The 117,056-nt window shown below is 39.8% G+C and overlaps 5 protein-coding genes across 5 annotated transcripts; 3 read left to right on the top strand and 2 right to left on the bottom strand.

The window, feature by feature from the left end:
* Positions 1–37,035: 37,035 nt before the first annotated feature.
* On the bottom strand, positions 37,036–51,096 carry LOC139726232 (large ribosomal subunit protein eL6-like). The gene is made up of 6 exons (XM_071637299.1): positions 51,057–51,096; positions 47,901–48,021; positions 46,900–47,001; positions 45,973–46,162; positions 38,382–38,566; positions 37,036–37,256 (listed from the first exon to the last, which is right to left on the bottom strand). Exons 2-6 carry the CDS (start codon positions 48,018–48,020, stop codon positions 37,104–37,106), a joined length of 750 nt encoding a protein of 249 aa, XP_071493400.1. The 5' UTR covers position 48,021; positions 51,057–51,096; the 3' UTR covers positions 37,036–37,103.
* A 3,599-nt stretch (positions 51,097–54,695) lies between these two features.
* LOC139726283 (F-box only protein 39-like) lies at positions 54,696–58,710 on the bottom strand. The gene is made up of 3 exons (XM_071637352.1): positions 58,426–58,710; positions 55,711–56,586; positions 54,696–55,067 (listed from the first exon to the last, which is right to left on the bottom strand). The coding sequence occupies exons 1-3, from the start codon at positions 58,708–58,710 to the stop codon at positions 54,696–54,698; spliced, it is 1,533 nt and encodes a 510-aa protein (XP_071493453.1).
* Positions 58,711–61,879: 3,169 nt separating this feature from the next.
* On the top strand, positions 61,880–86,799 carry LOC139726231 (ester hydrolase C11orf54-like). Its single transcript, XM_071637298.1, has 8 exons — positions 61,880–62,001; positions 66,069–66,167; positions 67,052–67,125; positions 68,877–68,978; positions 70,818–70,982; positions 72,647–72,799; positions 73,738–73,851; positions 85,840–86,799. Exons 1-8 carry the CDS (start codon positions 61,929–61,931, stop codon positions 86,011–86,013), a joined length of 954 nt encoding a protein of 317 aa, XP_071493399.1. The 5' UTR covers positions 61,880–61,928; the 3' UTR covers positions 86,014–86,799.
* Positions 86,800–97,512: 10,713 nt separating this feature from the next.
* On the top strand, positions 97,513–102,757 carry LOC139726282 (cytochrome P450 2J6-like). The gene is made up of 5 exons (XM_071637351.1): positions 97,513–97,972; positions 98,701–99,347; positions 101,012–101,150; positions 101,904–102,110; positions 102,528–102,757. Exons 1-5 carry the CDS (start codon positions 97,513–97,515, stop codon positions 102,755–102,757), a joined length of 1,683 nt encoding a protein of 560 aa, XP_071493452.1.
* A 6,162-nt stretch (positions 102,758–108,919) lies between these two features.
* On the top strand, positions 108,920–112,479 carry LOC139726281 (cytochrome P450 2J4-like). Its single transcript, XM_071637349.1, has 5 exons — positions 108,920–109,349; positions 109,614–110,204; positions 110,587–110,772; positions 111,476–111,682; positions 112,262–112,479. Exons 1-5 carry the CDS (start codon positions 108,920–108,922, stop codon positions 112,477–112,479), a joined length of 1,632 nt encoding a protein of 543 aa, XP_071493450.1.
* Positions 112,480–117,056: the final 4,577 nt, after the last annotated feature.

Here is a 117,056-nt window from a genome sequence, read left to right as displayed (position 1 = left end):
CATTTACTCTTCCACTTGTAATTTATCATTATTATTGTCATTATTATCATTATTATTTTTTTTTCTAATGTGCATACTTTACCTGCCCCGAGCCAACAAATCATATTGTTGTCATGACATGGTGTTTATATCATTCACGCCCATCATATGTCTTGTGGGTGAGTGAATTACAGTACATCGACTTTCTGCTAGAAGCACACACGTGCGCATTTACGAACACAATCTTACTCATAATTATTAACCTGCTTTTGTTTGCTCGCTTTGTTCTTTGCACCCCTCGAAGTAGCGTGTCAACGGACACACTTTTCTTTCCCTCTCTGCGCGCACATACATACACACATACATACAGTTTGTGTGTATATGTGTTATGTTCAATAACACATTTATGAAGTATCTTATATAATCCCGGCAAACTTATGTCTCTCTTTATGAAGATAAAGAGATTATTACAAGAATAGCCGTTTTGTTGTCTTTAAAACAGCAGTTGGAAAATAATTCTCGTGATCCCTACACCAGCGTAGCATGCAGTTGTTGTCCATACCAAACTAGGGTATAGGCACTGTAGGTTTCATTCAATATTGTCTTGTTAAACATTTTCCTATATGATAGAAACTAGTGTTGAAAACATAAATCAAGTTCAACGTCTATGAAAAACACAAAAAATTCATTAGTTGGAATGCAAAGATTTGAACTTGTTTCACTTAAATTGCCAAACGGGGGAGGAGGGTTTTTTGCTCAAGCTCCGCACCGAGGTCTTCATAGTCACACTGCAGTTTTACCCCTCAAACGATGAACACGTTTTGAAAATCTAGTAAAATGCCAAAAACAAATGAATCTCTCTGAATAAAAAACAAACAAAACAAACAAACATATCAATTCTCTAAAAGGGACCATTTTGTACAGAATTGTTTAAACGTAACTACAAGCTCTTTTCATGCTGCCATTTCTTCTTTCTCTTTATTTTTCCTTGTTTATTGCGTTGATTATCAATTCCATGTATACTGTAAAACGAGGAATGTTCGCGTGCATTTTAATTTCGCGAATTTCGCGAGCGCCAAGATTCGCGAAATTAAAATGCACGCGAAGTTTCTTGTCTACATTATATGCATTGAACGCCAGTGGCAAATCGCGAAAATTTCGTGCCGCGAATATATCATGTTTTACAGAGTAAGCGGAAGGCATTGTAATAGACTGTCATATTTGTGACACCCACATTTATAAAAAGGTACACTTATTGAAAGTAACAGTGTCTGATTTCACTTTGATAGCTAACAGTTTGTCCGTATCGATTGCCATCAGTCAGAGGAAAATATAAGTTGCAGCTGATTTCAAACTATTGCATAAACAAACAATGTGTAATCGTAGATTGTTTCACTTTGCATAATATCCCCATTTCTCTTTGATTTTTGGAGATGATAGAAACCTCTTATGAAATATGAAAGAGCATTTAATTCTAAGAAGAATTCAAAGTTTACTTGATGAAAATTTGTTTTGAAATGGCTGAGATATCTAAAAAAAAAGAGCTATTCCAATTCCACCCGTTTGATAAGGATCCCTTTGTTTTACTTTCTTTTTGTATATCCCAGCCATTTCGAAACCGATTTTCATCAAATAAACTTTTAATACCTCTTTGAATTGTTTACTTTTTAACAATTCATATGGTAGTTTTTAAGTATCTCACACACACAAAAAAAAAGTTATAAAATGAATTCTCACCTCAACCAAATACATATACCATCCCTTAAATTGATATCTGATTATGTTTTCACTGTTTCACTTTTCTTATATTGTTTGTATGGAGCTCGGTCTCGAAAGGTTGATGGCATATCAAGTTTCTCTTCAGTACTCTCATTTCCAATTCTGAATTACACAATTTGAATGCTTATGTACAGTAAATATGTCAATGATTGCTTCATTCTGTACATAATGCAATACTTTGCAATCTTACATTGATTTGATATTTTATGAGAAGTGGAAAATAAACTTGAAAGTTGTAACAAGTTCGTCACAGATACTTTGATATGTTTATTTTTGTCTTTCCCCCTTACCTGTTGTAATAACTATATTATTACTCATACTTATCACGAGTTATTTCGTTGAAACTAATGACATTAATGTACTTGCCGCTTTTCTGCCATTTCATATTATTCTTCGTATGTATATTACTATTCTACTTAATAATGTCCCTCCCCAACTGTTTGGAGTGACCGAAATGAATGAAAAGTTAAAGTCGACAAGAAAGCTATTGAGCTTGGGTGCTCGCTCTCTCTTTCATACATCCCACCCCCCCCCCTCCCTCCCTCTCTCTCTCTCTCTCTCTCTCTCTCCCTCTCTCTCTCTCTCCCCGTCCCTCCCCCTCTCTCTCTTTTCTAGAATCCCTTTTGTAACTTTCTCTTTTCGGATATGCCCAGCACTATACTTTCACTTCGTCTCCGTGAGGAATGATGCGGATTTTCTAGTTTGTTTGTTTGTTCGTTCCTTTGTTTGTTTCTTCAATTCTCTACTCGATTCACTCCTTTCATGTTCACTGTGTGAGTAGTCCAAATAATGAGACTAATGACAATACACAACATGAAGAATCCAACCAATTTCACATTATAATCATGCTCTATTATTTCCGTGTGAAGTAAATAATGATTATTTGCTGCTTACGAATGATACATGTTGTGCATAACGTCAGAAGGTAAATCATGGTCATGATTATTTGCAATAATGTTGTGCCAGACACGTGGTAGTTTCATGATCTCCTTCACTTTGAATCTATCAAGTCCATTTATTTTTCGATGTGTATAAAATGTTGAAAAAGCAGTCATGCATCATGCACTGAGCTCAGAGCAGTGAGTGCATGGACTGCCATTTTTTTCATGTGATTATAGAGTACACCAAAATAGAAGAACATACTAGAAGAGGAACCCTGAAAAATACCAGGGTCAAACAAATTGCAGTTATGTTAGACATAATGTGAATTATGGATTGATCTCGTTATAGAAATAAGTGATACAGTCTAACTCGGTTCTTTATGGTGTTGTACATTTTCAAGGTATCTGCAGTGCTGTTATGCATACAGGCTTGCGTCTTAAATCCCTGTCTCCTATAGAATACTACACCTTCCAGTTATGACAAATGCGGCTTCCGTGTGTGCTTACATTGTTAATGGGCTTAGTGTTTTATTTTGTGGTGTCATGGGAGCCACTGTGATGAAGTGTGTTTCACAAACTATTATGCAAACTTTCCGAAATCTTCCGAAACCCCCCTAACTGTTTCCTCATGACTATGCAAGCCTCGCAGATGAGTTAAGTTTCTTCATTGGTTGATGTCGTCGGAATGTCATGGTGCGAGTCGTTGAAGGACTTCGTTGATTGGTAGTTTGAAACTGACGTCATCAAGGCGGCCTGCAGCTCTGCCTTTCGAAGTGCGCGCTGTATCTTCGTTGAGCGGGATTCGGTATTTGACGGTGACCTGCGAAAAAACAACAACACGCTAACAAGTAATATTGGCAGTACGTAGTAGTAGTAGCAGTAGTGGAAGTAGTATAGTCAAACCTGTCTATAGCGACCACCTAAGGGAGACGGAAAAAGTGGCCGTTGCAGACAGATGGCCGTTACAGACGGGTTCTTTCACGTCATTTTTCTATTGGCGGAATAAAGTTTAGTGGTCGTATATGGCAGGTGGCCGCTATAGACGGGTGGCCGCTATGGCAGGTTTGACCATCGTAGTAGTAGTAGTAGTAGTAGTAGTAGTAGTAGTAGTAGTAGTAGTAGTAGTAGTAGTAGTAATAGTACATTGTAGTAGTAGTAGTAGTAGTATAGTAGTAGTAGTAATAGTACATTGTAGTAGCAGTAGTAGTGCTAGGCTGGCAGTAGTAGTAGTAGTAGTAGTAGTAGTAGTGGTAATAGTAGTAGTAATAATAATAATAATAATAATAATAGTATGGTATTAGCACTTATACGTTTACAACAGAAATGATTTAGCAATTCTACTGTAGGCCTAGTGATAATGGAATCTGTAATAATTGCACAAATTCAAATAAAGTCTTGTAGCGCTCACAATGCGGTTGTGGTGATGAGGGTGATGATGACAATGATAATAAGATAAGTGTAATTTTGATCGCTGTGATAAACACATTTTGTTACTTTCATCTACATTTTGTGCTCTTTGTGAAAGCGATAAACCTTCGTTCTACGTTAACTTTCATTATTCGCTTTCCTCAAGATTTAATAATCTCTCACCCTTTTCAGGGAGAATTATGTCGGCTGTGGTGAAAAGCTGAATATGAATAACGAGTCAGAATGCACCCTGGATAATGATGTCATAATTTACTTACGAGGCGACAGTGTCAGTGAATGCTGGTCGCTGCCTCTCGGGGGTCAACAAACTTTTGAGTTCGCCCAGATCTGCGCACAGTTCGTCGATAGTCATGCGGTCTGTATCTCGGAATGACTCCAGTTTACAGATCTCTCTTCTGAGGCCATGAATCTACGGAAAACGGAACAGACATGGAAAAACCACACACTGAAAACAAAGTAATGCCCTATTTACCCTGCCCTCTCTAATGCGTGATTTGCTCTCGTAAATACGTGTCACCCTCTACTTACAATCGCGCATGAAGATGATAAATAAACTTGGTGATACGTAAATATGGAAATATATTATGTCTCTCTGTATTCTCCTCACTCTTCCTTGTTACCTTTTCTTTAGGCATATGATATCATTTCTCTCTTCTACTTCTCTCTTTCTATCCTCCCCCTTCCACCACTCCACCGCCCCCTCCCCCTTCTCTGAACGTTTCATGATACATGTACTGATACTCATATACACTGATAATAGAGATGCAAAACATCATCATTATGTCTGTATCTGTTTATTCATCTATTGACCTATCTATCTATCTATCTATCTATCTACCTACCTATCTATCTATCGATTGATTGATCTATTTACCAATCCATCTATCTTGTATATTCCTCGATCTATCTATTTACTTATCTATCTATCTTATCTCTTCTTCTGTCCCTCCTCGGTACATACTTGTCTTTGATCATCAGAGGCGTTAACCGTCTCGACCGGCCGAGCCTTGATGAGGTCCTCCAGCTTCGCCAGCCTCCGATGGACTTCAATGCTATAATGGGAGATGATAACAATGGATGCAAACAGAAATATATATGTACCTAAAAACTCTGTTCACAGAAATATACGTATTTCTATGTAAAAAAAAGTCGCATTAACGACTTTATTACACTGCTGCATTGTTCAAATATTATTCTCATATTGGGCTTATTATATCTCGCTGGAATATTACTATGATAATCAGGGGAACTGTTCTTTTCCAAACATCTCGTGTCCAGTGACATAAAATTAACAGATACATGACGAGGTCATGGACGTATAACTTCGAAGACTGAAATGACGATGAAAACGAAAATTTGTCATTATATCAGTCTTTGTTGTATCGACCATATTGAAAACGTCGACCGAGGAAGATGGTGATGATGCTGCTGCTGCTGCTGATGATGATGATGATGATGATAACTGATGACAATCATATCTCCATAGGAAACAGATAAATTGCACAACTATTTATTGACATCATGAGATCATCACAAAAGGTCTTTCTCACATTCACGTTGAAACAAAATTGATATGTAATAAAATGTACCTAAAATTTGACTCGCTCCTCTGCTCATCCTGCCGTGCACTCGCCCGTGACCTAGCCTCGCACATCTCGTCATCATGTCTAGCGAAAAGAAGTTGCAAGAAAGATTCAATCATAATATCTAAGGACTTATGATATCATGTCACGATCAGAAAATAATCAGACGGGGCCCTTCCAGCATTCACTGTCCAAATACCTTCACACAAAGTCAAAAGTATCGAGATTTTTGATAGTTGCAAATGTCATGACGATAGCTTTTATTAGTCTCATGTACTAATAAAAACAAATTGTGCTAAAAAATGTTCAAAATATAGTATAACATTTTTAATATGATATGATTTTATTAACAGATAAGAATTCTCCATTGCCACAGTAATATTTTACTGTTTCATTCTAGCGTGGACATCATAAATCATATGGTCAATATCACTTGCATGTTGCTTTTCAATGATGAATTACTTACTCATCATAATTCCTGCTCAAATTCTATCTAAAAGGCCAAGAGATGGGGGAGTACCTTTAATCAAAAACACACAGACGCATGCGCATAAAAACTCAAGCACACGCACATACAAACACACGGGACACATAAGCAGTGATTGACAAAGAATAAGCTTTAGATTATGCAGTGATATTCTCTGTTTTTACGTGAAAGAATGTGATCGCTCAAAAGATTTTTAAAAATTTAATCTGTCAATGCTTCGTCCGAAATCCAAAGATGTGGCTGCAGAAGGTTAGAACGGCATCGACATTTTTAAGTAGTTACCGTTGTTGGAGAATAACGCGTAACTGTTTCTCGGTTTGCAATTTGTGCTTGGCGTCGTCGAGACGGCGGGTCAGATCCCAGACTGTCTGCTCCTTATCGTAGAGGGCGGCTTGAAGACGACTGCATTCAGCCTTTTGGTTTTCCAGAAAATCACTGACAAGGAACAACAGATTTTTTTTTTTGTTTAGCTAATGCAGTACGAGGGATTAAGGACAATACGTAATACCATCATTTGCACAATTCTGAAATGGGCATATAATGTCGATTCACATATTACCATTCTAGTTTATATGCATGTACTGGCACGATGATCAAGCAAAATCTCTGTTGCATAAAATAAGATGTTCGATAATTTCATAACACAGGAGCAAACCAGCTACCATCACACTCAATCAGAGGTCTTTCTCAAAACTTCATATTCGATAGCCTTTTCACATGCAAAGTTACCATTGCTAACTTATTGCATCGCATCACCAAAAAAAAAACCTGATGTGAGCAAAACGGCAACTTTTAATTTCATGACGACGACAAAGATTTTTTTTTTTTTGAAAGCCATGTGTGTACGTCAGAGGGAGTGGGAAGGAGTGTTGTGGGGCCATGATATAGTTATCTAGTTTGCATACAGACTTGCTACTATTATAGAAGATTCGATAAAAATGTGGAAAATTTGAAATTCTACAACTTTTTTTTATTCATACGTCTGATTTTGATTAAACCCAGCTTTTCGGGGAATTCATTTGCTCGATTTTACCCCGACCGTTATAGAATAATTTTGAAGACGATTGGCGTTGAACTCTAGGCCATAATTCTCACCACTTGACTTGTAGATCGATGTTGAGTCGACAGTTTATGACTTTGATGGATCGTATTTCGCTCTCAGCTGCAACTCTATAGAAAATGAGAAATTAATAAACATGTGTTGATAGTTTTCAATATTCTTTTCGTCACAACGGAGTATCTAGCACGGTATCCTATTCAAAGAACCGCATCATGATTAGCTGGAGAAAGAGAGAGAAAGAAACACAAATTTAATTTCTCCGTGAAATTCTGACAGATTTTCTTTGCAGAAAATTGGCATTTCTATGCAATCTACGCCCTTGTAATTTGTTAGTACATGTAGTTTGGAAATGCAATGGAATCGTAATTCCTCTTTAGAGACTTTAGGTTTTAATGTATACATCTCTCAGAAGGTCGACGAACAATAGGTCCTGGCTAAATTAAATGACTCAGACGATTTTTTTTTTTCACTTCTCTTTAGTCAAGTCATGTTTCTGACATCACAGTGTAATGTGGGATGCTATCTTGGTGCAATCTCATATCGGGTATAGAATGTCCCCGACTCTTGGAATTAGTCCAAATCAATGTCGTACAAGAGGAAAAGTTCCAGAACACTAGACCACGCAGGCTCCATCATGTCAGAAACAATGTACAGTAATTTGATAGCAATTAATTCATGTTGTTTTTAGATATTCATCCTCGCTATTGAGGCTGTTTATGTAATTGTTTTGCTCTTGCTTCCGAGTCGTTATTGCTCATTTCTGTACAAGTTTTACCGAACCGCACTCACAGTTTTTTGGTAAGGCTTTTAATTTCTGTGTCATCTCTTGGTTGAGAGGTGTTTGTCGTCTCGCAGCAGACAGAATGTTCTCTAGCCTGGAAAAAAAAAAGCAGAACATCAGAAAAACTAGTTTGCGATTCAACAAATACGTATGACAGTAATAGTTCATAATTATGTTGACGACATGAAAACAACAATTAGCGACTGCACCTTCTTAGTGCTTCACTATTCTGACGTCAAGATGAGTCAAACCTTGTTGGCAACATTTTTCTTACGCCTCATCACAAATCGTTTGACGATCAGCCAAAATGAGGTTTTTGTATTTTAACCCCGGCAATGCCACTGGGAAACTACAACACACGGAATGTCAAGGTTACTCACAAGAAGTGGTGTTGCGAGAGTGATGACACATCCGAACTTAATATGTTAAAGTTCCTATTTACCTTTGGGAACAGTGATTTGGAAATTTTCAGGATATGACATTTAATGCATATGTTTAGGTCTGTTGTATTACAAAACCTCCTATCCTTTAAAATTTTCGCGATAAAGACTAGAATATAAGGAGATATCTGTATTTTTCTCGATAAACCGTAACTGTACAAGGTTAAGTCCAGAAACATTTTTATCATAACTATTGTTCACATTTTGTATATTTAACAGTACTTAACATCAATTTTACCGATTCAAATGTTGACAATGGTTGTTTCCATCCCTAACTCATATTTTAGAACTATGTTAAGGTACTAATGCTGTTTTTTTTTTCCATCTGCAAAATGGTAAATTATGCCTTTAAGAAAAAAAAATGGTACGCAGGCAAGAGGGTACCTCTTCTCCGTTCGTTTTGAGGATGGCCTGCAAGAGTTCGATTTGAGTATCCTTGGCCTGGCAGACCGCTGCGAGCCGGGTGTTCTCCTGGCTCAGCTCGTTCCGACTCGACTCGGCTCGACTCAGGGCATTCGTCACCTCCTTCAATCTCTTGCATTGCTGCTTCTGGACCTTCCTTGCTTTCATCTGGAAATAGGTGCGTCAAAAAAAAATGATAATGATAATAATAATGATAATAATAATAACGACAATAATAATAGTAACAATGATAATATGCTATTAATAATGATGATGATCGTAGTAACAATAACAATATTTCTTATCATCATTATTATTACTATTATTATTGTTATTATTATCATTATGATGATGATGATGATTGTTGTTATTATTATCATCATTATTAACTTATGAACACGTCCACAGTAATAAATGCCAAAACCTCTTTCAAAAACAAACAAACAATATATACATAAACTCTTGCCACTACTGCGCTTGTATCTAAACATGGGCATTTCCATAGCCTACATAGTTGAAGAAAAAAAAATGTTTGAATAAATGGAAATACAGTCAAACCTGTCTATAGCGGCCACCCAAGGGAGACTGAAAAAGTGGACGTTATAAACAGGTGGCCGCTTTGACAGGTAATCCAACTTTGTGTGCATTGCTTACATGTACATATATCATCGTTGTATCCTTATGTACATATATGTGTGTACGTATATGCACACACCGTGTGTTTCATGCATTTAACCATGCCGGTGTATAGGAAATTTTTGCACAGTATATAGTATGTGTATTATCGTTATGACTGAATGAGGGATGAATGCAGCGATAGCGATCACTGAACGTTGCCCGCACGGCTAAGAGCAGAAAAACACTCTGAATTATCGGCTCGGCTACGGCTCCATTGGGTTTTTGGTCGCTATAGACAGGTTAAAATCTACCGCGGGAAACAAAATTTGTGGCCGCCGGCCGCGTTAGACAGGTGGCCGCTATACACAGGGTCTTCAACAGGGCTTTTCTCTCGGGGGGATTTTGCAGTGGCCGCTATAGACAGATGGTCGCTATAGACAGGTGGCCGCTAAAGCAGGTTTGACTGTAACTACATTCTACTCTACGGTAACCGTCTGTACCTTTAAAATGATAATCATGTGTCGAAGAGTTCATGGGAGAATGACAAATGTTATCATGAATAAGAAAATATTATGTCTTAAAGCGGATATCATCAGGCATGAACAGTATTCGAACGAACAGATATGAGCTCATCTTATCAACAGTGTAAGAGATAGCTAGGTGTGCATTAGATCTCAAACTTCCAGTACTGAATTTAATAAAAGAGGCGCAATTTGAGCCTTGCTTTGTGTGTTTTAAGTGTATGGATAGGCGTGACTCTGCATTCGTGCATTCTGAGCGAATGAATACCGGCAGTAAGCCTCGAGACTAAACCGTGCTTTTCTTACTTAATCCGTACATTGATAGAAGACCCGGCTTGCATTATCCATTGTCCACACTGGTCAGTCTTTTGAACTTCAAACCTTGACCATACTTAATTGGGAATACTTGGTGTCCATAGTTCCTTTTCATCGACGGGTAAGGTATACTTACAAACGTATTGAAACTGCCATCACTATTCACAACCTATTGCATAGAGAATCTCTCGAACTCTGGGTTGTGGTTTCGAGGGGGTTATGTCTTATTTTGTAGCTATCGTGGGCACTTGATCCGGACAATAAGGGGTTTGATCTTCACACGCAAGTCTTTTTCATAGCACCCTACATAATGGGATTGTTCTCTAGGACTTGATTGTCCTCTCCGAATTTTAGCAAAGCTGCTGGAAAGAAGAGACTAGGCTATTCGTGCTGTTAGACACTGTCTTCTCTAAATTTTAGAGAAAGCGGCTGGCAAGAAAGACTAGGATACTCGGGATCATTCATGCAGAACACCCAGAAGTCAATAAAAGAGATGCAACCCCCGGATGGTCGGGCGGAATTCTCCCTGGTGGTCGCCGTGAGTGGACGTGCGGTACAAGCCCCTCACGCCACTGTGGACACACCCATCACAGGAACGACAAGAAAATCAACAGCAACAACGCACACACGCAGACAGACACACCGTCAACCCCACCACAACCACCGCCCTTACGCACAGCAATCCTAAGCCAAGCAGCCTCACACATCACCACCATAACAGGGCGATCGCAAAACTGTCCAGATGAGGGACAGGAAAAGTCTTTGTGGCACCAACAAGCACAGCAGACACTCTATACCGCTGGTTAGTTCACCTTTCATATACATTTCTCTCCGATAATAAAATAGAAGTATAATTATAGTCTATGTGCCAAATCAAAAATTAGACCTAACCTTATTTTGTCGTCTTGAAAGGTGCTAGAATCCTAAATCTGATTCTGGATAATGCAACTCTTGCATCATATTTTTTTTTTCATATATTCAAGATGGCCTCCAAAGCGGCCATCAGAAACGTGTAAATTCCCATAATTTATGTTTTTCACAATAAATGGTGAAAACTGTGAAAATATTATGGTTTACTGTAACGTTTTTACAGCGACTGGGCTGTGTATAGTTAGGTTTATCGTATTGACATATTCAAGCTGGCTGCCAAAGTGGCCGCCAAAATCAGAAATTCGTTTTTATAATCTATCTTTAAATAACCAAAAAAAAATTGTTGAAGAAACGACAAGACAAAATCTAAAATTCCTACATCTTATGAATGGTGCAAAACTATACATACAAGATCAAGGAAATGTGGGTGAAAATCAATATTCCGTATCTTTCTTTACATGCTAGCCACAACAGCAATATGCAGTAAAGAAATGTCAATAATGTATGTCTCAAAATGATGTTTTCACTCTTAGAGAAAGGGGAACAACTTATTCAAAAAAAGAAAAAGCCCGCCACTTAGGCCAAACAGACGTAAAAATTGCTTTAAAAACGATTATTCTACCAATAGATGGCATGTAGGATATTTGTTGGGATACCGCTTTGTATCAACTTTATGGCACTTTAAAACAAACTACTATAGTATGAAACTTCCAACTAAATTTCTGCCCCCCCCCCCTTTCTAAAACGCTGATAACGTTTACCTCCTGGGTTCTATTACGATGAAGGTCATTGCTTACCAGCTCGATTCTCTTTTGCTTCAATTCTCTCACCACGTCCTTCATCTTCTCGACGTCGTCTTGATGCGACGTCGTCTCCTCCCTGATCGTCTTGTTTGCGGCTTCGAGCTCGTGGACAAGGTGTTCGTTCTCCTCGCAGAGAATGTGGTGATTGTCGTTCAGCTGGTCTAACTTGCAGCGGCTGTCCGTCAGGCTCTCGCGAAGCTACACCAAAAGGAAGAAAGGGTAAAGATGAAATGAAGACAATTTTTTTTTTGCTAGCTTGTTCATTTGTTTACAAAACACCAGAAGCATAAGTATGCTGCCTCGTCTTTAGGGTCCGCATGGTCGGGAGGGAGGCATTAAAGATAACTAGGATTAACCGACGAATTTTCAGAGTTTCGCTAACGTTTTCGTGAAAATACACCAAAAGGAAGGGTAAAGGTGAAATTAACTTTCTTTTCAGCTTTTTCATTTTTTTAAACACCAGAAGAATATGATACCTTCTTGGGGGAGGGGGACATTGAATATAATGTTGTATGGATTAACCGACGAATCATAGAGTTATCAGCTGCATTGCACTGGGTAAATGATTTGGTAAATGAGTGTGGTTTTCACACGAAAATAGTCGAAGGAAGCAATCATTCTCTTCTTGTAAGTACTTTACATACCAACTCATTGTTTTCACAAGAACTGTTCACCATCGGGATTTCTTGATTGACCCATCGTTACTGTACTTCCGTCATTGGGTACTTGAAATGTTTGAAATGTATGATCATACTCTATGCGGATCAAGGATAATACCGAGCATCATACATCAACACATGTGTGTATCGTACAGTCAAACCCGCACACAGTGACCAGTCGGTGCAAGAAAAAATGATGAACTCCCATTAAAACGAAATCCTCAGTACCGGCGGTTTTCTTTCATTACATCGAAATTTCGTTATAGCCGAACATTAAAGTATAAATAGATATATAGGTGATAATTCGGGGACTTAAGTATTTACTTCGTTGTAACGAGAATTTCGTTACAACCGCGTTCGTTAAAACGGGAGTTCACTGTGATAAAAAAGTTAGCATAATATAGACAGGTATCCACGTACAGACAGGCTGGCAGGCAGCTTGAATCAACACAAGTTATCTGTGAAAGACGACACGCGCATGCCTCCCGTACGTGAGTGCAAGGAGTACTGAGTGTATGGTATAGGCACACAATAGCTAGTAATATGTTCCTATCTACCCAAGATAAGGCTTAGCTCTTTATCATGAAAACACCGCTCTTCCAGAGGGCTCTGCGACGTTTATTACCGACGTGTTATCAGGTTCCATATCCAAACCCCTGACTGAAAAGTGAAGTTGCGTGTTTTAGGGTGTACGCGCGAGGCAGGATTCAAACAGTGTCAGCGGATCACAGTACGTGTTTCCTTACCTGAGATATATCCCTCAGCAGTGACGATACGCGGTTGTTCTGCGCTTCCTGCAGCAACATCTGGCTGAACTGGGGGTGCTGTTGCGGCTGCTCCTGTTGCAGTTGTTGCGGCTGTTGCCCCTGTTGCTGGTCTCGTTGTCTTGTCTGCTGCTGAGGATGAGAATACTGCGGGGTCTCTCTTTCCTGCGTCCTCGCTGCTGCCGACACTGTACTTGAGGCCCTGTCGGCATCAGTCTCTCGCGAGCTGTTGAGCGTGGCAAAACGAGCATTGATGATCATAATGACACATACATAAAAAGACGCAGGGCGAGGACAACATTGAGCTCACGTGTAACCGCTTATACGCAAATTTTCCTTACCGTTTATGTGTTAGATTGTGCTTTCTTTCTTTTTTTAATCCAGTATTAGGACGGAGGGAGGATAAGCTGAACCATTAGAGCAGAACATTAGTCTCTCTATACAGTTCGCTGATGTCTCTGTATCGACGCAAGTATATCCCGCCGAAGACTCTTTGTATAGTTGCGAAATGTATAAACTGTTCGCAATTTTCGCAAACGTATCAGCCCCTTGGTAACTCAAAAGATTCAGCTTGAGTTTAATATATTCTATAAGGAGGTTGCGCAAACAGGGTCTGATAATAAAAACCAAGTTCTGTCTGTATCATTATTGTTCTGATTTTCGTTCCACTTGTTACGAATACGAGGACATGTCTTTACCCACCAACTCCGATCACTGAGGGAGAAGCAGAAAACGATAATTAAGTTAGAAGACATCTATTCGAGGAGGATTTTTCTTTAAATCTCTGCTTACGCTATCTCTTTCTTCAGTTTGGCCACCCTCTTCTTCTTCAGTTGTATGGTCTTCAGAAGTTTCTCGATTCTTTCTTCGCTCTCACGCAACCTCTGCTCCAGCTCGTTCGTGCACTTGCTGGCCCGTTCCTGCTCTGCCTTCATGACGTCCCGATGAACCTGACGTTCACTCTCCAGCTGTCTCTTCAAAACTTCGACCTCGGAGTGGATGTCGGCTCGCTGTGCTTGGACTTGTTTCATCTCTGACAACGGAGAGAAAATCAATTGAGGGGAAAAACCCGTACATCACAGTAGTAGTGAAATTCTGGATTTGGCATCACTTTATACACGTCCATTTTTTATGGTTTTGGGTCTCCTTCGGGAAATAATTGAGTGCTTTTCTCTCCATCGAGGTTTACTGTAGCTGCGAATCGCTTCTTGATACCAAACCCTCTCAAGATCAACGTCTCGAAACGCACACTGACATTGCATACAATTATGTTTTTTACTGGTAATGTTTGGCCGGGTCAGTCATGTGTTTGAGGTTCGGTTGAGGATAAGAAGTGTGTGCTTCGTTATTAAGCCAATATTAGTTAGCGTGCTCCCTCTTTCGTATGCTTTATCAATGCATATTCCACACGTTTAATACGTTTAAATGAGAAAGGATATCTATAATCATAACTCCGTTCCAACGCCCTATCAGGGCTCACTGGCCCCGGCGATTAGCGGGTCAACTTGTACTAAAATTTTCCAGGCGACGAACAGTGGTCCTGCTCATAACTGTGAACAACTAACCGAACTCAAGTCCTAACAACTAGGATTCGTTAAGAAAATTTGTTGTCAAATTACTGTGATAAAGGGAAGTGAATTTCGTTACTTAAAAATCTGTTTGCTTTCTGACGGAATAAAGAGTTTCTTTTACATCGGCATTTGTTACGAATGCTCACCATTTTCCAAATGTTGGTTCTGCTCCGTCAGTGCCCCAACCCGATTCGATTCGCTCTTCAGACCTTCCGAGACCTGAGCAAGATCCGTCTCTAGGCAACGGATGCGGTCGGCTTGCTCCTTCTTGGTATCTTCGGAATTTTGGTGAAGTGTCTACATATCATACAACGTGGAAATACCACAAAATAGTGTGGGCATGAGTAAAATGACTGTTATCAATTAACCTGTGTTCTTCGAGATTCTGAAATGATTGTAAACCTTGTAAAGAACCTATCAGGGTGCCTGTACTTTTTGACAGTAAAAGGACAACTCTCCCTATTTCTTGCCGTGGTCTAGCGGATTGCGCCCAGCGCTCTTAGTCTGAAGGTCTGGGCTTCGAGTACTGCCATGGCAATTTTGTGTTCGTGGGCAAGACACGTTTATTCACGGCACTCCTCCCTATACTTATACTTTGGTAGCCGAGTTGGAAACCTCCCCAGGGATTGGAGATTCCAGTGGTTGCAATTTTCAACTTGCAGTCATTTTTTTTCCATATTCATTGTTAAGGGATTACAATTTATTGAAGCATATACCTTTCATTGCAGACACACTCCTTTGAATGTAAGATGCATATTGCTTTTATGAAATCATTAAAATGACTCGAATAAAAAAAAAGTGACTGACACTCGATATATAAATATATATATATATATATATATATATATATATATATAGATGTTAAAACTTGCCACATTTTGTCCAAGATAAAAATTATAGGAAAATTAGAAATAATTCACAGTAAAACAAAGAGGAAATAGTGAGAAGGACCAAGCCTACCTTAAGGAGTTGATAACTATTCATCTCACAGGAAAGGCGTAAATGTAAATCATTGACTTCCTTAACGAGCTCCTCGTTCTTGACTTGACTCTGTCGCATTGATTCCTGCAGCTCGTTTCGCTCCTTCTCCAATGCTTCAATCTATAAGATACAGCAAAGGAACAGTAATGAGAGCCGCGCACTTATTTAGTTGTTAGTTCGGTGTTTGTTTATTTTAAATGAGAATCAAACTTTTACAACTTACTGAATGACATTCTTATGAACAGTTTGAAGTTTCAAGAGGTAATATCATTACAATGTAAAATGACAAAAGACAGCTAAGTATAGTACATGTATAGTAATTATTCTACCTATAAAAAAAAGGCTGTAGTTACTGAAAACGTGAAAATATCATTTGGAAAAGTTGCTGTTCATTTCCTTTTGTTTGTTTGTTTTTTCTCGCGCAGAGTGACTTGTTTTGTTATAGCGTAAAACCTCTGTAAAGATAAAAAAGTATAACTGACACTGCCAGCAACTTTGCAGTGTTCGCATCATCTCTAAAGTAATAATAATAATGATAATAATAAAGATAATAATAATGATGAAAATAATGACAATAATAATAATAATAATAATATTGATAATAATAACAATAATAATAATAACAATAATAATAATAATAATAATAACGTGAACATGTAACTCTGGTAAATGCTCTACAAGAAAAAACAAGTAAAATTTTTTTTAAAGTCGAGGTTGTTCTCTGCGACTATCGATCTTTTTCTATTTCAATGCTATAACCTGCTGTATGGCCACATTGCGTTCGTTGCTGATCACGGTGTTCTCTGCCGCCCTCTTGCTGCAGTCGCTTTCCAGGCGAGATATATCGGTGGTGATCGATCGCAGCTCGTCGTCTCTTTCTGCCAGTCGTCTGCTCTGGTCTTGGTTGTGGTCCGAGGATTGACGAAGCTGGGACAGAACCTGGTCCAGATGACTTGAGGCCGCCGACAGCTCGCTCTGTTTCTGATCCAGCTATACAAGGGGCAAATAGTATTAAGTTGGATATTTTATTTGTTTATTTGTTTGTTTGTTTGTGCGTCTGTTTTGTTAGGGTTTCCATCCTTTATTTTGCTGGGACTCCAGCATATGACTAGTAAAGTGTAGGCCAAAGTATAAACTTCACGAACTTTCCCACTAGGCCCACTTGCTCAGCCACTGGCAAGCAGCATGCATAACATGAATCTTACGGCAATGTGGCACCATCGACGGAAAAACCGAGAGATCCTTGCTGAAAGATGTCATCGTGCCGATGTGTACTGAATTTTCCTTTATATGTTGGTGGTTTACTTTGGTGACTAATTGATATGCCAATAACATTGCCAGTACTTTTCATGGAAGTAAAGGTAATAGTCATTGCGCTGTCAAATACTCGTAAGGTTCAACAGATAATGGAAGAGTGCATCATTATTAACACTGACTTTCACGAGACAATCTGCAGCCAAGGGAATATTTTCCCGTTTATTACCACTTGTCAACAAAGTATATAGCTGTAAATATTTCCCAGTGACTGATGGAACACGGAACACGGATCAATTTGGTAAATAAGTACAAAAGGACTTGTTGCGGCGGTGCTGTTTCCCAAATTATATCACGTGTATTCTCTCACCTTCTGAGAGAGATGATCGACCACTGTCTGGTGTTGTTCTTCAATCTTCACACGGTCTTGCTTGATACAGCTTACGGTGGTCTGTAGATCGCCATTTTCAGCTTCTAGTCTCTCCTTCTCCTTCATCACGTACGTCTTGAGCTCTTCAGCTGCAGCTATCTCCGTCGCCTGGTTTGGGGGTAGAGGAGAGTTCGGTGGTCAATACATTCTATGCCCACTGTGTGGTGGTCATCTTGGTTCAATAAATACATTTTTACGTGTTCTCTATCACGATAGCGATGGTCATCTTGTTTCAACAAATACATTCGTCTGCCATTACACGTTCTCTATCACTTATATCATGACGATGTGGTGGTTATTTTTGTTCCACATATTTTTTTTCTACTAATTACACAATTGGTCAATTGGCATCGACAGTGATGTCCATTCACTTCTTTGTGAGTTTACTTTGTCAGCTATAGTCTTCATTCAATGCTTACAACTTATTCGATCAAAGAACTGAATGACAGATGGAAAAGAAAGAAAATAATCTCACACACCAGATTAACTTTGACTGCTAATACATATGCTTATTAATCATAATCATTGTGACTTAGTGTCTGGATATATTGACACCACAGAAAGCAATCGTTTGATTGCTTGTGGTTAGCATAATACTCTCTAAAAGTAGTCACCGTAATTTTACGTTTTGCCAACGATCTTGAACATGGAAAATGTCAACGGTGGTGTGTTAGTTACTTCTTTCTTACAAACGAGTTTCAGAGCAATCATAAAGGGATAAGATGGATTAAAACTACTACACACAATTCGTGTAAGGCTTTGACGAGTTACCTGCGAATTAGCATTGTTCCCGTATATCTAATACATGACACATGCACTACCTATTAGAAAAGAATTATCCTCCCCCCTTTGCAATTTGTCTATGTAAGTGGTATTGACTCACCATCCTTTCGTGTTCGCTCATAACGTCATCAAGGCGAGTCTTAAGCTCTGTATTTTCGGCTATATAATGCTCGATCAGGTGCTCAGAGTCTTTACGGATTACCTGTTGCGATCTATAAAAGAGCAAATAGAAATAAAAACAGAAAATTAATACATTATGACGAATCACGCAATCATAATAAATAGTTATTAGTGTCTCCCTCCGTGTTTCGAAAACCCTGACTCTTCTCCGAAAACACAGATCTCCCGAGCGAGGCTATTCACTTTGGGAAAATTCTAGTGTTTAAACGAAATTTTTTTGTTTCGTTTTGTCACTACTCGGAGAATAACTCATCAGAAATTTTGCTCACCAAACTCTACCTGCTTCCATGTAGCTTTTAAACAATCAAAAGAAACAAATTCATCTCATTACCAACAACAACAACAACAAAAACTCAGTGACTGCACACAGTTGATTACTGCCACTTACCATTTTTCCTCTTCACGTTCATACCTTTCATTATTATTGAGAAAAAAAATACATGATTGCAACAAGGTAGTTGTTTCACTGACAGAAGACATTTGAAGAGTGACAGTATGCTGGGGGAAAATATTTTGTCTGATAGGTTTTATCACTCTTTATCCACCAATGAGTGCATGCAACATGATAATGTTGTCAATCATTCACATGGAGAAGACGTTTCAAAGCAACAGTGGACAAAGAAAAACACCAACAACTCGATAAGGTCTGTTCACGACCTAAGTTAGAATCATAAATGATCATAGTCTCATAATCGTTACTAAACATGCTGATGACAGGACACTGCTATCTTACACATGACTCGTTCCTTTGTATCAAGAGGTTTCTCGAGCGCAAACTGAATTAACGAGATCATGTGATGACAACGCTAATGGAACGCCAGTGAAAAGCTAGTGAAGAATGGGGGATGAAGTTAAACCATGTTCTGTATTGCATGGCCAACTCGAGACTTACTCCATGTGGTTCTTATAGCTGTCTACCAGGGAGGAGAGGTTGGTGATCTGTGACTCGGACTGCCGTCTTCTCTCCTCCGTCTCCTCTCGGAACTCTGCCGCTTCTCTTCGGCTGGCTTCCAGTTCTTCTCTCAGAGTCTCCATCTCCCCTGTCGTCTGCCATGACTAAGACAAGCCAATACAAAATAAAATGAAATAAAAAACAACGAAACGAAACAAAACAAAACAAAAAACAAACAAAAAACAAAACAAAACAAATTCAACATAAAAAGCATTAAATAAAAATCTATCCCATTAATCCTGAAATTTGAGCCCCTCAGCTTCTCATTAAGGCAGCCTATGATTTTCAAATGTTATCTATTCGATACGATGAACTATACCTGATACCACGCCTATAACACCCAGGCGATGTATAACTTTACCTCAATGCAACAATTTTACCAGCCCCCGGACGTGCGAGGACAGCGTCGATGAATATGACATGTTTTGTTTAATCACATGGTGGAAGAGAATGCCACCAATAACTTTTTTTTCTATGTTACATGTTGAAGTGATGTATCCAAAATACACATGGACGAGTAAAAACAGAATAATGTTGATTTTGACTAGCTAATGCAAACTACCTAACCTAGAATAACTAATGATATTTGTTATTAAAAATTTGGACAGCGAGACGTACGAAATTAAAAAAAAAAAACACGATACACCACCAGTCACGATTTTGACAAGAGAGTGACTGAACTCTCCGAGTGGATCACTAGAGAAATTTTTGCCATACCAACGTCATCAACCCTACGTCATTTCTAGTTGTACCTACGGTAACCCTGTCGACACAGCACTATATCATAATCGAATCGTTTCGACTGGAAGCGAGGCAAAACATTGCTTACCTCGTCCCTTTCCTGTTGTTTCACCCTTTCGTTCTCTAGGTCTGCCTCCAGAGATCGAATTGTGTCCTGTAAAGAGGCTATTTGGGCAGCCATTTCATCATCCCTCTCCGCACATGTCGGCTGGTCCCTAATCACATGATTTTTAGATTAATTAGTGAATAACTTCTGTCAGAATTACATCTAAATGATATTATCATGAATAGCTGACACGATATGAGATGGATATCCTGATTTGTACAGAGAATATAACACAGGAAATATCGTGATTCAAGAACATCATATTAACTACAAAGATCAAGTCAGTTCGAAGTTACTTTATCGCTTCCAAAAAGACGATAAGGGGCTGGAAATGTGATCGGTATGTGTCAGATCATAAAATACTCAAGTGCGTTGCATTGCTGTGTAAAACAAAGCTGATACATGCAATTTAAAAAAGTCACATCGTACAAAATGAATATTCATTATGTGGGATTATCTTCGTCTCATAGTTGCATTTCCAACGTCGTGATAACTTCACTTTTAAGTGGGATGGTCCGTTTGTTGCATAATACAAGTTGAACGTCTTATTTCCATCTCAAGCAGCAAACGTCACACTGTAAAGATACGGAAGGTCTTACCTTTCAGGTACCACGTCACTCACAGGTGATTCCTGGCAACCGACATACGGACTGCTCTGTTGTTCCAGACGACTTCTCAGTTGCGCGTTTTCTTCGTACACCCGCTTTAATTCTTCCTCAAACCTGGAGGCCATGTGTTCCTTGATCGCCTGTACACGACTGTCAGCCTCCAACGTCTGCTGTTTGAGGAGCTTTGAAGTCGCAACCAGATAAGCCGAATTATTTTTCTCGTACATGTCTTCATGTGCATACGTCTTCGCCATGTCCGAAAACTAACATGAAACTCTTTAAAAAGTTTAAAATCACTAATGAAATTCATTTATTCAGGGAAGACGTAATCAGAACTTCCCTTACATAAGCAATCACTATAGCATCAGAATACCAGTTTATATAATAACAAAGACATAGAAATGAAAAGAATTATCAAACAATGTGAATGATACATGTACCTACACATATAGGCCTATATCTCCCCTCAGAAAAAGCACAGTGATATCACTCCTCTACCAGAGGGCCCTGCGATTTTCAATACCCTACCATTGTTACACCTGGATTGAGAAGGACATTGTGGGTAAAAACATCTTGTTCAGGGACGTAGACACTTGATGAGATTAAACTTCGGGACCTTATCCACTATAAATGCCACAGCGCCCCCATGTAAACATTGGGTTGAGAGGGACATTGCCGGCAAACATCTTTTTTCTAGAGTGAACGCACCGATAGTGAATCAAACCCATGACCATGATGACCTACTGTTTAAAGTCCAGAGCCTTATTTACTATAATAGAGAGGGATCATGCTTGTAACCGTCCTGCTCACCTTCACCCGCTTTTCAAGTCTGGTCATTGTCTCGTCCTCCTGTTCCTCCCCGCAAGACTGGTCCGACTGTGAGCTACCGTCCAGCTTCTCCGAGGCCGCAGGGGACGACGAGGATGCCGCCACGTTCTCGCAGCCAGGCGCAGTCATTGTCGCCTTCGAGGACGACGACTGCCTGCGGAGGTCCTTGAGCAGGGCCATGATTCGGCGATCCCGACGGGAGAGGTCCGAGGCTAGCTGCACCATGCTCCGGTCGCGGCTCTCCAGCTGCGTGCGGAGGTGGCCGAGTTCGGTGCCCTGGACCTCGAGTTGCTCTCTCAGCTCGTTCTTCTGCCGCTTGAGTTGGCGGCAGGTGTCGGTGGCGTCCTGCAGGTACTGCTCGCGCTCCTTCACTGCGTTCTCCATCATTGAGAGCTGGACCTCGTGGCCTTTCAGAAGAGTCTGAAAAAATAAGAGTTCGACAGGAACTCTCTGAACAAAATAGCCTTTCCAAATTTGCCGAAGGACCTGAATTCAGTCTTGAAGGCATTAGAAATTAGCACGTATCTTAATATCAACTGAACGCGTTTGTCCAAAGAATGACTAACGAAAAGTAAGTGGCTCTTTCTGACAAACTCTGCGTTCTTTACACAAAGGTTCACAATATGGATGCAGATTAATTTCTCACAAAACTTCCTCACATTCTCAAGTCACTGCAGCGCTATTACGTGACAAGATAATGACGAGATGCCGCCTTTCAGTCTTCATTTTATCATAACCAACTCTTTCCGACTGACGTACGTTAACACGTCGCTGCGCCGGCGAAGGCAATATTTAGAGACCCTAATAGCCTTTAATCACCTGACAGTCGACCACCTTCTTGTTCTCCTCGGTGAGGGCGCTGTGCAAAACACGAATCTCGCTCTCTTTGTGGCGCAGAATTTCTTGCAGCTCAGCCTCGGTAGGATCTTGGCTTTCGGCCTTGTCGGTGTGGAGCTGGTCGTCGTTGTCTGCACTTCGAAGTCGCCTTCGAAGTTCCTCGATTTCGATGTCCTTGGAGGAGATCTGTAGAAAGACAGAAAAGACAAAATTTGTGGTACAGACCCACTAACGAACAGACTACCGAAATAAAACTTTGTTCTGCACAGCTGACGTCTTGCCTAATTCTGTGCCGTTAGATGTGTGTACACAGATCGACTATCTCAAATTAGGCACAACAAGTGTACAGTGGCCCTCATATATATCAATATTATTGATCAATCAATAATCAAATTTTGTGCATTTCAACGCTGTTGTAATTCTGACAATATCCTTATAATTATTCGTTTTATGTACAGCCTAATAATAGTAGGCCTATTGGGAATGATTTGAGAATATACGTGAAGATAATAATGTTCTCATTACTGCATTATTGTTGTCATCGTTATCGAATCATCACTATCACCATTATTAGCACTATAGTTATCTTCATTATCATAAAGTTTTTCCCAACAAACCTGTGCCTCCAGCTCTCGCCTGATGGACGTAAATTCGGCCTTGAGGATCTCTGTTGTCGAGTGTTCCTTGGACAACAGCGCGGTCTGGATACTCAGTTTGCTCCTCAGCTCACCTTACAGAAGCAAGAACGATTCGAGAGAATAATGTTATTAACCTAAAACGTCGCAATCCAAGTTTATTGATCCCTATTTTGTAAAATATTCACCCAGCCACTATAAAGCTTATGGTATTGAAATTGTGTCAAGGCTCGGACTGATCGTGAAAGATAACACTTGATTCAACCGACGTAACAAGTTGTAGCCAAAGGCCTCTAATCATGATGCTCTTACCAAGCGTTGAGGGCAGCAGATCCATTTCTTTCAAAGTGTCAAACATCGCAAACTCTTCATGAAAATAACTTCACGCATGAAACAAACAAACATAATTATATACAAACCTTCTATTTGTCCAGCATATACTCACTCGATTTCTGATTGAACTCCTTTTCTTTCTCTTCGTTCATCCTCTTGCGTTCTTCTTCCCTTTCCCTTTCGATCTTCTCGATTTCCGAAAGGAGTCTTGAGTTTACCTCTTTCTGGCCCACCAGTCGGTCCTCCAATCGCTGGACCGATTTAATCAGTTCTTGCTTTTCACTCAGGAGCTGTTCCACATTTCTATGGATTCGAGAGCAAATTTGTTAATACATGTAGTCATCAGTAGTTATTGCACTTCCCTCGTCAGTGTGCAGTAACGAATAAAATACAAAGCATGTAAGTACAACAACAGATGCAAAGCAATATGGGAATAATATTGACAACATCAAAATCACTGTCGTTGTAACGTAAAGCAAAGTGCCATAAATTGCATCATTAAGAAGAATGGGAAAAATGTAAATATAATTATATACATGAGACCGCTACTAGCACAGCTTGACTTTGAGCTGTCCCCTACAATGAAGGAAAGATGGTCATTCACTTTTATACTTTCAGATATGTTCACACTTTTTTAAAAGCGAAAAGAGGATGAATAATACATTTTCTTAATATCTACGTGGCTGCACAGAATTTCTCACCTCATCTGTGTGGACTTTAGCAGTGGTTTCACATTGAAAATACTTTCATTTAATGGTATCAAATCCTCTATGTCTTTTGAAGCGGGTTTTTCATTATCATTTGACACGATTTAGCCCAAAACAAACTGTTTTATTGCCATGAGGATGGAAACATGATCGTCACCGTTATTCATCGCCAGGCTTTCCATAGCTCGAACCCTTTATTTTACTTATGTGCAAGGTGTTTTCAGGTTTTGAAAATGAGGAAAAATTACATTCCATCTAGTCAGAGAGTGTAATGATTTAAAATGCTCGTTCAAGCGATACCCCAAATAATGTGGTTACTGTAGTTTGACTATCAATGGGTGCCGTTCCTAAGTAAAAGTTCCGTTTTTCGGGTTTTAAGTAACTATGGCTACAAGGCTTATCATAATTTTACCAACTGACGATGTTTGTCATTGTCATTGGGCTGACGAGCGGTTTTCATGATTATTCTGATCCTACACATACACACATTATTATGTTTCCTTGCTTATAGAAAGTGAAACCAATATCATTATTATATTTACAGCATTTGGGGTTTTTTTTCAAACATCAAGAAAGGATTAAGAAAAAATTATGTTATGCTAAGAAATCAAGACGTAGAAAAAGAAATCGCTGGTTGGTCTCAAAGTTTGAATTAATCATGAGAAAGACAACAACCCTAACTAAGGTCGTATAGGCCTAAATGTGATTAAGCACACACACACACACACACACACACACACAGAAGAAAAAAAAAAGGTCTTACCGTCCGCTAGAATCTTCTATGTGTGGACCTTCCAGCTGCTGCTGTAGTTTTAGTATCTTATCTTGAGCATGCTTTTGGTCCCTTTCCATAGCCTGGACAGGAGATGAAAAATGAGGGCAGTGAAAGAAAGAAAACAAAGAAATAGACAAGGTTGATAGATGTACAGTGACGTTAGGAATGAAAGAGAAAAGAAATAGTAGAAGAGGTCTTAACAAGATGCTAAGTATGAGTGTAAAGATGGCACTCTCGGCAGAATGAATTTCATTTCTCAACGAATGTCTATACAAGTATTATTTATTGAGTTTGTTTAGTTATCGTCACGCTGTGCGTACATGGACAGAAAAAAAAAATGAGTTATCCAGCAAGCCCTGTTACAATTGTATCCTAAATTTGCAACTAAGCTCTTTCTGATTTCCTTTTCTAATACATTTTAATAAATACGTAACAATATCCTAAACCCCAATACATCTCTTAGATCAATGTTATTTCTATGCTTGAGTAGAAATGGTATTCCTCCATTCGGGTTAGGGTAACAAGTCACAAAAGACTGGATTTCGTTACCACAGCGACGGGATGACAATGATACCTTCAGTGTGCTCAGAGCGTTGTGGTACTGTACGGCGATAGTCATGTTGGTACGTTCGAGCTCCTGCATGCGATTGGTGGTGTGGTTCACTTGCTTTAGGAGAGATGTGTTCTGTTGAACAGGCGAGGGAGGAAGAAAATGTTTGAAACCAGAGTCTATGGAAACCATATTTGTCCTAATCAAAGTTGATGAAGTCGTGTAGGAACTGATTGGGTTTTTGAATAAGTATACGAAACCACCGATGCGTTTGACAAAGAATTTCCCTTCCTTGACACTCTTCAATAAAAGATTGATTCAACAGGTGAAATTAGAGTTTTTGTTGGGGCCTGAATTACTTCAGAATCAAGATATCAGTTCAACACTCTAATCTGTCATACATTAACTTACCGATTTATCAATCTATCTATTTTTCGGATAGAAAACAGGACTATATATTTTTTTTTTTTTTGGGTAGAGAGCAGGACTATACATTAAGCACAACGATGCCTTTCTGCAAGCATTTACTGGTTTTTGAAGATGTTGGTCTCACAGCGAGTATAAATACAAGATATAGCCCGGGTGTATAATCTCTATGGCTCTAAGACTTACATCTGCAGTGAGACCCTTGATTTGCTGATTGAGTTGCTTCTGAACCATCCAGGATTGGGTGCGCGTCTCCTCCAGCTCGCGTTCCAGAGATTGCCGAATGGCGATCATCTCCCTGGAGACGTCACGGTCACGTGTCGATCGCTCCTCCTGCGCGCGCAGGAAAACAGCCAAATGATGACGTCATCTTACAACTACATGATATCATGTTCAACCATGGAACCTTGCTTCCTCCCAAAAGAACTTGCCATTACGTCATAGCGACATTTGGAGTGCAGTCCATAGGAAGCAACCCCAACTTGGAAAACATCACGACAAATTGGTTAATTAGTTACGTCGTGACAGGAAACAAATTGTTTAAACTTTTTGTTAATAGACGGCATCATGCATTTGTAGGCGTCTGGAAGACACTCTGAGTATCTAAATTTATCGACGTGAATTGAAATTTTAATACAATTTGTGTAAATGAGTTTTTGGGTTTTTTTGTTACCTTGCATATGCAATTGTCAAGGTACGCACACAGAGCTTAAATTTGACAGACGGTATATTCTGACTCTAATTGTTATATTTAGATGAAATTTTGATAAAAACAATGCGAATGATGTGAACTAGTGTCCATGATAACAAATGACACGATATACTAAATCAGGCTCATGCTTCAAAGACATTGTGAAAGCAACACGATTTCAGGAAACTTGATCATGTATCAAAGCAGTTAGGTTAGGTTCGATGTGTCATTTGTGTCAGAATAAACAAAACAGCTCTAGTGTGTTAAAGAGATGTCTTCGGGATTTCTTGCCAAATAGGTTACATCAATGAACAAGGATTATAAAAAAAAAAAAATTAGACAAGGTCTTAATTTTAAAAACCTGCCCACCTGAAGCAATGCGATTTGTTTGTTCCCATCCTGAACCATGTTCTCCAGTTGTTGAATTTGCGCCAGGTATTGTAGTGATCGCTGCAACACGACGGGCGCGGCGGCGAGGCCCTGAAGATTCGTCTCTGAAGACAGATTTGATGCTGGATCAAGAGACGTTTGAAACTGATCTGTCATTGGCAGGCTCTCGCTCGAACTGGCGGGAATGACTTTCATGGAGTCAGAGCTGCAGCGGCTGGCAGACGCGTCATCGGAGTTCTCCCGAATAGAATTAATAGCGGTTGGGACCGCCATGGGGAGATCGCTGGCCGAGAAGGAGCCGCGATGGTAGGCTTCATATCCCAGAAGATGGACGCCGGTATGTGGGTCCGAGTTGTCATGATCGAAGCGCGAAGGTTCGTTAGAAGAGCCCTGCATGGTACCCTGTGGTAGAGTATCAGAAACTGGACTCTGCGTGTCCGGAAAGTCTGCACCTTGCTGCTGCGTCTTTTCTGACGCTATTGCTTCTCCTTCACCTAGACTGTCCCTTGCTTGTTCGATTTCTGAGAAGTATCGAGCACATCCGGTATCGCAGGTCGGCATTTCGAGAGCCGGAGCTGCGAAAGCGTCCATGAGCTCTTCGAAGGATTGCTTGGACTCTTCATCGTCGGAAGATGTGGAGGAACAAGCAGATAGCGGAAGGATGCTTTCGATAACTATCTCGCTCGGCATGATATCCTCTATATCGAAGACTTGTTCCTGGTTTCGGCACTTTATCACAGGGAGGTCCCTTTCAGATAGCAGAATTCGTGGTGATGTGCCCATTGCCTTAAAAGCTGTACACGTGGCTCCAATGGGGTCATTTGGATCATGGGTGTCTGTTTCTTGGAATTCCCCTCTCTGATCGGACGCGGGAAATTCGAGGTGGCATCCGAAAGATGAAGAGGAAGACGATGACGATGATGATTCTGGAGATGAGAGAATTCCACTTACTTTTTTGGTCAGACTGTCTGATGGAAAATCATCGTCAGCAAGAGTGAATCTCACTGTTTTACGACCAGTGCCGCGGGAGGGCGTCGCATTATCTCGGGTGTCGCGCGAGATAATGCGCATGCTACTTTCGTCCTTGACAACATTAAGGTCAGTGCTGCTGACGATTTCATGATCAGAGAGATCTAGCAGATCCGTATCCTTGGGCGAGAGCAGCTCCCCCATGAATTTCCTGATTGTCTCGCACGGCGACTTCTGCGAGCCAAAGGGGTGAGATATTATTGGTTGTCTACCTCTGCTCTCTGCATCAACAGGTATCCTACCCTGTTCCAGGATTTTCTCTGTGTCATCACTTATTTCCAGAGCGTCATAGTCTGTTACCATGGCATCGTTTGATTCAGTAGAAGACTTCTGTTGCCCCGTTAGTCCGTGAATTGGTATGGACCTCAGTAACGTGGCGCCAACATTTAGAATATCGATTCTCTCCGGATCGAGTTCCTGATTGGCAGAAGGAGCTAACCTTGAAAGAGCGGAACTCGTAACTTGGTTTTGCCAATCGCTCAGGGCCTCCTGGAGGTCTGCAGTGGTGTATGGCATGACGTTAAGATCGATGCTGATGTCGAAATGTTTGTCGGCTGGTGTCTCTGATACGCGAGAGTTCGATTGCTGACCAACATTGACCAGCGCGTCATCATCCTTCCGGCAATTATGTTCTTCGTTTTCATTCTTAGCTTCGTCGTCAGATGATTCGTCAGCGTTTCTGGAATTCAGTAATTACAAATGGCTTGCAGTGAGTATTTCCCTATTTTTTTTTAGCAAAATGAGTAATCGGTGATTCGCAGCACTCTCTCCCTTTATAATAATGCCGGTAATTGATGGTGGGATTATTACTTCGCAAGACAGTAAGAAGCAAATTCGAAAAGAAAATTACTTAATTGGTCATCGTAATGGCGATGTCGTTATCACACATTAGGAAACAAAAATACGAGAAAAAATGCATGAATAATATGAACGAAATAGATGACTTGCACGAGTAACAGAGGAAATCTGTATTGAGTATTATGTATGCTAGGTCACGTAGGTAATGTAATAAAGATATCTAAAGTATGATATCCCTATATTGATGATATCATATAGATGATGACTGGCGGGGGAGGGAACATACCGAACGTTCCACCCGAAGGGTTTGAAATGCTATTGAGGGAGGTTATAAGTCCCGAGACGAAGTCGAGGGACTTATAGCCTCCCAAAATAGCATTTCATATCCTGAGAGTGGAACGTTTGGTACATGTTCCCGACAACAAAAGTCATCATCTGTTATATTATATGGGTTAGTCATATACGTCAAATACGTCAACGACAACCACCAGCACAACACACTTGATCGCTCCCTCGCGCAGAGCCAAATTCACTGTGCACGCACGGTCCTAGGCCTTCTGTCATTTTTTTACGTGAAAATGTTTTCCAATGGGAGAACATTACAAGAATGTTCGCCCATGGGCGAACACAACGAATGTACCTCCATCACATGACTGTGTTTGGCCAATCACTAACCGGTATTTGACTAACCCAATCAACTATGCACATGCAGTATATTAACAATAGATATAGCCACATCCAACTAGTATCAAACACTATTATTCCAAAGTACGTCAAAAACATTTCAGTTGCGTCCAAAAACGGGATGCCAACGACCAACAATACAAACCTGATTCTTCGCTTTCCCTCGGAGAGAGACGATTTCTGAGATGTTGTGTCACCATTTGTTGGACGAGCCTCGGACTGGTTTTTGGTCTTGACGACTGGGATTGAGTCTATTTCCATCGCGTTGTCCGCCTTACCTTCTACGAGTAGCCATTGATGGAGGGTGGAAGAGAACATTTTATTCGAGCATTTCCCAAGAAATATCGCAAGACAAAGAAAACGCCATATCACTGAAAAAGAATGGTTTTATATTCGTGGACCATCAATTACAAAGATAATATTCAAAACACCAACTTGTTGTGACAATGCTTTGATACTGCTTGCGTGTGTGATCTATATTCGGCTATAATAGCGTTTATTTGTGTGTGTGTGGGGGGGGGGGGTCTTTGACTTTACTTCATGTGGCCCTGAATGAAGATTAAATGCTTGTGACCAAACTATATAGTGGATAATTATCATGATTATAACGAGTTTTTGTCTCCTCGTGTTGTTGTGACTGTCTTAAATGACAATACATGTACAAGTTTGTAATATCATTTCTCACCACCATTAGGCACCGTATATTCAAAACAGGCAGACATTGAATGCGGCCAACAGAGCAATACTTAGTCTCATGCCAATCCTGGTATAAGCCTAAGAGTCAAACTCATATACCTTCTGAAGTGAGGACAGAGGTTCCATCTTTATCCACATCGTTCTCGACACGTTCTGGCTGTCGATCAGCATCGATCGGAGAGGCCGATCCGGAAACAGTCGCCTCCATCAGGCCGACATGACTTTGGTCGTTAACAAAAGAAGAAAGACAAGAGGAAAGAAAAAAAGCAAAGCAAAGAAAGAAATCAGTTAATGAAAGATTAAGAGCTAACACCGTTTTTTGCCTGTGTTCATTTCATGAATACAGGGTGTGCGGGCTTCGTCAAACTCACTTCAGCTTAGTCGTGTTAGTAGTCATCGAAATAGAAAGTAGAGGAGATAAAGAATGGTATATAGGGAAAAAAAAGAAGTATAGCAATGAATGACAAAAAAAAAAAGAAGAAGAGATAAACCAATGCATGCATGACAAGCTGATAATTCTTTATTGCATTAATCAAGGAACTTTATCAGATCAAGATTGGCTCAATCGGGTCGATAGATTAGACAGACTCAGCAAGAGAGAAACAGAGCAGATTGTCTGAAGATAATATCTGAACACATTTCAACTTATGAAATGTCATCACTTTGAAGTCCAATTCTAGAGATCTGACTTTTTTTCCTTTTTATTCGAGTTAATTTGATGATAAGAGTTGAGTTTTAAAGGCAAGCTTTTTAACATTTTCACGTTTAAAGGTCTGTTTACCTTTGGGAGCAGTTATTCTAAAAATGTTCAAGATATCACTTTTGATGTATATTGTGTAGGTCAGTTGTATCACGGAAATCTTACCATACAATTTGTTTGCAATTTTCGTAAAGTCTAGAATATAAGGAGATATCACTTTTTTCTCATTAAACCATAACTGTAGACGGTTTAGTCCGGAAACATTTGTATTGTAACTATTGTTCACATTTTGTATATTTAACAATGTTTAACAATACTTAACATCGATTATACTGGTTCAGATTTTTACATTGGTTGTTCCAATCCCTAACTCACATTTTAGATCTATTTTTGTTTTGTTTCTTCTGCAAATGGTAAATTATGCCTTTAACACTTTGATTCAGAAGTAACCGTGTCGTTCTCATAATTATGGAGTTAATGGTGCATCAGACGTAGTAGAAATACACTGTAGCCTATCTGCTGAAATGAGTGAAATACTCCCTCCATACAAGCGAGTGCTCACCCGATGGCTGACATAGATCTAGTTGTGCGTGTGTCGACACTGGGTTGTCTGTCCGCATCCCGCAGATCCACACTCGCGCTGGACTGATCGCACGCTGCTGCTAAGCCGGCGGCGGTCTTGTGGTGTGCCATCCTGCTTCCTGGGCTCACCAACTGAATAAGGTAACATCGACGAGATGTAAATTATACCAATGTCAAATTGGTATTTTCATATAAATGTACTATATGTACTGTATTGCATATGGTTGACATGTTGTCCTGTATTGTTCATTCTTTTTTTAACCAGTTGTACAAGTTGTGGAAATAAATGAAATGAAATGAAATGAAATGAAATGAAATATAGACATGCAATGATACTTTACATACCATTATTCAAACTAAGGAGGTTCAACAGCCGTGGTCCCAACTGGCTATCAAAACAGCTGTCAGTTTTGTATGGATGCACAAAGAATTCCACCATTCTTTTTTTTTTCCCCACAGGTTGATTCGTGCCTTTGATGACCGGGATTTGAAGCTCGTCTTTCTAAGCAATCTGGACATTCATTTTGAACTGTACTATATTGCCGGGAAAGTTTGCTTATTCATTAATTAAATGAAATGAAATTTCTCCCCATAAAAGTCAATCCCGCGGTGTGCAAAAGTGTAAATCAGAGCTATTATGTTGTGATAGTGTTTGAAACTGTGCCCCCCCCCCCCACACACACACACACACGAAAGCCGATTTTATATATCCCTTCCCGCGCAATCCCGACAAATAAAACAGATTTATGAAAAATCTTCAAGCAGGACTATAGTTCTTTATAAATCAATAAACATATGACAGATTAGCACCCGGACATGTCAAATCGAGTAATTTTGATTTCTATTTCATCAATCTTTGCGCAATTTCCATTATTCGCGCATTCCCGTGCATGTCTTTTAATGCCGTTATGTATCGCTCATATTTTATGCTATTACGTATGGATGGCGAAAAGGTAATTGCCATCATAAAGCATGTAAAGACACAGTATCTTCCTAAGTGGCTGGTCATGTAATGAGACATTTATAAATCAAAAGGCGGTTTTCGTAACATATTCAAAGTATATGCATACCTTTTAAACAAAGGTTGTTCACAACCTGAGAGCTTGTCCGAGGCTTGTCCGAGGCTTGTCCGACATAGCAATAAGTAATATATGCAAACTGCATCCAGCAATTGAACTACATTTCAGAAGAGCAGGTTAGTGGAGTAGCTCGTCCATATGTTTCCGTAAATGAAACATCCAAACATTTTTGAGTGGCGGCTTTAGAGCATATAGGATCAAAGTGAATAAGACAGCTGTGACTCTGCACCTCTTGTAGTCTTGACGGAGTCACAACCTTGATCAGACAAGCAGTGGAACTTCCGTTGTGAAGTGATTGTGAACGACATTGCTGTTTGTGCGATTTTATACTTCACAACAGTTATGACAGTTTTATTTCTATTTCCATTTTTGACCGAGTTCAATGAACTGTTGTGTTTAATCTTTACTCTTGCTAACAAAGTCAAATTGAAGATAGAATACAATTTCCCTGGTAACCAAATATTTATATAAGCATGTCGTACTATAGACTAGTTATGTAACTTCCAAAAAGAGGGACAGGAGAAGTCAAGTAAAGAGACATCTATGTCTGCCTTCGCTACCTATAATGTCAGCACTTCTGAGTGAAACTTTATCCTAAATTCTCTCTAAAAAGTACATGGGGAAAACGAAATCTCACCTGTCTGTCTGTCCCCCTTAATGTTGCGGATGAGGCTGCATACTTTGCTAATCAAACAAATCAAGAGCACACATGATTATTCAATATTCCCTCCTCTGTTTTAGTGAATCCTTTTTCCGCCTTTACTCTTGCATAGACCTTGTCACGGCCTTGCCAACCACGTGTGTAGAGGTATATCCTGCGCATGTAAATCAGCCTCGTTTGTTTTCACTACTCACTGCCATGTCATGAAAACATACGCCTGTCGGGGGCGCGGCTGCAGCCAAGTAAAGTTTTTCTTTTGATTGTTACGTAGGCCTACTTGCTCATTGAAAGCGCGCTTGCGCGGAGGTCGATTGAAATGATCAGAGCGCGCACCTGGGCTGACGTCACAATGCATGATTATGCAATGCAGTCATACCACCGACCTCTCTAATAATGTCATACTGAAGTGGTCCGCATATATGGTACCTTTACAATTAATGGTACCTCTGAAATCAGTGGTAAATTACTGTCATGTACCAACACTCTCAGCGGCGGATCCAGAAGGAAGCTCACCGGGCGCTCCCAGTTATTAATTGATCAATTAATTAATCAATTTGTTTATTTATTCATTTGTTTATCTATTGATTTATTTATTGTTTTCTATCTTTTTTTAATAGAAGGAATAAAAAGAAACTCATTGAAAGACGGCGTTTCCGCCGCCTTTGATTTTTGTTCTTTTTTAAACGAAAAACATTCTTGTCTATGGCCATTTTGTTTATTTGTTTGTTTGGTCGGGGTTTTTTTTTGTGGGTTTTTTTTTTGCGCTTGTGAGCTATGGTAATCCCAAAAGTGGTAAATAAACTGCTTTGCGCCCCCCCCCCCCCCCCCCTTCACGAAATGCCGGGATACGCCCCTGACTCTTTCAAACTCAATAAAAGCCAAGAACTTTCCGATGGTTACCACTGACTGCAGGGTTATCATGAATTGTAAAAGTAACCAGTTTTCTGGAACACTGACCATTATGTTACACTGTGTACCGAGTTTGAAGTATCAATTGACCGGTGAACACGAACACGTACGGACACACACACACACACACACACACACACACTAACACTAATATAAGACACACACTCACACACGCGTGCACCATCACAGTGTACCGGAAGTCACAATTATATCAGCTCTTCCATCATTCTCATCAGAATCGGTAAGAAATGCATATCTAATCACATTCAACTGACTCAACCGAGTTGTTCCTGTCGTTACTGCTGTTTGTTTTGGTTTTTTATGATTACACTGTAGTTGGTACTTTCCTAGAATTTTCAGAAAGTATTCAAGCATTGAGAAAGAAAGGATTCTAGTCACAGTAGTAGGTAACTCTACACATCACCACGTTACCGGTGCCAAGTTTGATTTGGCATGTATTACACAAGAGTCCTTAAAATGGAAATAATGATACACTGTTTCAAAATGCGAGCCTAAAATATCCATCAAAATCCTCCAAAATTAGTCCAACAGATTCTAGCGAGCAGAAGCAATCAAGCCATTAGGGTTGCGGCTATTTAGTCAGATGTTAAGTCTTATCGAGGACGTAAATTTTGTGCCTTGCTCCATGACCAATGCCATCATAACAGCAATTACATTTGCAGGTACATAATACTGACAGGTATATATGGGGGAACGGGGTGTGGGAATTGATTACAAATACATGTACAAGTGTATCGATAAAACAAGAAACCAAAATAGATAACAGTGTACATGTACTGTAATTATACACGTGTATGTGTAGAAAGCTTTTCATCGGTAAAAAGTAACTGAAAAATAGTTTACACCACCAAAAGTGAAATGCAATGTCCATTCTTTTATACATTACAATGTACATTGTATACTAATCACTAGAAGGGATGGTGCAGTTTTGGTTGAGATGGGCTTCAGGTTTCCGTTTTTGATAATTTTTTTTTTTTTTGGGGGGGGGGGTGAGAAACCTCTTATATAAATATGAAGCGTATGACATTATACAAGCAAAATTCAGTTTATTCGATGAAAATTGGTTAGGAAATGGCCAACATATCCAAACATAAGTGATCCTAATAAAAGGTGTGACCCACCTTTTATAAGGATCACTTTGTTTGACTGTTTTCTGATATCTCGGCCATTTCAAAACCGATTTTCATCAAATATACTTCGAATTCCTCTTAGAATTGTATGCTCTTTAACGTTTCATAAAGTGGTTTTTAAGTACAGTACTGTATCTCGCAAAAAATTAAAGACTGAATCCTCACCTCAACCAAAACTATACCATTCTTTTATGTTAAAAACACACTTGCAGCTTCACAGCAATGGCATATTTGACTTTAGCACTTGACAAGAAATCCCATTCTCTATTAAAAATGAAATCAGCACTAACACACTATTGACATGTACTACATGTATATGTACTGTATTTTGCTAGGTTATATTTCATCATTATTCTAAAGGAAGACAAATACGGTGAACTCCCGTTATCACGAAGTCCTTGGGACCAGCACTTTTCTTTTGTTATGTATCAAAATTTTGTTATAATCGAACAAATAAACAATAAAAATACATAGAGCGGATAATGTGCGGCCTGAACTTTTACTTCGTTGTAACCAGAATTTCGTTATAACCATGTTCGTTATAACGGGAGTGCACTGTACAAAAAGTTAAGAGTCAGAGCCATTGATATGATAAACTTGAAAGAAATCAGTGTTTGTAAGTATGTATGTGCATGTATGTATGTATGTATGTACAATCATACAGTATGTGAATTTCTGTATTTTACAGACTGTAAGAAGTATTCACACACACATACATTTCATGTCCATCAGTACAAAATGACAATGCACACCAAACCATAGCACAACCTTCATTAAAGGACAAGTTCACCTTCATAAACATAAGGATTGAGAAAATGCAACAATATTAGTAGAACACATCAGTGAAAGTTTGAGGAAAATTGGACAATCGATGCAGAAGTTATGAATTTTTTAAATTTTTGTGTTGGAACCGCTGGATGAGGAGACTACTACAGCTTGTGAGTCATATGCGTACAACAGTATAAAGAAAATGTAAAAGAAAATTCAACATATTTTCACTTTTTTCGCATAATAAAAGAGCACTTGACTTGCCTCTTTCTAAAGGCAGGAGGAATAATATTACCCATAACATTTGTCGGTAACAAGTCAGGGGAATGTGTACTTTTTTCAAAAGATGGAATATTGTGAAATTCTCTTTATGTTTTCCTTATATTGTTGTACGCATGTGACATCTAAGTTATTCATACACTGCAGTAGTCTTCTCTTCCAGCGGGTACTGCACAAAAACTTCAAAAATTCATAACTTTTGAACGGATTGTCTGATTTTCCTCAAACTTTCAATGATGTGTTCTACTAATATTGCTACATTCTCTCAATCCTTATGTTTATGAAGGTGAACTTGTCCTTTAAAAACACAATGACAGGTCAATTCCAAACTCATGGCAGACGACATTACTTTTTTTTGCGTCTTTTTATTATCGACGAGCGATTTCGTAGTTCACCTGGGGAAAAAAGTCAAACCGCAGTGTGAAGAGCAGTCCTGGGATTCTGCATTACAACCAAGTAACTCCATTCAGGGATGGGCGATCCTGTTCACCACGTGTGGAATCTTGCATATTGCCAATTTCATTGTGAGTCCAGTGGTTCTGCATATGGCAAGTTTTGGGGGGAAATGTTGGTTGATGGAGCCGAGATGAAAGCTGAGACTGGTGTGTTTGTATGTATCTTAGAATACCATCTTGTGTGGGTACTGCTTGTTGCTAAGGTAGAACGCCATCTGGAGGTATCCCTTGAGGTAATCCGTCTTCTTGATGAGGGGCAGGAGCTGACCGTCCACCGTCTTCTGGTCCTCCTTGCGCTCTTCAGAGACTTTGTACTCCTGGGGAAACCAACACAGCCGTATTGTTATCAGCATGGAAACTTTGCAAATGGATGAAGAATTCTCTAGACGCAAGCCAATCTCATATAAATACTCCTGCTAACACACTGAACGACTTGGGCAGACTGCCTACACAACTGCAACATGAACAGTTTATACACTACTCAAAAAAAGTTAAGGACCACTTTTTAATGTGTGTATACAATTTTCAAACCGGGTGTTGTATTTCTAGAAATACCCGAATATGGCTGTCTTGAATCTCCTCAAACACCCTGTAACAATTTCACACATGGGTGGTTTCAGTTGTTGCATGATGTCTCTCGCATTATTGCATATCCTGAAAAGTGGGCCCATTGTGAAGTGGTACAAATGTGTACAAATGTGTACGTTTTAAAAAGTGGTCCTTAACTTTTTTTGAGTAGTATATATACCAAAAGCTTTGGAAGTTGGACTGAACTTGGTCCAATTTTTTTAGCAAAGCACAAAGCTGGCAAATTTTTCAGGGATTAAACTTTGATATTCACTGGATCTCTCTTGGTCTAAACCATAAAGCTGCTCAGTATCAACATGTTTTTGTTTGGTTGTTTACCTTGTTAAATCTTCAATGGATCTAATCAATTTTGGAGAGGCACTCTATAGATCGTAAAAAGACAAATTCTTGTATTGAATCCATTAAAATAATTGCCGACGTGGGTAAGGTGAGACATTCTAAACATTGTCTCTGACTCTTACCTCACAACCCAAGAGTCCTATCACTATGTTTTTGTACAGGCATTCCAAGTTTCACTGGGCTTCAAGTTGCAGTCACTTTGGACAGAATGATTATACTTTGATAAACAGCTAGCCCTTATGAATTAATGCAAATTCTTTGCACTATATGACACAGGATTATTTCAAACTAAATGTTGTTACAATAGGATATAGATGATTCTTTGGAACACAGTTGATACGAACCAAGGATGACCATGGAAACAGAACAGAACAATAGAGAATTATAAACCCCTATGTGAAAAGAGAATGCACTCTGTTTGATAAAGAGCTTTAGGGTTGCTCGAGTGGCAAATGTACTCTGTCATCGAATTCCCCTCAAAGGACCAGCCCTGAGGTATGACCCATTGACTATACCTGCTTCTCGGACTCGAACATCTCTCCTTCCTGGCCACGTGGCTTCTTCAGCTTCTGGCGCTTGAAGTAGATGTCGTTTAACCTCTCGGGCAACTTGACCCCACTGATGTCCACCTTGGTCTTGGTGGCGATGACGTAAGCCTGGTTGATTCTGCGCAGTGGCACACCATTCAGATCAAAGGGACCTGGACAGAGAGATATGACCACAGGAGATAAGTGGGGATCAACCAAAGATTCATTCCAATCCTCGCTATGACTGAAGGAGGCAGACTGAACCAGAAGAGGAAGAAAAACAAAATAAGCTCGCCCAAGGAAAAAGGGTAGATCATTTAACCTCAAGAGGAATGACTCTCTCACTTTTACTAACACAAAGAAAGACTGTCTTTTGCCAATCATTTCAACTCTTCCCATTACAAGGGCTTCAACACTCTTGCTGTGGTGTTGGGTCACAAAGAATAATATGACTAATGAGGATATCACAGTTGTGACATTTGCACAGACTCCAACTCTCCCGTTTTTGACGGGAGATCTCCCGCCGAAAACCCATTTTTGCAAAATCTCCCGTTCTCCCGCTGGAGATTTGATTTCTCCCGCCCTGGCTCTGTGTCTCCCGGTGGAAAGGATTTCTTACTTATTGCTATGGTATGTTGAAAAAATAAGCCTTAGATAGCACCAGAGAACATCTAGAACCCTAGGAACGTCGTGCTTCACACACATCAACTTGGAGTCTCCCGTTTGCTTGGGGTTTCGGGCGGGAGAATCTCCAGATCAGAAGGTGCTTGGGGTTGGAGTCTCTGCATTTGAACAGCCTCAGCATTCAGATCACTGTGCAGTGTAGAGATTTTTTTTTGTGTGTGTAGCCATTTGTGTGTGTGTGTGTGTGTGTGTTCACTGACTATTCAGTAATTCTTTCAGAAGACGACGATGCAGCGTCCTGCAACTTAGCCGCATTCCACCACTATGAAGTGGCTGGCAAACTGTACCATTCACACTCCCACCCCTCCCTACTGCTGCCAATGACACATTCTGCAAGCCATCTTTATGTAATGCATCACAGAACATCAACACCTGTAGGTATCTACTTGTATGCCACCTGAAACGATGTAGGAAGAAAGGAGAACATCCAACACACTTATCGTCTCAAACGTCCGCACCGCAAATCTAAAGCTCCCTAGTGATGCAGCGTCCTGCAACTTAGCCCCATTCCACCACTATGAAGTGGCTGGCAAACTGTACCATTCACACTCCCAACCCTCTCTATTGCTTCCATTGACACATTCTGCAGGCCATCTTCATGTAATGCATCACTGAACATCAACACCTGTAGGTATCTACTTGTATGCCACCTGAAACGATGTTGGGTGGTATTGTGTTGTCCCTCTAGTAGAGGCAAAATTCTCTGTCCCTCAGATAGAACATAAAATGAAGGTCCTGTGTGTGAGAGTCACACCCAACCACGTAAAAGATTTGGTTTCATTCATTCAATGCGAAGAGCAGGGTATAGGATAACCCAGTGATGTGGCCAGCCCACAATTACAGAGCACTCCCATTATAACGGTTAAAGGGATGGTACTGTATTGGTGGAGATGAGAATTGGGCTTTTAACTTTTGGATATCTCAGCCATTTCAAACCAATTTTCATCAAATAAACGTTGAACTCCTCATGGAATTACATGCTCTTTCATATTTAATACAAGGTTTCTCATTATCTCATCAAAATATGTTAGAAACCTCAAATTAGGTCTCAACCAAAACTATACGATCCCTTTAAAGGGGAAGGCTAGTAACTGATCAGTGGGAATCAGTGGAAATGCTGGGAGATGATTGTTCCAATCCTTATAGGATTCATTCAAGAGTTCATTGTATATCTATTGTTGTGTGAAAATTATTTGCTTCAGAATGGTCTCATATTCAAGTAATGTGCAGTTTAATGCTTCCAGGTTAGCGTCCCTGGTCAGTGACGGAGCATTAATCTGCACATTACTTAAATATGAGACCGTTCTGAAGCAAATCATTTTCACACAACAATAGATATACAATATACTCTTGAATGAATCCCATAAGGATTGGAACAATCATCTCCCAGCATTTCCACTGATTCCCACTGATCAGTTACTAGCCTTCCCCTTTAAAACAAAATTTTCATTACAACGAAGTTATCATTTAGGTAAAAAATCATAGTCTAAATATTATCTTACTGTACTTTTAGTTAGGGCATTTTAGAAAATTTCTGGACCATCTGTGAAAAAATTGCTTACCAATAGCTTTCTTCACCAGTGTGTTCATAAAGGTGTCTACTAACACCTCTCAATTAGTTCCAACCCAAATCCTTGTGGAAAATTCTGGGGAGCCAATCAAAGTTGGGCATCCGGAGGGGGGCGGGGCAAAAATTGAAAAATACATATTTTTCCCAATATAGGCGTGTGAGATGTCTAACTAGGGGTTTCTGGGGGTGCTGAATCGATTCCAAGCATTAGATTTGAGTAAAAACTACTATTTGACAGTAAAATAGGCCACGCCTCCATTTTGCCCCCGCCGAAATACGTAAATATTGGTATTTTTATACATATCTCATTGGGTTGATATAGTGGGTTTTTAGGGTGCACTGAAAACATTTATGTGCGATGGGAAGTAGTCGTTCCCATTTCTCTTATATCCATTACACCAAATATAATCATATTTCTGCTGTAAATACCGGTACTTATTAAATATTTGATTCTCAATGAGTTCGAACCAACATCTGTGTGGAAAAAAAAAACTGGGGGGGGGGGGGGGGAACAGTTAAACCTAGGCAACAAAGGGGGGGGGGGGGGGGGTGTCAAACAATGGGAAAATATTTTTTTTTCCACTGTTTAATAGTAAGTGAGATGTCTAATTAGGGGTTTCTGGAGGTGCTGAATGGATTCGAAACATTAGTTTTGAGTAAAAACTACTACCTGACCGTTAAAATAGGCCATGCCTACTTCTTGCTCCCGCCGAATAATGTATTATTGGTATTTTTTACGTATCTCAATGAGTTTGTAATTAAAGTGAGTTCTTTAGAATGCTGAATTAAGGTCTATCATTTAATTTGAGCTATACCCACTCTAAAAACAATGTGCAAAACACTGCAACATAAGTGTGCAATTGGAAGAAGTCGTTCCCACTTCTCTTACTTCCATTATGCCCCATTATAATCCTACAGAAATGTATCTCAATATTAAAACCATGCTACTTTTCACCCTACTCCCCGACATCTCCCTCACTGCTCTCATCAGCCGTTTGGTTGATATTCTGGCAAGAGTTACCATGACATGTGCCGCAAGCAGAAAAATACTGGACTCCTTGCTTTTTACAGCAGCACCTAAGTGTGCTGCAGTCCCATCACAGTTGCAGCTGACAAACTTCAGAAGATAGTCCTTTGCGATGGGGTCTGTTGAAGGGACCGGTGCGTAATCTTGGTCACCGAGCTTTCATCCGTATTCCAACACATCCAATGATGGAGTTTGCAACATTGGCCAATCTCTGGTTTGGAGATAAGCTCATAGAGAATGCTGCGTTGCAGTTTCTGTTGTCAGGGGCAGTTTCTCAGGTTTGATGCTCCCAGGAGCAGCCCACTTGCTGAAGATGTCAAATGTCAAGTCTCCCAAGTCTTTGGGTGGTTTCCATGGAATATGACGTCCAGAAACACATCCAACGGCCCTTTCCGCCTTGTCAGTCTCGCAGAGCTTGTTTATCAAAGTTGATTTACTGAACCCAGAAATCGCTGACACTGTATCGCAGCCAGAGTAGCTGTGCAAGAAGATCAAATCCTTTTTGTATCTCTCTGGGAGGGCCTCCCTGATCTTTGCGATATCATAAGATGTTTCTTTGGCTGTTGTGAGGAAGATGGGATGGTTTGCAGCATGATGAATCAGCAAAACCATAATGTCGGTGTCCTCAACCCTCACCTCAACAGGAGAATATTTTGCCTCATCACCCAGAGCTGCCCGAAATATAGCAGTGTCTGCATCATTGTGACATTGCTGTACACTGATCCCATTTCTACTAAATGTCTCAGCAAGCAGCAGAGTGAGCTGGGCCTTGTTGCTCTTGTTGTCGTGGAACTTTTCTCTTGGAACGAGGCTTTTGATGTCTGGGCGAATCAAAATGTTGCAGCATGCATTCTTTGTTCGTCTCAGGTGATCATGGTCCTCAGTGGAGCTGCCGTATCCATCAAAGACCACCGTGATTTGGAGAAACTGGCTCCCCATGGACTTCACAAACTGGAGGTAGCTCTTGGCAATGCCCTTCCAGGTGAGGTTAGCCTCCCACTTGACGTTGTGCAAGAGTCACCCGCCATCAATCACCAGACTCGGGCAGGGGGTTTATTCAATGGGTTCCACAAATGCCTTCAGAAATCTTGCTAGGGCAGCCTTGTCTGGCTTTAGCAACTTCTGGTCTTTGTTAAATAGAGACATTGGTGTTGGCGTCAACTCAAATCCAGAACCAGTTCGTCCATTCATCTTGGTAGCACTTCAGCAGCACTCCAGAGGGCCCAGTCAATGCTGATCAGGCAGAGGAGGTTGGCAGAGCCATGCAGGCCAAGATGAATGGACGAACGGTTCTTGACTCAATGGAAATTTAGCACAAGGTGAAGTCATTAGAGAGCCTCAGAAGTGGACCCAAAGTCAATTGAAAGAAGCTGGTTATTGACTCACTCAAGCTCTTCAACAGTCTAATCATCATCAGTGAGCGTGAATTCAAGACGAAAGAAGCTCTGTGATTTGAGTTGACGCCAACACCAATGTCTCTATTTGACAAAGACCAGAAGTTGCGAAACCAGACAAGGCTGCCCTAGCAAGATTTCTGAAGGCATTTGTGGAACCCATCAAACAAACCCCCTGCACGAGTCTGGTGATTGATGGTGGGTGGCTCCGCATGCATAACTTCAAGTAGGAGGATAACCTCACCTGGAAGGTCATTTGTCGAGAGCTACCTAAAGTTTGTGGAGTCCATGGGGAGCCAGTTTCTCCAAATCACTGTGGTCTTTGATGGATACGGCAGCTCCACTGAGGAACATCGTTACCTGAGATGAGCAAGGAATGCATGCTGCGACATTCTGTTTCGCCCAGACATCAAAAGCCTCGTTCCAAGAGAAAAGTTCCTCGACAACAGTTTAGAGCAACAAGGCCCAGCTCATTCTGCTGCTTGCTGAGACATTCAGTAGAAATGGGATCAGTGTACAGCAATGCCACGATGATGCAGACACTGCTATAGTCCGGGCAGCTCTAGATGAGGCAAAATATTCTCCTGTTGAGGTGAGGGTTGAGGACACCGACATCATGGTTTTGCTGATTCATCATGCTGCAGACCACCCCGTCTTCCTCATAAAAACAGCCAAAGAAACATATTATGATAGCGCAAAGATCAGGGAGGCCCTCCAAGAGAGTTACAGGAAGTATTTGATCTTCTTGCACAGCTTCTCTGGCTGCGATACAGACGGTCGGCGATTTCTGGGTTCAGCAAATCAACTTTGATAAACAAGCTCTGCGAGACTGACAAGGCGGAAAGGGCCATGGATGTGTTTCTGGACATCCAAGCCAGGAAAGATGATATCATTAAAGTTGGCTGTGAATTAGTTAAGCTCATGTTCCATGGAAAACCACCCAAAGACTTGCAATGGGAGACTTGACATCTGACATCTTCAGCAAGCGTGCTGCTGCTGGGAGCATCAAACTTGAGAAACTGCCCCTGACAACAGAAGCTGCAACGCAGCATTCTCTACGAGCTTATCTCCAAACCAGAGATTGGCTAATGTTGCAAACTCCATCATTGGAGATCTTGGAGTACGGATGGAAGCTCAGTGACCAAGGTTACGCACCGGTCCCTTCAACAGACCCCATCGCAAAGGACTATCTTCTGAAGTTTGTCAGCTGCAACTGTGAGGGGACTGTAGCACACTTAGGTGCTGTTGTAAAAAGCAAGGAGTCAAGTATTTTTCTGCTTGCGGCAAATGTCGTGGTAACTCTTGCCAGAATATCAACCAAACAGCTGATGAGAGCAGTGAGGGGGATGTCGGGGAGTAGGGTAAAGTACCAAGATTTTAATATTGAGATACATTTCTGTAGGATTATAATGGAGCATAATGGAAGTAAGAGAAGTGGGAACGACTACTTCCAATTGCGCACTTATGTTGCAGTGTTTTGCACACTGTTTTTAGAGTGGGTATAGCTCAAATTCAATGATAGACCTCAATTCAGCATTCTAAGGAACTCACTATAATTTTAAACTCGTTGAGATACGTACAAAATACCAATAATATTTTGGCGGGTGCAAAAAGTAGGCGTGGCCTATTTTAATGGTCAGGTAGTAGTTTTTACTCAAAACTAATCTTCAGAATCCATTCAGCACCCCCAGAAACCGCTAATTAGGCATCTCAGATGTTAATACTGAAAAAAATTCCCATTGTTCGACCCCCCCTTTGTTGCCTATGGTTTATCCGCCCCCCCCCCCCCCATTTTTTTCCCATACGGATATTGGTATATTTAGTATAATGGATGTAAGAGAAATGGGAACGACTGCTTCCCATCGCACATAAATGTTTTCAGTTCATCCTAAAAACCCACTATATCAACCCAATGAGATATGTATAAAAATACCGATATTTACGTATTTCGGCGGGGGCAAAATGGAGGCGTGGCCTATTTTACTGTCAAATAGTAGTTTTCACTCAAATCTAATGGTTGGAATCGATTCAGCACCTCCAGAAACCCCTAATTAGGCATCTCACTTACTATTAAACAGTGGAAAAAAAATTTTCCCATTGTTTGACACCCCCCCCCCCCTTTGTTGCCTAGGTTTAACTGTTCCCCCCCCCCCCCCCCAGTTTTTTTTTTTCCACACGGATGTTGGTTCGAACTCATTGAGAATCAAATATTTAATAAGTACCGGTATTTACAGCAGAAATATGATGATATTTAGTGTAATGGATATAAGAGAAATGGGAACGACTACTTCCCATCGCACATAAATGTTTTCAGTGCACCCTAAAAACCCACTATATCAACCCAATGAGATATGTATAAAAATACCAATATTTACGTATTTCGGCGGGGGCAAAATGGAGGCGTGGCCTATTTTACTGTCAAATAGTAGTTTTAACTCAAATCTAATGCTTGGAATCGATTCAGCACCCCCAGAAACCCCTAGTTAGACATCTCACACGCCTATATTGGGAAAAATATGTATTTTTCAATTTTTGCCCCGCCCCCCTCCGGATGCCCAACTTTGATTGGCTCCCCAGAATTTTCCACAAGGCTTTGGGTTGGAACTAATTGAGAGGTGTTAGTAGACACCTTTATGAACACACTGGTGAAGAAAGCTATTGGTAAGCAATTTTTTCACAGATGGTCCAGAAATTTTCTAAAATGCCCTAACTATTTACAGTTTGGCTGAAGCGAAATTTCAATATAATGAAAGGAAAAATCTGCCAGTCCCCAGGACTTCGTTATAATGGGAGTCACCTGTACTCACAACTGAACCCTATGGAAGACCAGCTAATGCAGCACAATATGGGTTATCATAAAGCATTATTGTCAGAAGCACAACAAAAACAAACAAACAAACAAACCTGTGACGAGGAGGAGTCCGGAAGCAAGCTGCTTCAGGAACACCACCCTCTTGCCCTTGTAGCGTCCAGCCAGGAGAATGAGGACAGCGCCCGGTGTGATGGACGGCCTCAGCTTGGACCTGTGCTGGCTGTAGGGCTTCTTGCGATTGTTCAGCTTGCGTGGAAGGTCCTCAGTTGGGTAGTAGCGGGGCTACACAAGCAAATGTGAAGAAGGCAAAGTGAAGTGAAAGTGGCAGCCCATTGCAACAACAAAAAAGTTTTCCCAAAATATGCATAAAAGTTACACCTTCCATGACTATCAACACAAAATTTAAAATGTTTCTGCCAAAATAATTACATTTCCCTGAATCCAATACATATAAAACAACCATAATTTCATTGTACCGAAAAACAAAAAGACCTAGACAAAATAAAACGTCACGGCGCAATCTACTCCTGCAGGGTCCGAACATATTTTATGGCACACTGCTCTGATTTGCTTGTAACATGTGTACCATGCAGCACTCAAGTCACCTACCTGCCCCATAACCATTACTGTGCACAAAATTCACATACAGCGTACATCATATTTACATTGCCCCAGTACAGATTATGTGTCTCATACAGTGGCATGCATAAGCACTGCAAACTGGCGCTCTGATGTTTCATGCAAGAAGAGTGCCTTGTTCTAAATATTTCCAATTTATGTAACAATGTCTCATCAGATTTTAATCAGAGCTCGTCTATTCTATTTACTGGCAAAGAAAACTTCATCATCGAATGCAATGGGGGGGGGGGGGGAGATCAGGACCATGGCAAAGGCCTAAGACCAAGCCTGTCACAGCAGACAGGGTTCCACTGTAGTCTCATTCAGTTTGCAACACACGCAGGTAAACCAGAACAGGTGAGCCCAGTCCACATTCCCACATTTATGATGCCTCCACTTACCAGCCTGTTGACGCGCACCACACGCTTTCCTCCGTTCTTCTCACCGCCGATCTGCTTCTCCACCATGGCTGGCTTCCTCTTCCTCTCCTTCTTGATAACAGCCTGAGGAGAAACAGAAGAGAACTTAGTACATTTACACAGATGTCATCTTTTGCAATATCATTATTTGACTAAAATTTAAATTGACTATTCCCTTATGGCTGGGGTCCATCACTGCGTTTTTACACTTTTAGCTGGGTTGATGCTCTGTACATAATGCAATCTCTCAAACTACAGTGTAAAGCAATATACAAATGTATAAATGTACTGCATGTGCATGCAAGATGATGACACAAGTATACAGTAGCTAACCTATACATACTGTACAATGTACTTTACAACTGCTTTACTACTATAGATACAGTGGACCCAATAATCTATAGGAAATCAGTATCAAATGTACATGTACAACAATCATTAAAATGCACAAGCAGACAAAAGTGTAGAAGTTCTACTCAATAAATGATTCTTCCTTGGTTTCCTCTTCAGAGAAATCATAGCTCTACTATTCATATTTCATTGATATGTGTTTTGAAGGCAAAAGCAGATGAACAGAAGCCTTGCTTAGCCTAGCACGCCCTCTCATAATTTGGGAAAATGAAATAGAAAACAATGACACTGAAAGAGATTGATTATTTAGAGGGGTAAATATAAACTACAACAGTTTTTTTTTTTTTTTTTAATCAATACTGCAGCAACCTGGTGGTGTTGCTACTCGGAGGGATAACAGCTTCAAATCCTATTGGTTCCTTTCTGACATGTTTGTTAAAAGGTAGACTGGCAGCTGCGATCTTACAAAATACATTTGCACAAAGGGTGACAATTGATAAAAGAATGCTACTGCCGGAAAACTTGATGCTTCACATAATGCATATACAGTGTATGTAACCGGATAACTTACAGGGCATGATAACTGAAACCATATTTGTGCATACAGCTGTATATTAAGTAACTGTGCGTACCTTCTTCTTCTTGTACTGGGCTGTCCTTTTGTACATCTGTGAACGACTGTACCGTGGAATGCCCCCCGTCATCCATTTTTGACGGGAAGTGTGCCCCTTCTTGGCTTGGTCGTCTCCCATGCTATATGAAATATAAATTACACCAGCATGAAAAATATGAAAGAAATTTGTTGGGAATGCATACTTCCCAAAATACCACAGCTTCTTTGCCCCTCATGCATCTGTTAACATACCAGGTATGTCCTCATCTCTTCTACAATCACAATTGCAAGCACTATGACAGTTCATGTGCAGTGAATATTTACTTGAGCTCACACATGGTGATTGACTTTCTAATGTAGTCCAGGGTTTGCTACACTGCAAGAAGCTTTACTGTGGGGCCTACTGTGTGACATTTGTAATTGAGCTTGAGCAGTCCTGTGTGACCAGACCGTTTCCATGTCTGGAGAGGTTGGATACAGCCACACCAACTAGATACTCTACTACCACATCAGACTAATGGTACCTCGCAAAGAAAAATGACCCAATAAATAAAAATATTATAAATATAATGGGAAAATAACCCAAGTTTTCATACCTTTTAAACCAGTCTACATAACTTTACTTACCATGGTTTTCAGCTCACTCCATTCTTTTTTTTTAAATGAATAATGCACTTGTCAATGTAATGACTCACCCCACTACCCCCGGACATGGGTGCGTCATTTCCTCGTTTGGTCCGTCAAATTTGTGACCCAGGTGTGCGTCATTTTACCAGCTATGTCCGTCAAATTTTTGACCAAAGGTGCGTCAAAATCCCATCATTGTCGTCAAATTTTTGACCAATGGGTGCGTCATGGTACGTCACTTGGCTATGGAAAATAACACGCATTATTCTGAACCGAGGGGTGCGTCATGGTATGCACTTGGCTATGGAAAACTGCACGCATTTTTGCACGCTACCAGTACCGGATACACGTACGTACCGCGAGTGAATTTACAGTGAGCGCTTTCCCGCGGCAAGTGAAAATCAAAGTCGGGAAGCGTTTTGGAGTAGGCCTAAGAGGGAAAAATGCTTGCCCGAATCTGGCAAGCAAATGATTTAAAAGCCACCCTTTCTCCTCACATTTTCTTTCCAACAAACTCATGAAATCACGCATACTCAATCTCAAGCCAGACGGACTGTTTAGCGATATAACGATTTCAACCTCACAGTACTAAATAGTAAAATCAAAGATCGTATACGGAATTCCGTATACGATCTTTGGTATACCGTTGCGTGGTGCGTACTGCGCGTACCTGCAGTATAGTAGCAGGCAAGTCGAGTGTTAGTGGTGCGCGACTCGCTCGCTAACGCTGTGCAAATCGCAAGTGAGCAGCGTGCTCGTTATTCCTCATCGAACGTACATCGTCCATGTGTTGCATTCAACCGGACTAGAAATGGCCGCGCACATACAGCGCATCTGCAGACAAGTCATGGCCAGGTGACTATGCAATGGATTGCATGCACATACATTCGGAATATCGTAGCAGCAGAGTGATGTACGGTGAATGACAGTACGGTGCTTACAGGGCCAGGGTAAGGGAAACTTGCCGAAACTTTGACAAATTGTGTTTACGAACCGAAAGAAAATGAAATTGCGTGAATAAAGCGTATGCAAAAATCCTTTCAGTATTTACGGGGTGCGTCAAATGTACCGAGGATGTCCGTCAAGAAAGTGACCTAGGTGTTCGTCAAAAACCCCGTGTTGTCCGTCAAAAAAGTGACTGTGGTGTTCGTCAAACACCCCGTGTGGTCCGTCAAAAAGTGACTGTGGGGGTGCGTCAAAAACCCCGTGTGGTCAGTCAAAAAATGACCATGACGCACCCATGTCCGGGGGTAGTGGGGTGCGTCATTACATTGACAAGTGCATAAGATGGATTTGAAATCAATAGGAAAGTTAAGATTGATTGGGGAACATGTAAAACTGATTTAAATGCACAACTAATAAAATAGAGGTCTACCTGGTACTAGAGACTAGTACAGAGAGTCTACTATACTGTAGTACTACTGGTATTGGTACTTAACTCTTTATGTGCTATGGTGGAAACCCCCTGTGTGCCACATTGTGATTATTCTCAGACACGAAGGTAGTCGTACTTTGAGAAAGAATTCAGTTTTTCCAATTTGTATAACTTCTATAAATTTCCTTGAGCAAAGTTAAAGAGGAATGCCAAACTTTGCTTTGGTATAAATTGTGTGACAAATCTATTTTCAATATTTCTTTTGAATGACACACCAGTTGCAACAGTACTGTCAAGGCATGACTTTTGCACATTAAAGTGTGATAGAAACTTAGAACGTACACGCAAATATTGTTGGGAACACCGCTTCATAGTCAATCACCACGTAGAACGCAAGCCGTGGTGAAAGGAACAAAAGTGCGAGAAACGCTTTCATTGTACCGTACCACAGGATTAGCGATTTATCGCTCAGTTTTAATTTACTGTCACTGTGACGCCTGTGGGTTGTGTGTAACGTTAGACTTCAAGGGCCTGTAAGTGTAATACTGGAGTATGATGGTGTTGCTGTGTGATGTGGTGTGGTGTGGTGTGGTATACGTGGTATGCAGTGACTGTGGCCGGCTGCAGGCTGTGAGCTGTGCTATGACTGCTTGTGTGCTGTGGAGCGGTAGTACGGACGGGTGCCAATCAAATGGTATGCCCCATCAATGCCGTTTCAAAAAGATACCAAGCTTAAATTTTATACACACCGATCTACAACCTACAAGTCCAGGTTGTGGTTTCAGAATGTCACATATTCAAAGTCTACTAACGACAGCGGGATGTAGCATAGATGCCTACGTTTTTCAGAAGGCCCTAACATTGTTAGACGTTGCAATACGCAACACGATGCACATTTGTATACACTGCACTAAGTAGTACACGTTTACACACAGATGATCCGCTGATTTATGTATCACACTGCTGCCGAAGCTATGCGTGTAAGAGACGTTGTCCCGTGGTGAATTATGACGATTACAAAATTGTCACGGTTTTTATGTTGATAATGTATGTATAATCTACATTGTACATATATGATGAAACATCATTGTGAACAAAGACAAATGGATCATTATCATTTTTCTGAGATTTTTGTCAGATTGTACAGAAGACAGAGCCCAGAAGAACACTCACGTTATTGTCGGGATAGCAAAGAGGATGTGGGAGGAATGATGGGATACCAACTAGACTCGCTGCTAAATCTTTGAGCGCTCGCTCCAGCTCAGCAGCAGTTGTGTACTCCATTGACTGCGAAGTGCGAATGCACGCGAGTTGAGCATGTCGATGATGAGTAAAAGCAGGGAGGTGGAAAAGAGTCCATTTCGTTACAGTCGAGCATATTTTCAAGGTTCACATTTTTTAATAAAACGGCATGCTAGTATAGGCTATTGGTGAAAAGTACATAATCCGCATACTGGGTCATGGCCCTAATTCAACTCTCCCCTAATTATTGACCTACACAAAAATCTTCGCAAACTAGACTTATTGTATCTTCGACATAAAGTTGTTTAATTACAAAAGGCAAATTTGTATCATATTTTTCGAATTATTTAGTGTGTGTGTGTGTGTGTGTGTTTGTGGGTGGGTTTTTATTTTCTATTATTTTTGAACAAAATGTTATGGAAAACACCCAGCAATTATTATGACCTGTGTAGATGGGAGTCCCGAATAGGAGTAAACGGGCCGTGGACCCTATAGCATGACCGGCGCCATACGTTTTCAAAAGTGTGTATGTGTGTGTGTGGGGGGGGGGGGGGGGTGCACTTCCGAGTTTCATGAGCTAACAAACAAAAAGGAAAACAATAAAGGCCTTCAGGGCAACTTCTGGTGGCACTTCTGGGTTTTTTCAGCTAACAAGCAAAAAAAAAAAAAAAAAAAAAAAAGGTCTTTAGAACATCTTTCTCATTCCACTTCCGGTTTTTGTTTTGTTTTTGTTTTTTTTCAGCTGCCAAGCAAAAACAGAAGAAAAAAAAGGTCTCCAGCGCAAAATAAAAAAGAAGGCTCTACCGCCCTCAAAGATTTTATTTTACTATATTTTTTTCTAGTACCACTTCCGGGGTTTTAAAAAAAAAAAGTGGGGGGGGGGGAGCCTAAGTGATGACACCCTATTGTGTACGGGTGCAAACCCCCCCCCCCCTCCCCCCCCCCCCCCCGGTTCCGCCTGCCCTGTAAAGCTTTATAGGCCCTACAGTTTTCTACACCATCGACAAAATGGTATATCTTCATGATATTCTGTGCATAAACCGACGAAGAAGAGTATGCAGTTGAAAGCAGAAAGTAATCACCGTCTCTGCAGTATCTCCCGATGATAAATGTCTATGTGGCTGCGACCAATTTTACTTTTCAGTAAAGAAATAATTATAATGGAGTCTTACTTTCCATTGCAGTATAATGTGAGGTCGGATTTAATGAAACTTCTGATTTTATGCTTATTTAGGGCTTATAGAGATCTCCCGCATGTTATAGCAAGTCAGCGTATCTCGCTAAAAAAAATCAAGTGAAAATATTCATTCTTAAAGGAGTGAATACAAAAAAGAGTGAATTTAGAGTGAATCTGGAGTGAAAATGTTCATTTTCACTCATTTTGGAGTGACCTCAGGGATCACTCGAAGATTTTGGAGTGATCCCTGAGGTCACTCTATAAAATGAGTGAAAATGAGCATTTTCACTCCAAATTCACTCTAAATTCACTTTTTTGTATTCACACCATTAAGAGTAAATATTTTCACTCGATTTTTTTTTTTTTAGAGAGATATGAATATTGCGTTGAGAGTTGCGTGGAATTGCTCTGCAATCGCAATATTTATCCGTGATAATGTCCACTATTTCGAGGTGCATATTTTCTGGCTGCTTCTCTATAACAAGGAGGAAGTTTCTCATGGAAATTTCTTTCATTTGAGTGTTAAAGTAAGTGAAAAAAAAATATCACATCTGGCTCCACATGTATAGTGAAACGAAATACTTGTTCTTGAGAGAGTTGTAACATTGAGTAATATACGGCCTCATTCTCCGCACCCATTCATGCAGACCACGGGTCCCTCCCCCATTGTGTTTTGTTTCAGTTGATTCGGTTGATTCAGTTGATTCAGTTGGTTCGGATGAATTCATGTCTTCATTTCATCCTCAGCTTAAATGAGACAATTCTGTGTTGACTTGCATGATGGGGAGCTATGGGTTATAGTCAATCATGTTGATGCTCCAGAGGGCGAATTACAAGTAAGGCTCTACACGGAGATATTGCGAAATTCGAAAAGTTAAAAGCTATATAATGCATACAAGCTGACATTTGAAAAAAAAAAATGTTCACTTGCAAAAACTTGAGACCCACGTGTTTCCTCAATACAGTGACACCAAGTTATTAACCACAATGAAAAAATGTAAAATCATTAATTTTAACAAAATGAAGTGCATGGTGATCAACAGTCACCGCCTCACAATCTCCCCGTTGATTTAATATGGGATGACATTTGAAAAAAAAAAATGTTCAGTTGCAAAAACTTGAGACTCACGTGTTTCCTCAATACAGTGACACCAAGTTATCAACCACAATGGAAAAATGTAAAATCATTAATTTTAACAGATGAGGTGAATGGTGATCAACAGTCACCGCCTCACAATCTCCCCGTTGATTTATTGGATTATTCTTGTAAGTTGCAAGTACGTTTGTTAATCGGCGTAACGTCGCATGACGCAAATTTCAAGTCCAGTTTCTGATCTATAAGAAATTGGAGATTGTACTTCTGCTGCATAATATAAACATTAGTTTATTGAAAGTATGTTTTATTGATGGATTGTAAACTCGGACTGAACATTTTTTTTATTGTTGTTGTTTCATATATGTGTGTATATGGGGTGGGGGAGAGCTTGATTGATTGAGTCCTTCCCATCCCCCCCCCCCCCGAAAAAAAGAGTATATCACATTCTTGATAAAGTATTATTGTAATTGAAAGAATCTCGGAAGTTATGGGTTTTACTGCGTGTTTTTCCCCATGCTTTTGTTGTTGTTGTTGTTGTTTTTGTCTTTTTGTTTGTTTGTTTTTTCGTAACAAAAGTGTGGGCCGTGCCACTCGAAAGGTTAACACAAAATAGGAATAGAACGTATCAATGAGAGAAACGAAGATCAAGCATGTCAAGGGATCATAGTTATAATATACTAGTACACGACATTCATTTAATGGATGATTCATAACAGCATGCAGTTCATAACTTCGTAAGATGCGAGGAGGTTAGATATTTAATGGCCCCCTTCACAGTTAGGATCAGTTGTTGAGCCTGACAGTCACTATACACTGATAATCCTGACAACATCAGACTTGTTAGAATAATAAAAATCATCACAAATCCGTCTATAGTCTAAAGTTGATTATGGTATATAGCCATGTCAATAGCGTAGTGTACCTTAGTCAAACCTCTAGCGGTTTGGAAAGAATAAACACAATGTTTCAGACTTATCATTAAAGAAAATAATAATGACGAAGGGCAATAATCACTTTATGCTTTGTGCTGATAAGTGGACCAGAGTGGCAGTCTGCAATATACAGTATGTATTATAACCGCAACCTTGTTGCTGCTTGACAAGAAATCTTGACATACAAGAGTAATCCTATAAAACATCTTATCCCAAGTTATGGGGTATCCCCTCATCTGAAGATTTTGTAGTCCGTGCCGTATTTTCTTTCTCTTTATAATTCTTCACATTAGCAACATGGATTTCGATGCTGTTATTCAGTAATTACGATCGAAAAACGTCTTTCCTATCACATTGTGACGTTCTTAGTTGAGTGCGCGATGGGGAGCGCGATACTCCAGTGGGAGTGGGAAAAACATAGGCTCGATGACGAGTTCGTACATGAGATCGAATCGGGAAAAGACTGGACGGAACTCCTCGATGACAAAGGCCTCGTCTTCGTAGGTTTCCAGCGGCGTGCTCGTCACCATCATCCTCAGCGTGGTCAGCGTCGGACAAACTCCCTTGCGGACGAAGTTGACGTCGAGAAACTCAAAGACGTCGCGAATGACGTGCCACCGGATTCGGCCACGAACCTCGACGTGGCGGAGTCGGCTGCTGTCGCGGATGACGTCAATAAAGCCCCTGGCGTACATCTTGTAGCAGGGTGTGACGTCCACCGTCAACTTTTCCAGCGTCTGTAAGTTTACAAAAGGTTTGACAGGGCAAATTGTTTGTAGGTTTACGAAAGGTTTGGCAGGGCAAATTGTTTGCAGGCAAGCTCTACAGTGTATAATAAGTACTTGTATGATATACCCACTACGTCATACAATATTGCAAAAAGCAGTAGCACGAGCTTTGGAATTGAAAATGATGTCACTGTTTCAATTCATGTTGATTTGCATCGAAATTCGAATTTAAAAAAAAAAAAAGGTAAAGCATTATTTCTTTCTCTCCAGTACCAATTTTAAGATCATGCGGTTGGACGTATATCGGTTACAAAGTTAATTACAAACTACTCAAGATGAGGACTAGATCTTGTTCATACATTCTGGCAGCCCGTGCAGTGATAGCAGCAAACTGATCATCAGTCATAAAGCTATCAGGGGTCAACTTTTTTTCTGTTTAACACATTATGTGTGTTGACGAACAGAATCACGGTGATATTAAAATGATTGATCATGGCAGAAAAACATAAAGTTTTAAGCATGAAGCTCGGACAGATCAAATGACATTTTGTATAATTATGATCATTCCTCTCATTCATTTAGTTTTCTTTTCGGGTATTTCTATCCCTCCAGTGGAACTCGTCACCGTGTTAATGATATTCAATATACCCACCCTCTTTAGATATCGAGAGATATACTTGAGAGTTCTGTCCGGTTGGAAGGAGTCGTCGTTATGTCCCAGGATGCTGATGATGTGAACCGGCATCTGAGGGGTTAATACTCTCTGGATGTCGCTGAGACGAATGATGCCCACCAGGGAAAACTCCAGTGTGCAGGCTGTGAACGTGTTGGCGAACGCTCTCCACGCGGGAGTGCCGATGATGTGACCAATGTTCTCACCTCGTATGCATCGCACGTGGAGGTACTCTAACTTCCCTTTGGCCGGCTGGGCAGCCATGTTATAGAGTAAACTATCAGACAAAGCCGCATAGTTCAGAGTAAGCTGAGTAAGGTTTCTGAAGCGCGGAAGAGTGGAAGAAAATTCGGAGTTGGTGTGAATGGCTTCTCCTGGACGAAATAATTCTTCGATGTCAAGCGCTTTCATGGACGTGGCCGACTTGTCGGAGGCCGCTACAAGAAGTGATGTCCCTTCTTCACACGTCATACCTCCGTAGTTCAAGTCCAGATAGCGGAGCTTTCGCTGCTTTCCGAGAAATCGACGGGCTGAGCGAATCACGCCCTTGCGAGCGTAGCCGCCGGGCGTGCCCCGGAAGTGGTGATGAAACTTGAGCTCCGTCAACGAAAGTTCCTCCAACTGCACGTTCTGCCGATAGAGCTCCGCCAGGATGGTCGTGAAGTTTCGCTGGAACTTCCTGACGTGCCTGAGGCTGCGCAGGCCGCTCGACAGGTGGAGTCGATTCAGATACCGACCCAGGAGGGTGGCGAAGTTCAAGTGATGTCGATCACGATGTCCTCCACGCAGTCGGATGGTGCGGTGTCGCCACAATCGAGGGGCGCAGAGAATCACTCTGTTCCAGTGTTTGCACACCTTTTCAATCACAAACACAATTACAAAACAAGTACGGTAGCAAAAGCACATGATAATATATGCCTGCCTATCATGGGCCAATAACCATTATTGGTCCATTGCATAAGGAATATTACAAAATCGTTCGTTCGTTCATTTATTTTTCATTTCCAACAAAAACATATAAATATATTACAGATATTGAATACAGTACATAAATTTCATCATAATACAAAATGAAGGATAAGTTTACAGAAAAATTGTAAGTATACGAAAATGTTGGAAATGGGGAGGAATGCTAAAAGCTGGGCTTGTAGGGTGCATTCCCCCCACACGTAATACAAGAAATTTTATGATCGATTGACTGATATACATTGAAAATGGATGAAACTAAGAAACTAAGACAAAAGGACCTATAAAAGTAACTTATCCAAAACAAAATCGTGAACAGATCAACAAAATAAAAAAATATTACGGGTTTTATGAAGATGCAACGTATAGTCCTAATTCATGCCTGTGTGTTTTCGAGGTTTAAGAATGAAAGGAAGAATTTCCATTCCTTTCCGATAAGAGACTTTTAGAAAATGCGCCGTTGTCGAATGGCCCTTTTATTTGTGCATGTTTAGCTAGTAATAGCAATATGTTTAAACATTCAGACAAGAAATCAATCGTATCTATGCAATGCAATGGGGTTATTTTTATTTATAATAACTGATAATAATGATATATTCATTTATTCATATATTTATACATTCATATATTAACATATCTATATATTTATATATTGATATATTGATACATTCATATATCTTATATATTTTATGTATTTACATTTTGATATATTTGTATATTTATATACTTTATATATTCATATATTTATATATCTATCTATTTATATATTTATAATCATACATCCTTTCACTGGTAATTTTTCGATATGTTATCCGACGGGAGATACAACGTAAGGACTCAAGATTTGCGGTGGCCCGGGTGGCCGGGCCATTTGTGTCGGGGGCCGGAGGGGGGGGGGGGGGGGACAAAAATGTTAGCTTTAGTGGCCCAATAGGGCAGATAACTTTCAAGATGTGAATTGTTATACTTTCTTTAAATGCGTGTGACTTTTTTTGGGAGCGGCCAAAATTTCGAATTTGAAGATTTACGTGGCCCGAATGGGCCACCAGCTAGAAAACTGTTTAAAGGGGATGGCTAGTAACTGATCAGTGGGAATTAGTGGGAATTCTGGAGGATGATTGTTCCAATCCTTGTGGGATTCATTTAAGAGTACATTGCATATCTATTGTTGTGTGAAAATTATTTGCTTCAGAATGGTCTCATATTCAAGTAATGTGCAGTTTAATGTTTCCAGGTTAGCGTGCCTGGTCAGTGTCGGGGCATTAATCTGCACATTACTTGAATATGAGACCGTTCTGAAGCAAATAATTTTCACACAACATTAGTTATATAATGCACTCTTAAATGAATCCCACAAGGATTGGAACAATCATCCCTCAGCATTCCCACTGATCGGTTACTAGCCATCCCCTTTAAGTGTCGAGACTTGCTTTATCTAAACACAACAATATTCGACTAAGATCGGGGAAAACAAAGAAACGTGATCTGTCAGAATTCCTATGATATATAATTTTAGTCGCATTTCATATCAGTTTTACGAAAAAAGCTCCCATCTTATCAATAACTGAAAAAATATCAGCACAATTTTGTAACATGGGAGAAGTATCTATTGCGTATAGATTTATTCTTCTGCAAGTGAGATCAGATGAAAACCTACACTAGAAATACTGCATCAATCGGAGTCGAATCAAAAAATATAACGATTATTGCACTCTTCCTACATCTTACCAGAGACATTTCGGATTTGTCCCACTCTCTGAGATACGAGGCAACATTAGCCAAAACCAAGTCCGGGAGAAGATCCCACCGAGTGCTTTCTTCTTCCTCCTCATCATCATCGCAGACGTCGTCATCATCTACCTGATCCACGGGATCGTATGCGACTAAGTACGAAGTTCCAGGCGAGCTTGGCGCTTTATCTTGAGTCTGAACGGTCACTTCGGTTACCATGATATCGGGCAAGTCAATAACCATGACGTCGTTACCCGGCGGGTTACCCGGATTGTCTTCCATGATTTCAGATGTTAGTTTTTTCGTTTTAGTGTAATTTTGTTAATCATAATACCCACATTTCATTAGATAAAAATAGCGATATATTTTACTTGCATGTGATGTCTCAGAGTAGAGACTTTTGTCCACTTCAGAGCCGGGTGTGTTTATCGTTTGTTATATGTCACATAATCCTTAGAAGTAATGTTAGTAAGGATCTACAGGAGCTCAAAAACTTCAAGGCAGTCATTGGCATAGCAACTCTTCGTAGTGCCTTGGGTTCATTACACTTATCGCGCGCAGTTGTGATATGACGTCACAGTGCTGAACGCGTATAAACTTGGCTGGTTGAAAGCAGTACGCTTTGTCCATCTCGGTCTTCCATCAAAGATGTGTAGAATCTGTGATGTCCATCCTGTTCCAAACGGAATGTCATATCATACAGTCCGTCCGGGATGTCCGTCCGAATGTCAACTGCTATACGTCCTGTCTTTCACTGATTGTCATGACTATACATTCTGTTACTCTCTAAGTGCCATTACTAGTAGGCTACGCCTTGTTAAAACCAGGTTCGTTACCTTTTCTGTTTGTTTGTTTGTTTGTTTGTTTGTTTGTTTGTTTACTATAATTAACTTGCAAGCATGCTCGTTTGTTTTTGATGTTGTTTTCCGTATTCTTGTTACTTTTTTTTTAATCCAAAACTCAATGTTTATATCGGATTCAGGTTGGTCTCTCCATTCAGTCCTTTATCTTGTAGGCCTTCACATTTATTTTTCTTGCGACATTTAGGTAGTTTTGTTTGCTTATTTATTAACTGAAGCGACACATGTTACTGCCATTTGTTTGTTTGTTTGTTTATTCTCAATCGTATTTATAACTGTGCCAGTTTTTATCGTGATTCCGTGTGCGTTTTTGTCGTATGATTGAGAGTGATAGTATTATTCGAAATGAAGTAGCACCGTGCAGCATACAGTGATGGAGTTCACTGTATCCACAACTTTATAAGATAATTTGTGAGATTCCTTGATAATAGAGAAATGACTGGTGTGTGTACACCCTTGGGTGTGTAGGTCTACAGTCTACCCAAATAAATATCAATCATAACTTAGCCTCGAAAGCCAGAACATATCAAATTGACGCCTTTTATAGGCCTACATAATATCATATGCAATCATATGCCCTGTGGTTCTGCCATTAGGAAGACGTTGGATGTCTTATAAAGTGTGGCATGCAGGTATAATACCCGCTAAACTAAAAATCAAGATTTCAGGTCAGTCTATTCATGCGTATTTCTATATGGTTCATCACGGTTCTGTCACCTGATGGGCCTCATGGCCAAGCTAACACAGTAGGCCTACCGTAACCTCCTTGCTGTAAGGCTCACACCTGTTAATAAAATGGAATGTCCCTGACAGCTTCACGAAATCGTACCAAAGATACTAAAATAAATGTAGAAAAAAACTATTGAAAAATCAGAAATGCAGTTTGGCAAAAAACTGAATAGCTGCAGATATTGAGAATGAATTCCACTACAAACTGCATTTTGGTTGGAAGATGGAAGCTTTTCTCACGGAATTTGAAGAGACTATTATTTGAGTGGGTGCACGTACAGAAAACAGGTGATTTTTTTTTTTTACTTATAGTGAAAAGAACTCGTATAAGTCTGGCTTTGCGAACCCTTGGACAGAGTTTGAGCTGAAGAGCCCCACTTGGAAATTTGATGGATGAATTGGTATACCTCACTTTTTCAGGTTACCGAAGATGAAACACCTCATTTCTCCCAGATAGTTTACAGAATTTTTTGACTTTTGAAATTTAGCACACGTCTCTATGGGAAAATATTTACCCGTGTAAGCCCTGTTACCATGCAGAAAGGGTCAACTCCTTGACCGAAAGATCAGTCTGTATACTGGTCGTCGGGGATATGTTCCGCGGAGACTGCGTCTGGCTTCACAGAGGAGAGTGAGTACGTCAAAAAAATAAAAGACTCCTCCGGACAGACGGATCTGTCTGTCTATAGTCACCTCCCTGCTGTAACTAGCTAAAAGTGCTGTTTGTGCTGCTTACATCGAACATGATGTTATATTCTACAAAGTAAGATTTTTACCGTTTAAACATTTTATATCTCATGCTCGGACTTCTACTTTTTCTTTTCTTTGTGGCTTTCCATGATCGTGCTGCTGTATAAGAGATATTTTACCACACACACACACACACACACACACACACACACACACACACACACACACACACGGCACACACATGTAGGCCCTACACATTTGCACAAAGTGAAAAACTGCATTTCATAATCATGGACGCATTTATACAAACAGTAATTACAAATTACTTTTGGATAACAACAACCATAGAGGATGAGAGAGAGAGGGGGGAACAGGTCATTAAAACTCCCGATGGTTCTAAATGTATTCATATTAGGCCTAAAAAGTCGATCTTTCTTAGTCATTCTGTGATATTTCGGTATTTTGGGAATGTGGGGGTGGACACTATAGTAGCATACAAAACAATGGCGTACAGATGTTACATACATTTCCTGGTTTATAGCAACTTGTCATTCAATACTCAATGATTTGCGTTTCTTTTAACAGTTTTTTGTTTCTTACATCTTGAATATAGCTTTATGTTGTTGTTTTTCGGGTGCCGATTTTACTTTTGTTATTCATCATTTCACTAGTGCATTCTATTCATTCAATCAATGAATAGAATTAACATGACCTTGTACTTGAGCAGGTGAGTAAGTGCAGTCTATACCTACCTCTCTCTATTTGGTATGTTTCCATGCCTGCTTCTTAAACAGCAATTCACATGAATTCCATTTGATGATGACTTGCAGAAAAGGTTTATGACCCCGGCTCTGTTTCTTCATTAAAAAAAAAAAAAAAAAAAAAAAAAAAAAAAAAAAAAAAAAAAAAAAAAAAAAAAAACCTCATTGTATGTCAGCCTGACACACGTGCTTGCTATTGCTGACTGCCAGGAAATTGTCGACAACTGGTAGACTGTAGTACGGTACTAGTCGTAGCGACGAATTCTAGTTGATAGTCATCTCGCAGTGTGTCATTGCAATCGCATCGGCGATCGACGACGCGCACTCGTACTCACTGCATGCATCCAATGCACCTGCCGCAGAAAAATCCTACAGCATAATCATAGCAGTCTCCAGGCAGTCGTACCGAGCTCGATCTAGCGATACCAGTGAGGGTGATTTCTTTGTTTTCCTCGTAGATATGGCTGGAAACGGTGATTCAACGATCAGTCGGACAGCAATGTTTGTCCCCAGCATGGAGGAACTGGCAGAAGGTATCGTATGGAGCTCTGACAAACTTTGATCAATATTTTTGTCATTAATTGCGTTGGAATTGCGTGCACTACACATGTCCTCAGTCCCACACGTTCAAAATTGCATCTAGTTGTCGTATTGCTGTTTTTATCTCTTCGGGCGCGGGCTACTACTGTGCCCCTGTGGAGTGAGTAAAATAGGGAAGGGGTGTGTCATCAGAACAGATTAACGATTGCAGGAGATAATGTGGAGATACGTGGGATGACCAAGGGGGTGCCATGCGTACTAAAAACTTGATCTTTAAAGCCTTTCACATTGAGAATTGATAGACTGATTGTCCTATTGCATTGGCATTTTTTGTGTCTCCCCATACATACCCTTGACCGAAAGATCGGTCTGTATCTGTCCGTCGGGGAATGTTCCGCGGAGACTGCGTCTGGCTTCACGATCCCCTCCGTATACAGACCGAAGTCAATGATTGCGGCTCCTGTGTGGAGCAGTCGCGCATAGATCGAACATTACGATAAACCAAATATCAGACAGCTTTTTTACATTCAAACAAGTTTGACATGACATGACACATAATATGCAGCAATATTTGGGATAAATTTCTCAATTGTGCAATCGAAATACTCACATAAACTTGGTTATAACGCAGAAATTTTATCGATATCGCAACATCGCCGTTCGCAAGCTGTAAGTCGCCATTTTGAATCTGTAAGCCAATCACATGCGAGGTACGTGTTTTAGTAAAACAAACACGTAGAAACTACCTCGCATGTGATTGGCTAATAGATTCATAGTGTATGTTTCTGCAGTTTGAACGTGACGACCCGACAGGCTGTGTTTTACGTTGAAAATTCTACTAAAATTTTGGATTATTCATTAATCTGGTGAGTTTAATGTATTCTTAAAGAGCTAATTTCACTATACAAGCTTAAATTTGCCGACCTAGGGCCGTGAATTAGACGCAATCGAGAAGGGTGAGGTACCTCACCCAATTTTCCATAGAGACAGTGGTTAAGAACATCCACACAGCAATGGGTACTGCAACCTTCCGTCTGTCTACGGAGGACAGCGTTAATGGCAAAATATAAAAAGAGTCCTCCGGACAGACGGATCTTTCTGTCTACCCATACCCTAACTGCTGCGACCGACAGCCGCCGCACGCACGTGTTGCGGCGCGGTCTCCGGGGCTACCCATACCCCATCATCAATCAATGTCTGTTATATACAGCCCTGTCGCTGTAGACTTCTAACATGAGTTACTTGCACACAAGTGTCAAGTGTCGTGTCAGGGCTGTACCATACCAGTCAATAACTCAAAATCCAAAATATCATCACCCTATTCTGGAGTGATGACAAGATTTTGAATTTATTAGAGCTAGATCTACACCATATTTCAATTTTGTTACTCGGACCTACAATGTACAAATGTATTCACTTTCTATCTTGATCACAGCATCTGGTCGAACTAAATCAAATGTCAATGATTGATGGCATCATTGCCATACCCCACTACACCCTAGTACCAGTATTATAAATTAGCTTTTAATGGTAGACTTTGCTCTTGGGTTTCTGTTGCCATGATAATAAACCGTTTATGTAATATAATACAGATTTTATGCATGCTTTGTTCACAAACTTCCGCAAAGCTTTCCAGAGGCTTGCCCTACCTAGCAACAACTAAGTGAATTTCTGCTCAATATGGAATGTATCGAAGGGAGCAAGTGAATCAAATTCCTTCATTACTAGCTAGGGCAGGCTGTAGGAAAACAAACATCCATGATTAATTGTAATAACAAAAATGGTCTTTTGGTTACGGTACTGGGCCTGGGATGTGAATGCAAACCTTTGTAGTAGTCTAGTTTATATTCAGTACCTAGTACACTCACACCCTTGAACCTTGAACCTTGAAGTAGTAATCCCTTTCAGCAGTTCCTTGAAACTATCCCGGGATGGTAGAAGTGTCGTGCGTCAGTGAGAGGTGACATGGTGAGCAGGATGATTTTAAATGTCACTAATGTACAATAAAAGTGACGGTGCATAGTGCTAGTAAAAAAACATGCATCTTTTCTTAGAGCATGTGTGACCCAACAGGAGGTTGCATCACTATCACTCGGATGACTGGAAGAGCAGCCTCTCTGAATGTTAATGGGTTGGTAATTGTGACCACAGGTCCTGGCAGATGGTTCCAGGTTCTAACAGCTCGGGGAAAAAAGGAAAATTTAAACACATCTGTGGTCGCGGTTGGGATTATGTACTTGAACTTATGGTCATGCCTTCCTATGTAGGTAGCTGGGAAAATCACATGTGGTAAACGTAGAAGTTGACAGTAGTGTATCTTATGAAAGAGGGTGCACTGTGCAAGGAGGCGTCGTGTGCGGAGACTATCCCAACCAAGAGCCGAGACTAGCGTTGAGGAAGATGTTGAATACCTGTAGTCTCCATGTACAAACCGAGCTGCAGTTTTCTACACCTGTTCAAGAGAGTTTACCATTGTGGCTGTGTGTGGGTTCCAGGCCTCTGATGCATATTCTAGTTGGGGCCGGACAAGTGCGGTATAGGCACTAGAAACAAAGCATTCCCATTCTAAAGTAGACCTTGCTTCAGTATTTAATACTTCAAACATTGGAGTTTTTTATACTAAATTAAAGATAGACATGAACAACTTAAAGTGAGGCAGTCCTCACGAATTTCAAAAAAATATGTTGTTGTTGATACCTCCAATGAACTACTTTCACCAAAAACAAACTTTCAAATCATCAAATAAGCTCGTAAATTTTGATTGAAAAAGTGTGAATCTGCATGGTGAATACACTAATGAGCAAGTCATCGCGGAGAGTCAGACGTCACCGAGACACAACTCTTCCCAGCCGTGTTCTGCTCGTCATTAGTACGCTCCCTAGTTATTCATAAATACATGTTTAATATTTATTTTTATAAGCTTGAAATATTTTGTTTGAAATGATAAAACCACATATTGTCACATTTTACGACAAAATCAGATATGATCATTTTGAACACTTAAATTGGTTTTCTGAGGCACGGCTGTCAACTTGAGAGTAGGGCATCAATGACGTTGCACCTTTTGGCAGGCTCTTACACGATTGCTGGCAGGAATTATTTTTTTAAAATCGCGTACAGAGACAGTGTTTGCTTTCCACATGTATAAATTGGTGAAAGGTTATATTTTTTACTCTTCTTAATTATCATACAGTGAAAATTCTCAGGACTTCCTCCCTTTAAGAGTGGTGTTGGAAATGTTTTATGAGCAGTAATGTCCTCCAGTAGAGACATGTGCATGATTCATGTGAGATTGTTTGTGCTTAATGGAATAGAACCCTAGCCTAGCCCTATCTGGAATATTAAAGTAAATGCGATGATGTCTGATATTTTGTGCATAAACTGAATTGAATACATTGTAGTATTAGTACCGGTACATTATTATAATTCCAGAGATGAAAGTCACTGTTATCGATGACAAAATAATTGATATTATTTTAAGCCTGTATTTTCATTTCATAGGAAAGAATGAAAGTTGAAATATAATAGCATGAAATATTGAACAGCATTTTGTGTCTTTTCATTTGACTACACATATGTTCATTTTGTATGCTCTGCTATACAGTCAGTTTTAACAGGTAGGATTTTTTTTCTGATGTATAGGAATCACTTTGATCTTTTGTAACTGTATACAAGATGAATTATTAGAGACATTTTTGTGGACCTATAATTCTTAACCTTAATTATTTAAATGATTTACAGTTTTACACAGTGTTTTTATTCTTGACTTGTGTCTAAGGCATGTAGAAAGATGAAATTATACCATGTGTGGCATCACAGTGTCTCTATAACAATATTTAAACATGAAGTTTGAATTCTTAGTTTTATGTTTTGGTATTTACTGCTATTTAGTGTACTTGTAAACTAATATTACATTATCATGTTTCATATGGTAATGGAAGAAGGTTAAAAATTTCTTTGAATTCTATGTGTGATTATTTCAAGAGTGTGCTTTCTAGCTCTCCTGTCATCTATGCTTTCTCCCTCTGTCTTTCTCTTTCTCTCTCTCTCTGTCTTAAAGTCCTTCAACGAGGTTTGCGGATCTGCTACGAAAATGCTGATGTCAACGTTGTGGATTGCCCTGACCTAACCAAAGAACCATTTCATCAGGCATCAGCAGGCTAGTACACATCAAACTACACTCTATTTCTTAAAGAATCTAAGTTAGTTTCAAAAGTGACTAAAGCCCCGTTTTAACAGACCTTACCATGACAGCATCCTGTATCCAGAGAACAAATTTTCATAAGTTCCAAAATTCCAATAAGATCACAGGAGAGAACGAGGGGTACCATGTACATTTGCGTAGCAAAAGCTAGTGCAGAGAATTCTAGAATGAACACTTGTTTTTTTACCAGTGTGTGATTTGAAACACAACACAGTGTAGTACATACTTTGACCATTTTTAGTGAAGAATTCATTTTTATGTCATTCAGATTCAGCTGTCATTCATGACAGTTAGTGGAAATCTAGCTTTAAGAATGAAAGATTGTCTAATATAGTATGTGTACTACTTCTAATAGGCCATGATTCATAGCAATTAACACTCACGACTACTCCTTTTGTTGGCATTCTGTCAAAAGCAGCGTACTAAAATAGATGTGAAACTGAAAGTGCAGGATCTTGGCATAATTTTCTCACTCAGCTGGATGTGCTCTGACTTTGTTGGGACTGTGAAGGATTATTGTATGCCAGTGAATGTAGTAACCATGGCATAATGTAGAATTGTACCTTAGAATTTCATGTGAGGGTTTCCTTTTCTTTTCTTTTTTACCAAAAGTTTTCATTGATTTTAGGTTATTGTTTTTTTTTTTTGTTTTTTTTTTTTGTTTTTTGGAGGGGAGGTAACAAGTATTGAACCATTGAAAAGAATGTGTTTGTTTGTGTTTTTCTTGATTTTGGGACATTGCCATAAAGCTTTTCACTTTGGTGAAAGAAGACAAAAGAGTTTGAACATTTTTGAGTCTTCTGTGATCTACAAATATAAAAATAACTCTCTTGAAACAGGAATCTGTGGAAGCCCTCGATTGGCAGATGTTGGTGGTGTACCCAATCTGGTTCCCCTAGTGAAGAGAGAAAAGGTTTGTACTTTGCATCATTTTCATGACACACCTACACTGTATGACTTACAATGTATCTTCTTTTGTGTGCATGTGTGTGTGTGTGTGTGTGTTTGTGTTTGTGTGTGTGTTTGTATGCGTGTGTGCGACAATAAGAGCCATAATGTGTGGTTCAATGATTGAAGATGGGCTGATGTCCCACTAATGTCCATCACACTGTATGTAGTAGTACCCTTTAATATCGATGGGGCAAACAGGAAGAATTTTAGTGTAGAGGTTTTCCAAGAATACATTTTATACTAGTAATTCTGCTTAAAGTTTGCACTTTTCATTGAGATGACATGATGAAATGAAGGTGTGATATCATGACTCTGTACTTAGTAATCTTACAGTGCTCAGTCAGTATGAGAGAGGTGCTCCAAGGTAAGCTTACTTGCCTTGTTTCGATAAAGAAATCCATAGTGAGCGATAATGAAAATCCAGGTATATGCATCACTGCAGTTTTTCCTTTACAAGAGAGTTAGTATTAGATCTCATATCCATGTTTGATGGGTTTGGATGGGGGAAGTGAAGTGATGCTACCATATGAAAGATACAAAGTGTTTAGAAGTGATTGCTGAAGTATGTACCAATGTTATAAAGATTGTTAATATCAATAGGCAACGCTGCATACTGTCATTGGTCCGATGGTCCGATGGTCCTTGGGCAGTAAAAATCACTGTCGGACTGGTAACTTTTCAGGAAATGACCAGAAGAAGATGGAAAAACTGGGTACTTACTGGTCCGACCTGTCTGTCCTATCAGGAGAAAAAATAGATTAGTGTGCAGCCCTGCTATAGGTATTAATTCACTAATTCAGTTTGTCCCTGCAAATGGGAAATCTCCAGATGATGCTAAGAATTTCTTCGGTGTCTTTATGCCACTGCCAAAGTCACATTTCTTTCATACACATTGCTGGCATAAATATCTTTGCAGACTTTATGCTTCTTGCCTGGCATATTTGACAGCACCCTCACAGAGACTCCAACTCTCCCGTTTTCGACGGGAGATCTCCCGCCGAAAACCCATTTTTGCAAAATCTCCCGTTCTCCCGTTTGAGATTTAATTTCTCCCGCCCTGGCTCAATGTCTCCCGTTGGAAAGGATTTCTTACTTATTGCTATCGTATGTTGCAAAAATAAGCCTTAGATAGTACCAGAGAGCATCTATAACCCTAGGAACTTCGCGCTTCGCACACATAAACTTGGAGCCTCCCGTTTGCTAGGGGTTTCAGGCGGGAGAATCTCCAAATCAGAAGGTGCTTGGGGTTGGAGTCTCTGCCCTCATTGTTCTGATCATTAGATCCTAGGCAAATGTTACCTGAGATGTTCCCATTCTCTGATATGATGTTAAACGCAGAGGAATTCTGGTCACTCCACAGAAACACCTATCTTTGCTGCAACAGACATACAGTTATTTCATTCATTCATTTATTTACAAATTCATAAAGATAATTCATATGATTTTTCTATTATTATTCATTCACTTCTTGTAATGTTTTAAAGACACTCTGTAGATTATATTTAATGCATACGCGGGGGCGGATCCAGGAATTCCATAAAGGGGAGGCACCTTTACATAATTAAGAGGGGGTTCATGCCCCCCCCCCCCCCATTTTTTTTATTTCTCTTGTTTTAACAAAATATAAAGAGGGGGTGCGAGCCCAATGCACCCCCTTTGGGATCTGCTGCTGATATGTTATGACTTACTCCTCTTCCAACATTTTCTCAACAGAAGTATAATCTGGATGAAGTTGCAAGGCAGGTGGATGTACCAGGGGGCTTCATCATCGGTGCTGGGGCTGGCCCATGTGATGCCATCGGGGTCAACTCAGAGGTTGGCATTTCACCCAGCAGCTGTTTCGGAAATATGATTGCAGGGGCGGATCCAGGAATTCTGTAAAGGGGAGGCGCCTTTGCAAAATTAAAGGGGGGCGCACGCAGCCCCCCACCCCACCCCCCATTTTTTCCGTTTTATTCATACCCCCGCCAAACGAAGTTTGAAGGGGGTATATAGGAATCAGCGGACGGTCGGTCCGTTGCAAATCTTGCGTCGCGAACTACTTCCTCAGTTTTCAACCTATTCCCATAAAACTTGGCACAGATGTGTGCCTTGGGTTGTAGATGTGCAAGACGTATTTTTTGACAGTACCCAAAAGTACGTTGCCATGGTAACGGCATATTATGGGCAAAAATGGGTACAAATCTTGCGTCGCGAACTCCTCCCACAGTTTTTGATCAATTTTTATGAAATTAGGTACAGATGTTCATCTGAATATGTTAATGTGCAAGACACATATTTCCGCAGTGGCAAAAAGTGCGTTGCCATGGTAACGGCATGTTATTGGTAAAATATAGGGCAAAATGCTTCATGGCAAAACTGCTTCATCAGTGTTCTTCCAATTCTCATGGAATTCATATTGAATGTTTGTCTTAGGATATTGGTCAGCATGACACATTTCTTGACAGTGACAAAAGGTATGTTGCCATGGTAACAGCTCACATATTATGAGCCAAAATGATGGAAAATTTTGTGTTGCAAACTACTTCCTCAGTTTTTGCCCAATTTCCATGAAACTTGGTACAGATGTGTGCCTTTGGTTGTAGATGTGCAAGACGCATTTTTCGACAGTACCCGAAAGTACGTTGCCATGGTAACGGCATATTAATGGCAGAAGATCAAGGAAAGATCTTGCGGATTTAACTTCTTCCTCAGTTTTTTTACCAAAGCTTATGAAATGTTGTTTGGCGGGGGTATAACACGTCACTGTAGCGACATTTCTAGTTTCTTTTGTTTTGACAAAAAAAATAAAGAGGGGGCACGCGCCCGGTGCACCCCCCTCTGGATCCGCCACTCGATTGTGACCAAAGATATTTCCGTAGAACAACAATAACAACAACTAATGCAGCAGTCAAAGTCTTGTAAAATTCTGAATTTAGGAGCCATGTATACCAAAATCGCCCAGTTAGGTTCCCTCAAAGCAACCCTCGGCAAATTTCTTCCACTAGACTTTTGTGATACTGTGCTCGAAATTATTAAAGTTTCCTGAAAACTTTTTATAGGTGTTCATCGGCTTTCAAAGAGATTTTTTGTAAGTAGGTGCACCATTTCAGTTACTGCATGCCAATTCTGGGTGATTTTCTTTCAGTTTTGAACAGGTCAAGCGCTTACAGCTGTGTCTTTGATGTGACTTGTTGGTGTATCAAAAGAAGTAGTCAAAAAAGTAGTCTACAGTCTAGGAAAAAAAAAGTTTGTACATTCATTGTCATCAAACTTTTTTAAGTGATTACTAGAGTATGCTCAGTCTTGATATTCAAAGATATCTTATCAAATACCATCTGTTGATTACATTCAATAGGCTTATTCATGTTGTTTGTTCCTCGTAGGAGGTAGTGACAAGTTATTCCACCCACCTTTGTATACCTATAGCATTTTTGAACATGTTGCAATGCTGGGCAAGCCTTGGGCAGCTTTTGTACTTATCGGGAGCAAGCTTTGTCAAGTATGCATAGAGTTTGAATATGTTGATCAGTTGGTCTATCGAAATTAAAGTAATAACTTTGCTCACAGCAGGTTATATCAATGATTTCATTGATCTTGAACTACTGAGATTTTGTAAGTATTTTTTTTTCTCTGCTCCCGTCCTGTTTTCTTTGCACAATTCCTGTCCCTCAGATGATTACCAATATCAAGACCAAGTCTGAGCACAGCGAAGGAGACAACCAGACCCACATCGCTCTCCTCACACCAGAAGACGGCTCCGTCTGCCTCCGCAGGAGTCCCAGCAGAGACTTCAACCTGCTGGGCAATTTCTTGGTCTCCGAAGGCAAGCAAGGAAAAGTGAGCCCATCTCTGTTCATACGACAAAGGGAGCATGTTCTCGCATACATTCCCTTTGCTATCATTATGATAATAACATCTAATAACTCTAATAACTTTTTAGCTCACCTGAGCCGAAGGCTCAAGTGAGCTGTTGCGATCGCTCTTCGTCCGGCGTCCGTCGTGCGTCGTCCGTCGTGCGTCGTCCGTCGTGCGTAAACTTTTTACATTTTCATCTTCTTCTTGAGAACCCCATGACCGATTTTCACCAAACTTGGCAGGTAGCATCCCTAGGGGGATAGGATCTCAATTTGTTCAAAAAGGCACCATGGCCCATCTGGGGGGCCCCAGGGGGGCCCAAACACCCTAAAATTAAGGAATCTTTAAAAATCTTCTTCTCTAGAACCAGAAGTGATAGAGCTTAGTTAATACTATGAGTTAGTACATTGATGACTGTAGTTTCAAGTTTGTTCATGGGGGAGTCAGGGGTGCCCCCCTTGGGACCCAGGGGAGGGGAGTGGGGAGGGGTCCTAATGGGGCCTAAATTGTACATTTTCATCTTCACTTTGATATCCCCTTGTCAAATTTTCACCAAACTTGGTAGGTAGCATCCCTAGGGGGATAGGATCTAAATTTGTTCAAATGGGCACCACGGCCCACTTTAGGGGCCCCCAGGGGGGCCCAAACCCCCTAAAATTAAGGAATCTTGAAAAATCTTCTAGAACCAGAAGTGATAGGGCTTAGATAATACTATGAGTTGGTACATTGATGACTGTAGTTTCAAGTTTGTTCATGGGATTGGGGGAATCAGGGGTACCCCCCCCCCCCCCCCCTTGGGACCCAGGAGAGGGATGGAGAGAAGTCCTACAGTTGTAATAGGGCCTGAATTGTACATGTTCATCTTCTTCTTGAAAACTTCATGATGAATTTTGACTAAACTTAGCAGGTAGCATCCCTAGGGGAATAGAATCTCAATTCCTTCAAATGGGCACCATGTCCCTCTTGGGGGGGGGGGGGGGGGGGGGGGCCCCTAGGGCGCCCCCCCCCCCCACATTAAGGAATATTTAAAATCTTCTACTCTAGATCCAGAAATGATAAAGCATAGTTAATACCATGAGTTTGTACATTGATGACTTTAGTTTCCAAGTTTGTTCATTCGTTCCAGGGCTGCCTGCCCCCCCCCCCCCAAACCCGGGAGTGGGGGGGGGGGGGGGGGGGATCCATATGCAGACCTAAGTTTCCAATGTTCTCAGGTAAGAGTGTGCAAGAATGCATGCAAGGTGAAATTGCGATACTCGGGTGAGCGCGTGACCCCCGGGTCTCTTGTTAAAGGATAAGGCTACTGCTTTGAAAGCTGATATTAGTAATGGATAGAATGTGTTGATAGAGCTTGATCAATTTTAGTTTAATCCGATAATCCCTTCATTGTTTTTGCCATAAAGTTTTACATCCCGTTTTTATCCCATTCATTGCACACAGCTTTCTTTCCAATATTTAGATAGGTTGGGAGAGTCCATTCCAATTGAGTTATGTACCATTTTAAAGCTTAAAGTCTGCTCTTTCAAAATCTGCCCCAAGTGAAAATCCTTGTCTGGTGTTTTTTTTTTGTTAGTGTTGTGATGCAGAGTTTCATATGTTACTTTTATATCAAATATAAAAGACTAATTTTTATGCCTTGACATCAGGTGCTTGAGGTGAAAGCTTCCATCAGACGGGGCGTGGATGATTTTGTCACGGCGATGCGCACAGCCCTGCACAAGCACTACGGCAAGGAGAAGTTCATCGGCCTTGGGGGCGTGTTTCTCATGGTGGAAGGCATGGCTAAGATTCACATTATGGTGAGCTGTTATTGGTAATACCCATCTATCCCTGATGCTATGTTCTTGGCTCTTGAGATTATAACTTCTTTCTGTCATCACCCCTATGTGTGCTGTTGAGTGCTGTTTGGCACTGAAAACCCCATTGTGTTGTACATACTGGCCAAAGTCCCTGGCACAGAAATGGTTAATATGCTGAAGATCAAGAGCTGTTTATTGTTAATTACATCCTAGAAGTGCTCTATGTGCATTTTCAGGGGATACTCCACTTCTCTCTCCAATAGCATAATCAGTATATGCATACTTCTGGTAAATTAGTCCTTCATAAGACTTTGCTTCAACAAAGTTCAAAACTTCATTTCAACAATTTCAATTATTGTGATATATGGAATGCATTATTATTTTTTTTTTTTTAAGTAGTTTTTTACTTGTCAAATAATGTGCTATGCAGATTTCCTAGGTACTTACTATTACAATAATAACTTTGTCTATACTTGTCCAAGGGGATTAACATTAGTATTAAATGTCTAATCTACACAAGTTCATTGATGTTTCAGTTTTTTGGTAGCATTCCTAATGTTCCTTCTGACTAAGACTGAGTGATCATTGGCTTGAATTCTAGTATTCTTGACAACTACTACCTGAAAGAAAATTTGACATCAACTTGAAGCATCCATCATTACTGTGTCTATGAATCAAATTAATGCAAATTTGATGCACAGATAGTGGCTCTACTGTAAATAGATACATTTGGGTGGTTTTTTTTTTCAAATTTTATGAGCCTATTGTGCTTCCAGCTTGTTCTGTGATACATTATCACTTTACAATGACAATTATTTGTTAACATCATTTTAGTAGAACTGTAAATTGAAATTTAATGCTATTTCGAACGTGGTGTGTTTGGTCAAACAACTCATTTTAAGTACCAGATACTAAGCTTGAGCTATTTTCTTTGCCAGCCGGACTTTTCCAAGACACCATTGAACACAGAAGAAGATGTTAATAGATGGCTCCAGTTCTTTGACTTCAAAGGACCTTTAGAGTGCGCCAGTGTGTTTGTGTCTCATGACCCGGTGAGTTATGGCTGTCTGTCTGCCTGTCTGTCTGTCTGCCTTTCTGTCTGTCTGTCTGCCTTTCTGTCTGTCTGTCTGTCTGCCTTTCTGTCTGTCTGTCTGTCTGCCTTTCTGTCTGTCTGTCTGTCTGTCTGCCTTTCTGTCTGTCTGTCTGTCTGTCTGCCTTTCTGTCTGTCTGTCTGTCTGTCTGCCTTTCTGTCTGTCTGTCTGTCTGCCTGCCTGTCTGCCTGTCTGTCTGTCTGCCTGTCTGTCTGTCTGTCTGTCTGCCTGCCTGTCTGCCTGTCTGTCTGTCTGCCTGCCTGTCGGTCTGTCTGTCTGTCTGCCTGTCTGTCTGTCTGTCTGTCTGCCTTTCTGTCTGTCTGTCTGTCTGTCTGCCTGTCGGTCTGCCTGTCTTCCTGTCTGTCTGTCTGTCTGTCTGCCTGCCTGTCTGCCTGTCTGTCTGTCTGCCTGTCTGCCTGTCTGTCTGTCTGCCTGTCGGTCTGCCTGTCTGCCTGTCTGTCTGTCTGTCTGTCTGCCTTTCTGTCTGTCTGTCTGCCTTTCTGTCTGCCTGTCTGCCTGTCTGTCTGTCTGCCTGTCTGTCTGTCTGTCTGTCTGCCTGTCTGTCTGTCTGTCTGTCTGCCTGTTTGTCTGTCTGTCTGTCTGCCTGTCTGCCTGTCTGTCTGTCTGTCTGCCTGTCTGTCTGTGAGACATCCCAAAAGCATCAGATCATTCGTAAGCACACATGTTAGTGTTGAAAACCTGTATTACTAAATGTGAGTCGTACCTGAATTAGATTTGTTTGAATCAGTCCATGTTGAAGTTGAAATGATAAGATTGGATGAAAGCAGCCAAACAAAAAGTTGTAAGTTTCCTTTAATGATAAGTAATACAGAGTGAAACCACGTACAAGGAATATTAGGCAAGGCAATTATAAAAAATTTCCACATGTAATATTTTGGTGGGGTTTTTTTGTTTTTGTTTTTCGTTTTTTTGTTTTGTTCGGGTTCCCCCTTCTTTTGTATGTTGTCAGACATATTAGTGGCGTCTGTCAAAAAAGTAATGTATCATGTAGCACTCCCTTATTTGCTTCTATCCAGAACAAAATCAGTCCTCATCTCAGGCCTCGTGAAAGTGCAATTCCACAGTGTTCAAGTTGACAGTGAACTTTTAAACTTTCTTCTTCTTTTTGTCACTCAAGAAAATAATCATTGTTGCAAATGTAAGAAGTACAAGAGATAACAAAATACCATATCACAGTAATGAGTATACAGCATGGATAGAGGAAAACAGGATAAAAGAAGCTTGAGCGAAATCAGACATACAATTTGTAGATATGTAAAAAAAATAAATTTGTAGAGTTTGAAAGTCTCACATGTTTTTACCAAATACTCATGACTTGGAAGAGGCAACGATGTCTCCACTCAATAATTCTCTCGTTGGTTTGTACATGAAAATACTATTACCCTTGCCAAGGAGGTTATGCTTTCATCGCTGTTGGTTTGTTTTTCTGTGTGCTTGCAAAACGACTCAAAAAGTTGTGAACAAATTTGGATGAAACTTACAGGAAAAGTTGATAATGATGAAAATAAGTTAATTAGATATTGGTGGTGATCCAGGAATTTTTGTGAATTTTTGAAGAATTTTTTCATCTTTTGCCAAATAGGGTTAATGAACTTGGGACTTCAACCTGCGCGTAGTTGGGGTTTGCATGCATGCTCACTAAAGCACAAGCTTTGCTCCAGGCGCTGCGCAACTGGAAGCTGATGAGGTAAACACGAGGCTCCGTCATATTGGAAAATTTGTGATTTTTGGAATGCGTACATACAGCTATATGGATGGAAATGCGTTGCTTGGCAGAGGTCTGCACTCTCCAAGTGCAAATGCGTTTGGTTAGTTGGCCAGCACCTGAAATGTCTTTCCCCAAATAAGACAAAGACATAGTTGCAACAAAATAACGTTGCGTCAATGATTTAATAGGATACATTTTATTCCTTCTGATTTCATTTTGAAAAAGGGGAAATTTTTTCGAAGGTTTGTGTACAGTTCAATTAGGCCATGGGCTAGTGGGGGTCAACGTGCACCCCCTCTGCACCTAACATTCATTGTTGTTTCCATGTAGCCCTTGGTCTGGAGAGTCAGAAAAGTGATGTTAACAAAAAAAAAGTTGGGTCCCAAGACCCGCCCCGTGACGTTTTGTGACGTCACTTCCGGAACGACCTTTTCGCGAATACGGGGGAATAGCATTTGGGTATTATCCTAATAAAGTGGTCCCCATGCCTTTATTTTTCATTGATAACCAAAGATTTTGGTATTTCTAGATTCCTCAGAAGATGGGAAATATGATGCAAAGCAAAGTTTGGCAATATAGGCTGTCAGATTGTCGTCATCGACAACGAAATGGGCAAAGATGTCGACAAAATTCAACAAAATGTTACAAAATTTGGGCAATTTTTCAAGTTTCACCCTTTAAGTTTGTATATTTTGTGAAGAATGTGTTAAATGACTTGAAATTTGGTCTGAATATTAAATGAATATCCCTTTTTACGAAAACAAAATATTTTGGCCTAATTGTAATCTGATCTTCTTCTGTAGACATTCAAGTGCGCATGCGCGGTATCTGGAAATAAGCCTTCCAAATGCCTTTTTTGATGTCAGGTATCAAAAATGAGTTACAACGCGTCACTTTATCATGTAAATTTACAAATTTAATCATATTTTGCAATCAGCAATCAACTGATTGAATAAAAGTTGCCTTCAAATGAGAAATCAAAGGTGACCATGGCTCTTTTTGATGATGACGTTGGTCACGACATCGAAGATGAAGACGACGTCAAAGACTATAGAAATACGACATAGCAGAGATTCGTTTACAAATCTCCATTTCAATTGATTGATTTTAACGATAAATTTACAGTAAAGGAAATCAAGATAATGAATTTTCAATTCTACTGGCATTTTATTTCTTTGCAATAAACTCAAATCCTGCTTAAAGGGGAAATCCAGTCTAGAAATAAGTTACTCTGATAAAAAAGAGTAAAATCTTACGAGTTCAACGGTAAGAATTTGACTGTAATCTGATGAAAAATAAGGAAGTTACTATTTTTTTTTTGCTAATTTCTGCAAAACATTTCTTGTACAGTGGATAAGAATATGTAAATGAGTGACGTGACCATGTCATAACCTCACAATTTTCCATTGATCGTGTACAAAACATTAAGAAAATTCAATGTTTCAGTCATTGAAGTCTGACAAATGATGATATTCCTGGTTGCATAACTTGGTTATAGTGATGTTAGATATATCAGGATTTGAGCCTCGAGCATAATTGCGTTTGAATGAAAAACTGGAAATGTCAAAATTCTATGTACAAACTATATGTGACCCGTTACAACAAAAAGGTCCTAAAGTCGCGCACGGTCGAAGCCGTGAAAATCGAGTTTGAAGTCGGAGCATCATAATTGGTCAAAACTTACGATTTTCTGATTTTGACATATTATTGGAGTCTGACATGTCTTCTATCATCTGTCGAAATTTTGAAGCAAAATGATGAAAGGAAAGACCAAAAAAAAAAGCGTTTTTCTGGGCCATGTTTTTGGCGTTTCAACCAAGCAGAAACCGGTTCGAAAATTTGGATTGAGCGCCACAGATAGGCTCCGCCCCTAACAACGACCGGAGTGATCTCATTGGTCAGTTTGCTGCTTGCCGCTAACTGAAGCGTGAAGCTCGCACACTGCCAAGTCGACTGGTGCGTGCGGGCGGGATGCGCTATGCCCAGCCGCTTCTCCTGGCATCCTGGTCACTGATTGGTCGGTGAGGAGACCGCCGACGCTGTGCTTGAATGAGCATTTCGGGGGTTGCTAGGGTTTACCTTCTATTGTCCGGAGGTGAGAATTGACTAGCGTGTCCCTTGATCGCGATTGCGTCGCAAGGAAAACTTTTAGGGCGCTTTTCTCGAAACAGTGATTTCCCATACGTCTCGACATGCTCTCTTTTGAACATCGATATCTCCGCAGCTGATTATTTTCATAAGATGTGTTATATATCAATTTAAAGCAGAAAGATTAGGGAGTTTTGTCATGCAATTTTCAAATAATCGACCTCACCCGACTTTAGGATCATTTTGTTGTAGCGGGTCACATATGGCAAGATGTGAGGGGATCACATGTTCACTTTGTTATTTGCATATTCATATTGACCGTTCAAGAACTATTTCCTCAAAAAATAGCGAAACTTCAAAATGTCATAACTTCCTTATTTTTCATGCGATTTCGATCACAATTTTACCATTGAACTCGTAATATATTACTTTTTTCTTATCGGACTAACTTTTATTTGGACTGGATTTGCCCTTTAGATAAAGGCTTATAACTAGTTTCACAATTAAAACACTTATCTCAACTACGTTGCACTCACTGGCACAATTCTAAATACTGTACCAGGCATGGATAATATTTTGATATGATTTTTCCTCTATTTTCTTCAGAAATTGCATCTACATTGAACTTGTCACCGAAATGACACTATACATGATGCATATTAGAGACAATGGACTTTTAGGGACCTAAATTGTTTTAATGTCTGGGTTGTTTTTTTTTTTTTTACTTGGGAATGCTAACTTGTGGGTTCTTGGCGGTTCTGTGGCATAGTGGGTAAAACTTTCGACTCCCGATTGGAGGACCCGAATTCGAGTCACGATTCAATCACGATGTACATTTCTCGATGGTAATAATTATATTAACATCATTATCTGATTTTTTTCTTTTTTTATTCTTATTTTTCATTTTATTTCGAGAATTTGGGAATATGGACTTGCAGGTCATCGACAATGAAGTGGGCATACATGAGATTGACAAACTTAAAAGTCCACGCAGTTTTTTACAAGTTCTCACGCTAAAACATCTAAATATCCATTATTTGTGGTTAAATCATGAAATGAAATTAAACCTAGTCTGGATATTAGATAAATAACCATGTTTGATTAAAAAAACAAAACAAAAGAAATAAGGCATTATCTTAATTCAGGCATCTTCTGTAGACATTTAACTTAAAGTCAACACTTGTGTTAGATCAGCCATGGTGCCTTATGGATGTCCAGAAGCTGACGCTAATTCACCGGGTGCACTTCACGAGTTCGACACCCACGAATCATACAACCCATGAGTCATAGAGCCCGCGAGTTATACAGCCGGTGAGTCTTAAAGCCCATGAGTTCGACACCCTTGAGTCCGACACTAGGCAAGCCGGGCTCACGAATTTGACACGTAATAAAGAACCCACGAGAAAAACATATTTCCGGCCTTGCGATGTAATATCGAACTTGTGGATCGTTTTTAACTTTTTTTCTTTTTTTTCTTTTTTTTTGGGGGGGGGGGTGGGGAGTTGTTGCTTAGAAAGATGTCAAACTCGTGGATCTTGCTTGCCTAGTGTCAAACTTGCGGGCCTTGTTTGCATACTGTCGGACTCATGGTCCTTATTTGCCTGCTGTCGAAGTCATGGGCTGTACGCCTCGTTTGCTGTATAATTCGTGGGTGTCGAACTCATGGGATGACAACTAATCACTTTGCCATCCTTTCAAAGTCTGAAATTCTTTTGAGCTCTGAATCGAATTCCAATGTCACCATCATTGTCATTTTCTGAGTGTATAGGTTTAATGAATTCGTTGTTTACTCCTGTCACTGCTTCTATGCCAGTATCATGCTTCGATACATCAGCCATGGTGCCTTTCAGGACGTCCACAAGCTGATGTGGCATCACCTCCCCTGAGGTGAAGTCAACAGAGGTCGCATAAGATCTTCATCCTTCGTTTATCCATGATCTTCATTTTGGTCCGTTGGTAGCTTCCATATTCTTAGTTTGATAATTGCTACGGAGGACGTGCTATTCAGAGACGTCTCTGAGAAGCCAGATCAAAAGTTTTTGCCTTTGTGACATAAATCATTTTACCGCACTTAGACTGTATTGTCAATAATCGCAGAGCATTCACCTCTAAATTCTTCTGTTACCGTGCAAAGCACAGCAAAATATTTTCAGTTCATCCATCACCTCAGCTGTCCTATTTCATGATTCAGCCCTTGTATGTACATCATTAGGACTCCACGCATTTACTGGCTGCAATACCACTAGTGCCTTTTAGGTATAAAGGGGAAGGTAAAAACAATGTCGAGGCTGATGAGTCATTTCATGCTGCATTTCCAAAGTTTGGTGAATCTTGAAATGTTATAGCTGAGATGATGATGAACTGGAACGATTTACCTGTGCATGCCTTGTATGGTAACAGAAGAATTAGGAAGGTGAATGCCCTCCAAACTCTTTACAGTCCAAATGCGGTGAAATGGCCAATGTCACAAAGGCAAAAAACTTTGATCTGGCTATGATACCGCCCTGCTGAAAGGTGTTAGAGCAGCATGTCCTATGCAATCATCAAACAAGAATATGAAAGCTAGCAACAAACCCAAACGAAGAACATGGATGGACAAAGGATGAAGATCTAATGCGACCTCTGTGAACCTCAAGGGAGGTGCTGCCGCGTCAGCTTGTGGACATGAATCCTGGAAGTCACTGTGGCTGATGAATCGGAGCCGATACTGGCATGGCAACAGTAACATGAGTAACAATGGTTTAATTCAGCATATACCGCACTCAGAAAATGACCATTATGGACATTGGAATTTGATTTGGCTCAGAACTCATGCGCAAATGAATATCAGACACTGACAGGATGGGGAGATGATTCCGCATCAGCTTGGGGACATCTCATTAGGCACCATGACTTATGAATCGGAGCCCGATACTGATAGTGACAGTGAAAGTAGTGAAAATGAATTCATTTAACCAATAGAATCACAGAGTTACAATGAAAGTGACATTGGAATTTAATTGTAACAGTGTTCATGGGCAAACGAGTGTCAGACTTTGAATGGATAACTTAGAGCTGGTAGATGACTCCATCAATTTCAAACATATCGGTATTAAGCCAGTGGTAATCATTTGAAGCATTTCGATGTTGGACTCTCAATAATTTCATCGGAAGTAAGTAATGCTGGAAAAATACATAATAATTAGCAAATAACTTTTATGAAACATCATATAACCAATAATTCTACTGTGAACAGTGTTACATTTAAAAAGTTTCTTTATACTTTGAGATGGAATGAAAATTTTAAAAGGAGGTATCACAAATATAATCGTTTAGTGTTGACTAAGTATGAATGCTAATAATATTTTCAAAGCATAAGTTACGAAACCTGACTAAACAAAAGAATACTCTTGAAAAAAAGGCTGTGGGAATTTTAGTATCTAACAGCAACCAACTTTTATCAAAGAATGAATGTATTATATGCCTCATATATGATCTATGACTGAACTATCATTGTCTAATAACCATGTCAGATAATGTCCCATGAATTGGGGGATTGCTTATTAGCTCACCTGAGCCAAAGGCTCAAGTGAGCTATTGCGATCGCCCTTCGTCCGGCGTCCGTCGTGCGTCGTGCGTCGTGCGTCGTGCGTCGTGCGTCGTCCGTCGTCCGTCGTCCGTCGTCCGTCGTGCGTCGTGCGTAAACTTTTTACATTTTCATCTTCTTCTTGAAAACCCCAAGACCGATTTTCATCAAACTTGGCAGGTAGCATCCCTAGGGGGTTAGGAACTCAATTTGTTAAAATGGGCACCATGCCCCACCCAGGGGGCCCCCAGGGGGCCCCCAGGGGGGCCCAAACCCCCCAAAATTAAGGAATCTGTAAAAATCTTCTTCTCTAGAACCAGAAGTGATAGAGCTAAGTTAATACTATGAGTTAGTACATTGATGACTGTAGTTTCAAGTTTGTTCATGGCAGAATCAGGGGTGCCCCCCTTGGGACCCAGGGGAGGGGGGTGGGGAAGGGTTCTAATAGGGCCTAAATTGTACATTTTCATCTTCTTCTTGAGAACCCCATGACCCATTTTCACCAAACTTGGCAGGTAGCATCCCTAGGGGGTTAGGAACTCAATTTGTTAAAATGGGCACCATGCCCCACCCAGGGGGCCCTCAGGGGGCCCAAGCCCCCCAAAATTAAGGATTCTGCAAAAATCTTCTTCTCTAGAACCAGAAGTGATAGTGCTTAGTTAATACTATGAGTTAGTACATTGATGACTGTAGTTTCAAGTTTGTTCATGGCAGAATCAGGGGTGCCCCCCTTGGGACCCAGGGGAGGGGGTGAGGAGGGGTCCTAATGGGGCCTAAATTGTACATTTTTATCGTCTTCTTGAGAACCCCATGACCCATTTTCACCAAACTTGGCAGGTAGCATCCCTAGGGGGTTAGGATCTCAATTTGTTAAAATGGGCACCATGCCCCACCCAGGGGGCCCCCAGGGGTCCCAAACCCCCCAAATGAAGGAATCTTTATAAATCTTCTCTAGAATCAGAAGTTATAGAGCTGAGATAATACTATGAGTGAGTACATTAATGACTGTAGTTTCAAGTTTGTTCATAGGAGATCCAGGGGTGCCCCTCTTGGGTAGGGGGGGGGGGTGGTTGGAAGGGTCCAAATGGGGGCCTGAATTGTACATTTTCATCTTCTTCCTGAAAACCTCATGATGGATTTTTGTCAAACTTGGCAGGTAGCATCCCTAGGGGGTCAGGATCTCAATTTATCAAAATGGGCACCATGCCCCACCCAGAGGGCCCCAGGGGGCCCCAATCCCCCCAAATTAAGGAATCTTAAAAAAAATTGGGCCTTTATTGTACATTTTCATCTTCTACTTGAGAATGCCTGGTCAAATTTTGGTAGAGCTGTGAATAATTTAGGTTAGTGACTGCGTGAAAGGTGAACTTGTGATACTCAGGTGAGCGCTAGACCCGCGGGTCTCTTGTAATAAACATGCTTCTATAGTCACATTAAATGATTTGTCGCGGTAAATTATGATAGAATTATGTTGTCATTATGATCATCAGAAATGGTGACAAGAGTACTGTATAGTTGCCTCTAAAGTTCTCATTTTAAGCCAAATTTCTCTTAGTTATTTTCTTTTATATTTTCTTTAATACAAATAATAATACTTGAAGTTTCTGATCTTTGATGAAAAACTGATTGCTAGACAGCAGAAAAGAACTCACGGCGGCTTGTTTCACACACCTTGCATGCACACTAAATATCTTAAAAGACTTCAGGATTATTAAAAAAACACATACTAAATTCTCTTTAAAGGATTCGAGTTTGTTGAGAAGGCAAAATGCAGATGTAATCAAAATCTTCTTTTCCTCGTAGCTAATGGTGTTAATCTTTAAGGGTCGTCTTAAACTAATTGCTAAATTCAGTTGAAGTTGGTATTTAGACGAAACTCCAATGTGAATTTTGTCATCGACGCCACTGTCTTTGCCGTCGTCACTGAAGTCAATGTATTTCAGCAGGTGTTTGATGACTTAAACAAAATGATTAAAGTTCCGATTTTACTTGAAATATACGAGTTAATATATCAATTTACTAGTCACCAAAAGGGACATTTTGTTGGTTCTTATTTCGCACTCCTCCTGCCCTCTTGAACGTCCACAGAAGATGCGAGGATTAAAATAATGGCTCATCGGTTCCTTTTTAGTCAAAGATGGCTATTTATTTAAAGGACAAGTTCAACTTCACAGATATGTGACATGTGGATTGAGTGAATACAGCAATACTAGTAGAACACATCAGTGAGAGTTTGAGGAAAATCAGACTATTCGTTCAAAAGTTATGAATTTTTGAAGTTTCTGCTCGCTCACTGCTGGATGTGAAGACTAATACAGCCTGTGATGTCACAGTCATGTGTAGAACGATATAAAGAAAACAATATAAAGAAAATTCAACATACTTTCATTATTTTTCTTACAAAATAAAGAACACTTGACTTGTCTCTGTCAGAAGGCAGGAAGGATAATATCCTTAATATAAGTCATTGACATGTCGAAAAAAAATTTGCAAAAAAAAAAAAAGATTTTGTAGAATTCTCTTAATATTTTCCTTACATTGCATATATCGTTCTGCGCATGTGACATCACACACTATAGTAGTCTTCTCATCCAGCGGTGACAGTACAGATACTTTAAAAATTCAAAACGTTTGAATGGATTGTCCGCTTTCTCCAAACTTTTACTAATGTGGAATTCTACTAATTGCCGCATTTACTTCACCTACATGTACACGAAGCTGGACTTATCCTTTAACATCCAGACTAAATTCCAATTAATATAGTGAATTAACCACAAAGTAATGAATATCTAAATTAGCATAAGAACTTGTGCTGGCTTAGTTTGTCGACCTCACTAATGCCCATTTCGTTGTTGATGACCTGCAAGTCCCTATTGCCAAATTCTCGAAAGAAAATAGTAAAAAAATCAAAATAGTTTACGTCATATACTGCGTATTAATCAAATGAATATTAGTTCAGTGAAATCAACGGAATAAACAAACAATCAGATATTGACGTTAATAAAGTCATTACCAGCAAGGAAATGTACATATTTGACTGACCCAATTACAAACATGACTTATAATATTTTACGAAATTTCAAAAGAGACTGAAAGATATCTAAAATAATCTCTGCTATGTCGTAATTCTAGTCTTTGACGTCGTCTTCATCTTCGATGTCGTGACCAACGTCATCATCAAAAAGAACCATGGTCACCTTTGATTTCTCATTTTAAGGCAACTTTTATTCAATCAGGTGATTGCTGATTGCCAAAATTGATTAAAGTTGTGAATTTACATGATAAAAGATTCGTTGTAACTCATTTTTGATACTGGACATAAAAAAAAGGCATTTCGGAGGCTGATTTCCAGACACCGCGCATGCGCACTTGAATGTCTACAGAAGAAGATTGGATTACAATTAGGCCAAAATATTTTGTTTTCGTAAAAAGGGATATTCATTTAATATTCAGACCAAATTTCAAGTCATTTAACACATTTTTCACAAAAATATACAAACTTAAAGGGTGAAACTTGAAAAATTGCCCAAATTTTGTAACATTTTTTTGAATTTTGTCGACATCGTTGCCCATTTCGTTGTCGATGACGACAAACTGAGGGCTTATATTGCCAAACTTTGCTTTGCATCATATTTCCCATCTTCTGAGGAATCTAGAAATACCAAAATCTTTGGTTATCATTGAAAAATAAAGGCATGGGGACCACTTTATTAGGATAATACCCAAATGCTATTCCCCCGTATTCGCGAAAAGGTCGTTCCGGAAGTGACGTCACAAAACGTCACGGGGCGGGTCTTGGGACCCAACTTTTTTTTTGTTAACATCACTTTTCTGACTCTCCAGACCAAGGGCTACATGGAAACAACAATGAATGTTAGGTGCAGAGGGGGTGCACGTTGACCCCTACTAGCCCATGGCCTAAATGAGAAACTTGTGAGATGCTGACATCGTCACCTCCATCAATTGAAATCCTGTGTTGTTTCCACTAGTCAAATTGATTGTCAAAGACATACAAAAATTTAAAATCCCAATAGAAAGTTTTCTTTGCTATACAACCAAGTTTGACAGAATTCTTATCATTCTGGCCTTCTGATGCTATTTTGTGGTGATGGTGATGATGATGATGATGATGATGATGATGATGATAATGATGATGATGATGATGATGATAATGATAATGATGATCATGGTAATGATGGTGATGATGGTGATAATGATGGTGGTAATGACGATGATGGTGATGATGATGGTTATGATGGTGATAATGATGGTGTTTGGGATGATGGTGACTCAAATGATATGGTCACAATCTTGGTTGCTGTCATAGGCAGAATTGAGTACAGATTAAGCCGATCAGTTGCCAGGAACTCTACTATGTCAGTGCACTGTTTGACAGTGGAAATAATCATCAGTCACAACAATTGTCACAACAATAAACTTGACTTCTGATTGTTGAAAGGTCTCATATTTATAACTGGTGCCTGGAGAGTTGCAGCAGGCCATCCAGTGCTCAAAGACCATGACTCTCTGCTCAAACAGGGACTTTTTTGCCCTTTTTTCCCCCCAGGGACTGGACCTGCGAGTGCATCACACGCACTGTTTCAGCCAACATGGCCAAGGTGGCCACTACCACTACGACATGAACGGCAAAGCTGCCTCGTATCACGGCTACTTCATCCCTGCTGAGTGGATGTACAGAATAGACCCTCCACAAGACACGCACATGGTGGGCCGTGACTAGCACCGACCTATGGTGATGTTGCAGTCAGTTTCTTATTTCTGTTGTAGCTGGGTTTTTGTTTTTAATCTTTTGGTTTTAAGAATTCTTTCCATTTTATAGAGCAGAGCCATGATTTGTCACAAGGCCATCTGGTGAAGGAAGAAAATATGATACTTTTTTTGGTTTTCAGATGTGATTGTCATTATTAATTTGCTTCACTGGAACTAAATAGATTTCAAACGTTGGTGTGCAGTATTATTTTCTCATTGTCAGCAAGTGTAATTCATGAGCTCGGATTTTGTCGGAGCAAGTTTGCACCTTTCATGATATCAGAGCAGACAAACCTCTGGGTTTCCAAGTCTCCAGTGATAGAAATTGCATGATGTAAATATGCGGGATAAACTGTACCAAAGTCTGTATTGATGAGTTACGCAAGATGTATCAGCAAGAGTTTGAAAAATTTATGTGACCAAGCTAAATGGCAACTCCTTTTGTCGATACTTGCAATTAATCAGTGCAAAGTTTGAATGCATACTTTATGTACGTTACATGAGAGTGCATGACTATCTCAGATTATAAAATAATATTATTGTGTTATTCAAGGTATAGGCTTCCTTTTTGAAAGTGGTATTAATACTTTTCATAATGTATCTCTGTTGTTATATATCTACTTAACCGTAGCAGTTGAATCTGTATTTTGGATAGGTCATAATGTGTGAGTGAATCAGTGCATTGGGTTATTTCTGTCTTCCATTCTATGTCACTTTGCCGCCTTTATTTCAACGGCATGGAGATTCTCCACATGTGCACTAGGCATCACTAGAAAGCACATACCAGTCAGTACTTGTGTGTGGATTTTGTGGTGAGCGTGTTGCATTTAAGGTGCAGTGTGGGGCAGGTTTGTTTGTGACATTTCATTGTCATCTTTGTTTGTTCATTTGTTATGTTTGTTTATGTTTGCTGAGTGTCACAACACTATTGTCATTTGTTATGTTTGTTTATGTTTGCTGAGTGTCTTAGCACTGTGTTCATTTGTTATGTTTGTTTATGTTTGCTGAGTGTCTCAGCACTGTGTTCATTTGTTATGTTTGTTTATGTTTGCTGAGTGTCTCAGCACTGTGTTCATTTGTTATGTTTGTTTATGTTTGCTGAGTGTTACAACACTGTGTTCATTTGTTATGTTTGTTTATGTTTGCTGAGTGTCTCAGCACTGTGTTCATTTGTTATGTTTGTTTATGTTTGCTGAGTGTTACAACACTGTGTTCATTTGTTATGTTTGTTTGTGTTTGCTGAGTGTTACAACACTGTGTTCATTTGTTATGTTTGTTTATGTTTGCTGAGTGTTACAACACTGTGTTCATTTGTTATGTTTGTTTATGTTTGCTGAGTGTTACAACACTGTGTTCATTTGTTATGTTTGTTTATGTTTGCTGAGTGTTACAACACTGTGTTCATTTGTTATGTTTGTTTATGTTTGCTGAGTGTCTCAGCACTGTGTTCATTTGTTATGTTTGTTTATGTTTGCTGAGTGTCTCAGCACTGTGTTCATTTGTTATGTTTGTTTATGTTTGCTGAGTGTCTCAGCACTGTGTATGCATCAGGTATAGAGTGTCTTGGTCTGTCGGTCAGTCTATCCATTCATTCCTTTGTCTGTACTCTCCTTCTGTTCATTCCTTCATCTGTACTCTCCTGTTCGTTCATTCATCTGTACTCCATTTCGGCAATGACCTTCACCTTCAGGTCATTACCGAAATGGAGTACAGATGAATGAATGAACAGGAGAGTGTTGTAATGCAAATTCGTTATCTAAGGTGTAAAAAAAAAGATAAAAAGAATGAATCACATCATATTTTGCACTGGATGTGATGAATATAATATTTCTAGCTCTTCATCATCTCTGCAATTAATCAAGATATGAACATATGCTATTAGATGTGCTCCTACAGAGGCATGTGATGATTTGGCAATCATGCCAAAATGACAGTTTAGAAGATGACAATTTCTGATTTCAATTTAGCTGTGCTTGTCATTCGTTGCAGTGTAACAGTTGTTTAGTCGACTGTTTGGAAAAGAACCCTGATACTTTGCAATTTCACTCTTTTTTTTTCTGCCAGATGTTGGTAATTTTGAGATGCTATTTTGAAAATAAAATACATATATATATTGAAGGTGGTTTGTCATTTCATAGTTTGGAAGGGACATGGAAGACGGTAATCCTTCCTATGCATTTCTGTTGATAAGCTCTGTTTCTTGCTCAGTAATTAAAGACTTCCTAAAACAAATTAGGACAAATTTCACTGTCTAGTGATTAAAGTTGATCAAATAAGTCAGATCATGGCCACTGAAAATATCACACACTCGCAAATATGTACATGTCAGGTCAGTTGGCTGATAAGCTGTATATCAGATTCTCGCTTGGCTGTCAACCTAATATGATGAATTAATGCCTAGCTCCTTTAGTAATAAGACTTGTGAATGACCGATATTCATAGATATCACCATCCAACAATGTACTGCACAATTTTTAGTTCTTTTCATCTTGATGGGTACAAATTGACGAGTTACAAATCCACTGATTGTGTGTAAACAGCAAGGTTCAGTACAACCTGTATTTATGTTCCAAATGTGTTCTATACATTCCATTTGAAATCGATAAGTGCTGTAGTGGAAAACTAGTAATTGTTCTACTCACCAGAAAGTAGAATTGATAGAAGGTAATAGATTTAAGATATTCACACAGGATTGATCTTAAAGCGGAGAGGTTAAAAATGATAACAATTAATTAAAAAAGAATGAATGATATCGAGTTTTGGCATAAATGTGTTTAGGGTAAGATTACTTTGTACAGTTTGCAGAAAAATTTTGTAGGTAAATAGTAATTCGCGTCAGGATGGCTCCTGTCAATTTCAGATCAAGTTTACGGGGCGCATTTCCTTGGACACCAAAAACATGATATTTCAAAGTATTAAATTTGACATAGGAATCTTGCTTAACATTGTAGTTGTAAGATAACGTCTTATCTCAAACGCAAATTTGAATGTACAATTGTATTATGTTCTGTTAGCGTGCAACATTGGTACATTGCAGGGAGCTTTTGCCGTACAATACATCTCATGATGCCTTGGAGAGTTACAACATTTTAACCCTTTCAGCACCACTATCTGAAAATACTTGATAGACATTATGTGCATGAACGTTGCCGATGATACTGACTAAAGTTAACCAGCCATGCCTTCCCGCCTCTTTCTGTGTCAGAAGATTATTTTAGACAAATCAAAGGTGAATTCGGAAGACCCAACGTATGTGATGTCGTTCTGTGCAGTATGTGTAATGTAAGGGGTAAAGTGGCAGGGGCATTAAATTTCATTTTGTTTTTAAAAGGTGTTATTCAACAGTGTTCGCTTGAATGGTATTAGCTTCAGAGGTTCTATTATTGTGTGTGAAAATGAAGTTTTTGAAAACAAACAAACGCCAAAAAAACTGATTGTGAAACAAAAGTTGTAAATGTGTTTTTTACCGGATTTATCACACTCAATTTATTCCTGATACACGAGTGTTAGAATAAAATGAAAGTGATGTACTGTAAATGTTAACCAATAGCTTGATGGTGACACAAGATTACTTTCAGAGTTTTTACATTCTTCCATGTTGTTGTTTTTTTTTCCATCTGGACATCATTAAACTGCTCAGTGGCAAAGTTTGCCATATTTGGTATTAATCTAGACTGAGTCTGCAGAGCATCAATGTGTGTATGTTGTTTTATAGGGTCATGAGATTATGCAGAGGCAGAATCTTCTGCATACAGCTTTAATTTCTAGGTGCCTTTGCATTGGGTACCTTTGTGTATAAGTCTTCAGTACTTAATTTTACTTATTTAACTTCAATACCTTCGAGGGTTTTAAGACCGCAGTTACTCTGAGATTGGTTTTTCCTCATGTGATAAAAAAAAAAGAATGAGATGCTTGTTTTAGAAACCTCTTGGTATGATAGACTGGTAATCGTTCATATAGTCTTGTGGAAATTTTACAAGGGATACAATAGGTAGCTAGTAGGCCTATATATCAAAGTCAGCTCTTGTCGTGGAGTGTAGGGGAGCATCAAACCAATTACTTATTCTTCTGTTTGATCTTTAGTATGATTGATAATTCTGCTCATAATCATCATCATGATCGTAGGATATGAAAAATCAAGGCTGTCTAAAGCTGTCGCAGTCAATGGTATAAATAGACCGTTTCTGTAATTTACTAGAATTTACGGATGTTTCTTTTCCAACGGCCTAGTAACTACGCATTTCATACATCTGCTCCCTTCCGTTAACTTCCATAGGCAGGAATTTGCTTAGTTGTTGCTAGGTCGGGCAAGCCTTGTGGTTGTTAAGGGTAATTTTTGTGAACAAAGCATGCACAAATCTGAGAACATTACAGCATCGGTCTATTGAGGAGTACAACAGTTTGTTGTACAGATAGCCTATAATCCTCACCTCTTTGATAGCAAACTGTCAACTATCAGAATGAAAATTTTGCCTGAATAAACCACATTACTTCAGAATGGCAGGGTCTAATTGTAGATTAGACGGCTCCCCTCGATCGTTCCTGAAGAAAAAAAAAATGCTTTAATGTCATTGTCCACTTGCCTCATGTTTGAAATATCTCGTTTGATTTTCATGATATTGTTCTTTGTACTTATATGTTGGCTTGCTGTGCTCGTAGTTGTCGGCGCTTACAACAGCGCGAGGGCCCTTGAAAAAAAAAAACCTGATTTCAGTCACTATGCTTGTACCTTGAAATGTGTCCATAATATGGACACATTTCAAGGTACAAGTAATATTATAATACATACTGATAAATGACAGGGTGGATAGACGAGCTAGTAGAAGTCCGTGTCGACCGCATTGTATGGCGAGTCATCTCGGGATTAACATGTACTTGTGTATAGAGAGTGAAATATTTTTCACAAAATTGCGAAGGAAAATTATCGTTTTGAGGTTATCGTATGAGTATATACGCGAATGTCAACAGTATATGTAACGTAAATTAACAGTAAAGTGATTCAAGGAAACCGTCAAAGTACTTAAGATTCTGTCTACTCTTTACATGTTTTTTATTTGAAGAGTTTTGTCTCAAAACGGGTTAACTCCGCGTTAATTTGAGATATTTGCTATCAAAGCTGCTTAAAAAATCATAAGATAATTATGGGATATAGATTCATGACTACAGTATATTCCTCGTTATGTAACAAGTGAGGGATCACTACAAAAGTTTTATTTTGATGTAGATTATGGACTTTAAAATGTTTAGAAATGACGTTTAACCCGTTTTGCAATTAAACTCTTTATATTGTTATGGAGGATGGCGGTTGCGAATTTGTTCTTGAATACTGAAGTGATTAATTTGTATGCTGTTTAGGTTTTTTTTTTTTAAATGGTTCTCAGTAATGTTAAATTATGCACGGGAAATTAAAGGACGACTTCATGGGTTACTGTAATGACTTAAATATAATCAACCCATTGTCATTCAAATAATTTCGTAAACTTTGCACTTGTTGCAGTATTGAGACGGGATTCTCATTAAGTTTGCTAGCTTGCAAAACACAGAATCAGAAGCGTTAGTGCTCAAATGGTTATCTAGTTTCAATAATTTGATTTCTTGTGTGAAATAACGGTAAGAGTTCATGTAATGAATACTTGTTTCCATGGTCTATATGCACGTCTTGATCAAAACTTTGTACGCAGCGGGACATTTGGCCGCAGTAATTGAAGCCTTCAGTTTCCATGAAATTTGTCTTTTTCCCCGCACAAATTCTATGCTCACTTTGAATACCTGTACATAATGCGCCCGCTACATCATACGCTGGATACTTGACAAAAAGTGACGTCAATTCTAGGAACCTTAATTTCCCCCTTTTGCAAGAATGTGTGCTTCACTAAGACAATATTAGATGCTTGCACACTATGTGCGGTTGCATAAACTGTAATTTAATTCCTGCTTTTATGTTCTAACTTTAATGTAGTAAAATTTGAGAATCTCGCTGTAAATGTTTTGCCGACAGTGAGGCGATTTTAGTTTCAGAATTATGAAGTCCAGAACTAAAAGGAAATATTGTTATACACAAGAACATTTTTATACAAATTGAACGCTGAATGTGATAAAGTTATGAAATTGCGTTTATTCCAGCTCCTGACTATGAAACCGTGCAATGACAACGATTTGGAGAATTCGTGTAAATGTTTGTCTCCAAGAAAATGGAACACTTATGTGCTTTTAAGATATCATGTTGAATGTGTTGATTTCGGAAATCTTTATTATATGAAATGTTTCATCTCAATGCTGTAACAGAATGTGCTTTCGTGAGATAAAGCTGAATTTTTGATAATCGACATTTGAAAAGTACAACGTCGTTTGTTCGTGGAATGCTGTTTTGTAAACATGTGACCTTTTTCTGAAAGTTGCGCACAGAGTGGCAATGTGGCGGTATAGGAGTTCACATATACATGTGCATAAATATGCATTTATGTTGTAACTTGTGCCTGGTGTGTGTGCGTATTTTCTGAGTAGAGATGAGTGTTTAGGGGATAAACACATACACCTTAAAGATTAATCTTAATCCATATTATTTCCTGGTCAGCTGGTATTACATTCGTTGGTAACTACATGGAGAGTGTCAGTGTTTCTATGAGAGAGAATGTGCTACTTAAAGCGATGAAGATGAACACATTTAGTCGCTCTCGGTTTTAAAATCTGATACCTGTAATACATGCATGTATTACATCAATGTAGGGTCCCCACAAGGCAATCCAAAACAAAGAAAATACAACGCATGCATTGCATTGATTCCTACATCATACAACCTGCTGTAGTGCCTATCGATAACGAAAATCCGCCTTGAAAGAGGCTGCGAGAATGGACATGGTGGTTTGGCACGTTACTTATATAGTATTCAAACTAACAACAACAACATGGGAACTATTATCATGTTTTCATTGTTTGTTTGTTTTGTTTTTTTTTTTGTGTGTGTGTTTGTGATGTAATGTATTTTGTAAGGCAGCTCACCACAAGCTTTGCTTTTTTGAGGTTCTGCCTTCCTGTACAATAATTTCATGCATGTGATTTCCTACATGAAGAAAAGATGGAAAATAAATGTTATACAAACTTGAACATGAACTTGAACTTGAACAACAACAACAACAACAAAACAGAGAGAAATAGAGAGAGAGAGGGAGACACACACACACACACACACACAGACCGAACATGGCAAAGCCCTGTTGTCTAAACGCAATTTCAAGGAGTCAAACGCAAATCTTCACCGTCAAACAAAACTTTGTGTTTGATCCGAATCCCCGTTTATGCAACGAGATTTATGTTTGACTAAGATCTTGCGTTTGATAATCTGATCTCTTGTGATGTTTGATTTCATCGCATTTTTAATTTATGCAACGGGGATTAGATCTTTCAAAACAACGTAAGACAAAAAAAAAACTACATGGCAAAAACAGGAGGAGAGAGCATAGGACAACAAGGGCAACACTTCAATATGCAATGAACGGTGCAATGTATTTCGATACAATGAAGCGGATTTTTTTTTTCTGCTTCATTGTTTAGTGCCCTGCATTGTTCAGTAGACTCCCGTTATAGTCATATCGGGACCGGCAGTTTTCTTTCGTTATATCGAAATTTCGTTATAACCGAACAAATATGCAATAAAAAACATGGAACAGACAATGTTGTAACCGGAATTTCTTAACCGTGTTCGTTATAACGGGAGTCCACTGCAGTATGTCCCAAAAAAATTACAACGGGGCCCTCCGCAATGATATCTTTAAAAGTAGTGAATCAATCTAAATACAAATTCAGGGTATGAAACTATAACTCATTGCCCACATCTTACAGAAAACCTCATTCGATTTGCTTCAGTGGTCAAAGAGAAATACGGAATTTTGTAGAGGATGTCGGGAATCGCTTCTGTCCAAGTTCTGTCTATTATTCACACACAAGATCATCGAAGTGCTAAACTCGGAAGAATCCGATTCATGACATGCTTTACAACAATCAACATTTCTCTGTGACCGCTTAACCTAATTGAATGGGATTTTCTGCAAAATAGAGCTAAGATGTCATATTTCAAGACCCTGAAGTAGCACTTAGACAGGTTGATTATATTGGGTGTTATCAGTTCGAAAATCTGATTGTAATTTTTGGGGCGACTTACTGCAGGATGTCCCCAAAATAATTACAATCAGATTTTTGCATTGACAACGCCCTATATGATTACATTTTCTAAATGCTACTTCAGGGCATTAAAATATAACATTTTAGCTTTATTTTGCAGAAATCCCCATTCGATTTGGTCAAGCGGTCACAGAGAAATGTGGATTGTTGTAAAGCATGTCATGAATCGGATTTTTCCGAGTTTAGCACTTCGATGATCTTGTGTCTGAATAATAGACAGAACTTGGACAGAAGAGATTCCCGACATCCTCTACAAAATTCCGTATTTCTCTTTGACCACTGAAGCAAATCAAATGGGGTTTTCTGTAAGATGTGGGCAATGAGTTATAGTTTCATACCCTGAATTTGTATTTAGATTGATTCACTATTTTTAAAGATATCATTGCGAAGGGCCCCGTTGTAATTTTTTTGGGGACATACTGTATAGTATCTTGGTGTGCATTTAATCGTACGAGCGGTGGATGTATCTATCACGATCAGATTCATCATCAATCGGCAACCTACCGGAGACGATGTGAAGACGTCTCCTCGACTGACAAAGACGTCTTGGAGACGTCGCGCCGACTTCTCTAACGTCCGCAACTTCCGGAGTCGCTTTCTTTAATGGTGAGAGCACAAGTCAGTTTATGGTCTTTCGAGTTGCACGAGTCACGGCGCCTGATCAGTCGCATCGAAGTCTCCTCCAGCGAGACACGCCCTTAAACAATTAGGCCTACATTATGGTACTCTCTAAAAAAAATCGAGTGAAAATATTCACTCTTAAAAGAGTGAATACAAAAAAGAGTGAATTTTGAGCGAAAATGTTCATTTTCACTCATTTTGGAGTGACGTCAGGGATCACTCCAAAATCTTCGAGTGATCCCTGACGTCTCTCCAAAATGAGTGAAAATGAGCATTTTCACTCAAAATTCACTCTTTTATTTACTCTTTCTAGAGTGAAAATTTTCACTCGATTTTTTTTTAGAGAGTAATAAAACCAACCTGTCAAAACTGGCGAGTACCTGTAAGTGATTTTACCAAGCGTAATGACAAAAGTTTTTATCGATTGTCATTATCATCACCATTATGACCGGAACTGACCGCAAGAGTCACTCTGCTATCTACAGATGATTTGCATCTCCGTCACATCCGGAAGTAGGTGCATCTTTTATAAGTTCCTATTCCATCATTTGCCCATATCTCTTATCAGACCAGATCCTGTTTATATTCACCTATGTACGTGATATAGCTGCTGTGAACACAAAGTTCCACATTTAGATTGACCTTGTCAGATTAGTTCAGGGCCAATTAACTGATGAAGGGCGTCAATATATTATTTCTCGTCAATAAACCTGTTCAATCACCTTTTTGAAGGTCATTTTGAATATCGTTAATACAGCAAAGGGGGTTCCTAGTAACAACAAGGATGCTTGCTCGAGGATTGCCCGACAAAACTACACATACTGCCTGCAAAGTTGATTCTGAATATTCCACTGTATGTAACAGTGACATGTGGACAGTGACAATCTGTTGGTCGTATAGTTCGTCATTATGTCCTCAGTGATGAATATCAACAAAATTCACTCTTAAAAGAAGATGCAAAATATAATTAAAGGGATGGTACATTATTGGTGGAGATGAGAATTGGGCTTTTAACTTTTGACGAGATACCGAGAAAAAAAAAACTTTATGATAATAGCACAGAACATACCATTTTTAAAGGAATTCAAAGTTTATTTGATGAATATCGGGTTTGGAATGACTGAAACATCCAAACCCAAAGTAAAACAAGCCGATCGTAATAAAGTGTGGGTCCCACACTTTATCAGAATTGCTCTTTTTTTTTTTGATATTTCAAAGCCAATTTTCATCAAATAAACGTTGAATTCCTCATGTTACATGCTCTTTCATATTTCATTAGAGGTTTATCATTATCTCACCAAAAAAAAAAAAAACAATGTTAGAAACCTGAAATTAGGTCTCAACCAAAACTATATTATCCCTTTAAGGCCACCGCACACTCTGAGACTTACGGTCGCACGACTAAGCGACTGAGGATCTGAAATAAACAAGCATGTTTATTCCGAAGCTATCGTGATTTATATCGGATCCAAAGTACGTCAGTCGTGCGACCGAAAGTGATAACTTTATAGTGTGAGATGGTCTTTAACAAAGCCACAGAACGGGGTTACCAACAGTCCCGCTCAGTTTCGAGAAATAATGTTGAATATGCACAAGAGACAAAATTGGCTGTGGTTGTTTTCAATCTTTGTGATATCGGAGTTGACTGTAATAAATTTTATGTACTCAGTATGAATGTTTCTTTTGATATCGGGTGAAAACGGTTCTTTAACAGGTCCGTGTACTGTATAATCTATAATTATGAAGAACAGTCTTTGATCTTCGCAAACACATGCCCAGTGACAACCATTCTGCGCAAGTATACCGTCATCATTTTCCACAGTCAGAGACCACATAGAGACAGTCCTGATATCGGAAATGTTTTGTCTGTTATTTGAGATTTAATAGGGTTGGCAAAAGTCTAGATTTCATCGTTGAAAACTTTTATTGTCGGCATGACCAGTAAGCTTGGAATCGGGGATTACAACTCCTCGTCCTCCTTCTCCTCCTGGTCTTCTTCTTTCTTCTTCTTTCCTCTTCATTTTCCGCCTCCTCCTCGTCTTTCTTTTCTCTTTAATAAACTTCTCCTTCATCTTCTTCTCCCCTTTTCTATCCATGTCCTGAAATTTAACAGGAGCAGGAATGACATTAAACAATAACTTGTTGCGTCATGATGAGATGATCGATGCATTACAAGCGCAATCCTCTCAAAGCTCGTCCAATCATCGTGATTCTATATAGGCCTACATGTGTCTCGTGATTTATAGTAATCTTACCAGGAAAGGACAGAAGAGGGACGAATGCGTCTTTATACCGGAAGAGCAAACAATGTGTTACGGCACGCAAAGCAAACGTAGGAACCTGTTATCAGCGGTCAAGAGCGGACCGGTGATACATCCTAGCTTTAAGCCTTATGCAAGTATAAAAAGAGGGTTCTTGAGAAATATGAAGGGGGAAAAAAAGGCAAGAAACTTGAGTGGTATTCAGTTTACTTGAGCTGGTGCGATTCGTATTTAATGAGGCTTACATTCAAAAGACCTCATTTCTTCGCGAGCTCATTTGGTTCCTAACAACACTATAAGTCAATTATTTCTGCCTGTGAAGATTTCGAGGTACATATTTTAATGTGTATATAGAATCCGATTAAAAATATTTTTCTTCGTGTTAAGAAGTCCTGTAAGTGGATATCAAAATGGACGTTGGGAAAGTTCTCGCTCACGGTCAACCTAGTCTTGCCCGGTCGGCCGGTATCGTGTCCGTGCTCCGTTTCTTGCTCCATCTGACATCGAGAGCCAGACATGCCAGACGTAACACCGTCGTGCTCGTTGCCGCCAGCATCGTTCTCGTCGCATTTGCTTCGTATCAACGGCTCGCGAAGTCGAGATACGGCCGCAGACGTCGTCGCCTTCCACCAGGGCCGACCAACTATCCCTTCCTTGGTATCCTGCCGCTGTTGGGGTCTGAGAACCCGGGCAAGTCGGCGCTGGAGTTGTCCAAAAAGTACGGACCCGTCTTCTACGGTAAGCTGGGCAGTTTCCACGCCATCTTCCTGAATGACTACGAGAGCGTGAAGGAGGCCTTCGCCAGGTCCGGCGATGCATTCAGCGATCGACCACGGCTGACGTCTCTCGAAATATACGGGCAAGGCCGAGGTAAGTGAGCCCGGGATCGTTATCTGAAATGAATTTTCGATTGTGGTCTTTATCTATGATTTGGTATCAGTAAGTGGAATGATTTCCACAAATCATTCTCTTTATTTTGTCTTTGCCGCGTTATGACGAGCTATACTTTATGTTTTGTTTAAAATGAATGGGAGTTTCATTCTCACTTGTGTCATTCCATTACTCCTCAAGTAAAGTGTTAGAGGTAAATTAGTTGAGCTTACTCAAAAAGCACTGACCACAGAATACATTTAATGGGTACTATGCAACCTCGTAAACACTTTTGGGTGATACACGGTACAAGCTTAGTTTTAATTCTTTGTTCGTCTGCGTTTATGCTTCCCTTTTGACTTTTTCTTATTCTTCTTCTGCCTCTTATTCTTTCTTTGTTCTCTCCTAGTATCAACCAATTATTATACCGACGTATTCTTTAGATAGAAATGTCACGTGCGTCAGTCATCCTAAACATTGCATTTCACGGAATCCCCCCAAAATCAGTAGAGCATCGCAAAGATAGGTCTTCTCCCTATCTGTCCATCAATAGAATGTTACCAACGATACGCTCTATATTCTGATGTGCTTTTTGGTCTGGGTTTGTTTGTTATTGCTCACTTTGCGGTGCAAAAATTAATTTGCTCTCACTGAATGACGCTGAAAGTGCAAGGAATTAATAATTGTTGGTCGAATCACACGATGCGTCTCTATCTTGCATTCTTCAGGAGTTGCCTGCTGTCACTATGACAACCAATGGAAGGAGCAGCGTCGCTTTCTGCTCAAGCTGCTCCGAAATCAGGGAATGGGACGAGCGGGAAACAGTTTGGAGGATCGCATCCTCACCGAGGCTTCCATTCTAGCCGATGCTGTGGCGGCTACCAGCGGAAAGAACTTTGACCCCAAACTTCTGATGACCAAGGCTGTGTCCAACATCATCTGCGGCCTTACGTTTGGCAAACGCTTCGATTACGACGACTGCAAGTTCGAGCAGTTCATCAACGCTCTGGAGCGGGTATTCGAGCACGCCGACGTTGCCGGCGCCACGAACTACTTCTGGTTCATGAAGTACGTGCCTTTCAGCGCCTGCCACAAACTAGACGACCTCGCGCGGAAACTAGAGCGCGGATTATTCGCGCACGAGAGAGACGTGCACAAGAAAGTGTTCAACCCAGACGACTGTCGCGATATGATAGATTTCTTCCTGAAAGAAACGCGGGAAAACGAGGAGAAAGTGAGAGCTGGTGAGAAAGTAGTGACGGGTTTCAAGGAGGAGTACCTGCCCTCGCTGATCGGTGACATCTTCGCCGCCGGCACCGACACGACGGCTTGTAGCATGTACTGGCTGATGATACTTACCATCAAATACCCGAAGGTAGGGTGGAGTGACGATTTTCATTAATCGATGTTAGGAATTATCACATTACGTTAAAGCATTGCGGAATTAACTGTATTTTCTTTTCTTTTGCTGCAACTGTTATCCCATTGCTATCACTTGCTGCTAAAACTATTTCTGTTTTTTTTTCATAATCTTTTATTGCCGATTCCATATTCAAAATAAATACATGAAAAAACACAATACATTGTTGAGTAAAAAACAAACAAACACATTGCTGCGTACATTACTTAGTGTTACAAGTAGGCCTATACAAGAAGTAATAATGGCATAAAAACTGATGTTTCTGGTGATGAAAAGTTATAATCATCATGGCATCATCGTCATCATCATAAATAGTAGGTCTGTAATACAACAAGGTCATTACAATTATGTCAGATACCTTTGCGTTATGAAATTGATTAATATGCCAATTATGTTACTGACGATTATACTCTCCAGGCAGGGACTACAAATATAGATAAACAGATGAAAGAATGGCGAATAACGCAGACGATTAATGCATGACATATGCTTCCACGTATCTCAATCTTTACTGGATTCAAACCGTATGATGCAGATCTGTGTCAGGGGAAAGAATCACAGGCTTATTTGCTCTTGCCAAGACTGAGTGATAATCTCAGTGTCACGTAATTCTTGCCTGTGACTGATGAATTTCCCGGTAATTCTCGATTTTTAGATTATGTGTGAGTTACATATTATGTTCAATTGACGTCACTCATCACGTTGCACCCACGTTTTCTGTATACGCTTTAAAAATACAGAGAGGAAAACAACTTCTCGTCTTTATCCATGCACGAAAGAAATTGCAAATACAAAAGAAATAAATAAAAAAACACGGAACTATTATCTTTGGGATTTCATCAGAGACAGCGATTAACCTGAATAAGTTTATCAAACTGCCATCAAACGAGTTGCTCGTGTGGGTGGGGTGGCGCCAGATATAACCACTGCATGGTCTGCTATCTTCGTTTGCTATATTTAAGCATTCTGACCATATTTTTAGCCAGTCTTTGGTCTATTTCTGGGATCGTTTCTATATTTAAAACCGCGAATTAGGCTAATCGATTGTGTTATCTTTTTGTGACGTATTTGTCCAAATCCCTATCAGATGTCCTTTTCGGGCGGGGTATAGGGAGGGGTTACAAAATGGACACCATCAGGGTACTCCAGAACCGTTAATCTCTTGTTCACACGGAATAGTGATAAGAAGGGGAAATGTACACAAATATATTTGCTACATTCTTTGCGAGACTAAATAAGACTGATTAGTCTGGACTCTTGGAAAATAGCCAAGAGTTACTATGGATAACATAAACACAGATAGAAAAGTAACGGTGTATCAAACCGCAATGATACACCATACTTACGAAATCCATGTTAATTTGATTCATCCATACATGCCCTGATACATGCAATGATGTACACAAAGCTGATCAGAGTAGAACCATAAAAGTCACTACAATACAATGTGACGAAAGCAAGCAGGAACCATGTAAGCTACTGTGTGTGTGAGGGGGGGGGGGGTGGTACCTTTTGTTGAGGTCGCAGACTCCAACAAGAAATCACCTTTTTACAGAAGAGGACTTGTCCTCTAAGTAATGCTTTTCTCTCCGTTGTTGTTGTCGTCTTAAATCGTGCAGTATCAGCTACGAGTCCAGGAGGAACTGGACAGGGTCGTTGGTCGTCATCGACTGCCTCGTCAGTCCGACCGGTCGTCGTTACCTTTCGTCAACGCCTTTCTGGCCGAGACTCTCCGATTTGCCGCCGGAGGTCCTTTCGGTAAGCCTCGGCTTTCTTGAAGAGCTGCATGTGAATACAACTTAAAGTGTACATTAGTAACAGGTGATTTGAGACTAATGATAATAGGCCCTAATGGTGATAGTGGTAATAGGCCCTAATGATGATAGTGGTAATAATAATAATAATAATTATAATAATAATATCAACAACAACATGAAGAAGATATTAATTGATGAAATATGGGGCATCCAACGGGAGAAATTGTGTACAGTTTATCTCGTCGATGCGGTAAAGAGAAAATTAGTTAAGAACAGAAAGTATACGGACATAAAACAGAGAGGAATCGGAGGATAAAAAAGGTAGCACACGAAGGAAAATTACAGTGGTGATATTAAGACGACAGTAATGATGGCGAGCCGTTGATTATACTTTAATACGAGGATGAGCGAAACAGATGAAAACTGGGAGTTAAACAAGGAAAAGGAAAAGAACAGAAGAAGAGAAGAAATTAGAAAAAAAAAAAGAAAAGAAAAAGAAGACCTAACTAATTGTAAGCCATTGCTGGCCGGACCCAGTTCTGCCATAGCATCAGGGAGGTGCCCCACCTCCCTGGCCATAGCCTGTATCAACTGTGTAGGGAGAATCGTCTCGACCTCCCTGCTCGAAGGCATCCTAGGTTATTGTCCCTTTGAAACAACCAAACTGCATGATTATGAGTGGCCAACGTTGATTACCTAACTCTAAACGGTCACAGTCTTGAGTTTTCTCGTTGTATATTCTCTCTGGGTTCAGGCGTTCCACACGGAGCCGTGACCGATACTACTTTCCGAGGGTATGACGTACCAAAGGGCACTGTTATGGTCGCCAATCACTACGCCATCTTGTATGACCCAGAAGTCTTTCCCAACCCGGACACCTTTGACCCGTGTCGGTTTCTAGATGAAGATGGATACATTATCAAGAGCTTGGTGGACAGAACACACAGTCAGTTTGGCGTTGGTGAGTTATTTTCTTGGGTTTTTTTTCTTATTATTGGTTTTGTGCTTTCTTTTATTGATAAGATGCTTTGTTTTGTTTGTTTGTTATCAAAATAGAATGTAATGTTTATGTATGATTGTCTTGAGAAAAATCTTTTCTTTTAATCTATATTTTCTGTGTTTAGAATGTATGAATACAGCAACAGAAAATTCTCTGGTAGAACAAGGAAGAATCGATCAAGTAGCATCAGTAGTAATGGTAGAACTAACAGACGAAGCTACGATAGTGATGTTGCAAAGATTGTAATTGTCATCGTAGTAGTAACAATGGTCCCAAGAAGCGATAAAATAAGGAGCAGCAGCAGTTAAAGAAGCTGTTGAAGTGATATGCACGATTATTATCGCGTATCATCCTTTCTTTCGTCTCTGCTCTCACCAGGACGACGCGCGTGTGTCGGGGAGCAGCTCGCCCAAAGCGAACGGTTCATCTTCTTCACACACCTGTTGCATCAATTCAACTTTAGCGCCCCCAACGGTCCTGACTCGGTCAGTCTGAACTCGCATTTCGGCCTGAGTCGCTCTCCGTTTCCGTACGAACTGCGTGCTGAGAAAAGAGACATAGCCGTGATCATCGGGGAAGGCGATCAGGAGCCCGTCAGGCAACGATGACCTCAACTAAGGCTTCGGATCAGAAATCGAAGAAGACCACGTTGTATCAGTGTTTCAGTGTCAATGATGTCATTGTTGTTGTTTGGTGATTTTTTTTTTTTTTTGGGATGGGGGCGGGGGTTGTTGTTTGGACCTTATACTCATATCATCTATTTATTTTCCCGCTTACACAAGTGTGGTGTAAATGTTATAAGAGATTGAAGTACGTATGGGAACCAGACAAGAACTCTATCGGGTTTGTCCGAGATGATACAAACAGAACGAAGATGAGGAGACTAAATAATCCCCTCAACCTCCAGTGTACAACGTGGTTGTACACTGCCTCACGATAGTAAAGTCAGACGCTTCAAAACTTGCACAGCTACGTCAGTTGAATTCTTCGAAATAGAATTGTTTCAAAGATTAGAATTCTGATTAACAATGCTGAATACTATCATGATTTTGTGTGAGTGTCATTCGTGGGTATGGCCTCGTGGCTCAATAGAACTAATATTTTATATCGAAATGTGTGTGATACGGTGCTGTCTCGCAATCCTTCCACATCTTTTTTTTTCTACTAAACTCTTTGATGTTATTAGAATAATAATTCTGTTATTCATGCATAATTTACAAAAGGGAACCTTATCTTTTATAGTGTGTGTTCAGCTAAGTTTATTCTCATGCTATCAATGTGACAATTATAACCATGATTAATTAAATTAACAGTAATATAGTTTATATGCTTGTATATGATACGTATATCATCTTCTGTATATAGATGCCAGTGTTTACATTATCTTCTTCATTCAGTCTTCGAAAATGAAGTTTATTCTATCTCTGAAATAGTCTCCAACCATTATTCATTTCATGAGTTAATGTCTACGTAAAAGACACGTTGTTTTAGCATTTTCAGTTCATTACCTCCGTATTCTATTGTAAGTTGTATATGATATTTTGAATGCAAGGAAGGTGCTGTATAAATGTAAATGAATGGGTGAGGGGTTAGATCATCAATTTGCTCCGTTTTCATAAGTGGAGGAAAATTCAAATGAATTGAACAACGAAAATCTCACAAAAATCAATAAAGGATGTACACGTACCTTTCTACACAACCATGTACACAGTGCTCATAGTACCCCTCCCCTTACACACACAAGCGCGCATAATGCAATGCCTTTTTTCCTCTCAGCGTGATAGCTGCTGCAGTCACATGACACGCAGAGGTATAATTAGGTGATGATGTCATCCCTTCTCCAGAGTCCATTCCATTGCACATTAATTTTCACTAAATCTTCTCTTTTCTTTTTCGAGCCTGAAGTCAGAAATTACAAAAATGGAAACTTTTCACTTCAAATTGTTGTTATATTTTCAGGTACCAGCCAACTGGAGGGTAGATAAGGGATGGCATTTATTTAGTTTGTTTATACATTATCGTTCACTGCCTGTGTAGTGGTGACGTCAGCAATATCATTTTGTTTTTGCAAAAAAAAAAATGCGGAAAATACATGAATAAATTAATTTTAAAAACTAGTAAATGAATAACTGACTTTTCAAAATTCATGTCTTATTAATTTCTATTAATTTGTTTTCGCTTTACTCTTCTCATTAGATTCAACTTGAATAGAGAATCGCGTTTCCATTATGTTTAGCAGAGTACAGGTGATGCTATACACTCCCCGCCATCTTACTTGTTTGTTTGTGTTTGTCCCTGACTGCTGAGTGACAGAACAATACTCGTCTCTTTCGTTCTGTGTCGTTAATGGCAGTTCTGGTAAAATTACTAACTCTGAATGGCCTGTCACTAGTCATTATTCATGCACCTGGGTGACGACTGTAAACCAGAGATGATTGTCGTGCTCACCAACATTCATTCTATTGGAGCAACGACTATCCATACATTTCCATTGCAGTTGGAGAAGGCATATAAAACATCGACAATAAGTAATTTATAATTCACGACACAACATTTTACATATTTATGCCATGTCCTTGATGCACGATGAACTTGGTTTCATGAGGGGCCCAAGCAAACGGTCTATTGCCACTCACCAAAATTGAATTTGTTCATACCATGCAATAAACAAGGACAGAACGATATCATGATAACATGATCACTCTCACATAGCTCACTACCTGATGTAGCAAAGGCAGCCATGCACTTTGAACAACAAAACTAATAGGTGGAAAGTACAAGCGCAGAAAGTCTGCGGCACCAGCAGCGTAGTGACATCAATTGTTCCCGAGGTGAGGGTCCAGATCATTTTGGATTCCCGATCTACTCCTACAGGGCCCCATTTCATAAAAGATGTTAGGATAGCAACTCTTGCTGGAATGGCAACTTCCCATAGCAACAGCCAATCAGGAAGCTGGACTCTTGTCGTCGCCATGACAATTGCCATTCCAGCAAGATTTGCTATCATATCAACTCTTTATGAAATGGGACCCAAATGCCGCAACAAAATAAGGGTTACGTCTTTCCCACAAACAGGGACATCAAGAGCCCGATATCAGTACCATTACTCTACTTCCACATAACTTTTGGTTTAAAAAATGAAAATAAACCTAAAAGATACCATTTTTATCAATTATGCATTAACGATGACATGTTTGTCGAACTTATATAGATAGATTTAACAGTACTTCAAATACTTATATTCATACGATATTGAAGAGACTGGTGACAGGACATCAATATGATGATTGGTCGAAAGTGTCTCGTTCCCATGGCAACATGAATGAAACTTCTGTCCAGGAGGTATAGGCTTACGTTCTGGAGATTGTTCTTCTGAAATACGTCGCGTGCATGCCCGTTGTATCTATAATGTGTGTGTATGTGTGTGTGTGTGTGTGTGTGTGTGTGTGTGTGTGTGTGTGTGTGTGTGTGTGTGTGTGTGTGTGTGTGTGTGTGAGTGTGTGTGTGTGTGTACGTGTGTGCGTTTTGTGTGATAAATACATTCCGTGACTCTGGATGGAGAGGAGAGAGAGAAAGAGACGGAGACACAGACCCATATTAATATGTGTGTCACTGCAGTGGTTTGCAGTGAGAGTTTACTGATTATGTGTTCTTGTTGACTGCGATTGCTGATTAATGCTACCCAAATCCTACAAGCTTTGCTTTTTAGTGGCTACTCATATTACACGTAAATTATACGTCCTTATACATTTGTGCAATTTTGTTTCAAACTGATCACTGTGTTAAAAACATTTCTTTTTCAAAATCAAATGGAATATAAAACTTGTATGAAATGTGGAATATGGAACATAAATTTCAAAAATGCTGTATTTTGAAATAAGGGTGAAGTTTAGTGTTACAGAAGAGAAATATGTAAACTCTGATATTTCCTTGAGGAAATCCAACAACAACAAAAAAACATAAAAAGAAAGAGATAAATATTCCCTACAGAACAATACAAAAATGACAAAAGTCGGATAAGAAATAAGGAAAATATGACATTTTGATATTGCATTTTTTTTTCGGAAAACATTTCTTGACCAGTCCTTATGAATATTCAAATCAGATGTCATGTTGGCAATGTCATGCTGTCACAATTTCTTATTCATTTCATATACAGAAATGACGAAAATCTCATATTTCAGATGTGTAGAAATAAAGCTTGCCTTCAAACCACCCAAAATAAAAAAGAACAAAACTCTGATCTATCTTGGTATGAGAACATGCTTTCACTTGTATTAGCTGAATATAACAATTTTTCGGACTTTCGTATATACATGAAAAATTGTGAGGGTATGACATCATCAATTTCCTCATTTCCAGCTTCAACATGACTGATAAATTATTTCATGACTTGCTACATTGGGCAAGCTGATACATTATGTCGCATTGAATCGAGTGCCCAGATTTTTGTAGGAGACTACATATGAGGTTATCTTTCTTATCGTCATAGTATTATTGCTCTAAACATTTCCTCAAATTCGTTCCTGTATTACAAAGACGTTAATTCTTTCACTTTACTAGTTTATTAATACTTTTTACCAAAAACTCTCCCGTTAACCCTTTGTTTCACATCTCTTTCATTCGGTGTTTTTTTTTCTAAGGGAGATGATGAGATGTTAATTCACATGGCAAGAAAGACAAAAAAGAATAGGTACCTACGTCAGGCATGATAGGACAGTGATATAATACATGTAGTAGCAACTGAACATCGGCATACGTACGTACCATATCTCCCTATAAGGATTACACTGGTAAACATATTATCAGCTTTCGCAAACATCGGTGATCCGAATGTTCCGCTTTGATTAGGAAGAAGACTAAACGCGTTTCACATTCTTTTATAAACGCAATTATACAAATATGAGCAGCGGTTGCACATATTTCTCTTTATCTTCGCCGCGTAAATTATCTCCGTAACACTTAGCAGATTAGCGCGAACATTCTTGGGAAATGTTTGATCCTTCTTCTATATTGACATTGACACGGCTCTTTCTCCACACACGTCACTCCACTATAGGAACGGCGAACCGGGAAGGGGGGGGGGAGGGCTTGGAAGTCCCCCCCCCCCCCCCACACACACACACACATGCACATATATACATATTCTTTTGTTCTTAAAAAAAAATGGAGAAAAAAAAAATCACAACGGCGGAGGAGGTGGGGTCTTCTCATAAACTTTATCCAACAATGTACCAAGCGTAGCCCCGCTGCAAGCTTAATATTATGATACAATTAAGGATGTTGCTCAATGCTTTTCAGCGAAAACGGGTCTGAAACTTTGGGAAAAGCTTTTGCTTGAGACAGGGGAAGTTGTAAGGCCCCATCAGGTACACCTATTCTTCTGTATCGACACCAACACATCGAAACTCTATCACTTAGTATACATGTATTTCTACCCCCCCCCCCCACTAAAAAAAAAAGAGTAAAAACGTGTGGATTAGTCGATTGTTACAGTATTACCACACTGACCTGGAAGGATTGGGGTTGCATATGGCGATCAAGTATTGGTTACTGTACCGTTTGCAGCTGCAGACATACACAATAAGCTTATAACATGACAGAATTGGTACATGTACTTGCTCGAGATTCGCCAGAGCGTCCTCCTGCATGGATTAGAAGGCGACTTCTAAAAAGTCGTCTGCACAGCAAGCCGCCTCATATCCGACGAGAACGTAACTGCTAAAAGAAAGTCACTCATTCTGAAGATTTGAAGGAGAATTCTTAAAATCACCCAGACAAGTCGCCTTGTTTAGGACGAGTAGGCGAAATGTCAAAAGATGCCTATACAAGATGCCTCCTTTTATGACGAGAAGGAAACTTCTCAAAAGCTGTCCATAAAAAGTGCTTCCCTCTTGGACCAGCAAAGGTGAGAAGACAATTTCTCGAAGTCTCCTAATTTGGGCGCCCCATTTTAGGACGAGACGGGCAAGAAGGTGACTTCTCCTCCCCTTAAACAAGACGAAGTTTTCCACTAAATGCCCTGAAATCTACTGTATAAGCTAAAATTATCCCGACTATTCTTAGTTCTATATGTCCATTTAAAAAGGGTTTTAGTAAATCAAAAGAATATCATCTTTCTTTCTTTGAGAAGAAAGATGATGAGATTTAGAATACAAGAAAAGGTTTCAACATCTATATCTTCATGTGTAAAATCAAACGATGTTTGCATTTTGACGCACGTATAGGCGTATAAAGGTTTGTTTGCGTAAAGACGGTCATTTCATGGAAACCCGTCTCAGAATGTTTAAAGATGTACATGGGTATGTCTATGTGTCAGTCTATTTATGTATCCCAAACATATCCGCGTTTGGTGAGACATTGACTGAGGTATCCAACCGCCTTGACATTAAAAATAAAACAAGTTAGATAAGGATTGCTATTTTTACCTATATATCAACAAGAATTGTCTATTTTTATGTCCCTCTCTATCACGCTAAACATATAGGCAAACATCAGTGAGTAGATGCTGTCGACTGGACGCTTTCGTGGGCTTGGACTCGATCTAGGATATTTTTGATAACACCACGTATTGATCCCTAACATAAACTAGACTTTGTTGACAGTCTCCAAAATCCGTATAAATACCACTTGGATTTGATTTGTCCCGTTATACGCAGCTAGCTGCTGTCATAAGTCAAGTGTGACGAAATACGGACAGTCATACATTTCAGAGGTGGAATTTGATGTGGACGGTGAAATTAGACGAAATTGCACAAAGAAAAGTCAAAATGTTGGGCGCAGCACTTCAAAGGTCGAAAGGAGCGTCCCCCGCTCATATCAAGTCGACCATTCTCTTCCTGAGGCGCATGGCGGTGGGCAACAGACGCACCGCTGTTCTCGTTGCCTTGTGCAGCGTCCTGCTCGCCATTCTCTCCTTTCGAGTCGGTGGTCGACGCCGCAATCGAAAGAGGCTTCCCCCGGGCCCGAGGGGGTGGCCGATCGTGGGCATGCTTCCGTACCTCGACAAGGACAATCCGGCACAGTCCATATGGGAGATGTCTAAGCAGTACGGTGTGGTCTTCTCCGGTCGCCTCGGTAGCCATCAGGCCGTCTTCCTCAACGACTACGACTCGATCAAGGAGGCATTCACGAGAAAGGACGACGCTTTCAACGACAGACCGAGGATTGCCATGTTCGAGCTTTACACAAAAGGACATGGTAATTATGACAATCATTATAGAAAATAGAGTAAAGACTTGTTGAATACGTAATGGTTTAGAAAATCCTTCCTTTCGCTGTAATGTTTCAGAGTGCAAAATCATCTTTACTTGATAACGGCGTCGTACTTTGTGCATACCTCGAGAAGAATAATGAAGAAACACGCAATGAGCATGATGAGTACACAAATTTCTCATCGATGTTATGTGTATTTGTTGTACAAGCGTATAAACATATAGCGATGTTATTGTCTTATATTTACAGGAATAGCCACATGTTACTATGACAACCACTGGAAGGAGCAACGTCGCTTTTGCGTGCGAGCGATGCGAAACTTCGGCGTGGGCAAGTCGGACGGACGAATGGAGAAAATCATCAGCTACGAGACTGCTCAGATGATCAAGGCCTTCTCTCAGAAGGGAGTCGCCTTCCAGGTGAAACCCTACCTCGAAATGGCTTCCTGCAACGTCATCAGCTCCATGACCTTCGGCCAGCGGTTCTCCTACACGGAGAGGACCTTCCAGCAGTTCCTCCACGCGCTCGACGAGATCTTCCACTTTGCGGACGTCGCCGGCGTGACCAACTACCTGGACTTCATGAAGTACGTGCCGTTCAGCGGCTACGGGGCGTTCGACGCCCGCGTCCGCGAGCTGGAGGCGGGATTGTTCACCAAGGAGCGCGACGGACACAAGGCCACCTTTGTGCCGACAGAGACTCGTGATCTCATTGATGCCTTCCTTCACGAGATCAGGAAGAAGCGAGAGGAAGGCGTGGAGGCCGACAAAACTGGGTTCAGTGACCAGCACCTGCTCCATTTTATCGCGGATATGTTTGCGGCTGGAACGGACACAACAAGTAAGAGAATTCGCTCTGCTGTAATTAGAAAGCAATATTCTTATTTTTTAGACGAATGACTTGACATTTGGTGTAACATTGAATGAATTAATTGGTGTGATGAGCAACAAATATTTCTATGTGATAAATAGGCAATTGACATTCATGCAGACACCTATTGAATTTCAACCTGTAAAAGCCTGAATCCATCACAGGCTTGTCACCATTCAGATAGCTTTTGGCGGGTAGTAATCTGCAGCAAACAAACCTAAATAGCATACTACGAGAACAATGCAGTTAAGAGCAAAGCAATAAAATAAATAAATAAAATGATTTAAAAATACATGAATTGACGCATAATAAACTCTAAAAACGCTGAATCTTCTCGTGTTTTCTCCCTCAGGTAACAGCATGCAGTGGGTTTTGCTCCTCGCTGCCAAGTACGAGAAGGAGCAGCTTCGTGTCCAGGAAGAGCTTGATCACGTGGTGGGCAGGGACCGGATGCCGGCCCTAGCTGACATGAAGAGTCTCCCGTATACCGTTGCCTTCCTCAGTGAGACAATGAGGTTCGGTGTCGGAGGTCCCTTTGGTGAGCATCAAATTTTCTTTCATTACATTCTTTCATTAATGTCACTATAATATCGACAGAACAGAGTGCAGAATGCTCATTTTTTTCCCCACTTCGACTTCTTCTTAGTTTATTCGTTTCTATTTCTCATCTTTATTCAATTTGGTTCGGCTAGCACTTCTACAAGTCAGTCTATAGTAGGGCACGGAAGTGTTGACGAATTAATTAAAATTGACCTTTCCAAACTATCAATAAATGTAATGTATGTACGTTTATATCCATAGACACGTACATACGCGTATAAGACCTACTACGTGCACATATACATGAGATATGCATGGTTGGATCATATAATGTACACATCCGTATATATCCATCTTTTCTGCGGAGTTTCCTGTTTTCCTTTACTTAAGTTGCAAGATGAATCGATTAAAAGTGACTTTTCCAAACTATCCGTTTAAATGCGATATGTTTATACCCTTATACACGTATATAGGTATGTAGGCACCCTACACAAAAACGTATGTCTTGTTGAGGATAATTTGTGTCCCTTTGTACATACACATATCATATATGTACACATCTGTATATTTCACCTTTTCTGCGGCATTTTAGGTTTTCCTATTATGTTTTGGAAAGTCTTAATCATTCTCTCGTATGAAAGTGTCAGCTTTCCACACTATCCACTCATTCTTCTCTTTACTTTACGAACTTTCTGTCACAGCTGTACCCCATGCAGCAGTAAGGGATACCGTCTTCCGGGATTTCCTTATCCCAAAGGGAACCGTGATGGTTCCAAACATCATGGCCGTACTCATGGACCCGGAGATGTTCCCGGACCCGGGTGCATTCCGGCCGTCGAGATTCCTCGACGAAGCAGGCAACGTGAAGACACACCTGACGGACCGCGTCAACTCACAATTTGGAATAGGTGAGAACAGAGCTAGCACTGTTTATCGTCATCATTGCGTTCTCCATTTTAGATTACAATAGGAAAAATATGCCAAGCTCTGTCTTTTGGAGAGTTGCATCAGACAATACAGAAGCAGAACAAATCACTGATCCATGCACGATTTGGTGGATGAGTGTAAATTATGAAACACTATGTATAGAAGTATGAATTAAGTATTTGGAAGTATAAAAGAACAAAATATCCATGGAGCATCACCACCGAAAATACATCATCTTTAGAATCACAAATCATAACGAGCAAGTGAAATCATGCATATTCTCTCGCGTGCACTTTCGAAAAGATCAGAAGCACGGTCGTCAATTTTTCTCCCATTGTTCAACTGATTTATACGGGCATAATTTTCATCATCAGTGGTATACAAGCAATCGATATATTTTGCCTTTACATTTTACCAAGTTTATGACGGAACTTTGTACGTGATAATAAAGTTTATTCATAAGCGTAGTAATGACAGTTGAATGATATGGAACATATTATTCTCTTAAATCTTGCCTTACCATGCTTACGTTAGTCTTCTTTTTTTTTTTCCTCCCTCAGGTCGAAGAATCTGCATCGGGGAGCACCTCGCCAAGTGTGAACGCTATATTTTCCTCACTCATATATTGCACACCTTCACCCTATCGGGAACGAGCGGTCCCGATTCCCTGAGCCTCAAATCCCGCGGAGGACTGACGAGAAATCCGGCGCCGTTTGAGCTCATCATGACGGAGCGGAGACCGAGCCCGGCGACGGCGAAGAAGGCTCACGGACTCTGATCGGCGCACGGCCTGATTTTTATGATGATGATGATGATGACGATGAAGGCGGCGACGACGACGATCCACAGCATCTGTATATCGCCTTTGTTTATCTGTTGTAGAAACATTCAAAGGCGCAGACTCCTCCAAGACAGTTAGCAGTTGAATGCCTGGTGAAGATGTGACATAGGAAAATGTGACGAACTGCAAGGAGATTTTGCCTTATCAGTTGTCCCTTTTATTATTTCTTTTTTTTTTCATTTTCGTTTTTTGTCTGTTAAAGGCAATCTTCTGCACACTGACCTAGCAACGGGGGAAAACTGGACAGACCGTGCCGTACATCGCTGTACATGATGATCATTTCTGTTATGTCTTGCGCAGGCGGAATGTGGACAAGGTGGAGGTTTTCATGCATCATGAAGGCGGTCTTTGAAAGCACATGTCGACATGAGAACAACTAATCAAGGAGAGTGAAGGAAGAATGGGAGAGAGAAAAAGGTGTGTGTGTTTAATGATGCGTGTGTGTGTGTGTGCATTTAGAAGCAGGATACATTATGTGATCACACACGTGATGCATTATCACTTTGCTAATGAGATTTAAATTGTCCAGATGCAAGCCGTGGACAGAATTTGTATTCATCTTTGTGTGCTTGTTAGTTAGTTAGTTTAGTTAGTTTGTTTGTTTGTTTGTTCGATCGTTTTAGAAGAATCCTTTTAGAAGCACGCTTTTGGGCATTGTAAATACATAATTATGTTATTGTACATTATGTACATAGAATTTGTATATTTTTGTCTTACACACGGACACACTGAATCACGAAATAGATTCAGCAAGTCCAGTTTGAAGGACACGGTGTCTATTGGGTGACCTTCGGAATGTACAGAACGTGTTTTGTAAGATTAATCAATCCGGCTGATAACAAATTAGGGCCTGGAAAAAAAGAAAGAAAGAAAGAAAGAGAGGTATTGAACTAGGAAGCACAAATCGGAGCTATTTATATTGTAAGTTTAGATTTGCCCCCCTTGTCAATGTAGTACTAGTATCTTTTATCTTAATACCGTTGAGAATTTGGCTTATATCAGCTAATGCCAGCTCGAACTTCCCAACTCGTATGAGCGCGCCCGCGCACAGTGGCACGGCTCTGCACAAAACGATAATGGTGGCGTCTTCATTCTCCTCGAGCATGTTGAGAGAAAAAAAAACCGAAACCAACAACAGGGGCCCGTTGCATAAAACTTACCGTTGAATTTCAATGGTAACTAACGTCAAAATTAGGCGTCACAGCCAATCAGCATCAAGGATTATAACATTTACCGCTAATTTGAAGATTTACCGCTAGAAAGGAGCGGTAAGTCCAGCGGTAAGAGTTTTATGCAACAGGGCCCTGATGTTACTTACGTCTCAGCACGTGCAATTCGTGAGGAAACAGTACGTTGTTTTATAAGAATGCAGCCAAAATCTGTTTTAAACACATGCTACTTTTTATTTCTATCATTAAAATTGAAATTAACTGTTCTGTTTACAGAAAAAAAAGATATGGTCCAAGTAAAGTTAACGATACAATTTGTATCCGTAACATATTGAGTGTTTGTCTTAATTCTTTGATGAGGTTTCGATTATGATGTCAAATAACAGCAAAATTTAAAAACTCAAATATATGAGTAGCTCGTTTTACCAAAACTTGTTTCCATTGTTAGATCCAGAAACGGTCAGTGAAGGTTGAATAGTGATGAGAGCGTTTACATGTATATACTGTAAGTAGAGTGCTGTTAAAATTATATTTTCGTTTTAACCGCTGTATGCGGAAATAAACTTGTAAACAACAACAGAAAACGAGCTGATACAAGAGTGATGTTCTTTGAAGTCTGCTTTGCGAGCGTTTGTGAGTACAATTGATGCATGATGACATGTAACATGATAAAAATCAAAGTATCAGAATATTTTACGCTTCCAGGTATTAAGGTCAATTTGTACTGGTTTGTCTAGGGGATTTAGGTTTTTTTTTTTTTTTTGTACAAAGTTAACCCCACGGTATTTGAGTCACCATCACAGTTGTCTTACTCAGTGGGTATGTGAATCGGAGATTTCACGTGCTTTTATCGGAACATATTGTGAATTAAATGGGTTTCTCGTGAAAAAAAAAAGATGTCGTCACAGCAAGAATAAGCTATTATGACATAAATGCAGTTAATCGTGTCGAAAGTTATCATGTTCGTAGTTTAGTCTTTTATTCACAAAGCACGTCAATGGGATACAACAGATCCTAAATATATCATTAGTCTATACTGGTTTATATAAACTGAAAGTGTAATTCGAATCCATTTTCTTGTTGACTTTATACTGAAAGAAGGAAATTGGATCCGTAAAATGGTTAGTTTTCCCCAAATTTGACATAAATTATCAAAGCAATTACAAAACTATACAAATTTAACATGTTTCGCCAAGAGAAAGCCTATGATGGTGGAAATCACAATAAATATGAGATCTAAAGGGATTGTATAGTTTTGGATAAGGTGGGGATTCAGATTCTAACTTTTTGTTGGATAATTAGAAACTAAGTGAAGATATGACAGAACACATAATTCTAAGAGAATTCAAAGTTTGCTAGATGAAAATTGGTTTTAAAATGACTGAGATATCTATAAAAAAAAACCAACAACAACAACAAAATGAAACAAAGTGGTCTCGATAAGGTTGGTTCCAGCTTTTACCAGGATCTCTTTGTTTTTGGATATCCCAGTCATTTCGAAACCGATTTTCATCAAGCTTTTAATTCTTCTTAGAATGGTATGTTCGTCATATTTCAAAAGAGATTTCTTATTATCTCACTAAAAGTTGAGAACCAGAAGCTCCATCTCAACCAAAACTATGCCATCCATTTGAATGATGTAATGTCATCACCCAAGAATCATTCTATTATATTTGTCCATTTTGAAGAATATATGAAAGAATTGAATGTTAAATTGTTCGGCAATGCAGCAAGTGCAACTCTCTCTTAAAAATAACAATCATTTGTCAAATAACAGAAAAATAACAGAAAACTTATTGCAGATTCATGAGCAGGTCAATTTGGGGATTCTGCGTGGCGATGTCTTCTTCACCTTATTTGATTTGCAAATACTGTATGTTTGACAAACTTTTGTGTTTGATATGAGTTTGATATGATTGTGTTTGATATGATTGTTGTTTGTTATGTTTCTATGTGTTTGATATATGCTTTGATGATTATGTTTTTTTTTTACATAATATGTTTGATTGTGTCGCATATAAATGTCTGTAATATATATCTGATACGTGTTGTTATGTATTTTATGTTTGCTACGGATATTATACTGTTTCATGAAAACTAGTCTTTCAAAACTATGAAATGCTATAAGTTTCGATCATTTATTGTTGCTAGTGTTATTTTTATCATTATCATTATTATGTTATATTATAGTCTTGCAATTGTAGCGTATAGGAGTATTTCATGCTTCATTTTGGCGAAACGTTTGTCCACTCATTGGCTTGATTTTACTCTTTCTTTTTGTCAAAAACCAAATCGAATATGGAGCATAATCATAATTCAATTTACATCTAAATTTACTTTTAAAAAATCATTCATCCACTACAACTGACAGTCAGAAAAGCATCAATATCATACCAAATGCATTCGAATACATTTTCGGATCGGAGAGGGAGACACAAAAAAAAAACACAAGAGAGACTCTATTCAAGACTAACTACTATAGTGTTGCTATTCAATATACAGATGTAATATCATACCGACTCTCAACAGAAGCGCTCAACCCAAATGAGCTCCTTTAACGGTTAGAGCCCGTTATTCCGAAGGTTCGTTATTCCGAAGGCTCTTCAATCCGAAGATTCGTTATTCCGAAGGCTCCTCAGTCCGAAGATTCGTTATTCCGAAGGTTCGTTATTCCGAATTTCATTTTCGGATTAACAAATCTTCGGAATAACCTTCAGAATAACGCCACAAATGTTCGGATTAACGGACCCTTTTTCATTTTCGGATTAACGAACCTCTAGGTATAGGGAATTTGTGTGTTTCGGATTAACGAACCTTCTGAATAACGAACAGCACCCCCTTTAACAACCTTTGTTGTTCACGTGATCTGATGATGTGATGATTGATGCAATAATAGTTATATTTTAGAGCTTTTTTAACATCCTGCGATGTTCAGCTTACCTTTACCCCCCCCCCCCCGTTTTCATTTTATTGTGCATCAAAAACACTCCTATTTATTTTTCTCTTCTTCCGTATCTCAATGGACGTAGGTATTGCTCTACTTACGTTATGACAGCCCAATAAGACCTTTTTTCCCTAAACAGAAATGTTTTCCGGTCACAGATGTTCGCGCGAACGCATGCATGACTCATGCTTAATAAACTTATGTATGATATGTTATACAATCATTTTCCTCATAAATAAGCTTTTATGCTAACCGCGGGGAACGTGGTAATCTGCGACTCCTCCGTCGCTATTTTGAACGTAAAGTAGGATACCAATCGATAGTCTTACAAAGAAACCCGACGTCACCTAATCGATCGCGTGTTATTGGGCCCCGTTACATGCATTCTTGTACCGTGCCAA

Source organism: Diadema antillarum, unplaced genomic scaffold, assembly GCF_040938485.1.
Source record: "Diadema antillarum isolate AM-2024a unplaced genomic scaffold, OU_Dant_1.0 seq00000082_RagTag, whole genome shotgun sequence".
In the NCBI taxonomy this organism is placed as follows: Eukaryota; Metazoa; Echinodermata; class Echinoidea; order Diadematoida; family Diadematidae; genus Diadema; species Diadema antillarum.
The sequence above is the reverse complement of the archived record's forward strand: the minus strand, read 5'-3'. Positions and strand labels throughout refer to the sequence as shown.

Bases quoted from the DNA above. Each gene is read 5' to 3' on its own strand.
- LOC139726232 (XM_071637299.1), bottom strand. From the start codon at position 48,020: ATGGGAGACGACCAAGCCAAGAAGGGGCACACTTCCCGTCAAAAATGG. The intron at 46,163-46,899 runs GTAAGTGGAGGC...TTGCTTGTGTAG, and splicing joins TGGTGCGCGTCAACAGGCTG to CCCCGCTACTACCCAACTGA. The intron at 38,567-45,972 runs GTTTGTTTGTTT...CTCTCTGTCCAG, and splicing joins CGGACTCCTCCTCGTCACAG to GTCCCTTTGATCTGAATGGT.
- LOC139726283 (XM_071637352.1), bottom strand. From the start codon at position 58,710: ATGGAAGACAATCCGGGTAACCCGCCGGGTAACGACGTCATGGTTATT. The intron at 56,587-58,425 runs GTAAGATGTAGG...GTGATTGAAAAG, and splicing joins ACAAATCCGAAATGTCTCTG to GTGTGCAAACACTGGAACAG. The intron at 55,068-55,710 runs GTGGGTATATTG...GTAAACTTACAG, and splicing joins TCTCTCGATATCTAAAGAGG to ACGCTGGAAAAGTTGACGGT.
- LOC139726231 (XM_071637298.1), top strand. From the start codon at position 61,929: ATGGCTGGAAACGGTGATTCAACGATCAGTCGGACAGCAATGTTTGTC. The intron at 67,126-68,876 runs GTTTGTACTTTG...TTTTCTCAACAG, and splicing joins CCCTAGTGAAGAGAGAAAAG to AAGTATAATCTGGATGAAGT. The intron at 68,979-70,817 runs GTTGGCATTTCA...CCTGTCCCTCAG, and splicing joins CCATCGGGGTCAACTCAGAG to ATGATTACCAATATCAAGAC.
- LOC139726282 (XM_071637351.1), top strand. From the start codon at position 97,513: ATGGACGTTGGGAAAGTTCTCGCTCACGGTCAACCTAGTCTTGCCCGG. The intron at 101,151-101,903 runs GTAAGCCTCGGC...CTCTGGGTTCAG, and splicing joins TGCCGCCGGAGGTCCTTTCG to GCGTTCCACACGGAGCCGTG. The intron at 102,111-102,527 runs GTGAGTTATTTT...TGCTCTCACCAG, and splicing joins ACACAGTCAGTTTGGCGTTG to GACGACGCGCGTGTGTCGGG.
- LOC139726281 (XM_071637349.1), top strand. From the start codon at position 108,920: ATGTTGGGCGCAGCACTTCAAAGGTCGAAAGGAGCGTCCCCCGCTCAT. The intron at 109,350-109,613 runs GTAATTATGACA...TTATATTTACAG, and splicing joins GCTTTACACAAAAGGACATG to GAATAGCCACATGTTACTAT. The intron at 110,773-111,475 runs GTGAGCATCAAA...TTTCTGTCACAG, and splicing joins CGGTGTCGGAGGTCCCTTTG to CTGTACCCCATGCAGCAGTA.